Here is a 144,179-nt window from a genome sequence, read left to right on the forward strand (position 1 = left end):
GCAAAACGCACGAAAGTGCTGTTTGAATGAATGTTTACGAGCCTGCTGGTGCCTACCACTTTTCAGTCAGACTGCTCTATCAAATCATAGACTTAATTATAATATAATAAACACACAGAAATAAGAGCCTTAGGTCATTATTATGGTCGAATCCGGAAACTATCATCTCGGAAACAAAACGTTTTTTCTTTCAGTGAAATACGGAACCGTCCCGTATTTTATCTAACAGGTGGCATCCCTAAGTCTAAATATTCCTTTTGCATTGTACAACCTTCAATGTTATGTCATAATTACGTAAAATTCTGGCAAATTAGTTCGCAACGAGTCAGGCGGCACAAACTGTTACATATATCCTGACTCTCCGTGCAATGAAGGCAAGAGAAGTGACACAATTTCACCTGGTTAATATTGCCTGCTAACCTGGATTTCTTTTAGCTAACTATGCAGGTTTAAAAATATATACTTCTGTGTATTGATTTTAAGAAAGGCATTGATGTTTATGGTTAGGTACAGTCGTGTAATGATTGTGCTTTTTTCGCAAATGCGCTTCTGTTAAATCATCCCCCGTTTGGCGAAGTTGGCTGTCTTTGTTAGGAAGAAATAGTCTTCACACTGCATATACCCTGACTCGTTGCAAGAGGTGACACATTTTCCCTAGTTAAAAGAAATTAATGTTAGCAGGCAATATTAGGTAAATATGCAGGTTAAAAAATATATACTTCTGTATTGATTTTAAGAAAGAGATTGATGTTTATGGTTATGTCACGACACCGACGAATGGTGGCGCCCCTCCTCGACCGGGCGGCGCTCGGCGGTCGTCGTCGCCGGCCTACTAGCTGCCATCGATCCTTTTTGTTTCACTTTCTGTTGGTTAGGTCTAGGTAGGCACGCACCTGTTTTGGTTTAGTTATTAGTAGGGGGGGTTATTTAGTCTAGCAAGGTATGTCTGTGTTTGTGCATGATTATTTTCGTCAGGTTGTACGTCTGGGGAACAGGTGTTTTTTCCCTTCTGCCTGTAGGTTTTGTGGCAGTGTGTTTTGGGCTGCGTCCCTACGCTGTGTTTGGGCTGTTTATGGGTATTTGTTTTACCTTGCCCTGCCCTACCTGTTTTTGGCAAGCGTGGATTATTTATTAAAAAGAAACGAGTGTTCACGGACTTGTGTCTCCTGCGCCTGACTTCAACCCTCCTGCTTCCTTGAGCATTCTGACAGGTTAGGTACACGTTGGAGCAACGACAGTCCTTTTTCGCGAATGCACACCGCATCGATTATTTGCAACGCAGGACAGGCTAGATAAACTAGTAATATCATCAACCATGTGTAGTTAACTAGTGATTATGATTGATTGTTTTTTATAAGATAAGTTTAATGCTAGCTAGCAACTGACTTTGGCTTCTTACTGCATTTGCGTAACAGGCAGGCTCCTCGTGGAGTGCAATGTAAAGCAGGTGGTTAGAGCGTTGGACGAGTTAACCGTAAGGTTGCAAGATTGAATCCCCGAGTTGACAAGGTAAAAATCTGTCGTTCTGCCCCTGAACAAGGCAGTTAACCCACCGTTCCTAGGCCATCATTGAAAATAAGAATGTGTTCTTAACTGACTTGCCTAGTTAAATAAAGGTGTACTTTTTTTTTCTTTTTAATAATCGACAAATTGGTCCAAAAATACCGATTACCGATTGTTATGAAAACTTGAAATCGGCCCTAATTAATCGGCCATTCCGATTAATCGGTCGACCTCTAGTTGATAGTAATTTTTCCTAAGCTAATCACTGAATGGCCTCCTACAAGGATGTGGTCAGGTTGAGACTTCTAAGTCATAATACCACAGAACACACACACATCAGATTGCAAGGGCAAGTACAATGAGCAGTTGGGAAAATGAAGTCTGCTGCGTGGGTTGCCAGATAATATATATATATATATATATATATATATATATATATATATATATATATACACAAAGTGGGGGAAAAAAGTATTTGATCCCCTGCTGATTTTGTACGTTTGCCCACTGACAAAGAGAGGATCACTCTATCATTTTAATGGTAGGTTTATTTGAACAGTGAGAGACAGAATAACAACAAAAATATCCAGAAAAACGCATGTCAAAAATGTTATGAATTGATTTGCATTTTAATGAGGGAAATAAGTATTTGACCCCCTCTCAATCAGAACGATTTCTGTCTCCCAGGTGTCTTTTATACAGGTAACGAGCTGAGATTAGGAGCACACTCTTAAAGGGAGTGCTCCTAATCTCAGTTTGTTACCTGTAAAAAAGACACCTGTCCACAGAAGCAATCAATCAATCAGATTCCAAACTCTCCACCATGGCCAAGACCAAAGAGCTCTCCAAGGATGTCAGGGACAAGATTGTAGACCTAAACAAGGCTGGAATGGGCTACAAGACCATCGCCAAGCAGCTTGGTGAGAAGGTGACAACATTTGGTGCGATTATTCGCAAATGGAAGAAACACAAAAGAACTGTCAATATCCCTCAGCCTTGGGCTCCATGCAAGATCTCACCTCGTGGAGTTGCAATGATCATGAGAATGGTGAGGAATCAGCCCAGAACTACACGGGAGGATCTTGTCAATGATCTCAAGGCAGCTGGGACCATAGTCACCAAGAAAACAATTGATAACACACTACGCCGTGAAGGACTGAAATCCTGCAGCACCTGCAAGGTCCCCCTGCTCAAGAATACATTTACAGGCCCGTCTGAAGTCTGCCAATGAACATCTGATTGACTCAGAGGACAACTGGGTGAAAGTGTTGTGGTCAGATGAGACCAAAATGGAGCTCTTTGACATCAACTCAACCCGCCGTGTTTGGAGGAGGAGGAATGTTGCCTATGACCCCAAGAACACCATCTCCACCGTCAAACATGGAGGTGGAAACATTATGCTTTGGGGGTGTTTTTCTGCTAAGGGGACAGGACAACTTCACCGCATCAAAGGGACGATGGACGGGGCCATGTACCGTCAAATCTTGGGTGAGAACCTCCTTCCCTCAGCCAGGGCATTGAAAATGGGTATTCCAGCATGACAATGACCCAAAACACACGGCCAAGGCAACAAAGGAGTAGCTCAAGAAGAAGCACATTAAGGTCCTGGAGTGGCCTAGCCAGTCTCCAGACCTTAATCCCATAGAAAATCTGTGGAGGGAGCTGAAGGTTCGAGTTGCCAAACGACAGCCTCAACCTTAATGACTTGGAGAAGATCTGCAAAGAGGAGTGGGACAAAATCCCTCCTGAGATGTGTGCAAACCTGGTGGCCAACTACAAGAAACGTCTGACCTCTGTGATTGCCAACAAGGGTTTTGCCACCAAGTACTAAGTCATGTTTTGCAGAGGGGTCAAATACTTATTTCCCTCATTAAAATGCAAATCATTTTCTAAAATTTTTGACATGCGTTTTTCTGGATTTTTTGTTGTTGTTATTCTGTCTCTCACTGTTCAAATAAACCTACCATTAAAATTATAGACTGACGATTTCTTTGTAAGTGGGCAAACGTACAAAATCAGCAGGGGATCAAATACTTTTTCCCCCTCACTGTAATTGGTAAACTACACGGTAATGTAAAATGTGCATTATTTTTGTGATCCAATAGGTAATATATTGTACACTTATCATAATTTGGTTTTAATCCAGAGAGGATAGCAAAAGTATCTAGATCCTCTATGAGGCCATGGAAAGATTCTAATTGTGGTTTTAAAAGAAAACATGAATCATCAGCGTACAATGACACCTTAGTTTTTAAGCCACGGATTTCTAATCCCTTAATATTATTGTTTGATCTAATTTTAACAGCTAACATTTCGATGGCAATAATAAATAGATATGGCGATAGTGGACAACCTTGTTTTACTCCTCTAGATAGTTTAACACTTTCTGAGATGTAGCCATTATTTATTATTTTACACCTAGGGTTACTGTACATAACTTTAACCCATTTTATAAGAGATTCCCCAAAATTTAAATATTCTAGGCATTTATATATAAACTCCAGTCGTACTTTATCAAAAGCCTTTTCAAAATCAGCTATGAAAACCAGGCCTGGTGTCCCCGATATTTCATAGTATTCTATTGTTTCCAGTACTTGTCTTATATCATCTCCAATGTATCGTCCATGTAAAAAACCTGTCTGATTAGGATGAATAACATCTGACAATACTTTTTTAATTCTATGCGCCAAGCATTTTGCTAGGATTTTTGCATCACAACACTGAAGAGTAAGAGGTCTACAATTTTTTACATGGACTGGATCTTTATATATACACCACTTGGGTCCTGTTTCAGTAATAATGATATCAAACCTTCTTGTTGCGTGTCTGATAATCTACCATATATATAGGAGTGGTTAAAACATGCTAATAATGGTCTTCTGAGTATATCAAAAAACTTTTGTATACTTCCACTGGTATGCCATCCAGCCCTGGAGTTTTCCCAGCCTTAAAGGCTTTAATTATATCAATAAGTTCCTCCTCTGTAATAAGTTCCTCCTTCACATGAGTCTTTCTGTACAGATGTTAATTTTACATTTGTATTAGGAAAAAAATCCATATAATTAGTTTCAGTTAGTGGAGATGGAGGAGACTGAAACTAAAACATATTCTTAAAGTACTTTACTTCCTCTTTCAAAATATAATTTGGTGAATCATGCGTGACTCCATTTGTAACAACTTTCAACACATTTGTTTTGGTAGCATTTCTATATTGAAGATTGAAAAATAATTTGGTGCATTTTTCCCCATATTCCAGCCAGTTTGCTTTATTTTTATAATATATTACACTGGATCTTTCTTGAATAAGTTCCTCCATTTCTTTTTGTTTATCTTCTAACTTATTCTGTGCCTCTACGATACAGTTTTTATTGCTATCTAACTGTACTGTTAGTCCTTCAATTTCCTTTGTTAATATGGACTCTTTTGATCTGAATTGCTTTTGTTTTATAGATGAATACTGAATTGCATGGCCTCTAAAGGCGCATTTAAAAGTGTCCCATACAATAAGGGGATGTGCTGTACTGTCACGATTCCCACCGACGGTGGCGCCCCCTCCTGCTCGGGTGGCGCTCGGCGGTCGTCGTCACCGGCCTATTAGCTGCCACTGATTCCCCTTTTTGGTTTTCCCTTTTTTTGGTTTTGTGCACCTGTGTTGAGTGTGGTTAATTGGCGGGGCTATTTATGTGAGCTGGTCCGCTTCCGTGTTGTGCGGGATTATTTCAATGTTAACGGTTCATGTTCGTGTCGGCGCTATTCTACGCCGTGTGTACTTTCTCCCCTGTGTTTGGGAATATTTTGTTTCAGTAGTGAGTCTACATTAAATACGCCACTACCCTGTGCTCGCTGCTTCCTGTGCCTCATTCCTTCACCACGACTGCCAATCCGTTACAGAATCCCGCACCCCTAAAAGGCATGGAATCAGCAGGAGCAGCGGCCACCCCTGTCCCCTCGATGGAGGAACGCGTCCTCCACCACACTACGGTCCTCCACCGCATAGGATCCGCGATGGACCAGATGATGGAGAGGATGGACAGATGGGAGAGAAGTGGTCTCCTCTCTCCACCTCCGGCTCCTCCGATGCAGCCACCTCCTCCTCCCACTACGTCTGGCTCAGGCGCGCTTTGTTTGGCGCTCCCGAGGGAGTACGATGGGGCGGCGGCTGGGTGCCAGGGATTTCTGCTCCAGCTCGAGCTGTACCTGGCCACCGTCAGACCTGCTCCCTCGGGAGAGGAGAGCGTGAGTGCCCTCGTTTCCTGCCTGACGGGCCGAGCTCTGGAGTGGGCTAATGCGGTCTGGAATGGCCCAGACTCGGCGAGGGACCATTATCCAGAGTTCACCCACCGCTTTCGGGCCGTGTTCGATCACCCTCCGGAGGGAAGAGCGGCGGGTGAACGGCTGTTCCACCTCAGGCAGGAGACGAGGAGCGCTCAGGACTTCGCGTTGGAGTTCAGGACCTTGGCTGCTGGGGCGGGGTGGAACGACAGGGCCCTCATAGACCACTATAGATGCAGTCTCCGGGCGGACGTCCGTAGGGAGCTGGCCTGTCGAGATGCAGCTCTATCCCTGGACGAGCTCATCGACATGTCCATTCGTTTGGACAATCTGCTGGCTGCCCGCGGGCGTTCGGAGAGGGTCCTGCCCGTTCCACCTTCGTGCACCCCCGCCCCTACCCCTATGGAGGTGGGGGGGGCCGTGCCAAGGGACACCGGAGGAGCTGGCTCCTCCTGCCCCAGCTGTGGTCGGAGAGGACACACGGCCGACCGGTGCTGGAGGAGCCAGTCTGGGAGTCGAGAGGGCAGGCAGAACACTTCTCGGTCACCCCAGGTGAGTCGGCACCAGATTCACCCAGAACCCCCTGTTGGTCACGTGTTCTTACCTGTTTTGTTTTCAATTTTTTTTCCCTCTTCCCAGCATAGGGCGCTAGTCGATTCAGGCGCAGCTGGGAACTTTACGGATCGTGGACTTGCCATTAAGCTGGGCATTCCGCGGGTGCCGTTAGATTCCCCCTTCCCCGTGCACTCCCTAGATAGCCGACCATTAGGGTCAGGGCTAGTCAGGGAGTCTACGGTGCCACTGGACATGGTAACGCAGGGGAATCATAAGGAACGCATTAGTTTTTTCCTTATTGATTCGCCTGCATTTCTGGTGGTGCTGGGGGTCCCCTGGCTGGCTGGTCACAATCCCCGTATTTCGTGGAAACAGGGGGTTCTCCAGGGGTGGTCAGAAGAGTGTTCAGGGAGGTGTCTAGGAGTTTCCATAGGTGCCATGACGGTGGAGAGTCCAGACCAGGTGTCCCCCGTGCGCATTCCCCCTGAGTACGCCGATTTGGCGATCGCCTTCTGTAAAAAGAGGGCGACTAAATTACCACCCCATCGACAGGGGGATTGTGCGATAGACCTCCAGGTTAACGCTGCACTTCCCAGGAGTCACGTGTACCCCTTGTCACAGGAGGAGACAGCGGCTATGGAGACATATGTCACTGAATCCCTGGGACAGGGGTACATTCGGCCCTCCATCTCACCTGCCTCCTCGAGTTTCTTTTTTGTGAAGAAAAAGGAGGGAGGTCTGCGTCCGTGCATTGATTACAGAGGTCTAAACGCTATCACGGTGGGGTTTAGTTACCCACTACCTCTCATCGCTACGGCGGTGGAATCATTTCACGGAGCAAAGTTCTTCACAAAACTGGATCTTAGGAGCGCGTATAACCTGGTGCATATCAAGAAGGGAGACGAGTGGAAAACCGCCTTTAGTACCACATCGGGCCATTATGAGTACCTCGTCATGCCGTATGGGTTGAAAAATGCTCCAGCCGTCTTTCAATCCTTTGTTGACGAGATTCTCAGGGACCTGCACGGGCAGGGCGTGATAGTCTATATCGATGACATTCTGATATATTCCGCCACCCGCTCCGCGCATGTGTCCCTGGTGCGCAAGGTGCTTGGTAGACTGCTGGAGCATGACCTATACGTTAAGGCTGAGAAGTGTGTGTTTTCCAAACGAGCCGTTTCCTTTCTGGGTTATCGCATTTCCACCACGGGGGTGGTGATGGAGTGTGACCGCGTTAAGGCCGTGCGTAATTGGCCGACTCCAACCACGGTGAAGGAGGTGCAGCGGTTCTTAGGCTTTGCCAATTACTACCGGAGGTTTATCCGGGGTTTTGGCCAGGTAGCGGCTCCCATTACCTCACTGCTGAAGGGGGGGCCGGTGCGTTTGCGATGGTCGACGGAGGCGGAGGGAGCCTTCAAGAAGTTGAAGACCCTGTTCACCGACGCACCCGTGTTGGTGCACCCGGACCCGTCTCTAGCATTCATAGTGGAGGTGGACGCATCCGAGGCTGGGGTGGGTGCCGTGCTATCACAGCGCTCGGGTACGTCATCGAAACTCCGCCCCTGCGCTTTCTTTTCGAGGAAGCTCAGTTCGGCGGAGCGTAACTATGATGTGGGGGACAGGGAGTTGCTAGCGGTGGTAAAAGCTTTGAGGGTGTGGCGGCACTGGCTTGAGGGGGCTAAACACCCCTTTCTCATCTGGACCGACCACCGAAACCTGGAGTACATCCGGGCAGCGAGGAGACTGAATCCGCGTCAGGCAAGGTGGGCCATGTTCTTCGCCCGGTTTAGGTTCACTATCTCCTATAGACCGGGTTCCCTTAACACTAGAGCCGACGCGCTGTCCCGTCTCTATGACACGGAGGACCGGTCCATCGATCCAACTCCCATCATTCCAGCGTCTAGGCTGGTGGCACCGGTGGTATGGGAGGTGGACGCGGACATCGAGCGGGCATTAGTGTTGGAACCTGCGCCTGCGCAGGTTCCCGTGGGTCGCATGTATGTGCCGCTCGGTGTTCGTGATCGTTTGATTCGATGGGCGCACACGCTACCTACGGCGGGTCATCCTGGTGTGGCGAGGACAGTGCGGAGTCTCAGGGGGAAGTACTGGTGGCCCACCTTGGCTAAGGACGTGAGGTCCTATGTCTCTTCCTGTTCGGTGTGCGCTCAGAGTAAGGCTACTAGGCATCTACCGAGAGGGAAGTTACAGCCCCTCCCCGTTCCACAACGGCCATGGTCGCACCTGTCCATAGATTTCTTGACAGATCTTCCCCCCTCTCAGGGGAACACTGCGATTCTGGTGGTTGTGGATCGGTTCTCTAAGTCCTGCCGTCTCCTCCCATTGCCCGGTCTCCCTACGGCCCTGCAGACTGCGGAGGCCCTATTTACCCACGTCTTCCGGCACTACGGGGTGCCGGAGGACATTGTCTCTGATCGAGGTTCCCAGTTCACATCCAGGGTCTGGAGGGCGTTTATGGAGCGGCTGGGGGTCTCGGTCAGTTTGACCTCCGGTTTTCACCCCGAGAGCAATGGGCAGGCGGAGAGGGTGAACCAGGAGGTGGGCAGGTTTCTGAGGTCGTATTGCCAGGACCGGCCAGGGGAGTGGGCGAGGTACATTCCCTGGGCGGAGTTAGCCCAGAACTCACTTCGCCACTCCTCTACTAACATGTCACCCTTTCAGTGTGTTTTGGGTTACCAGCCGGTCCTGGCACCATGGCACCGGAGTCAGACCGAGGCTCCTGCGGTGGAGGACTGGGTCCAGCACTCCAAGGAGACCTGGAGAGCCGTCCAGGACTCACTAAAGGAGGCCAGTGCGCGGCAGAAGAGGAGTGCTGACCGCCACCGCAGTGAGGCACCCGTGTTCGTACTGGGAGACAGGGTCTGGCTCTCGACCCGGAACCTGCCCCTCCGCGTGCCCTGCCGTAAGCTGGGGCCGCAGTGTGTGGGGCCATTTAAAGTCCTGAGGAGGATAAACGAGGTGTGTTATCGGTTACAACTCCCTTCCTATTACCGTATTAACCCCTCGTTTCATGTGTCTCTCCTCAGGCCGGTGGTAGCTGGTCCCCTGCAGGAAGGTGAGGTGCTGAAGGTCCCTCCACCCCCTCTGGACATCGGGGGTCCCCGGCGTACAGCGTACGGCCATTCTGGACTCGAGACGCCGGGCGAAGGGCCTGCAGTACCTCGTGGACTGGGAGGGGTACGGCCCGGAGGAGAGGTGCTGGGTGCCGGCGGAGGACGTCTTGGACCTATCCATGTTGAAGGATTTCCATCGCCTCCGTCCGGATCGCCCTGCGCCTCGCCCTCCGGGTCGTCCTCGAGGCCGGTGTCGGCGCGCTGCGGGAGCCGCGCGTCAGGAGGGGGGTACTGTCACGATTCCCACCGACGGTGGCGCCCCCTCCTGCTCGGGTGGCGCTCGGCGGTCGTCGTCACCGGCCTATTAGCTGCCACTGATTCCCCTTTTTGGTTTTCCCTTTTTTTGGTTTTGTGCACCTGTGTTGAGTGTGGTTAATTAGCGGGGCTATTTATGTGAGCTGTTCCGCTTCCGTGTTGTGCGGGATTATTTCAATGTTAACGGTTCATGTTCGTGTCGGCGCTATTCTACGCCGTGTGTACTTTCTCCCCTGTGTTTGGGAATATTTTGTTTCAGTAGTGAGTCTACATTAAATACGCCACTACCCTGTGCTCGCTGCTTCCTGTGCCTCATTCCTTCACCACGACTGCCAATCCGTTACATGTACCTATGTTATGTCTGAAAAAGTCAGTTATAAATTCTTCTGTCCTAGTTCTAAACAATTTATCATCTAGTAGGCTTTGATGAAATTTCCAATATCCTTGCCCACGTAGAAATCCTGTAAGAGTAATATATATGCCAATTATGTGATGATCCAACCGCATTCTGTCCCCTACGATCACTTTTTAAACTTTTGGTGCCAGAGAGAATAGCATAAGAAAGTAGTCAAGACGACTAGCTTGATTAAGCCTCCGCCATGTATATCTCACTAGGTCAGGGTATTTTAGTCTCCATATATTCGCTAATTCCAATATATCCATGACATTCATGATTTCCTTAAGTGCCTGAGGGTGATTTAAGAAGGTATTTAAGACCGTATTAAAATATCCCACCATAATAATAGAGTCTAGTGTTGCTTTTAGAGCTAATAAATTCATATATATGTTTTCAAAGAAGCTTGGATCATCATTATTTGGACCGTATAGGTTAATAAGCCATCTGTTAATTGTCCAATAACATAGTTAAAATAATCCATCTACCTTTATGATCCGTTTGGACAATTTGCACATTTGGATCAAAATTACTGTTAATAAAAACCATCACCCCTTTTGAATTTCTTTGCCCATGGGAGAAATATATTTCATCCCCCTCAGCCCTTTTTCCACAAAACTTCATCTAAAATTGTTGAATGAGTTTCCTGTAAACAATAGATATTATATTCCTTCTCTTTTAGCCAGGTAAATACTGATAAATACTTTTCTGATAAATACTTTTCTTATTACCTGCTAAGCCATTACAGTTGTAACTGGCTATACTTATTTCACCACTTACCATAATGAGACACAACCTTCAATTCTATTTATCAAAATATATGTTTGTAAACGTACCATTGAAAAGTAACATGATGATTGAGTGTCTATATAGCTGTACCATGATATTTGTATTGCTACTAAATAAGCCTCCAATTGGTCCTCACTATTCCACCCGTTAAAAGCCCTCCTCATCCCGAGTTGGGTTGTCAACCCAATGCCCGGCAGACCAACCCCGACCCCCGTATCCCATAGCCCTGAAGAGACTGGGATCCATCCTTCGAAAAGAGCGCACAGTGCCATTTACAGAACAGAATCAGATCAACCACCAGATGCATTTCCATCACCCTCACCTCGATTTGTATGATCTATAGCAATCAATATATATACTGCTCAAAAAAATAAAGGGAACACTTAAACAACACATCCTAGATCTGAATGAAATAAATAATCTTATTAAATTCTTTTTTCTTTACATAGTTGAATGTGCTGACAACAAAATCACACTAAAATAATCAATGGAAATCCAATTTATCAACCCATGGAGGTCTGGATTTGGAGTCACACTCAAAATGAAAGTGGAAAACCACACTACAGGCTGATACAACTTTGATGTAATGTTCTTAAAACAAGTCAAAATGAGGCTCAATAGTGTGTGTGGCCTCCACGTGCCTGTATGACCTCCCTACAATGCCTGGGCATGCTCCTGATGAGGTGGCGGATGGTCTCCTGAGGGATCTCCTCCCAGACCTGGAATAAAGCATCCGCCAACTCCTGGATAGTCTGTGGTGCAACGTGGCGTTGGTGGATGGAGCGAGACATGATGTCCCAGATGTGCTCAATTGGATTCAGGTCTGGGGAACGGGCGGGCCAGTCCATAGCATCAATGCCTTCCTCTTGCAGGAACTGCTGACACACTCCAGCCACATGAGGTCTAGCATTGTCTTGCATTAGGAGGAACCCAGGGCCAACCGCACCAGCATATGGTCTCACAAGGGGTCTAAGGATCTCATCTCGGTACCTAATGGCAGTCAGGCTACCTCTGGCGAGTACATGGAGGGCTGTGCGGCCCCCCAAAGACATGCCACCCCACACCCCACACCATGACTGACCCACCGCCAAACCGGTCATGCTGGAGGATGTTGCAGGCAGCAGAACGTTCTCCACGGCGTCTCCAGACTCTGTCACGTCTGTCACATGTGCTCAGTGTGAACCTGCTTTCATCTGTGAAGAGCACAGGGCGCCAGTGGCGAATTTGCCAATCTTGGTGTTCTCTGGCAAATGCCAAACGTCCTGCACTGTGTTGGGCTGTGGACGTCGGGCCCTCATACCACCCTCATGGAGTCTGTTTCTGACCGTTTGAGCAGACACATGCACATTTGTGGCATGCTGGAGGTCATTTTGCAGGGCTCTGGCAGTGCTTCTCCTGCTCCTCCTTGCACAAAGGCGGAGGTAGCGGTCCTGCTGCTGGGTTGTTGCCCTCCTACGGCCTCCTCCACGTCTCCTGATGTACTGGCCTGTCTCCTGGTAGTGCCTCCATGCTCTGGACACTACGCTGACAGACACAGCAAAACCTTCTTGCCACAGCTCGCATTGATGTGCCATCCTGGATGAGCTGCACTACCTGAGCCACTTGTGTGGGTTGTAGACTCCATCTCATGCTACCACTAGAGTGAAAGCACCGCCAGCATTCAAAAGTGACCAAAACATCAGCCAGGAAGCATAGGAACTGAGAAGTGGTCTGTGGTCCCCACCTGCAGAACCACTCCTTTATTGGGGGTGTCTTGCTAATGGCCTATAATGTCCACCTGTTGTCTATTCCATTTGCACAACAGCATGTGAAGTTTATTGTCAATCAGTGTTGCTTCCTAAGTGGACAGTTTGATTTCACAGAAGTGTGATTGACTTGGAGTTACATTGTGTTGTTTAAGTGTTCCCTTTATTTTTTTGAGCAGTGTATATATATATATATATATATATATATATATATATATATATACACATTTTGACTGCATACATACCGCTTACAGCAGGCCCATAAAACAGTTAGGGACTTCTCCTTAGTATCTGGGTCATTCAGGTGGGTGTCTAGGCAATGTCTAAAGCAATGTCTTTGGTTTCTTGGATATTTCTCTGAATACAATGTGTGACAAGAAGGAAGTCGGCAGACCTGCAACCCTTGGACTATGGGCAGGTTTTGTCATCTAGAGCTGAAAAATGGGGAAAGATAGGGAGGAAAGGGAGGAAGAGTGCAGTTTAAGAGCTGGGGTCTATTTTCCTGAATTTCCGCTTGACTGACGTGCCCAAAGTAAACTGCCTGTTACTCAGGCCCAGAAGCCAGGATATGCTTATACTTGGTAACATTGGATAGAAAACACATTGAAGTTTCTAAAAATTTAACAATAATGTCTGAGACTATAACAGAATTGATATGGCAGGTGGAAATCCGAAGAATGGAAAGCTATTATTCCTATGTAATTCCGGCTCCCAGATTGCAATTCCTATGGCTTCCACTAGATGTCAAGTATTTATTCAAGATTTCTGGCAAGTTTCTTCAAAAACGAGCAAGAATATTGAGTTTTTGTGAAGAGACCACCGGAACAATATCAGTCTTTTGGCACGTGGAAGAGGGCGTGCGCTTCCTAATTTTACTTTCCTATTGAACATACTACTTTCCGTATAAAATATTATAGTTTATTTACATTTTAGGGTACCTGATGATTAAACAAAAACGTTGTTTGAATTGTTTGGACAGAGTTTAGTGGCAGCTTTCTGGATACCTTTGTCTGCATGTTGAATGAGTGGATTACTGAAAACGATGGCACCACTAAACTGACTTTTTGGGATATAAAATCCTTCTTTATCTAACAAAATGACCATTCACGTTGTAGCTGGGACCCTTGAGATTGCAAACAGAGGAAGATTTTCAAAAGTGATTTATTTTTTTAAAAAGCAGCAGAAAAGGTCAAATAAGATCACCAAAATGTACGTTACGGATATACACGACTGGCCCTCGTGCACGCACAACACAGAGATTCTTTAGCTAAATAGCCCAGTACTGTAGCCTACTCCCGACCGTCACGTTGTACAGCGCCATATTTTCCATTCCATCCTAAACGGAAACCCAGAGGGGTTTTTCATTTTTCTTGGAATAGAAACACCATAATATTAATCAAATGAATTAAGGATTTTTTTTAAAAATCAGTCCCATTTACTATGTTCTTACAAAAAAGGTTATAAAATCTCTGCTACAACCACTATTGAAGGCTATCAAATGCTTCTCAAAGATGCCTTCTGGTGGTCAAAATAGCACTAACTTGCATTAACGGTACCAGTGGTTCACACTTCAATAACGTGCCATAGAATTGTGCGGCACCATGCAAGCTGCACTGCAGTACCCTGCAACATCCAAAGGACGAACCACTGTATGTGTGCCATTCAGAGGGTGAACGGGCAAGACAAAATATTTAAGTGTCTTTGAACAGGGTATGGTAGTAAGTGCCAGGCGTGCCGGTGTCAAGAACTGCAACGCTGCTAGGTTTTTAATAGAGGTCGACCGATTAATAGGAATGGCCGATTAATTTAGGGCCAATTTCAAGTTTTCATAACAATCGGAAATCGGTATTTTTGGACGCCGATTTGTTTTTTTTTAACCTTTATTTAACTAGGCAAGTCAGTTAAGAACAAATTGTTATTTACAATGACGGCCTAGGAACGGTGGGTTAACTGCCTTGTTCAGGGGCAGAACGACAGATTTTTACCTTGTCAGCTCGGGGATTCAATCTTGCAACCTTATGGTTAACTAGTCCAACGTTCTAACCACCTGCTTTACATTGCACTCCACGAGGAGACTGCCTGTTACGCGAATGCAGTAAGAAGACAAGGTAAGTTGCTAGCTAGCATTAAACTTATCTTATAAAAAACAACCAATCATAATCACTAGTTTAACTACACATGGTTGATGATATTACTAGTTTATCTAGCCTGTCCTGCATTGCATATAATCGATGCGGTGCGCATTCCATAAACATCAATGCCTTTCTTAAAATCAATACACAAGTATATATTTTTAAACCTGCATATTTAGTTAATATTGCCTGCTAACATGAATTTCTATTAACTAGGGAAAATGTGTCACTTCTCTTGCAAACAGAGTCAGGGTATATGCAGCAGTTTGGGCCGCCTGGCTCATTGCGAACTGTGAAGACTATTTATTCCTAACAAAGACAGCCGACTTCGCCAAACGGGGGATGATTTAACAAAAGCGCATTTGCGAAAAAAGCACAATCGTTGCACGACTGTACCTAACCATAAACATCAATGCCTTTCTTAAAATCAATACACAGAAGTATATATTTTTAAACATGTATATTTCACTAAAAGAAATTCAGGTTAGCAGGCAATATTGACCAGGTGAAATTGTGTCATTTTGCGTTCATTGCACGCAGAGTCAGGGTATATGCAACTATTTGGGCCGCCTGGCTCGTTGCGAACTAATTTGCCAGAATTTTACGTAATTATGACATAACATTGAAGGTTGTGCAACGTAACAGGAATATTTAGATTTAGGGATGCCACCAGTTAGATAAAATATGGAACGGTTCCGTATTTCACTGACAGGAAAAACGTTTTGTTTTCGAGAAGATAGTTTCCGGATTCGACCATATTAATGACCAAAGGCTAGTATTTCTGTGTGTTATTATGTTATAATTAAGTCTATGATTTGATAGAGCAGTCTGACTGAGCGATGGTAGGCAGCAGCAGGCTCATAAGCGTTCACTCAAACAGCACTTTCGTACATTTGCCAGCAGCCCTTCGCAATGCATTGCGCTGTTTATGACTTCAAGCCTGTCAACTCCCAAGATTAGGCTGGTGTAACTGATGTGAAATGGCTAGCTGTTAGCGGGTGCGCGCTAATAGCGTTTCAAACGTCACTCGCTCTGAGACTTGGAGTAGGTGTTCCCCTTGCTCTACATGGGTAACGCTGCTTCGAGGGTGGCTGTTGTCGATGTGTTCCTGGTTCGAGCCCAGGTAGGAGCGAGGAGAGGGACGGAAGCTATACTGTTACACTGGCAATACTAAAGTGCCTATAAGGACATCCAATAGTCAAAGGTATATGAAATACAAACCGTATAGAGAGAAATAGTCCTATAATTCCTATAATAACTACAACCTAAAACTTCTTACCTGGGAATATTGAAGACTCATGTTAAAAGAAACCACCAGCTTTCATATGTTCCCATGTTCTGAGCAAGGCACTTAAACGTTAGCTTTCTTACATGGCACATATTGCACTTTTACTTTCTTCTCCAACACTTTGTTTTTGCATTATTTAAACCAAATTGAACATGTTTCATTATTTATTTGAGGCTAAATTGATTTTATTGATGTATTATATTAAGTTAAAATAAGTGTTCATTCAGTATTGTTGTAATTGTCATTATTACAAATAAATAAAAAAAATAGGCTGATTAATCGGTATTGGCTTTTTTGGGAGTCCTCCAATAGTCGGTATCGGTATCGGCGTTGAAAAATCATAATCAGTCGACCTCTACTATCAACAGTGTACAGTAAAAAGGATATCAAATATTCAGATCTGGATTGACAAAAAGGCTAAATCATGTAAAGTTACAAACCTCTATATTGTTAGGCTATATTGTTGTCATTCAGTAATACTGTAACGTTACTGTAGCCTACTGTGCATCACATTATTATCCACCTAGCTAGCTAATGATAGCTTAGCTAGCTCCAAAGAAACAACCAATGAATGACAACAGGCTTTTTACATTTTTCTTGGAATAGAAACACCATAATATTAATCAAATTAATTAAGCAAGTACCAGTCAAAAGTTTGGACACACCTACTCATTCCAGGGTTTTTCTTTATTTGTACTATGTTCTACATTGTAGAATAATAGCGAAGACATCACAACTATGAAATAACACATATGGAATCAGTTAATAACAAATTCTTATTTACAAGGACAGCCTACTCCTCCCTCCCCCTCGGGAATTGAACCCCGGTCTCCCGCGTGCCCGAGTCATTGCGAGCGACAGGGGTTAAATTCACCGATGGGGAGGATGGAGTAGACTGTCTTGTAAATAAGAATTTGTTCTTAACTGACATGCTTGTCTTAGAGCAGTGCGAAACAGTGCTAAAATAGTTGTAGGCTATTGCTTCAAATCCTATTGCTTCTAACTTCAATATGCTCTAAAATAAACAAGACCTACACCACTTTTAACAGCACATTACTCAACACTAGTGAGACTCATATCGTCTATGGTAGGCCCAGGGGCGGAAATCGCGGGGGGGATAGGGGGGACACGACCCCCCATCCTGGGAAATATATGATTTGTCTCCCCCAATATATCACTGAAACATAACTATGTAATTTAAATAATATTAATAATACGCAATGAAAGCAATTGTGCTGATTATAGACACTTAATAGCGCGTTTTTAAGTTTCAAAAGATTGCAACCCCCCCACCCTTTGCCTCACAATGGTTTGATCCACTGCCAGTTCCTTAGCTTGCTAGGTAACAGAGGTCGTATCTACTGTCTGAAAGGCACTCAATGCACGTAACTGACGTGAGCTTAATCCAGTCAATCGCGCACACACACTAGCTGAATATGCAGAGCTAGCACGCAAATATTAACTATTAAGCTAGCTAGTACCTATTCCATTTATGTGGCGTCGTCAAAGATGGAATCAGCATGCAGATGATGTAAGTTAGTGCTTCAAAGTCCCTGTGATAAGGTTAGCGATAAACTGAACTCCAAACTGAACAGAACTACACTCTCTTCTACCATTGTCTTAAATATATTTAATGGTCTCGTTGCAAAAGCTAAATTGTCGCAAGTTAACTTTTATTTATTTATTTTATTTCACCTTTATTTAACCCGGATAGCAAAGATTATAGCAAACACCACTGAAACTGAATTGGTGCTCGCTAGCTTTGCAAATTCAGCTATTGTTGGAAGCCAGCCAATATGAAACAAACTATTAAAATTACAAAAGGTTGCAGCATATGTTGTGTAAATGGTGAACTCATACAGCTGTCAACTCTTGTCATTTTAATCCGTTTCACATTTGCTAGCTACCTTTTAGATCGAAGCCCAAATAGAATGATTGAAGATGATAGAAGCCCATATCCTACTGTAAATAACCTACACACTGTGTGTGTAGCCAGCCAGGTAGAAAAATGGCAGAAAAATAAAAGACGGACATTAGAGTATTTTTCAATACACCAAAACGCATAGTAAGAACCCTAGTAGCCTAATATCTCAAAGACTAGTTGATAAAATGTTCATAAGAAAGAAATGAAATTCTAATGGAAATGTTTCACAATGATGTCATTAGGCAGAGCAGGCAACAGATGGCACACAGACAGCAGAGTTGGGGACAGATATGCAGGGACAGACTGGCAGAGACAGGGAGTCTCAGGTAAGTTTGTTGAGTCTTTGTTTGGCAACATTATGAAAGGTTCTCAATTTTTTTGACTTGTAAAATAGGAACATAATTGGAAAATTATTTGTTAAAGGCAATGGTATTGCTGTTGTGATTAGTTGTGTAGTTTTGGGTACCGGTAGTTAGGAGTACGGCAAACACCTTATTTCTTTGGTTCCTCAATATACATTTACCATATTACAATGTAGGCTATGTGTTACAGCACTACTATTGGTGTCCCCCTCAGGAATTGCTCTTGAGAAGATTTCATGTAATTGTCCCCTCCAAAGTTGATATCAGATTTTTGCCCTGGGTAGGCTTACAGTATATCGAAAAATATGACGTGACTCCTTGCAAATATTTACATATAGAGGATTGGAGGATTCTAAATTAAAACCAGAAGCCGCCTCATGGGTCTCCCGGTGGATGCCGGCACGGGTATCGAACCTGCATCTGTGAACCTTCATCTGTTTGTTCTGCGTGAGCCACCATCCACTCCGGATCCCCAATCCAAAAAGTTTCAAAATACAGAGAGGTGTTGGTAAAGGTATATTGTCCTGCTATTAGCCCATAATGAATGTTGATACTTATTTATTTTCATCCAAAGCCATGAATGAGTGAGTCGTTCAGCTTTATGCACTGTAGGTGCCGTCTATATGACTGTGCCGTCAACTTGATAATATATAACGATATTTTGGAGGTTATTTCGTTTTCAAAAAAACGAAATGAGGCTGTTCTGACGGCAAAAGGTGTTCCTAATATTTTGTACACTCAGTGTATCTTTCCTTTAGAAGTGTTAACTTCAGGGTGACTGCTAGCATCTATTGAGATGCATTGTCCCATAAACCGAGTGTCCAAATCAACTTAAAGTATCTACAAAACGAGTTTTGCAGGAACACAATTCAAAAGGAAGGCTACAGCAAAAAAAATATGTTTTACTGATTCCCATGATTCGATTCACAGTGATTTAACTGAACCCCAACTTCTACAATGGCGAAACACATCGTTCAATCACTCAAAAATAATAATTTAATATGACTTAAATGGGCACCGGAGCAGAAGGCGGCTCCGGCCATGGAGTGGGACTGGACACCGTGCCTGGACTGTCCGGACCGGCGACCGTTGCCGGAGGCTCCGGACCGGGAACCGTCGCCGGAAGCTCTGGACTGTGAATGCGCACTGGAGGCCTAGTGCGTGGAGCCGGTACAGGTGGCACCGAACTGGTGACATGCACTTCAGGGCGAGTGCTGGGAGCAGGCACAGGATGTACCGGACTGGGGAGGCGCACTGGATGCCTGATGCATGGAGCCGGCGCAGGTTGCACCGGACTGGTGACACGCTCTTCAGGGCGAGTGCGAGGAGCAGGCACAGGACGTACCGGACTGGGGAGGCGCACTGGAGGCCTGATGCGTGGGGCCGGCACAGGTTGCACCGGACTGGTGACACGCTCTTCAGGTCGAGTGCAGAGAGCAGGCACAGGACGTACCAGACTGGGGAGGCACAGTGGAGACCTGGTGCGTGGAGCCGGCACAGGTTGTACCAGACTGGTAACACGGTCTTCAGGGCCAATGCGGTGCTGAACACACCAAACCAACATCCCTCTCTCTCCCAACTTCTCCATCTCCTCCCTGATGGTCTCTGGCTCTTCAGGGCGAGTGCAGGGAGCAGGCACAGGATGTACCTGGATGTGGAGGCGCACTGGAGAAAAAAAATCTTGGGGTTGTCCTTGGGCTTTCTGTGCTGGGAACCCTGGCGTCATCGCTGTCCTCCATTATCACCTTCCGTAGGCCGCCAAGGAAGGGTTTCACATCCTCCCATGTCCAAAACTCCTTTACCTTGTGAACACGCTGCTTGGTCCTTTCTAGGTGGGATATTCTGTCATAGGTGTATTGGAGGTGAAGTCAGGTGCAGGAGAGCAGAGTATAATGAACAGCCGCACTTTTATTATTGTTCCAAAAAAACGAGAGCACTACATACATGAAACATGCTCAAAAAACAGAACATAAAAGTATAGCGCGTAAACTCACACCACATAACACAGGTGGAAAACCGGCTACCTAAATAGGATCCCCAATTTGAGGCAACGATTACCAGCTGCCTCTAATTGGGAACCATACAAAACACCAACATAGAAAATATAAACTAGAACACCCCCTAGTCACGCCCTGACCTACTACACCATAGAGAACCAAGGGCTCTCTATGGTCAGGGCGTGACATATAGGCTATGGCGATGGCTTTCTTACTGCCGCCAAGAATTGCGTGCTTCCGTGCATGACGCCAACATTTTGCTAGCTAGCTTTCATAATACACTGGCTAGACATTCCAAAGCATATTAATGTAATTAGCTAGCTGCTATCTGGCAATGTGATTTGTAACTTTGCAAGCTAACATTAGCTAACCATTAGTTATCTAACTAACTACCGTAGAGGCTAACGTGACTATATGTGTTCTATTTAGAGACTGATCCCATCAACATCTGCAGTGCCTCAACATCAAGATCAGCACCAGGAACTAGTGTAAGTCATCTTCTAAAATCTACTAAATCTAACCATGAGTCCATGATGAGCAAATAAATATACTGGAGCTAAGCATAAACATGGTCTGTGTGTGGTTGTCATAGTTGGTGTGTTTACAAGTACGCTACAACTTCTGCTGTAGTTTGTCATTATTATGGAGGCTTAGTTGATTGTTCATGCAGTCTAAATTGGAGAAAATTAGGTATTAGTAAGGAGGGGATGGTGTGGGTGACTGACTGGTGTCTGTTGGGCGTGGGGGGAATCACTAATACACTAAACTGTCTACAAGACAAGTGCTCCTCAATTTTCACACCATTGCAGTCAGTACTTTGGCATTGGGGAGAGGGGCTGTTAGTATACTCTTCTAGCCTATTCACGCTATTGTTGGCAGTGTAGGTCTACTCAACAGTGCAACTGTAGGTTCTCATACACAACAATAGATGACTAGACTGTCTACATGTCAAGCCCCCCTCAACATTTTCACATCTTTGCTAACAGCCCATCTCAATGCCCCGTTACTGACTGTGTGCAACAAAACACATACCAGTCTACTGTACCCTTTTTTTATTTACAGAAGAACATGGTTTATTGTATGGTTTCACATCCTCATCATCAGTATTCATGTTTTTGCAGGAGTCTTGCAGTACAAACAAATCCTCTGCAAGAGGTCAAAGCAGTGGGTGCTGAAGAAAGTGTACGAGGCTTGTCCACCTGGCTGTGGAGCGCAGAAAGGACCAGATGGTTGTCTTCAATGAGCCAGAGTCACAGCCCCCAAACCCAACATCCCTGCCAACATCACCAAAGCCTGCTAAACCAGCTACCATTAACCAACACAAGAAGCGATTCACCAGATTAAGAAAATTCTGAAACCGCCTGGAACATTCAACCAACACAACATCCATATTCAGTTAGACTGATGTAGTATAATATAGAACGCCTCGTATGCTCACAACTGCATTGTGGTAAATATATTGTTAGCTGTTATACATACAGTACCAGTCAAAAGTTGAAGACACCTACTCATTCACTTACGATTTTCTACATTGTAGAATAATAGTGGAGACATCAAAACTATGAAATAACACATATGGAATCATGTAGTAACCAAAAAATGGTTAAACAAATCAAAATATATTTGATATTTGAGATTCTTCAAAGTAGCCACCCTTTGCCTCAATGACAGCTTTGCACATTCTTGGCATTCTCTCAAGCAGCTTCATGAGGTAGTCACCTGGAATGCATTTCAATTAACAGGTGTGCCTTGTTAAAAAGTTAATTTGTGGAATTTCTTTCCTTCTTAATGCGTTTGAAAAGGTAGGAGTGGCATACAGAAGATAGCCCTATTTGGGAAAAGACCAAGTCCATATGATGGCAAGAACAGCTCAAATGAGCAAAGAGAAACGACAGTCCATCATTACTTTAAGACATGAAGGTCAGTCAATCCGGATAATTTCAAGAACTTTGAAAGTTTCTTCAAGTGCAATTGCAAAAACCATAGAGCGCTATGATGATACTGGCTCTCGTGAGGATCGCACAGGAAAAGAAGACCCAGAGTTACCTATGCTGCAGAGGATAAGTTCATTTGAGTTAACTTCACCTCAGATTGCAGCCCAAATAAATGCTTCACAGAGTTCAAGTAACAGACATCTCAATATCAACTGTTCAGAGGAGACTGAGTAAATCAGGCCTTCGTGGTTGAATTGCTGCAAAGAAACCACTACTAAAGGACACCAATAAGAAGAATAGACTTGCTTGGGCCAAGAAACACGAGGAATGGACATTAGACCAGTGGAAAGTCCAAATTTGAGACCTTTCACATATCCTCTTGAGTCATCAACTTCTTTGTATCCAAGTGGTATTGTCTGTGAGAGACAGATGAAATTGCTATTACACATTCATGGGCAATCGTTGTGTACCGTCTGTATTCCTAGATATTTTATATTTGAGATTCTTGGCATTCTCTCAAGCAGCTTCATGAGGTAGTCACCTGGAATGCATTTCAATTAAAAGGTGTGCCTTGTTAAAAGTTAATTTGTGGAATTTCTTTCCTTCTTAATGCATTTGAACAGAAGATAGCCCTATTTGGTAAAAGACCAAGTCCATATTATGGCAAGAACAGCTCAAATAAGCAAAAAGAAACGACAGTCCATCATTACTTTAAGACATGAAGGTCAGTCAATACGGAACATTTCAAGAACTTTGAAAGTTTCCTCAAGTGCAGTTGCAAAAACCAACAAGCACCATGATGAAACTGGCTCTCATGAGGACCGCCACATGAATGGAAGACCCAGGGTTACAGTACCTCTGCTGCAGAGGATAAGTTCATTAGAGTTACCAGCCTCAGAAATTGCAGCCCAAATAAAGGCTTCAGAGTTCAAGTAACAGACACATCTCAACATCAACTGTTCAGAGAAGACTGTGTGAATCAGGCCTTCATGGTCGAATTGCTGCAACAAAACCAGTACTCAAGGACACCAATAATAAGAGACTTGCTTGGGCCAAGAAACACGAGCAATGGACATTAGATCGGTGGAAATTTGTCCTTTGGTCTGGAGTCCAAATTGGAGATTTTTGGTTCCAACCGCCATGTCTTTGTGAAACGCAGTGTGGGTGAACAGATGATCTCCGCATATGTATTTCCCGCCGTAAAGCATGGAGGATGTGGTGTTATGGTGCTTTGCTGGTGACACTGTCTGTGATTTATTTTGAATTCAAGGCACACTTAACTACCATGGCTACCACAGTTTTCTGCAGCGATACGCCATCCCATCTGGGTTGGGCTTAGTGGGACAACAGGACAATGACCCAACACACCTCTAAGAAGGAGAGTGATGGAGCGCTGCATCAGATAACCTGGCCTCCTCAATCCCTCGACCTCAACCAAATTGAGATGGTTTGGGATGAGTCGAACCGCAGAGTGAAGGAAAAGCAGCCAACAAGTGCTCTGCATATGTGGGAACTCATTCAAGACTGTTGGAAAAGTATTCCAGGTGAAGCTGGTTGAGAGAATGCCAAGAGTGTGCAAAGCTGTCAGAGGCAAAGGGTGGCTATTTGAAGAATCTCAAATATTTGTAGATTTGTTTAACACTTTTTAGTTACTACATGATTCCATATGTGTTATTTCATAGTTTTGATGTCTTCACTATTATTCTACAAGGTAGACAATTGTAAAAATAAAGAAAAACCCTTGAATGAGTAAGTGTTCTAAAACCTTTGACTGGTAGTGTATAAACCTCGCTATTCATTCATTGCAGCGTGAGGAATTAGGGAGAAGCGTTTTTATGTTTTGTAAGTGTTGAATAAAAACAGTGACAGGGCTGAATACATTTTTTTTAGGGTACTAGGGGGTAACTGCCCCCCCAAACTGAAATTCACATTAAGACCACAAGATGTCACCAAATTATTTTCCCAACACTTACCCTGGCTGCCACTGCTCTTGCTCAACAACAAAAAAGTAATCTGTGTCTTCACAGCCTTGAGATATTTCAACAAAACAATTTTGTGGTAAATTGAAAAAGTTCTCAAAATGTTCTGATGAAGTTAGATTTATAAATTTTTTTTTTTTTTTTTTTTAAATATGCAAGTAGGAAAGCCTTAAGATAAATAATCCACTTGTTTAGAGAGAACAATTTACATAATTTCTTTGTAAAGTAGTAATATGTTGGATGAGTGTGTTGGGGGCAACTGGCCCTAAGGGCTTGTTACCCCTTTTTGGTTATGAATGTGTTTCTACCTGTCATTAAGACAATGACTAGCCCAGTTAGCGATAGTTTATGCTAACTTGCAAGCTAGAAAATTCAATAGCAGTAAATGCTAGCCAGCTAAGCATAAGCTGCTAGGAGTGCTAGCTAGAAACCTTCCTACCAGATCGTCTGAGATAAAATACATTAAAAAGATAAAGTAACTTAATTGCAGTTGTGAATGTTTCCACTAGTGACTGATAGCTTAACTGTTCATATAGCCTTTTAGCTATTTTACACAACATTTTATGTCATATAGCTAGACAGCTAGCTATGTTAAGAGAGAGCTTGTCAATGCAATCATGGTTACATTGACACACATGGAGCCAGGGTGAAATATGGGTCATAAAAAGTAACTCAATGCAGGGATGAGATATGCCACCATACTCCAAATTGTAACTTTATCCACACTGCTTCATGGAGAAGATTGAAATGGTGCTAATTTTCCTGGAAAACCTCCCTATTTGTCCTCATGCTAGCAGTAGCCATTAAGGAATAGCAGATTGCGTTGAACAACATAGGAGCTGATTGGCTGACTACCATTCCAAAATGGATGCAGTGGCCACTGCTAGCTAGCATGAGGACAACAAGGGCAGTTTCTGGGAAAACTAGCACTATTTTAATATTTGATGGAGAAGTGCAGATAAAGCTAAAAGTTGGGAGTAGTGGAATATCCCATCCCTGCATTTAGGTATGTTTTCTGACCCATATCTCACACCGGCTCCACTGTGTCTTAATGTACCCAATGTACCCTACACCAGTGCAGCTCGGTGTAAACAAGGGTAACTGTAGGGTCAGTATCTTCTGGCAAAAGTGTGTGTGTCAGGTCAACATTACACCCACCTTCAAAGGCGTCACACAGGTCAGATCACATCACACCCTGAGTGACAAATGGAATACAGATCTAGTAAAGGAAGGGTTTTCATAAATTTGGTCCAGATATATTCTTCATTGATATTGTAACAGTGCTGAATAAAAGCTCACAAATGACATCAGATACATATCAACTACATGGTGAGTCAATGGCTGCTTTGGGGTCTGTCAGATTTGAAGTCTTGCTGCCCTCCTGTGGCACTTCAAGGTAGCATTACATTTGTGGTATTGTAAAATTAGCTTTACTTCACTGAAAAACAAAACTCACGTTCTGCTAATTATTGGTGAACCAAAGCAATTAAACAATGAGTAAACTCCTGTAATCAATCATTCATCAAACCAAAGGATATTGAGACGGGTCTATGTTGACTGCAGACTACTTTACAGCTGTTGCTGACTTGCTTGACTAGCCAAGTGACAAGCAGAATCAATTAGTCATGAAATACATAGAGTAGCTAAGCAACAATCAAAAACCCATGATGTCTTCATGTGTTTTTCACCTCTCCATCACATACACAAAGTAAACAGTGGTATGCTGTCTGACAATAAAGCAATCCAGCATCTGAGCTTTTATCACAAAACAGGTTAAAATTAATTTCTATATATTTTTTAAACGTTTATTTCTTCAACCCTTTTTTTCTTCTTTTCACTCATATTATATCTGAGCCACCCTAAAGCACACAAATTCTTTGTGTCAACAATGCTGAACTTACTGTAAATTTAAACGGGATATGAACTGGTCCAAGCCTTCCCTCTCTCTGCCATTCCCTCTTCCACTACACAATAAAAAAACATCTGATGGTCAAAGAAACAATAAAAATCCCAAATGAGAGATTAAAAACCAAGAAGGAAACAGAGAAAAAACTATCATAAATACCAGATAGTCTTGTTCCATATTAACTCATATACTGAATTCTTCTTGGCTGTTCCTAAGCAAAAATATATGCAAAATTACTACAAGATACAAAATATCAGTGTACTGAGTTTAATAACAATATACAGGTTTGTAATACTGTGTAAAGCACACTTGGGAGTGACACTCCTTTTCACAATAGGCGAGTTTGGTGCTCCTCTATAGCTCGCAATTGTTTTTTAAAACATTTTTTATATTTTCTGTGTGGCTGGAGGGTACCAGTACCAGACTGATACCAGGCTACCTGGTACTGCAGGGTCAAAGAGACAACTGAACTGACAAACCAATCAATCATTGAGGAGACAGATGCACACACAAGTGAAAAGAAAAAAATGTGGAAGTGGAGAGAAAAATGGTGCGAGAGGATGAATGTAAGTGTGTGTATGGAGATCTTCCCTTGTTTTTATAATTTAGTCCCTGTACATACAGGACCTTAACATGTTCGCCTCTTGGAGGAAGGGTTGAGAGGGACGAGGGGTTAAATTAATTTCCTCATGGCTAATGGGTCCATAATATAATATCAGCATAGCTTCAGCATGAGAGTCAGGTCAGGAGGGGTCAGAGGGTGGTCCTTACAGAGGGAAGGGGTGCCCTCTTGGTCAGGGCGGGGCCTCCCAGGTATCTCACTCAGTCAGGAAGTCCCACAAAGGGAGAGAGGTACAAAAGCACCAAAGTGTGAGAGGGACAGAGAGGAGAGAGAAAAAGCAAAGAGTAGAACCAGAGATGGAAAATGGGTTTGTATTCAGGGAGAGTGGGTGGGGTTCTCAAATAGGAGGGAAGTTAAAACAATCTGTTATTTTTGCTGTTCATTTCAAGTCTTAATGTCCAAAGTATATTTTTACCCCCACACAAGTTCCTTATCGTGTTTTTTTTTTACAATTTTTATTTCACAATAATAGCAGTTTAAGGATAAAAGTTATTTACAGTGCTGTTGAAATAATGAAACAACGTGTGAATCTACCATAAAGTAAGTCGCACAATACAGAGGAAAAAAAAAAAAAGGAAAAAAAAACACGGTCGTTCCATGCCGTTCCAGATGGCCGTACAGGATCCGCGGGGCGTGCTCTGGTGGTCATGGATGGGAGAGGAGTGTGGCGCTTCGTTAAGTGGGAATTATCCCGTCACACCTAAGGCTCCTCTTCAGCTCCAGGTCCTCCAGCTTCTTCCAAAGCTCCTCCCTCTCCTTCTCCTTCTTCTTCTCACTGCAGACAGTACGGGGGGGGGGGGGGGGGGGGGGGGGCAAGGCAGGACTAGCTGCAGATTACTGAGATATTACTACTGGGTTTACCACCACCAAGTACATATTCTTATCCTGCTAGTCAAGAATCACAATATTACACACACACACACACACACCGCACAGTGTATGAGGAAAAAAAAGTGTGATTCTGTATACAAACAAACAGTAATTTTTCTGTATAGTAATTTTCCGTGTATTGAGCATGGGCCTATTTGAATAGGTGTCTAAAACTATACAGGCTAACTACAACAGCACTATGCAGGACCACACCACAGAGGCACCATTAATGATGCAGCATATCTTACCGTTGGCGGTCTGACTTGTAAGTAGCCGTGAGCTCATCAAACAAGGTACTGTTCATCTCCATGAAGGCTTTCAGTACGTTGTACACCAACGCCACTATCGCCCTTCAAGGCAAAATAAAAAAACATGTAAAAACAGCCAATTTCAACTCTTTCACAACTTATTTTTTCTCTAATGAAAACAAATACAAGATGATAAATCAAGTTTCCTGATAGGACCAATCTATGTGTGAGGGTGTGTTGAGGTGGACTCACGGGTTCCAGTGTTCTTTGGAGATCCTGTACAGGCTGGCGAACATGATGGGTAAGATAACGCTGGAGTTCTCCTCAATCAGACTCATGATGTACTCGTTGTTCCAGTAGTACAGGGCCCTCTCTGCCACCTGCCAGGGACACAGAGATTTAATACACAATACCTACACCCATATGCACTAGCCTCCTTTCAGATTTATTTTGTGATCCTATGGTTTTTGTCATGACAATGAACATAGAAGTTAGCTATACAGCACAAACAGATCTGGGACCAGGCTAAACCCTCCAACAACAACCATGTACTTATAAGAGCACCATAGATATGCTGAGATTACCGCTAAAAACCAGGGTCCGTGCTATCCGGGATCCTTGGGATGTCCCTACCCCTTTGAAGATTAAATAAGGGACGTGGTAGGTAAGGGACAGGTTATGGTAAGCGTATGGGTTAAGATTAGGGTTTAGGGTAGGGACATCCCAAGGATCTCAGATAGCATTGACCTAAAAATCCGCCAGGATGTGTGTCCTTCTCTATAGACTGACCTGGAAGTGTGGGCTGGATACGCATCTGGAGATCTGTTTGAAAAGCGGCTCCTGGATCTTGATGAACTGTGTCGGCTCGATCACGTCTAGGATCTCCTCCAGCTCCCCCAGGTACATCACCTGAGAACACACACAGTTAGAAAACACACCCGAGGTACATCACCTGACAGGGTTTGACATTCAGGTAAATTAGATTGTGGAACACCGGGCCAGTAACAAGTAAAAACTACTGTCCCGAATGACAAAATTACTGGCCTGGGCCAAGATCACAGGAAAGCAAGTCATGCACGCATAATTTCAACCATAGGCGGATTTATTTGTAGTCTGGGCAAGTACCTTATAGGCTATTATAGCCAACCATACAATCTGATATTTACACTGATTGTTTGGAAAAAATAAATAAAACCATGCCAACTCTCAATGAGGACATACACTGAGTGCACAACACATTAGGAACACCTCTTTCCATGACAGACTGACCAGCTACGCCACCTGTTAAATCCACTTCAGTATAGATGAAGGGGGGAGACAGGTTAAAGAAGGATCTTGCGACATGGATAGTGCATGTGTGCCATTCAGATGGTGAATTTTTATTTTGTATTTTATTTAACTAGGCAAGTCAGTTAAAACAAATTCTTATTTTACAATGACGGCCAAACCCGGACAACGCTGGGCCAATTGTGCGCCGCCACGGCTGGTTGTGATATAGCCCAGGATCGTACCAGGGTCTGAAGTGACACCTCCAGCCCTGAGATGCGGTACCTTACACCCCTGCGCCACTCGGGAGCCAAAAGATTTAAGTTCCTTTGAAAAGACTATGGTAGTAGGTGCCAAGCGAACCGGTTTGAGTGTGTCAAGAACTGCAAAGCTGCTGGGTTTTTCCACTCAACAGTTTCCTGTGTGTATAAAGAATGGTCCACCACCCAAAGGACATCCGGCCAACTTGACAACTGTGGGAAGCGTTGGAATCAACATGGTCCAACATCCCTGTGGAACGCTTGACACATTTTAGTCCATGCCCCGACAAATTGAGGCAGTTCTGAGGTGCAACTCAATATTAGGAAGTCGTTACTAATATTTTGTACACTCAGTGAATAGACTTAACATATGAGACTTCATAAAATGTCATATTCCCCCCCCCCCCAGAAAGGAGCCCAATAGCATATTGAAGAAAAGTAATATCTTTAGGGCCTAAACATGGTCCATATTGCAGGCAGGTGTGCTATTTTAACAATAAACATTATCACCTGTAGCCTGATGCGGCATCGTGGCTACATGGCTGAATGCTCATCTGCATTGTTTACCCCAATGGGATAATCATTAGCTACATCACAGAGTTGATATGTCCTTGCTGCTTGTTTAATGTCCTAAGAACTGCCACTAGCCTAATAAAATTGTGATTTGTACCGTGTTTATAAATAGAGTTATTGTGCGAATTTCAGTGAATATAGGCCTACTGTTTATGCACTCGAATGGCAGGTATGTAACGGTAAACACAAAATGCTTATTTTTTGTCATGCTAGACACTCAGATTGTAAAACTAAATCTTATTATTTACACAAGTTAAGTGTAAATTATGTTTTAACAAGCAAGCAGCTCCATAGCGTAGACCTATGTAAACCTTTCTTTGCAATTATGGCATTGCCGTGTAGGATGTCTGATACAAGAAAAGGCAGGTGGAGGTCTTTTATTCTGTGATTGTGAAACACCCATGCCAATCTTTAACTCTGGGGAAAGTACTGTGGCAAGAAAAAGTATGTGAACCCTTCGGAAATACCTGGATTTCTGCATACATTGGGCATACAATTTGATCTTCATCTAGGTCACAACAATAGACAAACACAGTCTGCTTAAACTAATAACACACATTTATACGTTTTCATGTCTTTATTGAACACACCGTGTAAACATTCACAGTGCAGGGTGAGGAAAGTATGTAAACCCTTGGATTTAATAACTGGTTGACCCTCCCCTTTGGCAGCAATAACCTCAACCAAACGTTTTTTTTGTAGTTGCGGATCAGACCTGCACAACGGTCAGGAGGAATTTCGGACCATTCCTCTTTACAAAACGGTTTCAGTTCAGCAATATTTTTGGGATGTCTGGTGTGAAATGCTCTCGAGGTCATGCCACAGCATCTCAAATCGGGTTGAGGTCAGGGCTCTGATTGGGCCACTCCAGAAGGTGTATTTTCATCTGTTGAAGCCATTCTGTTGTTGATTTACTTCTGTGTTTTAGGTCATTGTCCTGTTGCATCACCCAACTTCTGTTGAGCTTCAATTGGCGGACAGAGAGCCTTACATTCTCCTGCAAAATGTCTTGATAAACTTGGGAATTCATTTTTCCGTTGATGATAGCAAGCTGTCCAGGCCCTGAGGCAGCAAAGCAGCCCCAAACCATGATGCTCCCTCCACCATACTTTACAGTTGGGATGAGGTTTTGATGTTGGTGTGCTGTGCCTTTTTTTCTCTACACAGTGTTGTGTGTTCCTTCCAAACAACTCAACTGTAGTTTCATCTGTCCACAGACTATTTTGCCAGTAGCGCTGTGGAACATCCAGGTGCTCTTATGCGAACTTCAGACGTGCAGAAATGTTTATTTTTTTTTGACAGCAGTGGCTTCTTTCGTGGTGTCCTCCCATTAGTACCATTCTTGTTTAGTTTTTTTTACGTATCGTAGACTCGTCAACAGAGATGTTAGCATGTTCCAGAGATTTCTGTAAGTCTTTGGCTGACACTAGGATTCTTCTTAACCTCATTGAGCATTCTGCTCTGTGGTCTTGCAGTTATCATTGCAGGACAGCCACTCCTAGGGAGAGTAGCAACAATGCTGAACTTCCTCCATTTATAGACAATTTGTTCATCAGTGGACTGATGAACATCAAGGCTTTTAGAGATACTTTTCTAACCTTTTACAGCTTTATGCAAGTCAATCATTCTTAATCTTAGGTCTTCTGAGATCTCTTTTGTTCGAGGCATGGTTCACATCAGGCAATGCCTCTTGTGAATAGCAAACTCAAATTTCGTGAGTGTTATTTATAGGGCAAGGAAGCTCTAACCAACATCTCCAATCTCGTCTCATTGGACTCCAGGTTAGCGGAGGTTAAAATGATGTATTCAATATAGACAAGAAAAATATATTAATTTGTGTTATTAGTTGAAACACTGTTTGTCTATTGTTGTGACTTAGATGAAGATCAGATCAAATTTGATGACCAATTTATGCAGAAATCCAGGCAATTCCAAAGGGTTCACCTACTTTTTCTTGCCACTGTACGCTGACCATACTGAGGCTTTGACATTCTTGCCTCAGCTTGAAAACCGAATGCTGGGTGATAGCAAGACGTCGGTTAGATAGTGAAAGATGAAATAAAAATATGAATTTTTCTGTTTTGGAGTGTGAAAATGTACTGACCCAAGCGGGCCATATGAAAGCTTGATTAACTGGCCAGGTTAGTTTGGCAGATGTTGCCGGGCCAGCGGGCAGCCCTGAATTAGTTACTAACACACCCTAACCCAGGTACACCACCTGAGAACACTCCGGAGGTACATCACCTAAGAACACAGTTACAAACACCTGAGCAGGACAACACATCAGGTCGTTACTATCCAGGTAACAGATCTAAACTCCCATCAACATTAGCTGCTCAGTGCTCCAGACCAAGGAAGGGCAACTTCCAGTGCTCTTACCTCTTTTTGACTGCAGGTTTTTGGCCAGAACTTCAGTAAGCCCCTGATGACCTATAGATAGATTTGATTAATAGATGTGAGAGAGAGATAGATGTGTGATAGACATGAGAGAGAAATGTGTGACTGAAGGGAGACGATGACTGATTAAAAGACCCTTCTGATTACAAAGTGGCGTGACCATGGGGGAGATAACACTTACTGGTTCTGTTAACGCTGGGTCTTTCTCTAGGAACTGTACAATGCAATATGCCAACTGGAAAAATAAGTCGCAATAAAGAAAAACATAACACATTGTCAATGTTATGGTTGGAAAATGTGTAACAACAATTAGGATCGACTCACTGGACAGACTCAATCATGTAGAACAGGGCTCTCCAACCCTGTTTCTGGAGAGCTACCGTCCTGTCAGTTCTCTCCAACCCTAATCTAGTGCACCCGATTCTAATATTTAGCTGGTTGATAAGTTCCAACTGGGGTTGGACCGAAAACCTACAGGAGGGTAGTTTTCCAGGAACAGGGTTGGAGAACCAAACCCGGATGTAGAACATCAACAAAATGATGATTGCACACAGTCATACACACAGTACCTGTGCGTGGAAGAGGGACAGACTCCTGACAGTGTGGAGGGGGATCAACACTTTGACCAGAAACTGTTTGTGCTCTGCTTTGAGCGGCAGGGCAAAACCATTGATTATGCTGCAAGAGAGTGGGAGAGGAGAAACGCATCGCTAAGCCAGGAGGGCAAATTACACATGTCAGTACAAAGAGACAAGAATTTAGTATAAAGCTTACTGGAGAATCAATGTTAACAAGACTGAGGCAAAGATACATTAAGGGTCAATAGCTTTTACATGGGCCAATGGAAATTACATAGGTACTGTAGCTACTTTATGCAAAGTTACCAACAAGCTTTAGCCTGGGCTACAGAACTAAGACACACGGAGGATGAAGTGGTAACTCCTTTAACCCTTTACACCCGTATATGATTTGAACATGGCAGATTTGGACACTAATAAGCACCTAAATTGGATCGCAGTGGCTGTACAGTAAAATGCTATAAACTACATCAGAGCTCAGGCTCTGAGCTTCACATGGCTGTATGGGTTTTTGACTGACAGACGTTCGGAAGTTTAGCACCGCCACGTGGCAAGATGTTGCTCCCAACCCTCCTGCTAATTGGGCAACTTGCGCACATTTTTTGTTGTCCGAGTGAGGAAAATGCTGTAAATTAAGAGGAATCAATCCATTTTTGAAAGATGCGACGTTGAGGATTATAATAAATAGCGCTTTGGATGTCATACAAGCAAGTCAAACACAAGCAAGTCTAGGGTTGTCTGTCCCCAACCCAAAAAAATCTAGGTCAACCAAGTGTCATCTGTTCTTTAGACCAATCGATTGGTCAAAATGTTTAAACATGTCATTTTCCATAGACACATCCTATGTGTTTTAATCAAATTAACTATATTCACTGAGCTTGACTGATGGTTTAAGCACACGGTTTGATTAAATAATTAAGACATACAAATGACTAGAGGGAGTGCGACCAGCAATTGATTTGATTGTGCTGGCCCCAGACTTGCTACGCTGTGTTAAAATAAAAAGACTGGGTAATTGTGTGACAAGCACCGCTCTCTCTTCCATGCTCTAGCGACCACCACAGTGTTCATCGCGCTGTTCGTGTTGCTGAAACTGCAATATAATTACAGAATTCTGACTGAAAAGTTCTGTTAACGAAAGCCCTCATTTGTTTAGAAAAAACATTCACTATTCCCTCAACCCTTGATCTCTTTACGTGACACACGTATGCATTAAATGCACTTTACCAATAGGGCCTGACCTATAGCATAAGCACATCAATAAATTGGTTATAACAAACTCCGAACACTAAGAGCAAAATGGATGCAGAGGACATGACAAAAACTCGAAATGGGGGAATGTTTACTGGTTGCTCATGAGGTAAAGGGGAAGTCAGATGTGTGAAACTTGATTAATTGTGGAAAAGACTGGAACTCAAGAAAAATAAGGTAAGGAGCAAGCACCGGTTGCATATTATGTGTGCCAAACAGGTGCAGTTAAATTACAATATAATTTTTCTGACCGTTGGGAAGAATGTAAACACTAAATAAATTCTAAGCGTTTCAGAGTCTGTTTAAACTTTTTTGTTAAGCCTTTATTACAGCAAAGACTAAAAACAGCCCCATTGTGAACGCAATGTCCGTAATAGAACGGTTTATTTATTGTTTAAGTTAATTATACAAGGCTAGCTTTATTTTAAAACTAAAATGCTTGATTGCATTTCAACTCTTGAATGACTCGCATACCGTGTGATGACATGAACAAATGAATGACTGATTGATACAGTAGCCTATACAAATATTGAAATATAGGCAGGCCTAAGTCAGTTACGGTATAGAGACTAAACAGGATGCGCTCTTAGGCCTACAGCTCAATGGTGGTTATACGAGGCTGCTATACTAAGCCTACTAAGGCATGGTTTGTCTGACAGATGTTATTTCTATGTAAAATATTCTGTAACAAGTGTTGATTTTGTGCTCAATGAGGGATCTATTCATAAATATTTAAGAGATGCTTATTATGATAATGATCATAATAGTAATAATAACAATAAGAAGTAGATCAAGAAAAAAAAGAGCATTATTATTATGAATATAACTTTTTGGACGATTGGAACAGTGTAAACACTAAATACATTTTATAATACCAGAGGCTGTTCTAATGAAAAAAAGTATAAAGCCTTTATTACAGCAAAGATAAAAACAGCAGAATTTGTCAAATTGTTTACTTATTAACATGTTGTTGCGAGGCTTGGTGCTCATGGAATCAGTAGGCTATTAAACACTCAAACCAGCAACAGAAGCAGGATCTGTCTTATTTCTGTAGATATACAGTGCATTCGGAAAGTATTCAGACCCCTTAACTTTTTCCACATTTGTTACGTTACAGCCATATTCTGAAATGGATTAAATCGGCGGTGTCAGAGGAAGGCCCTAAAAATTGTCAAAGACTCCAGCCACCCTAGTCATAGACTGTTCTCTCTGCTACCGCACGGCAAGCGGTACCGGAGCGCCAATTCTAGGTCCAAGAGGCTTCTAAACAGCTTCCACCCCCAAGCCATAAGACTCCCGAACATCTAATCAAATGGCTACCCAGACTATTTGTATTACACCCCCCCTTCAACGCTGCTGCTACTACTACTACTACTACTCTCTCTTATTATCTATGCATAGTCACTTTAATAACTCTACCTACATGTACATGTTACCTCAATTACCTCGACTAACCGGTGCCCCCGCACCGGTACCCCCTTTATATAGTCTTGCTATTGTTATTTACTGCTGCTCTTGAATTATTTTGGACTTAATTACATTTTTTCTAAAAACTGCATTGTTGGTTAAGGGCTTGTAAGTAAGTATTTCACGAAGTTCTACACCTGTTGTATTCGGCGCATGTGACAAATAAAATTAATGACAAAGCAAAGAATAATGACAAAGCAAAAACAGGTTTTTAGAAATGTTTGCCAATTTATCAAAAATGTAAAACGGAAAGTATTCAGGACCTTTACTCAGTACTTTGTTGAAACACCTTCGGCAGCGATTACAGCCTTAAGTCTCTGAAACACATCAGCTTGGCACACTTGTATTTGGGGAGTTTCTCCCATTCTTCTCTGCAGATCCTCTCAGGCTCTGCCATGTTGGATGGGGAGCGTTGCACCACAGCTATTTTCAGGTCTCTCCAGATATGTTAAAATCAGGTTCAAGTTCGGGCTCCGGCTGGGCCACTCAAGAACATTTAGAGACTTGTCCCGAAGCCACTCCTGCGTTGTCTTGGTTGTATGCTTAGGGTCGTTGTCCTGTTGTAAGGTGAACCTTCACCCCAGTCTGAGGTCCTGAGCGTTCTGGAGCAGGTTTTCATCAAGGCTCTCGCTGTACTTTTCTCCGTTCATCTTTGCCTCGATCCTGACTAGTCTCCTAAGCCCCTGCTGCTGAAAAACATTCTTACAGCATGATGCTCCCACCACCATGTTTCAGCATAGGGATGGTGCCAGGTTTCCTCCATACGTGACGCTTGGCTTTCAGGCCAAATAGTTCAATCTTGGTTTCATCAGACCGGAGAATCTTGTTTCTTATGGTCAGAGTCTTTGGATGCCTTTTGGCAAATTACAAGCGGGCTGTCATGTGTTTTTTACTGAGGAGTGGCTTCCATCTGGCCACTACCATAAAGGCCTGATTGCTGGAGTGCTGCAGAGATGGGAGAACTCCAGAGCTCTGTCAGAGTGAACATTGGGTTCTTGGTCACCTCCCTGACCAAGGCCCTTCTCCCACGATTGCTCAGTTTGGCCCAGCGGCCAGCTCTAGGAAGAGTCTTGGTGGTTCCAAACATTTTCAATTTAAAAACGATGGAAGAAACTGTGTTCTTGGGGACCTTCAATGCTGCAGACATTTTTGGTACCCTTCCCCATCCTGTCCTGGAGCTCTATGGACAATTCCTTCAACCTCATGGCTTGGTCTTTGCTCTGACATGCACCGTCAACTGTGGGACCTTATATAGACAGGTGTGTGCCTTTCCAAATCATGTCCAATCAATTGAATTTACCACAGGTGGACTCCACTCAAGTTGTAGAAACATCTCAAGGATGATCAGTGGAAACAGGATGCATCTGAGCTCAATTGCAAACATCTCTAATATCCTGTTTTCGCTTTGTCATTATAGGGTATTGTGCGTAGATTGCTGAGGTAAAAAGTATTTATTCCATTTTAGAAAAAGGCTGTAAAGTAACAACATTTCAAAATAGTCAAGGGGTCTGCATACTTTCTGAAGGCACTGTAGATTATTTATAAAGCCAGCAATGTTTAACAATTATTCTATTGATTATAGACCTAATTAAGTTGGGGTTTCCTTCCTCCTCACTTTTCTTAGACAATAAGGCAAGGGCTGTTTTCTTGTCTCCTCATTTTGCTGCTGCCTCCGCCACTTTGTTCTCAACACCAATAAGCTGGTTAACTTTGCTACTGTGCACATAGCAATATGGTCTAGGAAAAGGCACCTATTCAACAGCGCACTGATGTGTTACAGTACCATGGACAACAGGCCTACAAGCCCTCAGTCCAGCCTCTCTCAGCCTATTACAGACAGTCTGAGCACTGATGGAGGGATTGTGCATTCCTGGTGTAACTCAGGCCGTTGTTGCCATCCTGTACCTGTCCCGCAGGTGAGATGTTTGGATGTACCGATCCTGTGCAGGTGTTGCTACACGTGGCCTGCCACTGCGAGGACGATCAGCTGTCCGTCCTGTCTCCCTGTAGCGCTGTCTTAGGCGTCTCACAGTACGGACATTGCAATTTATTGCCCTGACCACATCCGCAGTCCTCATGTCTCCTTGCAGCATGCCTAAGGCACGTTCACGCAGATGAGCAGGGACCCTGGGGATCTTTCTTTTGGTTTTTTTCAGAGTCAGTAGAAAGGCCTCTTTAGTGTCCTAAGTTTTCATAACTGTGACCTTAATTACCTACCATCTGTAAGCTGTTAGTGTCTTAACGACCGTTCCACAGGTGCATGTTCATTAATTGTTTTCAAAAGGCCTCCAGGGCCGACAGAGAAGTTCTTTACTTTCCCCCCCCTTCCATTTATTCCCATAGTAATTAATTTTGGTTTGCATTACAAATGAAGGAATAAACTGGGTCAAGACACCAGCAGAGTAAGTAGACCGTTAAGTAGTAAAATAAAGGTTCATTCAAAATAAGACCTACAACACTTAACAGCACATTACTCAACACAAGTGAGTCTCATGTCGCCTACGGTAGACCTACAGTATATCCATAAATATTTTTGGATATACTCGAACAAACTTGTTGCAACTAAAATGTAGTTGAAATGATCAGCATGTTTGCCTGGCATGGATTGTGACCATCTCGTTCCTCGCCCTCTCCAACATTTAGAGGATTCTAAATTAAAATCTAAGCGGCAAATCTGATCTGTGAGAATATCTAAGGGGCTTTTATATAATTATAATGCAGGGTTACTAATAATAATATGTTTGTTTAAAAAAATATATATTTTGGAGATGATTGTTTCAAATAAGCGAACGTGAGCGATTATAGTCTGAATAAAGGGAAAAGGGCCATTCTTGAACATGGGGTGAGACATTCTTGCTAATTTGTAAATAAAGCCAGTTTGTTATTTAGAATGATTAATTTCTATTTTTAGAGGGAGAGAAACCAAAAGCTTACCGTGCCTATTTTTCGGAAAATCGTCAGTCCAAATGTCAAGTGAAATAACCCCCAAATTATTTACCCAAGTTCTCTCTTAACTCCAGGACCACCGATAGTTTTTGTTGTTGCTGCAGGACCCTAGTGCCAGGAGAGACTCTCAGATGGAAAACGCCTCCATTAATTGCCACAGTTTTGACTACCGATAGAGCAGAGTTCTACCTCCCCCTTGTGATAGTGTGGTGCAATGACAGAATGCCACCATCTACCACAAACGGTCGCAGCATAAACTCGTAACTTTTAAAGGAAGAACCACTGTAGGAGAGCAAAATAAAAATAAAATCGCCTTTAAATTGAATACTGAGTCATAAAAGTGCATTGAAATTACTTAGGAACTGTGCACATTGTGGCGACTGAGACACCAGTTAGTCCTCTCACTCAAATCCTTGTCATTTATTTGTCTTGTGTTGCACCTAACCCACATTTTTCAAGAATATTCTTATCATGTTAGTGAATGTATCCAGAGTATTTCTAGATTTCGTTATCAATAAATGCAACGAAAAGTACAGTGAATGTAAAATACACAGTGTAATGTTTGGATTCAGTCTTGTGTCAGGTGAACCTGTTACGTCCTCAACTTGTCTAATACGTTTCCCATAATCTCTGAACTGTTCCTTTTCAATTGCTACCATGCTTAGGCATATGCCTTTCATATTTATTTTGTAAGAAACATTTAAATTTATTCCTATCCATATAGTCCAATTCCCACAAGTGTAAAGGGTTAAGACAGCGCCTGAGAACAAAAGGCGTCAGAATTAACCGTAAGTCAAACCAGGGTGACATACCTTCCCAAGATCTCCAGCAACTCAGCAACCCCATTAAAGTGCTCAGTCTCATAAACAAAACTTTACGAGAGAGGAGAGAGTGGATAAACGTTAGTGAAACATCAGTGAAAGTATCACGACGGTCTGAGTAGAGGAGAATGAGGAGCGCCGTCTTACCGTAGAAAAATATTATTTATCTGTTTTCGTATAAAAGCCCTCAGCCCCAGGAATTTCCCATAGATTCTGTGTAAGACTGTTTTCAGGTAATCTCTCTCCCGAGGGTCCTCACTGTCAAAGAGCTCCAAGAGCTACAGAGAGCCAAGGAGAAGGAACAAAAAGGGGAAGAAAAATATATGAAACAACTACAAACTCCTCAAACTTGTACAACACTAGTCTACATTTTTTAAGCGCATCTCCAATGTAACAGTGTGACTCACCTGTAGAACAAATTTCTGGTCTATGTACTTTTTGGCAATGCTGGGCTGGAATTCTTGACTCTCCAAGAATCGTATGAAGAACTCATACACAAGCTATGATACAGTGAAAGAAAGAGCGAGATGGAGATGTTAAGGGATGGAGTTTCATAAAACAAAAGGTAAGGCTATGGAGCAGAGGAAAGCGACTGGGAGGTCAAAGGTCACAGAGGCACAACATGGGTAAGGTCACTAGTACCTTAAGTGGTAACCAGGGTTCCAAGAAGGCCATGGGGAAGGGCTTATGACTAGGTGGGTTAATCTCAAAATGTGGTCAAATGAACTTGGCTGTTGCTTTGGAAATGTAATAAAGAAAATATAACTTTTACCAGGAAGAATTTCCTTGAGATATGAATCTAATTTCTTAAGGAGGCAGAGCAGTAGGTACAAAGAAACGGGGGTGAGAGAATGAGCACCTGACACTAGACCCGTAATAATATCTTACTAAATCAGGGACCAAGAAACAGAACATGCTTAACACCAGCTCAAATGTCCACATACAGAAGAATATTATATCAAAAATAGCAATGACACCAGGAAGGTTCTCATGGGGGGGGGGGCAAAACTCAGGTCTCCAAAAGAAGACAGAACGAATACTCACAGAAACGTATACATCAATTCTAGCCTATGCTGTTACCTGTAAGTGCGGCCATGAGGCCTCGAGTGTGGGTTCATCCTCCTCTGGGTCAAACTCATTACTGTCCGTGGGCGGAAGGGTCCGGAATATGTTGTAAGATACCTGGAAGACAGGGTAAAGGGGTAAATCAAAAGATTTCAAAATCAACTGATTTCACTGGAAAGTAAGGCAATTGACACAGAGTAATATAACAATCAGTTTTATAGCCAACTCAGGCACTTCAATACTGATGTGAAACCAAAATGTTGACTGATGAGCATTGTTCTTGTCAACTAGCTAAATGAAATTAAATACAAACAGCAGAAAATTCCCTACTCTCTTCCACTCTCCACCCGTCACTCCCACTTCCTGAAGAACGGGACTTCCTTCCCCCACACCTTAAGTAGGCTCACCTGATTCCAATCAAGGTGGTTACCTGATTGAATTGTTTTGAGAAGTTTTTTGTTATGTAGTTTATAGTCCTCTCCTTCGAAGTATATCTCCCTTCATTGGATGTGTTATTGACTAAGTTAGTTTATCCTTTCTCCTTTATACCTACGCATTTGGTGTTGACTTTCTTTGTATAGAGTGTTACATGGTTTGCCATGTGTTAGCCACTAGCCGAGCCTTATCTTTTTTTGTAGTCCTTGGTTCTTGACTATACTGATCAAAAATATAAACGCAACGTGTAAAGTGTTGGTCCCAAGTTTCTTGAGCTTAAATAAAATATCCCGGAAATGTTCGCTAAAATCTTGTGCACAAATTTGTTTACATCCCTGTTAGTGAGCATTTCTCCTTTGCCAAGATATTCCATCCACCTGATAAAACAGCATGAGCATTACACAGGTGCACCTTGTGCTGGGGACAATAAAAGGTCACTAAAATGTGCAGTTTTGTCACAAAAAACAATGTCACAGATGTGTCAAGTTAAGACGGTCGCCTAGGATAGGGGGCGCTACAGCAATTTTTGAAAAAAATTCGTGCCCATTTTAAACGGCCTCCTACTCAAACTCAGAAGCTAGGATATGCATATAATTAATACTTGTGGATAAAAAACACCCTAAAGTTTCTAAAACTGTTTGAATGGTGTCTGAGTATAACAGAACTCATATGGCAGTCAAAACCCCGAGACAGATCGTAATAGGAAGTGGAATTCTGAATTGCGGACTCAACTTCATCACTTTGCCTATAAATCACACCGTGAGCAATGGTTCATTGAGCACTTCCTATTGCTTCCACTAGATGTCCCCAGTCTTTACAAAGTGGTTTGAGCCTTCTTCTGTGAAAACTGACACAATGAGAGTCTGTGGAACGTGGTCACATGAAGAGGGCCATCACCATTATGACGCCGGCGCCCCTGGCTACCCTCCCCTTTCGAAACGTTTTGAAAGACAATGCAATCGTCCCCCTTGAATGTTATTGGAGCTCTGGTTGAAAAAGGCCCTAAAGATTTATGTTATACAACGTTTGACATGTTTGAACGAACCTAAAAAAAAAAAAAATATGCATTTTATTGAAAGAGGAGTCCCGCGGCCGACGGAGCTTTTGGAGCAGCCTTCAGAACGCGCTAACAAGAACAAGCTATTGGGACGTAAAGGATTAACTTTTTCGAACGAAAATACATTTGTTGTGGACCTGGGATTCCTGGAAGTGCTTTCTGATGAAGATAATCAAAGGTAAGGGATTATTGACAATAGTATACAAGAGTAGATTTGATATGCGATTGTTCCAAGATGGCGCTGACCTGTAACGGTAGCCTATTTTTCTGAGTATCGCATCCCCTTTTATCGCAAAGTGTGATTACCCAGTAAAGTTATTTTTAAATCTGGCATTACAGGTGCTTTCAAGAGATATTCATCTATAAATCTTAGAATGACAATATTACATTTTAAAAATGTTTTCGAATAGTAATTTAGTAAATTGTAGCGCTGTTTCACCGGATGTATTTGAGGGAAAATAGTTAGTCAACGTCACACGCCGATGTAAAATGCTGTTTTATATATAAATATGAACTTTATCGAACAAAAGAATGCATGTATTGTGTAACATGATGTCCTAGGAGTGTCATCTGATGAAGATTGTCAAAGGTTAGTGCTGCATTTAGCTGTTTTTTGGTTATTTGTGATGCATGTGGTTGGTTGGAAAATGGCTATGTGGCTACTTTTACTATATACTCCTCTAACATAATCGAATGTTTTTTTTTGCTGTAAAGCCTTTTTGAAATCGGACAACGTGGTTCGATTCAGGAGAGGTGTATCTATAAAACGATATAACATAGTCCTATATTTGAAAAAAAAAATATTAAATTTCGTTATGCTAATGGCGCTAGGATTTTTCGCTGGATGTCCGCTGGATGTCCCTCCCGCCCGACCATGGGTTAAAGGGTCCAATTGGCATGCTGACTGCAGGAATGTCCACCAGAACTGTTGCCAGAGAACGAAATGTTTATTTCTCTACATAAGCCACCTCCAACATTGTTTTAGAGCCTTGCATACTCACCAGACATGCTACCCATTGAATTGTGGTACAACATTCCACAGACCACAATCAACAGCCTGATCAACTCTATGCAAAGGAGATGTCAAACTGAATGAGGCAAATGGTCATCCCATCAGATATTGACAAGTTCTGCTCCACTCCTACCTTTTTATTTAAGGTATCTGTGACCAACAGAAACATATCCGTATTCCCAGTGATGTGAAATCCATAAATTAGGGCATAATTAATTTATTTCCAAATCAAATCCAAAATCTAATTTGATTGGTCACATGCAGATGTTATTCAAGTGTAGCAAAATGCTTGTGCTTCTAGTTCCGACAGTGCAGCAATATCAACAAGTAATCTAACAATTCCACAACTACCTAATACACACCTAAGTAAAGGGATGGAATAAGAATATGTACATATAAATATATGGATGAGCAATGACCGAGCGGCATAGGCAAGATGCAATAGATGGTATAAAAAACAGTATATAAATATGGGATGAGTAATGCAAGATACATAAACATAATTAAAGTGTCATTAATGAAGAAGTGACTAGTGATCCATTTGTTAGAGTGGCTAATCATTTCAAGTCTATGTAGGAAGCAGCCTCTCTGTGTTAGTGATGGCTGTTTCTCAGTCTCTTTGATGCACCTGTACTGACCTCACTTCTGGATGATAGTGGGGTGAACAGGCAGTGGCTCGGGTGGTTGTTGTCCTTGATGATCTTTATGGCCTTCCTGTGACATCGGGTGCTATAGGTGTCCTGGAGGGCAGGTAGTTTGCCCCCAGTGATGCGTTGTGCAGACCGCACCACCCTCTGGAGAGCCCTGCGATTGTGGGCAGTGCAGTTGCCGTACCAGGCGGTGATACAGCCGGACAGGACGCTCTCAATTGTGCATCTGTAAAAGTTAGTGAGGGTTTTGGGTGCCAAGAGAAATTTCTTCAGCCTCCTGAGGTTGAAGAGGCGCTGTTGTGCCTTTACCACACTGTCTGTGTGGGTGGACTATTTCAGCTTGTCCGTGATGTGTATGCTGAGGAACTTAACTTCCCACTGCTACCCCGTCGATGTGGATGGGGGGGTGCTCCCTCTGCTGTTTCCTGAAGTCCACGATCCTCTCCTTTGTTTTGTTGACGTTGAGTGAAGTTGTTTTCCTGACACCACACTCCGAGTGACGTCACCTCCTCCCTATAGGCTGTCTCGTTGTTGTTGGTGATCAAGCCTCCCACTGCGTCTGCAAATTTTATGATTGAGTTGGAGGTGTGCATGGCCACGCAGTCATGGGTGAACAGAGTACAGGAGGGGGCTGAGCATGCACCCTTGTGGGGCCCCAGTGTTGAGGTTCAGCGAAGATGTTGTTTCCTACCTTCACCACCTGGGGGCGGCCTGTCAGGAAGTCCAGGACCGAATCGCACAGGGTGGGGTTGAGACCCAGGGCCTCCAGCTTAATGATGAGCTTGGAGGGTACTATGGTGTTGAATGCTGAGCTGTAGTCAATGAACAGCATTATTACATAGGTATTCCTCTTGTCCAGATGGGATAGGACAGTGTGATGCGATTGCATCGTCTGTGGACCTATTGGGGCGGTATGTAAATTGCAGTGGGTCTAGGGTGGCAGGTAAGTTGGAGATGAAATGATCCTTGACTAGTCTCTCAAAGCACTTTATGCTAACAGAAGTGAGTGCTACGGGGCAATAGTCATTCAGTTACCTTTACCTTTGCCTTCTTGGGTACAGGAACAAAAATGGTGGCCATCTTGAAGCATGTGGGGACAGCAGACTGGGATAGGGACAGATTGAATGTCCGTAAACACACCAGCCAACTGGTCTGCGCATGCTCTGAGGACGCGGCTAGGGATGCCGTCTGAGCAGGCAGCCTTGCGAGAGTTAACATGTTTAAATGTCTTACTCACGTCGGCCACGAAGGAGGAGAGCCCACAGTCCTTGGTAGTGGGCCGCTTCGGTGGCACTGTGTTATCCTCAAAGTGGGCAAAGGTGTTTAGTTTGTCTGGAAGCATGGCGGTGTCCATGACATGGCTGATTTTCTTTTTGTAGTCCGTGATTGTCTGTAGACCCTGCCACATACGTGTCTGAGCCGTTGCATTTCTACTCCACTTTGTCCCTATACTGACATTTCACTTGTTTGATTGCCTTGCGGAATTAATAACTACGCTGTTTGTATGAGGCCATATTCCCGGTCGTCTTTCCATGGTTAAATGTGGTGGTTTGCGATTTCAGATTTGCCAATGCCACCATCTATTCACGGTTTCTGATTAGGGTAGATTTTAATAGTCACAGTGGGTACATCATCTCTGATGAACTTCCTCAAACTCACTCACCGAATCAGCGTATAAATCTATTATTCTCTGAGGCTACCAGGAACATATCCCAGTCCGCGTGATCAAAACAATCTTGAAGCGTGGATTCCGATTGGTCAGACCAGCATTGAATGGTCCTTGTCACAGGTGCATCATGTTTGAGTTTCTGCCTATAGGAGGGGAGAAGCAAAATGGAGTCGTGGTCAGATTTGCTGAATGGAGGGTGGGGGAGGGCCTTGTATGCATCGCAGAAGTTAGAGTAGCATTGATCGTGGTTTGCTAGTCCGGGTACTACAATCAATATGCTGATAGAATTTAAGTAGCCTTGTTCTCAAATTTTCTTTGTTAAAATCCCCAGCTACAATAAATGCAACCTCAGGATATATTGTTTGCAGTTTGCATAGAGTCCAGTGGAGTTCCTTGAGGGCTGTCGTGGTATCGGCTTGAGGGATATACACGGCTGTGACAACAACCGACGAGAATTGTCTTGGGAGATAATACGGTCGGCATTTGATCGTACGGAATTCTAGGTCAGGTGAACAAAAGGACTTGAGTTCCTGTATGTTAAAATTACACCATGAGTCGTTAATCATGAAACATACACCCCCGCCCTTCTTCTTCCCGGAGAAATGTTTACTCCTGTCGGCGCGACACACAAAGAATCCTGGTGGCTGTACAGACTGACAGCATGTCCCCAGAGAGCCATGTTTCTGTGAAACAGAGTATGTTACAATCCTGGATGTCTTTCTGGAAAGCAACCCTTGCCCTAATTTAGTCTACCTTGTAATCTAGACACTGGACATTAGCAAGTAATATACTCGGAAGCGGTGGGTGGTGTGCGCGCCTCCAAAGTCTGACCAGAAGGCCGCTCCGTCTACCTCTACTGCGGCGACGTTGTTTTGGGTCAGCCTCTGGAATCAGTTAGAATGCCTTGGGTGGTTTGAACAAAGGATCCGTTTCGGGAAAGTCGTATTCCTGGTAAGTTGACGTCGCTCTGATATCCAATAGTTCTTCCCGGCTGTATGTATTAACACTTAAGATTATCTGGGCTAACAATTTAAGAAATAATATATAAACTAAATACTGCATAGTTTCTTAAGGACTAGAAGCGAGATGACCCTCTCTGTCGGCACCATCTTCCCTTAGAAGATTCAACTGACTGATTTCCTTATGAACTGTAACTCAGTAAAATGTTTGAAATTGTTGCATTTATTTTTCTTCGGTGTAGTTATCCTTTGTACATATTTTATGTTGAACTGACATCTATTCCTTATTGTTTTCTCCCAGAATCCTAGGCTAGCAACCATCATATCCGATTACATCCCTTTTATAAATAAATGGTAAACTAGGAGATGGGTCCTAGTGTTCTTACAGACTACTCTGAAGCTGAGTAGTCTGCAAGAACCAGAAACCCTCCAGTATTTTACAAACTAAAATTGTAGTGTGGCTAGGAGTTAGTTTACGTTAAGGCACAATGTGTTGTGGCCTCACCATTTTGACAACCTCCGGGTAGGCCTGTTCTGTCAGGTAGCCCCTGCTGACGGTGACATAGTCCACCAGCTCGTTGAGCGTGGAGCGCTTGTACTCTTTCATCTTTAGGTCAGACAGCGTGTCCATGAAGTCAAAAACAGTACAGCACTGCTGCAGCTTCTTCAGGAACAGCTCCGGCTGCTCCGGCGCTGGCACGTCTACACAAACAGGGAGAGAACGAGAAACGGTCAGTAGAGGCCAACTAGTATAGGGAGACTTCAAGTGGAGAGGGGGAGGACAACATTGGAGTAGAGATGGAGAGTGAATGAGGAAAGGAAAAGGCAAAGATGTGAATTATAAAGGACCTTCACTTGTTAATTGTTTATATATACACTAAACCCTCCATAGAATAATTTGAAGTTGCACATAAGCCATCAGTATTTATTCATACATGTACAGGTGGACCATAAATGTACAGTTGTATGCCCAACAGTCAGCTAAGTTATTTACATGCAACATCACTGAAGTTTCCGTTTAGGGATCACAGTAGATGGAAGGTTAGAGGTCAGAGCAGGAAGTGGTCCTCTGGGAAACCCATTGCTAATGTTCAGTCTCTCTCCAATGCTGAATGCAGCCCTGATGAACCAATCCAACTAACTCAGTCTTCCATGATTACGTAAGAGATGAGCTGCTATAGAGGGAACGGACCAGTGTCTGCGCCCACACGCCATGCAAACCTACAGGTCACTCATTACTGCAGCATGTCACTGTAGTCAACAGATCACTGTGGATGTTGTGTTTCTACCTGTACTACGCTGTTAACAGGGAGAGCAAAGACCATACATACATTACAAAGAGGAACCTGCTCCAGACATGAAATTGCTTCCATCAGAGACCAGTTTGCACAAGATTTTTAAATCCAGGCTATATGTACTTGTACTTACGGTATATCTATATAGTCAGTCAGTGCCTGCAGTTTAAACAGGTGGTATAAAATGTGGATAAAAGTGACCTCATCACAGGCCATCCCTAAGACTAAGTATCTACACTAAACTATCTACGGTCTTCTCAGCCAAGCATCTGTCAACATGGCATTACACAGGGCAATACAGGTATCTGCCAAAATAAAGGCAAAACCAACATAGTGTCTTAATAGGGCGTTGGGCCACCACGAGCCACCAGAACAGCTTCAATGTGCCTTGGCATAGATTCTAAGAGTGTCTGGAACTCTATTGGAGGTGTGAGACACCATTCTTCAACGGGAAATTCCATAATTTGGTGATGGTGTTGGAAAACGCTACAGAATCTCCCATGAGTTCAAATGGGTTGATCTGGTGACTGACACACACAAGACTGTGCGTTAGTGTGCGCGCATTCTTATAACCCTAACATTACTCCTATCATTGATCCTTTGCTCTCTCATGATTGGCTCATGGTCGGCTTCACTCGGTCTGATTGGTCTAGAGAAGGTCCACTTGGTCCTGATTGACACGCTGATGTCACTGGCTGCCATGGAGACTGTTGGCAAGGTGAAGATGGCAGCGGAGGTGGAGCAGATGGGGGGGCGGGGCTCCATGGAATAACGCCCTCTATTGGGTTAATCAGGTAAGACCAGAGCACAACCAGGTCATTCTAGAACATTCTAGATCACAGCCAGGTCATTGTAGATTACGACCATCGTACTGTTGACAATGTGATTTTTTAACCCGGTTACTGAGATTTACCGCCCAAAACCAGTCCCTTTTCCCAGGATAAATAACTGTGAGAAACCGGTAAATAATTTGTCATACCGAACAAAAATAAACACAACTAACTTTACTGAGTTACAGTTCATATAAGGAAATCAATTGAAATAAATTCATTAGACACTGATCTATGGATTTCACATGACTAGGCAGGGGCACAGCCATGGCTGGGTCTGAGGGCATAGGCCCACCCACTGGGGAGCCAGGCCCAGCCAATGAGAATTCATCTCCCCCCAAAAGGGCTTTATTACAAGCAGAAATACTCCTCAGTTTCATCAGCTGTCCAGGTGGCTGGTCTCAGACAATCCCGCAGGTGAAGAAGCCCGGATGTGGAGGTCCCTGGGCTGGTGTGGTTACACGTGGTCTGCAATTGTGTGGCCGGTTGGAAGTACTGACAAATTCTCTAATAAGACGTTGGACGCAGCTTATGGAAAATAAATTAACATTAAAATCTCTGGTAAGAGCTGTGGTGGACATTCCTGCAATCAGCATGCCAATTGCATACTCCCTCAAAACTTTAAACATCTGTGGCATTATGTTGTGTACCAAAACTGCACATTTGAGAGTGGCCTTTTATTGTCCCCAGCACAAGGCGCACCTGTGCAATGATCCTGCTGTTTAATCAGCTTCTTGATGTGCCTCACCTGTCAGGTGGATGGATTATCTTGACAAAGGAGAAATGCTCACGAACAGGGATGTAAACAAATTTGCAAAAAATTACAAATCCCTTTTCTGCATATGGAACATTTGAGCTCTTATTTCAGCTCATAAAACCAACAACGCTGTTGCGTTTATATTTTTGTTCAGGATATAAGAACAGCATGGCGTGAAATGATACGCAATGTTTAAATATGGCTTCTCTGTGGCCTCTGCGTGATGAACCATCAACGCTCAGGGTGGGAACAGACAGCCCATCTCAAATTGAAGCGCAGTTCACAACGCATGTAGATCTATCATATCATGGTAACTTTTTTTCGTGTCATAGGTAGGCCTACATTTGCTGCAGCATAGTCTATAATATAAAGACCGAATGCGCGTCTAATGTACCCATCTCCATCTGGCTTGAGGGGGGTCACCTTATTTTTTTAATTGTAAAGAGATTTTTAACACAGCCTCACTCGAATATCGTTGCTTTAAAATCAGTGCACGCGCAAGCACTCCCCCTCAATTCCATTCAGATTACAAAAAAGATAATCCTGTTCTAGATTCACACAGTCAAAAGTTTGGACACTACTCATTCATGGGTTTCTTTATTTTTACCATTTTCTACATTTTTGAATAAAGACATAAAAACTATGAAATAACATATGGAATCATGTAGTAACTAAAAATATTTTATAAGATTCTTCAAAGTAGCCACCCTTTGCCTTAATGACAGCTTTTCATTCACTTGGCAGTCGCTCAACCAGCTTCATGAGGAATGCTTTTCCAACCTTATTGAAGGAGTTCCCACATATGCTGAGCACTTGTTGGCTGCTTTTCCTCCCCTCTGCAGTCCAACTCATCCCAAACCAAAGCAAAGCACCCCCACACCTCTTCCATGCTTCACAGTGGGAACCACATATGCAGAGATCCGTTCACCTACTCTGCATCACAAAGACACAGCAGTTGGAAACAAATCTCTCAAAGTTGGATTCATCAGACCAAAGGACAGATTTCCACCAGTCTAATGTCCATTGCTCATGTTTCTTGGCCCAAGCAAGTCTTATTATTGGTGTCCTTTTGTTTTTTTGCAGCAATTTCACCATGAAGGCCTGATTGAAGCAGTCTCTTCTGAACAGTTGATGTTGAGATGTCTGTTACTTGAACTCTGAAGCATTTATTTGGGCTGCAAGTTCTGAGGTGCAGTTAATTCTAATGAACTTATCCTCTGCAGCAGAGGTAACGCTGGGTCTTCCTTTCCTGTGGCGGTCCCCATGAGAGCCAGTTTCATCATTGCGCTTGATTTTTTTCAACTGCACTTGAAGAAAATTTCAAATTTTCTGGATTGACTAACCATGTCTTACGGTAATGGACTGTTGTTTCTCTTTGCTTATTTGAGCTGTTCTTGCCCTAATATAGACTTGGTCTTTTACCAAATAGGGCCATCTTCTGTATACCACCCCTACCTTTTCACAACACAACTGATTGGGATTTCTTTCCTCCTTAAAGCGTTTGAGCCAAATTAACTTTAACAAGGCACAACTGTTCATTGAAATGAATTCTGTTAATTGAATGCATTCTGTTAATTGAATGCCAAGAGTGTGCAAAGCTGTCATCAAGGCAAAGGGTGGCTACTTTGAAGAATCTCAAATATAACATATATTTAGATTTGTTTAACACTTTGTTACTACATGATTCCATGTGTTATTTCATAGTTGATGTCTTCACTATTATTCTACAATGTAGAACATTGTAAAAAAACAACAAATTAAATAAAAAACTTGAATGAGTAGGTGTGTCCAAACTTTTGACTGGTACTGTGAGTGTGTGTGTGTGTATAATATCTAATGTTTTTAGATTGATGTCCTGGCCTACCTCTTTCAGGTAATACATTCAATGCAGTGTAGCCTAGTGGTTAGTGCATTGGACTAGTAACCGAAAGGATGCAAGTTCAAATCCCCGAGCTGTCGTTCTGCCCCTGAACAAGGCAGTTAACCCACTGTTCCTAGGCCGTCATATAAAATAAGAATTTGTCCTTCACTGACTTGCCTAGTTAAATAAAAGGTCAAATATTTAGCTAATTAATGATGGGTTATGCATAAAAATCAAACTTATAGCCCTTGCGTAATATGCTCCACTGGCCTCTCCATAAAAAAAAAATAATCGTTAGCTCTTGGAGTACCAAGCATTAAAAGTTAGACTAGAATAGCGTCTGTGGACATTTTTTTAAATGTATTTCTTAGACTATTTGAAGAGGTACCCAATCTCTTGTTTGTGGAATTTTAAATATACAGTAAGGGAAAAAGTATTTGATCCCCTGCTGATTTTGTACGTTTGCCCATTGACAAATGGGCAAATTTTAATGGTAGGTTTATTTGAACAGTGAGAGACAGAATAACAAAAAAAATCCAGAAAAACACAAGTCAAAAATTGTATAAAATGATTTGCATTTTAATGAGGGAAATAAGCATTTGACCCCTCTGCAAAACATGACTTTGTGATTGCCAACAAGGGTTTTGCCACCAAGTACTGAGGTCAGATGTTTCTTGTAGTTGGCCACCAGGTTTGCACACAGCTCAGGAGGGATTTTGTCCCACTCCTCTTCTCCAAGTCATTAAGGTTTCGAGGCTGACGTTTGGCAACTCGAACCTTCAGCTCCCTCCACAGATTTTCTATGGGATTAAGGTCTGGAGACTGACTCCTGGACCTTAATGTGCTTCTTCTTGAGCCACTCCTTTGTTGCCTTGGCCATGTGTTTTGGGTCATTGTCATGCTGGAATACCAATCCACGACCCATTTTCAATGCCCTGGCTGAGGGAAGGAGGTTCTCAACCAAAATTTGACGATACATGGCCCCATCCATCGTCCCTATGATGCGGTGAAGTTGTCCTGTCCCCTTAGCAGAAAAACACCCCCAAAGCATAATGTTTCCACCTCCATGTTTGACGGTGGAGATGGTGTTCTTGGGGTCATAGGCAACATTCCTCCTCCTCCAAACACGGCGAGTTGAGTTGATGCCAAAGAGCTCCATTCTGGTCTCATCTGACCACAACACTTTCACCCAGTTGTCCTCTGAATCATTCAGATGTTCATTGGCAAACTTCAGACGGGCATGTATATGTGCTTTCTTGAGCAGGGGGACCTTGCGGGCACTGCAGGATTTCAGTCCTTCACGGTGTAGTGTGTTACCAATTGTTTTCTTGGTGACTATGGTCCCAGCTGCCTTGTGATCATTGACAAGATCCTCCCGTGTAGTTCTGGGCTGATTCCTCACCGTTCTCATGATCATTGCAACTCCACGAGGTAACATCTTGCATGGAGCCCCAGGCCGAGGGAGAATGACAGTTATTTTGTGTTTCTTCCATTTGCGAATAATCGCACCAAATGTTGTCACCTTCTTACCAAGCTGCTTGGCGATGGTCTTGTAGCCCATTCCAGCCTTGTGTAGGTCTACAATCTTGTCCCTGACATCCTTGGAGAGCTCTTTGGTCTTGGCCATGGTGGAGAATTTGGAATCTGATTGATTGATTGCTTCTGTGGACAGGTGTCTTTTATACAGGTAACAAACAAACACTCCCTTTAAGAGTGTGCTCCTAATCTCAGCTCGTCACCTGTATAAAAGACACCTGGGAGCCAGAAATCTTTCTGATTGAGAGGGTGTCAAATACTTATTTCCCTCATTAAAATGCAAATCAATTTATAACATTTTTGACATGCGTCTTTCTGTATTTTTTTGTTGTTCTTCTGTCTCTCACTGTTCAAATAAACCTACCATTAAAAGTATAGACCGATCATTTCTTTGTCAGTGAGCAAATGTACAAAATCAGCAGGGGATCAAATACTTTTTCCCCCTCACTGTAGCAGCCAATAGATATCACAGGCAGTTTGAAAGAAGAGCGAACTCACAATGGCAGTAGGCTATAGCAGTTAATTTCAGACCCATAACCATTCAATTTTCGTGAAGAGAAATGAAAGCCTTCTGCATCTAATTCTAGTACTATAATATGGATGTCAGTAGAATGATTAGGGACAAAAATGAAATAAGTTTACTGGATATCATTAGAATGATTAACGGCAAAATGTATATAATTTAACTGTTGAAAGCGAGGAAGGAATGAAGCAACAATAGAGAGCAGAGAGGCTACTAGGCTTATAACATTAGGGTAAATATTATGAAAAAGGTAAATATGTTAGCCTACCAATTATACAAATAGGCCCTATATTTCAAAATGTAAATGTAATTCACTAGCCTATACTTGTAACTTTGTAGGCCGCAAGTGCTGCACCAGAATCCCATGTTCTCTCCCTGTTATAACATGGTTTCAACGCTGTGCGTAATTCCAGCCCATATAATTCAATACAGTATTACAGTTCATGTGCAGTAGGCTATACCATATATGTATTGGATAACGGCAATCATTTGGGCTTGGGCTCATTCAATATAGGGCTCAGGTAGCGTCAGTCTTGAATTTACGATCAAAGTTCTAATCAAATCCAGACATAGGCCTATTTATATGCTTTAGAATGACACTACCAGTTTTGGCGGGAAATACAGGGTTACCCGGGAGAAAGGTGATTTACTCTCGGGAGTGAACATCGTTTGTGAATATTTTACCACACACACTTCTAAAACATTTCTAAATCTCCCTCTTCTCCTCTCTCACAACCCTCGCTTCTGTATGGCAGTGTTCCACCCGCTGTTACTGGAAACTGGTCCCGGTAAGTGTGCTCCTTTAACCTGCATCTCAGCTAGACGGCCAGCCAACAGAGATAAAAAGGAGCACAGAGGCCAGGTCCACAGGAATCTGACTCTGACTCTCTATACAGATCCCTGTTTAGGGAGAGGTTGTTGTCCTGGCGTCAGTGATCAGGCCTACCACCGTTGTGTTGTCGGCAAACTTAATAATGGCATTGGAGTCGTGTTTGGCCACGCAGCCATGGGTGAACAGGGAGTACAGAAGGAGACTAAGCACGCACCCATGAGGGATCCCTCGTTGAGGATGAGGGTGGCAGATGTGTTGCCTACCCTTACAACCTGGTGGCAGCCCGTCAGGAATTCCAGGATCCAGTTGCAGAGGGAGGTGTTTAGTCTCAGGGTCCTTAGCTTATTGATGAAATTTGTGGGCACAATGGTGTTGAAGGCTGCGCTGCAGTCAATGAACATAATACTCACATAGGTGTTCCTTTTGTCCAGGTGGGAAAGGGCAGTGTTGAGTGCAATAGATATTCTGTCATCTGTGGATCTGTTGGGGTGGTATGCAAATTCAGGTCTAGGGTTTCTGGGATGATGTTGTTGCTGTGAGCCATGACCAGCCTTTCAAAGCACTTCATGGCTACAGACATGAGTACTACGGTTCAGTAGTCATTTAGGCAGATTACCTTGGTGTTCTTGGGCACAGGGTCTATGGTGGTTTGCTTGAAACATTAGGTATTACAGACTCAGACAGGGAAAGGTTGAAAACGTCAGTGAAGACACTTGCCAGTTGGTCAGCGCTTGCTCGCAGTACATGTCCGGGTAATCCGTCTGGCCCTGCGACCTTGTGAATGTTGACCTGTTTAATGGTCTTACATCGGCTATGGAGAGCGTGATCACAGTTGTCCCCGGAACAGCTGATGCTCTCATGCATGCCTCAGCGTTGCTTGCCTCGAAGCGCGCATAGAAGTAATTTAGCTTGTCTGGTAGGCTTGTGTCACTAGGTAGCTCACGGCTGTGCTTCCCATTGTTGTCTGTAATAGTTTGCAAGCCCTGCCACAACCGACAAGCGTCGGAGCCGGTGTAGTAGGATTCAATCTTAGTCCTGTATTTACACTTTGCCTGTTTGATGGTTTGTCTGAGGGCATAGCGGAATTTGAAAGCGGCAGCTCTACCCTTTAGCTCAGTGCAGATGTTGCCTGTAATCCATGGCTTCTGGTCGGGGTATGTACGTACGGTGACTGTGGGGACAACGTCATCGATGCACTTATTGATGAAGCCGGTGACTGATGTGGTGTACTCCTCAATTCCATCGGAAGAATCCCGGAACATTTTCCAGTCAGTGCTAGCAAAACAGTCATGTAGCTTAGCATTTGGCTCATTTGACCACTTCCGTATTGAGCGAGTCACTGGTACTTCCTGCTTTAGTTTTTGCTTGTAAGCAGGACAGAATTATGGTCAGATTTGCCAAATGGAGGGCAAGGGAGCGCTTTGAACGCGTCTCTGTGTGTGGAGTAAAGGTGGTCGAGTTTTTCCCCCCTCTGGTTGCACATGTAACATGCTGGTAGAAATTACGTCAAATGGATTGAAGTTGACCTGCATTATAGTCCAAGGCCACAAGGAGCGCCACCTCTGGATGAGCATTTTCTTGTTTGCTTATGGCCTTATACACCGCGTTGAGTCTGGTCTTAGTACCAGCATCGGTTTGTGGTGGTAAATAGACAGCTACAAGAACTCTTGGAAAATAGTGTGGTCTACAGCTTATCATGAGATACTCTACTTCAGGCGAGCAAAACCTTCAGACTTCCTTAATATTTCATTTCACGCACCAGCTGTGATTGACTCTGGTCTTACCAGAGGCAGCTGTTCTGTCTTGCCGATGCACGAAAAAAAACAGCCAACGGTATATTATCCATGTCGTCGTTCAGCCACGTCTCAGTGAAACATAAGATATTACAGTTAATGTCCCGTTGGTAGGATAGTCTTCTATAGAGCTCATCCAGTTTATTCTCCAATGATTGCACGTTTACCAATAGAACAGATGGCAGTGGCAGGTTACCCACTCGCCGATGAAATCTCAGAAGGCACGCGGCTCCTATATCTGCATCTTTTCTTCATGGGGATTTAGGCCTTGTCTGGAGTACATCATTTGCATACGGTTTCTGGAGTATATCACTCGCGTCCGACTCAATAAAGAAAAATATATATATTTGTCCAGAGACAGTAGCAGAAAAATGATGTACACAATAAGTTACAAACAACGTGAAAAAACACAAAATGGCACAATTGGTTAGGAGCCCATAAAATAGCAGCCATCTCCTTCGGCGCCATTCTGTCAGGTTGGGCACTGATGTTGGGCGATTAGGCTTGCAGTTGGCATTCAAATCAAATATTATTTTCACATAACATATTTAGCAGATGTTATTGCGGGTGTAGCAAAATGCTTGTGTTCCTAGCTCCAACAGTGGATCAAACAATTCACAACAAAACAACAATTTAAAAGAATGAAATTAACCTCTAGGGTAGGGGGCAGTATTTGCACGGCCGGATAAAAAAACGTACCCGATTTAATCTGGTTATTACTACTGCCCAGAAACTAGAATATGCATATAATTGTTTGATTTGGATAGAAAACACCCTAAAGTTTCTAAAACTGTTTGAATGGTGTCTGTGAGTATAACAGAACTCATATGGCAGGCAAAAACCTGAGAAGATTCCTTAGAGGAAGTGCCCTCTCTGACCATTTCTTGGCCTTCTACACTCTCTTTATTGAAAACTGAGGATCTCTGCTGTAACATGACACTTCCTACGGCTCCCATAGGCTCTCAGAAGGCGGCAGAACGTTGAATGATGACTTTGCAGGCCATGGCTGAAAAACAGTAGCGCATTTGGATAGTGGTCGATCAGAGAACAATGAGACTGGAGGCGTGCACGAGCCGACACCATGTTTTTATTTTTTCGTCTTTGAACGAAAACAGGGTTTCCCGGTCGGAATATTATCGCTTTTTTACGAGAAAAATCGCATAAAAATTGATTTTAAACAGCGGTTGACATGCTTCGAAGTACGGTAATGGAATATTTAGACTTTTTGTCACAAAACGCGTCGAGCGCGTAACCCTTCGGATAGTGTCTTGAACACACGAACAAAATATTTGAACATAACTATGGATTATTTTGAACCAAACCAACATTTGTTATTGAAGTAGAAGTCCTGGGAGTGCATTCTGATGAAGAACAGCAAAGGTAATCCAATTTTTCTTATAGTAAATCGGAGTTTGGTGAGGGCCAAACTTGGTGGGTGTCAAAATAGCTAGCCCGTGATGGCGAGCTATCTACTCAGAATATTGCAAAATGTGCTTTTGCCGAAAAGCTATTTTAAAATCGGACATAGCGATTGCATAAAGGAGTTCTGTATCTATAATTCTTAAAATAATTATGTTTTTTGTGAACGTTTATTGTGAGTAATTTAGTAAATTCACCGGAAGTGTTCGGTGGGAATGCTAGTTCTGAACGTCACATGCTAATGTAAAAGCTGTTTTTTGATATATGAACTTGATTGAACAGACATGCATGTATTGTATAACATAATGTCCTAAGATTGTCATCTGATGAAGATCATCAAAGGTTAGTGCTGCATTTAGCTGTGGTTTGGGTTTATGTGACATTATATGCTAGCTTGAAAAATGGGTGTCTGATTATTTCTGGCTGGGTACTCTGCTGACATAATCTAATGTTTTGCTTTCGTTGTAAAGCCTTTTTGAAATCGGACAGTGTGGTTAGATTAACGAGAGTCTTGTCTTTAAAATGGTGTAAAATAGTCATGTTTGAGAAATTGAAGTAATAGCATTTCTAAGGTATTTGAATATCGCGCCACGGGATTCCACTGGCTGTTGAGTAGGTGGGACGATTTCATCCCACATACCCTAGAGAGGTTAAGAAATATTAGGACGAGCAATGTCGGAGTGGTATTGACCAAAATACAGTGGAATACAGTATATACATATGAAATAATTAAAACAGTATGTAAACATTATTAAAGTGACCAGCGATTCCATGTCTATATACATATGGCAGCAGCCTCTAGGGTACAGTGTTGAGTAACCTGGTGGAAGCCAGCTAGGGATGGCTTTTAACAGTATGTTGGCCTTGAGATAGACTAAAACAGCTTCTTAGTCCCAGCTTTGAAGTACGTGTACTGACCTCACCTTCTGGGTGACAGCAGGGTGAACAAGCCTTTGCTCGAGTGGTTGATGTCCTTGACGATCTTTTTGCCTTCCTGTGACATCAGGTGCTGTAGGTGTCCTGAAGGGCAGGTAGTTTGCCCCCAGTGATGCATTTCGGGCAGTGCAGTTGCCGTACCAGGCGGTTATCCAGCACGACAGGATGCTCTCATTTTGTGCATTTTCAATTCAAATTGTATTGGTCACATACACATATTTAGAAAAATGTTATTGCGGGTGTAGCAAATTGCTTGTAAAAGTGCGTGAGGGTCTTAGGAGACAAACAGAATTTCTTCAGCGCTTCCGGCAGTTGAGGTGCTGTTGCGCCTTCACACTGTCTGTGAGGGTGGACCATTTCAGTTTGTCAGTGATGTGTACGCCGAGAAACGTGAAGATCTTCACCTTCTCCACTGCAGTCCTATCAATGCGGATGTGGGCGTGCTCCCTCTGCTGTCTCCTGAAGTCCAAGATAAGCTCCTTCATTTTGTTGACATTGAGGGAGAGGTTATTTTCCTGGCACCACTCTGCCAGGGCCTTACCTCCTCCCTGTAGGCAGTCTTGTCATTGTTGGTAATCAGGCCTACTACTGTTGTGTCTGCAAATTTGATGTTTGAGGTGTGCGTGGCCACGCAGTCATGGGTGAACAGGGAGTACAGGAGGGGGTTGAGCACACACACACACACACACACACACCTTTGTGGGGCCCCAGTGTTAAGGATCAGCATAGTGGAGGGGTTGTTTCCTACCTTCACTACCTGGGGGCGACCTGTCAGGAAGTCCAGGACCCAGTTGCCCAGGGCTGCGATCAGACCCAGGCCCCCCGAGCTTAATGATGAGCTTGGAGGGTACTACGGTGTTAACCTGTTATGGATAGGGGGCAGTATTTTCACGGCCGGATAAAAAACATACCCGATTTAATCTGATTATTACTCCTGCCCAGAAACTAGAATATGCATATAATTATTAGCTTTGGATAGAAAACACTCCAAAGTTTCTAAAACTGTTTGAATGGTGTCTGTGAGTATAACAGAACTCATTTGGCAGGCAAAAACCTGAGAAGATTTTGTACAGGAAGTGCCCTCTCTGACAAGATCTTGTTCTTCTTGTCTCTGTTTATTGAAGACTGAGGATCTTTGCTGTAACGTGACACTTCCTACGGCTCCCATAGCCCGGGAAAAAGCTGAATGATATCGAGGCAGCCCCAGGCTGAAACACATTTGCACATTTGGCAAGTGGTCTATCAGCGGACAAAGGGACTCATGCTCGTGCACGAGACGACACCATGTTTTTATTCTATCGTCTTTGAACGGATTCAACGACTCCCGGTCGGAATATTACCGCTTTTTTACGAGAAAATTAGCATAAAAATGTATTTTAAACAGCGGTTGACATGCTTCGAAGTACGGTAATGGAATATTTAGAATTTTTTTGTCACGAAATGCGTCATGCTCGTAACCCTTCTTTACCATTCGGATAGTGTCTTGAATGCACGAACAAAACGCCGCTGTTTGGATATAACTATGGATTATTTGGGACCAAACCAACATTTGTTATTGAAGTAGAAGTCCTGGGAGTGCATTCTGACGAAGACAGCAAAGGTAAAAACATTTTTCTTATAGTAAATCTGACTTTGGTCAGGGCTAAACTTGGTCGGTGTCTAAATGGCTAGCCGTGATGGCTGGGCTATCTACTGAGAATATTGCAAAATGTGCTTTCACCGAAAAGCTATTTTAAAATCGGACATAGAGTGCATAGAGGAGTTCTGTATCTATAATTCTTAAAAGCTGAGCTATAGTCAATGAACAACGTTCTTACATGAGGTATTCCTCTTGTCCAGATGGGATAGGGCAGTGTGCAGTGCGATGGCATCGTCTGTGGATCTATTGGGGCGGTATGCAAATTGAAGTGGGCCTAGGGTGTCAGGTAAGGTGGAGGTGATATGATCCTTGACTAGTCTCTCTTAGCACTTCCTGATGACAGAGGGCAATAGTAATTTAGTTCAGTTACCTTTGCCTTCTTGGGTACAGGAACAGAAGTGGACATATTGAAGCATGTGGGGACAGCAGACTGGAATAGGGAGATATTGAATATGTCCGTAAACACTCCAGCCAGCTGGTTCATCAGTAAGTGAATAGGGGCTACGGATGCAGTCTGGGCTGACAGTCTTGCGAGGGTTAACACGCTTAAAATGTCTTACTCAAGTCGGCCACGGAGAACGAGAGCCCACAGTCCTTGGTAGCAGGTCGCATCACTGGCAATGTGTTATCCTCAAAGCGGGCGAAGAAGATGTTTAGCTTGTTGGGGAGCAAGACGACGGTGTCCTTGATGTGGATGGTTTTCCCTTTGTAACCCGTGATTGTCTGTAGACCCTGCTACATACGTCGTGTCTGAGCCGTTGTACTAACGTTTTGCCTGTTTGATTGCCTCCACCGAGGGACTAACTACACTGTTTGTATTCAACCATATTCCCAGTCACCTTGCCGTTGTTAACTGAGGTGGTTCGCACTTTCAGTTTTGCGTGAATGCTGCCATCTATCCACGTTTTTGGTAGGTTAATAGGTCACAGTGGGAACATCCCCTATACACTTCCTGATTAACTCTGTCACCTTGTCCATGTATACGTCATTGTTATTGCCAGAGGCAACCCAGAACATATCCCAGTCCGCATGATCAAAATCTTGAAGCATGGATTCTGGTTGGTCAGACCAGCGTTGAATAGACCTTAGCACGGCTACTTCCTGTTTCAGTTTCTGCTTACAGGAAGGTAAGAGCAGAATGGAGTTGTGATCTGATTTGCCAAAGGGAGGGCCTTGTAGCCATCCTGGAAGGGAGAGAAACAATAGTTGAGAGTTTGAAGCACGAGTACTACAGTCAATGTGTTGATGCATTTTGCTAAGAGCATTTGTTTTGTTAAAATACCCAGCTACAGTAAATGCGGACCCAGGATGTGGTTTCCAGTTTGCACAAAGTCCAGTGTAGTTCCTTGAGGGCCGTCGTGGTATCTGCTTGATGGGGAATATTCACGGCTGTGACTATAACCGAAGAGATCTCTCTTGGGCGGTAATACCGTTGGCATTTGATTGCGAGGTATCCTAGGTCAGGTGAACAAAAGGACTCAAGTTCCTGTACGTTACCACAATCACACCATAAGTAGTTAATCATGAAACATGCACGCCTTCTTCCCGGGAAGTTCTTTAATCCTGTCTGCGCGGCGTACTGAGAAGCCAGCTGGCTGTATGGACGGGGACAGTATATCTGGAGAGCCATGATTCCGTGAAATCCAGTGTATTACATCCCCTGATGTCTCTGGAAGGAGGTCCTCGCAGTCAGCTCATAAACTTTTTTTTCAAGGGACTGAACATTAGTGAGCAATATACACGGAAGCGGTGGATGGTGTGCACGCCTTCTGAGTCGGACAAGAAGTCCACTCAGAATACCTCTCTGCCGGCGGTGTCTTGGAGCAGCCTCTGGGAAAAGTTTAATTGCCCTGGGGGTTAAGAACAAAGGAACCAATTAAAGGAAGGTTGTATTTCTGTTTGTAATGCTGTTGAGTTACCGCCACATCCAAAAGTTATTTCCGGCAGTATGTATTAACACAAAAAATGTTTTGTGCTAATAATATAAGAACTAACAAGAAAACAAAATACTGTGTAGTTACTTAGGAGCTAGAAGCAGAGCTGCCATGTCTGTCGGCGCTATTTGTGTGCCATTCCAATTTATCCCAAAGGTGTTTCTATTGGGTTGAGGTCAGGGGTGTGTGCAGGCCAGTCAAGTTCTTCCACACCAATCAGGACAAACCAATTCTGTATGGACCTCACTTTGTGCACAGGGGCAGTGTCATGCTGAAACAGGAAAGGGCCTTCCCCAAACTGTTGCCACAAAGTTGGAACCAAAGAATAATCTAGAATGGCATTGTATGCTGTAGCGTTACAATTGTTCCAGTGTAAGGCAAAGAGTTCTAGCCCAAACCATGAAAAACAGCCCCAGACCATTATTCCTCCTCAACCAAACTTCACAGTTGGCACTATGCATTGGGGCAGGTAGCGTTTTCTTGGCATTCGACAAACCAAGATTTGTCCGTCAGACTGCCAGATGGTGAAGCGCAACTCATCATGCCTGAGAAGGCGTTTCCACTGTTCCAGAGTCCAATGGCTGCAAGCCTTACACCACTTCAGCTAACGCTTAGCATTGCGATTGGTGATCTTAGGCTTGTGTGCGGCTGCTCGGCCATGGAAACCCATTACATGAAGCTCCCGACGAACAGTTATTGTGCTAACGTTTCCAGAGGCAGTTTGGAACTCGGTAGTGAATGTTGCAACCAAGGACAGACGATTTTTACGTGATTCAGCACTCTGCAGTCCGTTCTGATGAGCCGTTGTTGTTCCTAGACGTTTCCACGTCACAATAACAGCACTTACAGTCGACCGGGGCAGCTCTAGCAGGGCAGAAATTTTACGATCTGACTTGTTGGAAAGGTGGCATCCTATGACGGTGCCATGTAGAAAGTCACTGAGCTCTTCAGTACGGGCCATCCTACTGCCAATGTTGATCTATGGAAATGACATGGCTGTGTGCTGGATTTTATACACCCGTCAACAACGTGTGTGGCTCTAAGTGTCGAATCCACTAAATTCCACTACTTTTGGCCATGTAGTGTATTTACACTGAGAAAACCAAACACTAGGAACACCTTTCTAATATTGAGTTGCACCCCCCCTCCCATTTGCCCTCAGAACAGCCTCAAGTCATTGGGACATGGACTCTACAAGGTGTCGAAAGCGTTCCACAGGGATACTGGCCCATGTTGACTCCAATGCTTCCCACAGTTGTGTCAACTTGGCTGGACGTCCTTTGGGTGGTAGACCATTCTTGATAGACACAGGAAACTGTTGATCGTGAGAAACCTAGCAGCGTAGCAGTTCTTGGTACCTACTACCATACCCTATTCAAAAAGGCACTTAAATCTTTTGTCTTGCCCATTCAGCCTCTGAATGGCACACATACACAATCCATGTCTCAAATTGTTTGAAGGATTAAAAATACTTTAACCTATCTCGTCCCCTTCATCTACACTGATTAAAGTGGATTTGACAAGTGACATCAGTAAGGGATCATAGCCATCACCTGGTCAGTCTCATGGAAAGAGCAGGTGCTCTTAATGTTTTGACTACTACTTGAATACTGTACTATAGTCAAGGCTCATCCTATATAACTACTGCTGTATAGGCTTGGGCAGTACAGTGGGGGGGGAAAAGTATTTGATCCCCTGCTGATTTTGGACATTTGCCCACTGATAAAGAAAGGATCAGTCTATAATTTTAATGGTAGGTTTATTTGAACAGTGAGACAGAATAACAAAAATATCCAGAAAAACACATGTCAAAAATGTTATAAAAGGATTTGCATTTTAATGAGGGAAATAAGTATTTGACCCCCTCTCAATGAGAAAGATTTCTGGCTCACAGGTGTCTTTTATACAGGTAACGAGCTGAGATTAGGAGCACACTCTTAAAGGGAGTGCTCCTAACCGCAGCTTGTTACCTGTAAAAAAGACACCTGTCCACAGAAGCAATCAATCAGATTCCAAACTCTCCACCATGGCCAAGACGAAAGAGCTCTCCAAGGATGTCAGGGACAAGATTGTAGACCTACATAAGGCTGGAATGGGCTACAAGACCATCGCCAAGCAGCTTGGTGAGGAGGTGACAAGATTTGGTGCGATTATTCGCAAATGGAAGAAACACAAAATAACTGTCAATATCCCTCGGCCTGGGGCTCCATGCAAGATCTCACCTCGTGGAGTTGCAATGATCATGAGAACGGTTAGGAATCAGTCCAGAACTACACGGGAGGATCTTGTCAATGATCACAAGGCAGCTGGGACCATAGTCACCAAGAAAACAATTGGTAACACACTACGCCGTGAAGGACTGAAATCCTGTAGCGCCCGCAAGGTCCCCCTGCTCAAGAATACATATACATGCCCGTCTGAAGTCTGCCAATGAACATCTGAATGATTCAGAGGACAACTGGTGAAAGTGTTGTGGTCAGATGAGACCAAAATTGAGCTCTTTGGCATCAACTCAACTCGCCGTGTTTGGAGGAGGAATGCTGCCTATGACCCCAACAACACCATCTCCACCATCAAATACGGAGGTGGAAACATTATGCTTTGGGGGTGTTTTTCTGCTAAGGGGACAGGACAACTTCACCGCATCATTTAACGGGGCCATGTACTGTTAAATCTTGGTTGAGAACCTCCTTCCCTCAGCCAGGGCATTGAAAATGGGTTGTGGATGGGTATTCCAGCATGACAATGACCCAAAACACATGGCCAAGGCCACAAAGGAGTGGCTCAAGAAGAAGCACATTAAGGTCCTGGAGTGGCCTAGCCAGTCTCCAGACCTTAATCCCATAGAAAATCTGTGGAGGGAGCTGAAGGTTCGAGTTGCCAAACGTCAGCCTCGAAACCTTAATGACTTGGAGAAGATCTGCAAAAGGAGTGGGACAAAATCCCTCCCGACATGTGTGCAAACCTGGTGGCCAACAACAAGAAACGTCTGACCTCTGTGATTGCCAACAAGGGTTTTGCCACCAAGTACTAAGTCATGTTTTGCAGAGGGGTCAAATACTTATTTCCCTCATTAAAATGCAAATCCTTTTATAACATTTTTGACATGCGGTGTTCTGGATTTTTTGGTTGTCATTCTGTCTCTCACTGTTCAAATAAACCTACCATTACAATTAGAGACTGATCATTTCTTTGTAAGTGGGCAAACATACAAAATCAGCAGGGGATCAAATACTTTCCCCCCCCACTGTATACCGTATATACCGGGGTATTTGGAAATAGCCACAGAATGTTTTTTCAATATCGTAAATTCTGTTAAATATTAACTACTTAAGTAAATACCTGCAGTCAGCTTGTGCAATACATTAGGAGATAAAGCAGATTGCGTTCTTCATATTACCTGTCACATTAAGAAGCTTACCATAGTTCCCCAGAACAGTAGAGCCAGTCACTTGTTTGTAAATAACACAAATGGGAGAAAACGGGAGCAGGTGAGTCCAGCTATGCATTGACAGGGGTCAATATGTTTGTTGGGGCTTCAATAGAGTGACGAGGAACGTGCAACTATAGTTTTCCTTCACAGAAAATACATTAGTGCAACACATTCGGCAGAAAATACTCATTTTTAATCAGATGACAACAGTAGTGCAACACTATTTGGCTGGCAGCCACAAGTAAATGAGCTTACAATGAAAAAGCAAGGTCTTTCTTGCAAAAAGGATGCACGGCCAAAGAAAATGTAATCAGCTACATTTGCTAATGCTTCGCTTAAAGTTATCTTTCATTTCACCTGAGTAAAGAATGCTGGTACACCGAGAAAATTACCAAAAAAGTTGCTGTCTGCTGATAGAATGCCAATTCATCAATTCTCATCCGAGTGGAGAAGTGCAACTGAAGCGCAAAAGTAGTCTGATGCCGAGCAGAAATTACAATAAGCATTTTAGATCTGCGTTTACAAAAAAGCAGCAAGAGATTTGCTTTTATTTTTTTGGTTTAACTTGGTAGTCATCGAAGTAAGTTAATAAATTGATAAGGTGACGGGGCACCATATTTTGTAAGCTTAGCCGTGTTTGAGAAGTCAAAGCCCTTTGGATGAGTTCTGTACAGCTGCCACTGCCATCTTGATTTCCTTTCCTTTCTCTCCTCGGTCCGTCTGCTCCTCTCCCATTTTCTCCAAGCAGAGCAGGCAGGCACCTTGCCCTACCGACTCCAGACTCAACACAGCCTTAACATGCTGTTTCAGAGCCAGTACCGTTCTTCCTTCAGACAGGCATGCGTTCAAATTTTGTTCATTTGCACGTCTCTTGTTCACTTTCATCTGTAAAATGTCCAAACTCACCAAAAATTACATTCGGTAGCTTTTACCTATATATAAACTCAGCCCAAAAAAAAAGCCTCTCACTGTCAACGGCGTTTATTTTCAGCAAACGTGTAAATATGTCTATGAACATAAGATTCAACAGACCAACTGAAGAAGTTCCACAGACATGTGACTAACAAATGGAATCATGTGTCTTTGAACAAAGGGGGGGGGCAAATCAAAAGTAACAGTCAGTATCTGGTGCCACCAGCTGCTTTAAGTACTGCAGTGCATCTCCTTCTTATGGATTGCACCAGATTGACAGTTCTTGCTGGGAGATGTAACCCCACTCTTCCCGCAAGGCACCTGAAAGTTCTCTGACATTTCTGGGGAGGAATGGCCCCATCCATCACCCGCCAATCCAACAGGTCCCAAGCGTGCTCAATGGGATTGAGTTCCGGGCTCTTTGCTGGCCATGGCAGAACACTGACATTCCTGTCTTGCAGGAAATCATGCACAGAACAAGCAGTATGGCTGTTGGCAATGTCATGCTGGAGGGTCATGTCAGGATGAGCCTGCAGCAAGGGGACCACATGAGGGAGGAGGTGTTCCCTGTAACGCACAGCGTTGAGATTGCAATGACAACAAGCGCAGTCTGATGATGCCGTGACACACCGCCCCAGACCATGACGGACCCTCCACCTCCAAATCGATCCCGCTCCAGAGTACAGGCCTCGGTGTAATACTCATTCCTTCCAACGATAAACGGCAATCCGACCATCACCCCTGGTGAGACAAAACCACGACTCGTCAATGAAGATCACTTTTTGCCAGTCCTGTCTGGTCCAGCGACGATGGGTTTGTGCCCATATGCGACGTTGTAGCCGGTGATGTCTGGTGAGGACCTGAATTACAACAAGCCAACAAGCCTTCAGTACAGCCTCTCTCAGCCTATTGCGGACAGTCTGAGCACTGATGGAGAGATTGTGCGTTCCTGGTGTAACTCGGGCAGTTGTTGTTGCCATCCTGTACCTGTCCCGCAGGTGTGATGTTTGGATGTACCAATCCTGTGCTGGTGTTGTTACTGTGCTGGTGATTTGTACAGTGCCATGAAAAAGTATTTGCCCCATTTCTGATTCTCTCTATTTTTGGAACTGAATGGTATCAGATCTTAAACCAAAACCTAATATTAGATAAAGGGGAACCTGAGTATACAAATAACAAAAGGGATACTTATTTTACTTATTTAATTAACAGTTATGCAACACCCAAATCTCATGTGAAAAAGTAATTGCCCCCTTACACTCAATAACTGGTTGTGGCACCTTAAGCTGCAATGACTGCAACCAAATTCTTACTGTAGTTGTTGATCAGTCTCTCACATTGCTTTGGAGGAATTTTGTCCCACACTTGCACGTAGAGCTGCTTTAACTCAGCGACATTTGTGGATTATCAAGCATGAACTGCTCGTTTCAAGTCCTCCCACATCTCAATTGGGATTAGGTCTGAACTTTGACTAGGCCATTCAAAAACTTCAAATGTGTTGCTTTTTAAACATTTTCATGTAGACTTGATTGTGTTTTGGATCATTTACTTGCTGCATGACACAGCTGCGCTTCAGCTTACAGATGGATGGCCTGACATTCTCCTGTAGAAATCTGATACAGAGCAGAATTCATGGTTCCTTTTATTAAGGCAAGTCATCCAGGTCCTGAGGCAGCAAAGCATCCCCAAACCATCCCACTACCACCACCATGCTTGACCGTTGGTATGAGGTTCTTACTGTGGAATGCAGTGTTTGGTTTTCGCCAGGCATTATAGGACCAATCAGGACAACCGGTCAAACGAAAGTCAGTTATATTTCTATGGCAACAAATCCTTCAGAACTAACTTGCTCCAGGGCAGGCTAACTCAATTTATCTTGAATGAAGTGGGAGTTGATGATCAATGAAATCAGATACCCTCCCCTCTTGCAAAGATTGTGTCATTGTCCTTAGGGGCTGGGTTAAATGCATTCAGTTGTACAACTGATTAGGTATACCATTTCCCTTCATTGTTGGAAGACAACTGATTAAATATTTAATTTAAATGTTTTTTCTATAATGTTAAAAAACCCTTCACTTGACATTTAGTAATGACAGCATTTGTTTTTCCAAACTGTAGACAATCCATAGATGGTAGTTCCCATTCAAGTAAAGACTGGCAGCCATTGCGAGCATACAAGTTTAACAGTCAAATTATCAGGGTTCGAGGTTACAAAATCCTTCTATGGATTATATGTCTACAGCCAGAACGCAACAAGCTATTCCACAAATAGAAGGAGCGATAGGAATGGGGAAAAGTGGCTAGTGCGTGCACTGATAAGCACACCAAAAAACGCATTAACGATAAGTAATAAAATAAAAGGCACTTCCAAATTCAGCAGGGCTATGGTGTGAAATAGGCATTTAGAAGCTCTCTCAATGAAAGAAAAGTTCAGCACAAATGAAAATGTGGCACTCGCCCATGGATTGATGCTTCAGCATTGTCTCAATGAAGAGTTCAGAGTTGGACTAGCCATGTGCGACATGCACACACAATTACAAGCCTGCTAGAGTTAGAGGCACACGGACGAGCAATATCCACTGCCGTAGTACAAATGAAGCCTGAGCTGGAATGTGAAGCTAGTTAGCTTTAGAAAACCCTGAGTAGAGCTAGCATGCTTCGTAGGATACCCCTCTGATGTAGTACACCAAACCACACTGAACAACCCTACACATGACAGCCCTGCCCACAACACACATTGTCCACCCAGCAGTGGGAACACCGCTCAGCTGACCACAACAGTGGTCCCGCACATGACAGGGAACACAGCCTAGAACGGCATGGAACACCCCGACTTGGCAAGCAGCACCATTGAGATACCAGCGCTACCATCTCAGTTTATTACAATACTGAGTATGTTTCTCTGCCCAGGACACACAGCCCAACACAGTACAATCCAGGATTCCAATGTGTAACAAAGTATATATAGTCTAGTAGTGGAAAATAGGTGAGAGTCCAAGTCTAACCCATCCCTTCCAGAATATCATAACACAACCCTGGGCAGGGCCCAGATTCACACCAATGAAGATGAAGCATTCAGCATGTTTCAATCCCAATTTTCCCCAATAAACTACATAGGAAAGATCAGCGCCATGTAAACATTTAGCAATTGACCAATTTATGTTATATCCTATTTGTGCTTCTCTGAGCGACGTTCTATCGATTCCTGGGGTCCTTAATTGTTTTGATGTGTATTGGAGCTATTCAAGCAGCCAGCAATACAGCTGGTATGATGATGCAAATGTAGTCAAACTGTGCTTGAACAGCAAATGGCTTCGATACACATTGAAAACCGAATCGATAGAACATTGCTCAGCATTTGCACAAATACGGTGAATCTTTCGTTTAAAATGACTGCCATTTTTCAGATGCCAAGCCCATACCAGCAGAGCAGAGCAATCCACAGCACCCTGCCCATAGCCCAGCCCCGACTAGGTCAGCACAAGGAGTTGAGCTCAATCCAGTGCAGTGAACTCTAGAAATCTGACAAGCCCCAGCACAGGGATGGGAGCATCATCTTAGCTCCCGTTGCAGACTAAATGAAGACACTTGTGTTTAATTAATGTGGAGAAAGCTGAGCTTCTCAAAGATGGACAACGAGAGTAGTTTAACAGTTCACAGGAAATGTTCAAAGTTAACGTGATAGTCACTTAAAGCTATTGAGCAGAGTGCAAGCCTATACAGAGAGCTCAGTCATCATCGCCACATAACAGGGTCCTTTCATAGGACACATCTACTGATGAGACTGGAGCTTCACGGACATCATGTACTAGAAGTGGTCTCAGAGACATGGACTCACTGTAAGATGCAACTCCACTGCATGGTGATATGACTCCAACTCAGCCCGCTGTCTGCCATTTCCTTACTCCTCACCTTTACCTTTTAACCTGACTAAAAAAGATGGGTTAAACAGAGAGACCTGCAGGCTGAGAAAAGCTAGAAGCATAAAGCAGAAGCAACATTGCTAAGTAAAGGTAAAAGTACTCATACTGAACTGTTCGGTACGGGGACCCCGGTTCGGTCCGCACTGTGAACCCGAATGAATATGTTTAAAAAATGTAAAAGATAAAAAAACACTAAGCCTATAGGCTATGCCTACTAGAGGTCGACCTATTATGATTTTTCAACGCCGATAGCGATTCAATCGGCATATTTGTTATTTATTTGTAATAATGACAATTACAACAATACTGCATGAACACTTAACCTCTCTAGGGTCGGCGGGACGAAATCGTCCCACCTACGTAACAGCCAGTGGAATCCTGTGGCGCGTTATTCAAATACCTTAGAAATGCTATTACTTCAAAGACTTAACTTAAATTACTTAAAGACAAGACTCTCGTTAATCTAACCACACTGTCTGATTTCAAAAAGGCTTTACAACGAAAGCAAAACATTAGATTATGTCAGCAGAGTACCCAGCCAGAAATAATCAGACACCCATTTTTCAAGCTAGCATATAATGTCACAAAAACCCAAACCACAGCTAAATGCAGCACTAACCTTTGATGATCTTCATCAGATGACACACCTAGGACATTATGTTATACAATACATGCATGTTTTGTTCAATCAAGTTCATATTTATATCAAAAACCAGCTTTTACATTAGCATGTGACGTTCAGGACTAGCATACCCCCCGCAAACTTCCGGTGAATTTACTAAAAATTTACTAAATTACTCACGATAAACGTTCACAAAAAGCATAACAATTATTTTAAGAATTATAGATACAGAACTCCTCTATGCACTCGATATGTCCGATTTTAAAATAGCTTTTCGGTGAAAGCACATTTTGCAATATTCTAAGTAGATAGCCCGGCATCACAGGGCTAGCTATTTAGACACCCAGCAAGTTTAGCATTCACCAAAGTCAGATTTACTATAAGAAAAATGTTATTACCTTTGCTGTCTTCGTCAGAATGCACTCCCAGGACTTTTACTTCAATAACAAATGTTGGTTTGGTCCCAAATAATCCATAGTTATATCCAAATAGCGGCGTTTTGTTCGTGCGTTCAAGACACTATCCGAATGGTAAAGAAGGGTGACGAGCACGACGCATTTCGTGACAAAAACAATCTAAATATTCCATTACCGTACTTCGAAGCATGTCAACCGCTGTTTAAAATCAATTTATGTCATTTTTCTCGTAAAAAAAGCGATAATATTCCAACCGGGAATCTGTGTTTAGGTTCAAAGACGAAAGAAAATAAAAGCATGGGGTCGACTCGTGCATGCGCCTCAGCCCATTGTCCTCTGATAGAGCACTTGCCAAAAGCGCTAATGTGTTTCAGCCTGGGGCTGGAATTACATCATTCAGCTTTTTCCCGCCTTCTGAGAGCCTATGGGAGCCGTAGGAAGTGTCACATTACAGCAAAGATCCTCAGTCTTCAATAAACAGAGTCAAGAAGCTCAAGGAATGGTCAGACAGGCCACTTCCTGTAAGGAATCTTCTCAGGTTTTTGCCTGCCATATGAGTTCTGTTATACTCACAGACACCATTCAAACAGTTTTAGAAACTTTAGGGTGTTTTCTATCCAAAGCCAATTATATGCATATTCTAGTTACTGGGCAGGAGTAGTAACCAGATTAAATCGGGTACGTTTTTTATCCGGCCGTGCAAATACTGCCCCCTATCCCCAACAGGTTAATATAATACATCAATAAAATCAATTTAGCCTCAAATAAATAATGAAACATGTTCAATTTAGTTTAAATAATGCAAAAACAAAGTGTTGGAGAAGAAGTGCAATATGTGCCATGTAAAAAAGCTAACGTTTAAGTTCCTTGCTCAGAACATGAGAACATATGAAAGCTGGTTGGTTCCTTTTAACATGAGTCTTCAATATTCCCAGGTAAGAAGTTTTAGGTTGTAAGTATTATAGGAATTGTAGGACTATTTCTCTCTATACCATTTGTATTTCATATACCTTTGACTATTGGATGTTCTTATAGGCACTATAGTATTGCCAGTGTCACAGTATAGCTTCCGTCCCTCTCCTCGCCCCGAACCAGGAACACATCGACAACAGCAACCCTTGAAGCACCGTTACCCATCGCTCCACAAAAGCCGCGGCCCTTGCAGAGCAAGGGGAATAACGAATTCAAGGTCTCAGAGCGAGTGACGTCACCGATTGAAACGCTATTAGCGCGCACCCCGCTAACTAGCTAGCCATTTCACATCAGTTACACCAGCCTAATCTCGGGAGTTGATAGGCTTGAAGTCATAAACAGCTCAATGCTTGAAGCACAGCGAAGAGCTGCTGACAAACGCACGAAAGTGCTGTTTGAATGAATGCTTACGAGCCTGCTGCTGCCTACCACCGGTCAGTCAGACTGCTCTATCAAATATCAAATCATAGACTTAATTGAACATAACACACAGAAATACGAGCCATAGGTCATTAATATGGTCAAATCCGGAAACTATCATTTCGAAAACAAAACATTTATTCTTTCAGTGAAATACGGAACCGTTCCGTATTTTATCTAACGGGTGGCATTAATAAGCCTAAATATTCCTGTTACATTACACAACCTTCAATGTTATGTCATAATTACGTACAATTCTGGCAAATTAGTTCGCAACGTGCCAGGCGGCCCAAATGGTTGCATATACCCTGACTGCGTGCAATGAACGCAAGACAAGTGACACAATTTCCCATGTTTAATATTGCCTGTTTACCTGGATTTCTTTTAACTTAATATGCAGGTTTAATAAAATATACTTCTGTGTATTGATTTTAAGAAAGGCATTGATGTTTATGGTTAGGTACATTCGTGCAACGATTGCGCTTTTGTTAAATCATCCCCCGTTTGGCGAGGTTGGCTGTCTTTGTTAGGAAGAAATAGTCTTCACACAGTTCGCAAAGAGCCAGGCGGGCCAAACTGCTGCATATACCCTGACTCTGTTGCACAGAACGCAAGAGATGTGACAATTTCCCTAGTTAAAAGAAATTCATGTTTGCAGGCAATATTAACTAAATACGCAGGTTTAAAAATATATACTTGTGTATTGATTTTAAGAAAGGCGTTGATGTTTATAGTTAGGTACACATTGGTGCAACGACAGTGCTTTTTTCGCGAATGCGCTTGTTAAGTCAACCGTTTGGCAAAGTAGGCTCTTATTCAATGATAAATTAACAGGCACCGAATCGATTATATGCAACGCAGGACACGCTAGATGAACTAGTAATATCATCAACCATGTGTAGTTAAATAGTGATTATGTTAAGCCTGAAAGTTTTTATAAGATACGTTTAATGCTAGTGAGCACCTTACCTTGGCTCCTTGCTGCACTCACATAACAGGTAGTCAGCCTGCCACGCAGTCTCCTCATGGAGTGCAACGTAATCGGCCATGATCGGTGTCAAAAATGCCGATTACCGATTGTTATGAAACCGTGAAAACCGGCACCAATTAAAAATCGGCCATTCCGATTAATCGGTCGACCTCTAATGCCTACACTGCGTTGCATGCCATTGCCTCAAGTAAATCTGAGCTGAAAAAAAACATTAGGCCACTTCGTTAAAACAACTATAGCCTATGCTCGCGTGGTAATCAAAATTCTCATCTTAACTGCCGTATTTCAAACTATCCTTTTGTGAAGCTCAGCCGGGAACTAGTTCTGTACGATGGCGAGTGGTGGAGTCGATAAACCAGAATTGTTAGATCCTCCATCATTTAAATCTCCAGTTTGGGAACACTGACTTCACAGCAGATTTCCACGCCGATGGAAAGAGAGTTGGGGATAAAAAGTTTACAGCATGTTGCCACTGTTAAGAATAGCCTATACAGAGTGGCGCATGTAAATTGTTGTCGGCCAATCACAAGTAATCAACGGGGTATTACAGTCAGGGCCGCCATGTGAAGGCAAGGCAGGAGACTATCAATGGAAAATGGAATTAAAAGTTAAATGAGAAGGATACACTACAATGACGCACACAGAGACACGCAAAGTCCCGGGCCACTCTATAAAAGCAGTGTGTGTGACTGGCTGGTCAAGCTTGAGTTACAGCTGCAAAAGAGAGTGAGCGGCTCCAACAGATGGGCTCAGCAGGTGACCAGGCCAACACCGTGCCAGAGACTGAAGGTCGATATGTACTGTATGTATACTCAGAGAGGCAGACCATCACAACACAGTGGGAGAACCACACACAGTCTCCATAGTCTCTAAGCTGCAGATAAGACAACCAGCCAGGTAAGGGTCAGGGAGGTGTTTGAGTGAGAGGATTGCGCCCGAGTCTAGTTCTGACCAGTCTTACTTAAAGTATGGGTTGCGACGTGTCAGTAAATGTATTATTATTTAATGAATTACTGGAATTGATTTGGCCAAGTGCAAATGAACTCTGTTCAGTGCGCTCTCTACTTAGCAGCGGTGTCTCTGCTGAGTTTGGCAGCTGCACGGGTGGGTGGGAGATGCCTGTGTGCTTTGCGGTTTACTGGCTCTTAAAATCGGCAGTTATCTTGAAGATCACTCGGCGATCCACACGCTGCAGCGCTGTTCTTCAGCAGCAGATGATGCGCTGTCAGCCACTGACTTGTCATTCCCACTCGCCATCACTCACCGCTGTCATCAAATGGACTCAAGCTAGCCACAAGTTCTGACTGAGATCAATCTTGATGAATCGCAAATACAGCGATGAGTTTCTCTTGGCTTAAAACAAACAGAAATAACGAGGAGCGCCCATAATGGGTTTTGTGCGGAGAAGTGCTTAGTAATGAGTCTCTCAAAATTAACAAATTAAAATACATCCTGACCAAACATCCACAGCATGACGGTAAACCCAGGGAGTTCTCTCAGAACAGGACAGAATGCTTCAGGAAACAGTGCTTCGACAGTGGAAGAGTAAGTCAGCTAGCAAGGAAGGCGTTGTTGTCATTTTATAACCGGTGATAAGCAGAAAGGAGGGAGTACTCCCTCTCATAGTAGATGTGCAGTTCTACTACGCAAAAATATAAAAAATAAAATAAAGTCGCGTTAGACAGGATTACCTACACATACTGACCAGCTCAAGTAGACAGAAGAGTGCTATATGGCAAACCAATCCAATCTCTCGGGATGTCCAGCCCACCATGGATAGCGGGAAGGTTGCTCCCTTTTTCTATGGCTAAACCAACTATGCTAGTAATTTCACAATTGTATTCATATTTACAGACAGCATACAAAATTTGTTAAGACACATGAAAGTTCACGTTCCAGAAGGAATTTGACAAAAACGCATTTGATTAAAAAGGTTTTTAAAAAGGTTTACGTTTAAACGGCTCTCCTGTGAAGTAGTGACCCGTGACATACACCTAGTTTCCTGAAATGGGCCACATATGAAAAATGATCAGGCCTATTATACGTCTTACTCTAGAAATGATTGGTGAAAACAAGTCTAGGTTGGAACTGTTGCTGTTAAAATACAACTAAACATTTTAATTCTGAACTGGAATGAACGCATTGAAGCAAGATGCTGTTTTGCGGCAAACACATTCACACAGTTCTGGATTGCTCATCTACAGCAGGAAGCGGTCTCCTGCCTGACAGAAAGCAGTAGATGTTCTGGTCCTGTTTGGCACAACATAACTATGCGAGTCAGGGCTCTCAACATTGGCATACTTAAAAAAAAAACAAGTACAGAAACAGACAATGCTGAGCATGACCTCAGGGTTGCACTGTCAAAAACTGAGCCCAGAATAGACTTGTTGAAAACTTCAACCAGCCACACCCATCTCTCATTAGGAGTGTGTGTGTTTTCTGGTCTACATCGGTGTGATGTGATCAGTTTATTTCAGTTCAGAATGAAAATGATTTATTGCATTTTAACAGCAACAGTTCCAACCTAGACAGATATGCGTTTTTAAATGGGGAAAAATAAACAAACATGAATTGCTATTTATATGGGAATTTCATTGTTATTCATTTTTGTCTATATTACATTTGTTTCAGGCATAAGGGTGATGAAATGTACCGATATTTATGTTTTTATAAGCTTGGGTCCCAGTAAAATACAGAATTTCTCATTTGGGTGGAAAGATTTAACAACCCCTGGCCTAGTTGAAACACCCAACTCTGAACCACACATCCCCTTTGCAACAGGATTTCAATTCTCACCTGAGCCCTTTGTCTGTGTGCCCCTCTTAGTATTCATCTCCTCTCTACATTGACTTTTCCATATAATAAAATACCAAAGCAGATTGGAATTGAAAAAAAAGTTCAACTCAGTCAACCACTATACAAATGAATGACTAGAGTAAATGTTGATACAAGCCTAAATATTTGTAATATTTTCAGCTATTTGCCCATTTATCTGTTCTCATATGGCAGTTTCCCTGAAGTATCATTATGAACTACGGTCAATCATTGACTGATGTAACCATCCTACGCAAACTTGGCTCTCCACTATGGTAACACTATATATATAGTCAATATAATTTGTTTTAACTTAGGCCATTGAAAGCATCTGAGGCATTGTAAAGCAACTGTTCATTTGTTATCACTAATGAAAATCACATCACCTCTTAGTAGAGTGGTGAGCAGTCTCTGTGTGCCTAAAACAAGACATTTCACTGCATCTTAGGGCTGGGCGGTATACTGTATTTTACGATATACCGGTGTTGATGCGCCTGATGCGTAAAAACTGGTTAGGGTTTTTACGTTACCTTCTATAAAAGGTATTTGAATGTTTGGTTTGTTAAATGTGATACGCCGTGTGTAACGTCCATTTTTATAGATTACTCCGCTACTTCAGTCATCCCTCTCCGCTCTACTTTCCACAGATAACTACAGTAGGCCCGCCCCGTCACTCAAGGAGCGCATTGACAGTTTGCACAGTCAATTTATGTAACCTTTATTTAACCAGGTAGCCAAGTTGAGAACAAGTTCTCATTTACAAGTGCGACCTGGCCAAGATAAAGCAAAGCAGTTCGACACATACAACAACAGAGTTACACATGGAGTAAAACAAACTTACAGTCAATAATACAGTAGAAAAATAAGTCTATATACAATGTGAGCAAATGAGGTGAGATAAGGGAGGTAAAGGCAAAAAAGGCCATGTTGGCAAAGTAAATACAATATAGCAAGTAAAACACTGGAATGGTAGATTTGTAGTGGAAGAAAGTGCAAAGTAGAAATAATGGGGTGCAAAGGAGCAAAATAAATAAATAAATACAGTAGGGGAAGAGGTAGTAGTTTGGGCTAAATTATAGATGGGCTATGTAACAGGTGCAGTAATCTGTGAGCTGCTATGACAGCTGGTGCTTAAAGCTAGTGAGGGAGATGTGTTTCGAGTTTCAGAGATTTTTGTAGTTCGTTCCAGTCATTGGCAGCAGAGAACTGGAAGGAGAGACAGCCAAAGGAGGAATTGGCTTTGGGGGTGACCAGAGAGATATACCTGCTGGAGCGCGTGCTACAGGTGGGTGCTGCTATGGTGACCAGTGAGCTGAGATAAGGGGGAACTTTACCTAGCAGGGTCTTGTAGATGACCTGGAGCCAGTGGGTTTGGCGACGAGTATGAAGCGAGGGCCAGCCAACGAGTGTACAGGTCGCAGTGGTGGGTAGTATATGGGGCTTTGGTGACAAAACGGATGGCACTGTGATAGACTGCATCCAGTTTATTGAGTAGGGTATTGGAGGCTATTTTGTAAATGACATCGCCGAAGTCGAGGATCGGTAGGATGGTCAGTTTTACGAGGGTATGTTTGGCAGCATGAGTGAAGGATGATTTGTTGCGAAATAGGAAGCCAATTCTAGATTTAACTTTGGATTGGAGATGTTTGATGTGAGTCTGGAAGGAGAGCTTAGTCTAACCAGACACCTAGGTATTTGTAGTTGTCCACATATTCTAAGTCAGAACCGTCCAGAGTAGTGATGCTGGACGGGCGGGCAGGCAGGTGCGGGCAGCGATCGGTTGAAGAGCATGCATTTAGTTTTACTTGTATTTAAGAGCAGTTGGAGGCCACGGAAGGAGAGTTGTATGGCATTGAAGCTCGTCTGGAGGGTTGTTAACACAGTGTCCAAAGAAGGGCCAGAAGTATACAGAATGGTGTCGTCTGCGTAGAGGTGGATCAGAGACTCATCAGCAGCAAGAGCGACATCATTGATGTATACAGAGAAAAGAGTTGGCCCAAGAATTGAACCCTGTGGCACCCCCATAGAGAATACCAGAGGCCCGGACAACAGGCCATCTGATTTGACACACTGCACTATCAGAGAAGTAGTTGGTGAACCAGGCGAGGCAATCATTTGAGAAACCAAGGCTATTGAGTCTGCCGATGAGGATGTGGTGATTGACAGAGTCGAAAGCCTTGGCCAGGTCAATGAATACGGCAGCACAGTATTGTTTATCATCGATGGCGGTTACGATATCGTTTAGGACCTTAAGCGTGGCTGAGGTGCACCCATGACCTGCTCTGAAACCAGATTGCATAGCGGAGAAGGTGCGGTGGGATTCGAAATGGTCGGTAATCTGTTTGTTGACTTGGCTTTCGAAGACCTTAGAAAAGGCAGGGTAGGATAGATATAGGTCTGTAGCAGTTTGGGTCAAGAGTGTCCCCTCCTTTGAAGAGGGGAACGACAGCAGCTGCTTTCCAATCTTTTGGAATCTCAATGCAGCACGTGCAACAATGTTGATGACGACGATGCTGTTTTCACTTTGCTTCTTAATATAAATCCACTAGCATTCTATAAATGAGACTATTAGTTTGTGTTTCTTACATCTGCAAATGGCTAGTTTGTCTTTTCTTAGCAAGTTGGGCCTAAATCGGTTTGGCCACTAATGCTAATCACTAGTTAGCTAGCTAATAAATGTACTGAGTCAGAGCAAACGTAACAAGCCATACTACCTGATAATACCAGTGAGTGTGTAGAGCTAAATCAGTATGTTTGTGCAATAGTATCTTCTAAATCAAAGAAGAATACGTGAAGCATGAACGTGTTAGCTACATGAAGTAGCTAAGAGAAAACATTCAATCTTGCCAAAGATTATAGGGTGCCCTAGGAAACAACACTTGTTCGCACCCTGTCACAATAACTCTTCCTCCTCTCGTAGCATCGTTGTACCATTAGGTGCAAAAACTCGACGTACCCAGTAGCAGCCCACTTTTTGGAAGCAAACCACTACTTCGTCCTTACGTTATATCGGCATCGAACATGTCACCCTCCCTAGGAGGGGGTGACCTTGACAATAAAACATTTTTAAACGAGAGGCTGCCTGGATATTTAATTTTAAAAAAGAGCCTTGCTCCCTTCGGTCTCAACGTCGACTTTGATCCAAAGCCATTTCTTGCGAATGTGATTTTGCTATTCATTGTAAATGTTTGCAAGCTTATGTTGCCAAATTGTATCTATGATTGTATGCTATCCATTCATGTGTTTTATATCCATTCATGTGCTTTATATGTTCAGTTTATATCTGTAACTAACCATTGCTATCAAGCCAAAACCAGCCACCTATGTGTGTCCTTTGAAACTATATAAACTAGTTACCCTCAGTGTTTGTCATTATACCCTGATGACAGCTTGTCTTTCAAAACGTTGGTTATAAAATTATTGCATCTGAGCTCCTAGTGTGCGGCTCTCCTTTTCTTTTTCCAAGTGTTCTACTCCACTAACCAGCACCTCGCCTGAACAGGTGTGTGTTTCTTTCACCTCCACAATAACTCTTCTTGGCATTTTTCATTCGTTGTCATGTCAAACACTACTACATTCATAGTGCACACCATTATATTCTAACTATAGAATTTGAACAATCATTCCATTTCCATGATTCCAACAGTTCACACAAGTATTTTGCTCTAAATCGCGAGTCAAATAGTAATTGCAACATTTGGTTAACCTCTCTTGGGTAGGGGGTAGTATTTTCACGTCCGGATAAAAAAACGTACCCGATTTAATCTGGTTATTACTCCTGCCCAGAAACTAGAATATGCATATAATTGTTTGATTTGGATAGAAAACACCCTAAAGTTTCTAAAACTGTTTGAATGGTGTCTGTGAGTATAACAGAACTCATATGGCAGGCCAAAACCTGAGAAGATTCTATACAGGAAGTGCCCTCTCTGACCATTTCTTGGCCTTCTATAGCCTCTTTATCGAAAACAGAGGATCTCTGCTGTAACGTGACATTTTCTAAGGCTCCCATAGGCTCTCAGAAGGCGCCAGAATGGGGAATGATGACTCTGCAGTCCCTGGCTGAAAAACAGTAGGGGTTTTGGATAGTGGTCGATCTGAGAACAATGACACGGGCGCGCGTGAAGACACCATTTTCTTCTTTCAGTCTCCGGGTCGGATTATTATCGCTATTTTACGAGAAAAATAGCATAAAAATGCATTTTAAACAGCGTTTGACATGCTTCGAAGTACGGTAATGGAATATTTTAAAATGTTTGGTCACGACATGCGTCCGCGCGTCACCGTTCGGATAGGGACCTGAAAGCACAAACAAAACAGAGGATATTTGAACATAACTATGGATTATTTTGAACCAAAACAACATTTGTGGTTGAAGTAGAAGTCCTGGGAGTGCATTCTGACGAAGAACAGCAAAGGTAATGCAATTTTTCTTATAGTAATTCTGAGTTTAGTGAACGCCAAACTTAGCGGGTGTCAAATTAGCTAGCCCGTGATGGCGAGCTATCTACTCAGAATATTGCAAAATGTGCTTTTGCCGAAAAGCTATTTTAAAATCTGACACAGAATTGCATAAAGGAGTTCTGTATCTATATTTCTTAAAATAATTATGTTTTTTGTGAACGTTTATCGTGAGTAATTTAGTAAATTCACCGGACGTTTTCGGTATGTTTGCTAGTTCTGAACGTCACATGCTAATGTAAAAAGCTGTTTTTTCATATAAATATGAACTTGATTGAACAAAACATGCATGCATTGTATAACATAATGTCCTAGGAGTGTCATCTGATGAAGATCAAAGGTTAGTGCTGCATTTAGCTGTGGTTTTGGTTTTTGTGACATTATATGCTAGCTTGAAAAATGTGTGTGTGATTATTTCTGCCTGGGTACTCTGCTGACATAATCTAATGTTTTGCTTTCGTTGTAAAGCCTTTTTGAAATCGGACAATGTGGTTAGATTAACGAGTCTTGTCTTTAAAATGGTGTAAAATAGTAATATGTTTGAGAAATTGAAGTTATAGCATTTAAGGTTTTTGAATTTCGCACCACTCGATTCCACTGGCTGTTGACTAGGTGAGATGATTTCGTCCCACATACCCGAGAGAGGTCAAAAATAAGGCCTAGATTGTTTGCGCATATTGTGCAGCTCTAAGTGAAAATAACCTCAAATGAATACAGGAAGTTGAGAAATTGATCATTTATTTTTAGTTGAAGTTTAATTGAACAGAATAAAACAAATCAGAATGGAGAAAGACCCATTGAAATCACTTAAAATGTATGCGTTGCCACCCGAGGGTGATATGATATTTTGGACATATCGTCCAGCCCTACTACACCTATCCAGTGTATGTGATAAATATGTTTCCTCTCCTTTCAAAAAGGCACTCTGGGTAATCTAGGGCTGTCCACACAAAGGTTCTCTTCACACACAGCGTCAGGTGAGAGGGGCAACGAGATCTGGGAAAATCACATAGCAAACATTCCACGAGCCATAGGCACAACTCTGAAAACACCTACCTGCCTGCAGCAACACCTACCTGCCTGCAGCAACACCTACCTGCCTGCAGCAACACCTACCTGCCTGCAGCAACACCTACCTGCCTGCAGCAACAGCAACACCTGCAGCAACAGCAACACCTGCAGCAACAGCAACACCTGCCTGCCTGCCTGCAGCAACACCTGCCTGCCTGCCTGCCTGCCTGCAGCAACACCTGCCTGCCTGCCTGCCTGCCTGCAGCAACACCTGCCTGCCTGCCTGCCTGCCTGCCTGCAGCAACACCTGCCTGCCTGCCTGCCTGCAGCAACACCTGCCTGCCTGCCTGCCTGCAGCAACGCCTGCCTGCCTGCAGCAACGCCTGCCTGCCTGCAGCAACAGCAACGCCTGCCTGCCTGCAGCAACAGCAACGCCTGCCTGCCTGCAGCAACAGCAACGCCTGCCTGCCTGCAGCAACAGCAACGCCTGCCTGCCTGCAGCAACAGCAACACCTGCCTGCCTGCAGCAACAGCAACACCTGCCTGCCTGCAGCAACAGCAACACCTGCCTGCCTGCAGCAACAGCAACACCTGCCTGCCTGCAGCAACAGCAACACCTGCCTGCCTGCAGCAACAGCAACACCTGCCTGCCTGCAGCAACAGCAACACCTGCCTGCCTGCAGCAACACCTGCCTGCCTGCAGCAACACCTGCCTGCCTGCAGCAACACCTGCCTGCCTGCAGCAACACCTGCCTGCCTGCAGCAACAGCAACACCTGCCTGCCTGCAGCAACAGCAACACCTGCCTGCCTGCAGCAACAGCAACACCTGCCTGCCTGCAGCAACAGCAACACCTGCCTGCCTGCAGCAACAGCAACACCTGCCTGCCTGCAGCAACAGCAACACCTGCCTGCCTGCAGCAACAGCAACACCTGCCTGCCTGCAGCAACAGCAACACCTGCCTGCCTGCAGCAACAGCAACACCTGCCTGCCTGCAGCAACAGCAACACCTGCCTGGCTACCACAACATCCTCTGGCAGACAGCCAACAGGAGAGGAAGGTTGCTGTGTGGCAAACAGAGAAGCTACTGCCCAGCCACAGTACGACTCACCTCTACACCAGCACTCCTTAGAGATGCTTGCTGCACAGGCAGATCCACCTTTCTCCTACGTCCCACTTAAAAGCTCAGTCAAACCCTCTTTCGTTCTTTCCATTCGCCATCTCTACTATAGCCTAGTAAACCATGTCCCTCTGCCATTACCACTCCATTCTCTCCACTCAGCCCCACAGACAGACCAGCACAGCCCTGCCGGCCAAGTCATAGAGAGGGCACCTAGCAGGCCAACTATAACACTCTTACCCCCAGCAGCACCACAGACACTCACTCAAGCAGGTTTCCGTACCGCTGTAGAATCCATCAGCCAAAACTGTTTCACAAAACATAAAAACATGACTGTGTAAAAATCAGTTTGTTGCTGTAGTGGGCCCACGCTCCCCTGTGCTGCTTGTTTGGAGCGAGTGGGTCTGGAAGTCTAAAGAAACACCTCATGGATCAGGTTACCCCTGAGGGGAGGTGTGGAGGGGAGCAGGGGGCAGAGCCCAGGAAACAGCAGAGGGGGGCTCTACGGCCGGTGCTTAACACCCACCGCACCCTTTACCATGTTCCAGTCTTCATTCTATTTCTGCTCACGAGGTCAGAGACAACGATCCAGCTTACGTATTATACAGAGACATGGTCCTAAAAACCAGTATCTCCCCAGCTCTCTTCCTTAAAAAGGTCCAATGCAGCCTTTTCTCTCAATATAAAGTCATTTCTGGGTAACATTTAAGTACCTTACTGTGATTTTTAATTGAAAACAATGGTCAAAAAGAAACAATTAGCTTCTTAGCAAAGAGCAATTTCTGAAGAAAAAATGAAGCTAGGAGATGTCAATGGTCTGAGTGGGCAGGGGAAAACATAAATTGGCAGAGTGGTTTGGAACTCTTTCTTATTCGTCTATTAACCTCTTATGCTAGGGGGCAGTATTTTCACTTCCGGATGAAAAGCGTGCCCAAAGTAAACTGCCTGTTACTCAGGCCCAGAAGCTATAATATGCATATAATACGATTTGGATAGAAAACACTGAAGTTTCCAAAACTGTTAAAATAATGTCTGTGAGTATAACAGAACTCATATGGCAGGCAAAAACCTGAGAAAAATCCAAACAGGAAGTGGGAAATCTGAGATTTGTAGTTTTTCAAGTGATTGCCTATCCAATATCCAGTATCCAGTGTAAATGGTCAGATTGCACTTCCTAAGGTTTCCAGTAGATGTCAACAGTCTTTAGAAAGTTGTTTCAGGCTTCTATTGTGAAAGGGGAGTGAATAAGAGCCGTTTCAACAATTGGTCAGGCTGAAAGCCTTTAGTTTAGTCTCGCGCGCCGTTCCCTTTCCTTTCTAATGACAACGGAATTGTCCTGTTGGAATATTATTGAAGATTTATGATAAAAACATCCTAAAGATTGATTATATACATCGTTTGACATTTTTCTACGAACTTTAAATTGAACTTTTTTTACTTTTCATCTGGACTTAGTGCATTTGGATTAGTGAACTAAACGCGCGAACAAAAAGGAGGTATTTCGACATAAATGATGGACTTTATCGAACAAAACGAACATTTATTGTGGAACTGGCATTCCTGGGAGTGCATTCCGATGAAGATCAAAGGTAAGTGAATATTTATAACGCTATTTCTGACTTTTGTTGACTCCACAACTTGGCGGGTATCTGTATGGCTTGTTTTGGCGGCTGAGCGCTGTACTCAGATTATCGCATGGTGTGCTTTCGCCGTAAAGCTTTTTTGAAATCTGGCACAGCGGTTGCATTAACCTGTTGGGGCTAGGGGGCAGTATTGAGAATTTTGAAAAAAATGTGCCCATTTTTAACTGCCTCCTACACCAACTCAGAAGCTAGGATATGCATATTATTAACAGATTTGGATAGAAAACACTGAATTTTCTAAAACTGTTTGAATGGTGTCTAAGTATAACAGAACTCATATGGAAGTCCTGAGACAATTTCTAACAGGAAGTGGGTATCTGATGTGTTGAATTACTTTTAAGCCTATGCCATTGAAACACACATTGAGCACTTCCTACGCCATCCACTAGATGTCACCAGTCTTTACAAAGTGGTTTGAGTCTTCTACTGTGAAAACTGACCGAAAAAGAGACTTGGAAAGTTGGTCATAAGCGGATGGCCTATACGACTCTGGCGTGCGAGTGCATGTTTGGGTACTCTCGTTCCAATACGTTTTAAAAGAGAATGCAAATGTCCGCCTTGAATATTATTGAAGTTCTGATTGAAAAAGGCCCTAATGATTTATGCTATACAACGTTTGACATGTTTGAACGAACGTAAATATTTTTTTTTCCCCTCTTTGGTGAAGACAAGTCCGGCAGGCGACGTTCATGTTTTTGAGTAGCCTACAGGACGCGCTAACACGGAGCTTTTTGGACATAAATTATGAGCTTTTTCGAACAAAACTACATTTGTTATGGACCTGGGATTTCCGGAAGTGCCTTCTGATGAAGATAATCAAAAGGTAAGGGAATATTTACATAGTATTTTTGATCTCTCCAACATGGCGCCTAGTCTGTATCACCAAGCCTATTTTTCTGAGCATACCACCTCGTTTATTGCAAAGTGTGATGTCCCAGTAAAGTTATTTTTAAATCTGGCAATACGGTTGCGTTCACGAATGTTAATCTATAATTCTTTGAATGACAATATAATATTTTACCAATGGTTTCGAATAGTAATTATTTAATTTGTTGTGCTGATTGACTGGCGGTATTGGAGGGAAAATATTTTCTCAACATCAACGCCATTGTAAAATGCTGTTTTTGGATATAAATATGAACTTGATAGAACAAAAAATAAATGTATTGTCTAACATAATGTCCTAGGAGTGTCATCTGATGAAGATTGTCAAAGGTTAGTGCATAATTTTAGCTGGTTTTCTGCTTTTGGTGACACCTGTCTTTGCATTGACAAAACATTACACAGCTATTTTCAATGTACTGTCCTAACATAATCTAACTTTATGCTTTCGCCGTAAAGCCTTTTTGAAAATCGGACAACGTGGTTAGATTAAGGAGATGTTTATCTTTCAAAGAGTGTAAGATAGTTGTATGTTTGAGAAATTTGAATTATGACATTTAATTGTTTTCAAATTTGGCGCTCTTGATATTTCACCTGCTGTTGATAGGGTGTACCAGGGGTCCCTCTGCCATGGAGCATTAGGACACATTAATCCTTTCTCCAGGCGCCATGTTAGGCTCCTACTACTCCTTTCTCTGTCACTATCACCACCCCTCTAACGCTCTGTGTAGAGGCTCTTAAAAAGAACTACCACAACAAAACTCCTGACTTGCACACTGACGGAGGCATCCATGCAGGCCTGGAACAACTAACGGGAACACAACATCTAGGAATAAAAAGGTGCTCTTGTTGAGGCCATGGGCTCTGCAGTCTAGAAAATAAAAATGTGTATCATTGTTGATGCGGGGTGAAAATCTGTCCCCTTTCAAGAAAACTCAAAAGAACTGAAACATTAGGAGGTTCTGATAAAGTTCCAGGAAAACCATATCATTTCCCTGGCTGTGACTAGCAGGCGAAGTCTGATAGGCCTCCTTCCCAGTCTCACCACTCTCCAGAGTACATACTAAAGCACTCTGCCCCTATGGGTCAAAGGTCAGTCAGTGGATGATTAAAGAGGGCATGTAGCGGCGCAGCGTGGAGGGACGAGGCATCGCCAGTCACCACAACCTAGTTGGATAGATTAACCCAGGCCCTGCAGCTGAGCTAACAGGCCACAACACACACACACCTCCTCACAGCCAGACAAAAGCTACTTCCTCATTTGGTTTACATGGTCCCAGACCAGAATACAGTGCTTTGAAAATTAATCCTTCCTTCCTCTACTCCTTGAAAGTGTGCAATGATCTAACATGAATGGATAGATGAAATAAAAAGGGTTTCACAATGCTTTCATCAATACAGTCATGTCAGATCTGTGATCACTTTACAGGATGGAGGAAGGTAGATACCATTTCAATGCATTTAAACTCTGCTGCTGAGTTTCACTGTGGTGGTGTGCTCATCCCTTTAACTGGAGGCTATGATATGAGACACTTCCAGCAAGTTAATAAACCACTGGACTCCTAGATATGCATCTACTTGGTGTGCTCCTTTGAGGAGTTATATAAATGGAGGAGATTAGAGGTAAAAAGCTGTCACTAAAATGGAATCCGATATATTTATTTTAAAAAAGGCACTCACGCAAAGATGACAATCTTTACATTTAATCATTTTGAATTATTGTAGCCAATATATTTGCACCTTCTATCATGCAGGTGTTAATAAGGACATAGATGGTATACACTAAGAGTAGAAAACATTAGGAACCCCTGCGCTTTCCTTGACACACTGACCAGGTGAAAGCTATGATCCCTTATTGACGTCACTTGTTAAATCTACTTCAAATCAGCGTCAATGAATGTAACGAGACCTGTTAAAGATGGATATTTAAGCCTTGAGAAATGGTGTGTGTGCCATTTAGAGGGTAAATGGACAAGAGAAAAGATTGAAGTGCATTTGAATGGGGTATGGTTGTAGGTGCCAGGCACACCGGTTTGAGTGTGTCAAGAACTGCAACGCTGCTGGGTTTTTCATGCTCAACAGTTTGCCGTGTGTATCAAGAATAGTCCACCACTAAAAGGACATCCAGCCAACTTGACAACTGTGGGAAGCATCAGAGTCAACATGGGCTAGCATCCATGCAGAAAGCTTTCGACACCTTACAGTCCACACCCCAACGAATTGAGGCTGTTCTGAGGGCAAAAAGGGGTTTGTACACAGTGTATAGTGCACAGCAGTGCTGCCCAACCCTATCATCATCGAGGCATGAATGCAGAGCAAAGTCAGGCACACAGGCAGAAAATAAGAGCGCGACTGGGCATAGTGTCATTCTGACTAACAACAGGACATCAACAGGAGACAGCTACCCACCCGGTCCTCAGAGAAAGGAGAGGACATAACCTGAGAGGTCTGCACCCTGCTCGCCCAGAGCTCTGCCATGTTCTGCAACTGCACTGGCAGGTAACAGTGACAGACTAACTCACTCACAGCCAGGCAAATAGACTGTAGGGTGGCCCTGAGTGGATAAGGGCGAGGCGAGGCCATGCTTAATGGGGCACTGGTGTGGCAGACAACCTCAAGAGGGAGGGACACACCCTGGCTGCTAAAGGCGGCTGAGGTTGAGGCGGGGGGGGGGGGGGGGGGGGTCTAGGCTCTGGCTCCTGTTGGGGAGCATTCCACACATCACTCTAGTCTCACTAACAGCCTGTATAGAGCCAGGCCTGAAGCAGAGGACTGACGTGCCTGTGAATCAGCAGGCTTCCTCCCTGTCTGGGCATGCAGGTCACACAGGGAAGGGATCACTGCCGCTACCTCGCTTTCCAAACAAGGTGCATGAATTGAGGAGCAAACTGAAGGACAGGAGAATGAACAACCCCTGGAGGACAATGGAATTCAATTTAAAAAATTAAAATATTTATTGCTGAAAGTAAAATCAATGCGTTTTGGCATTCATCAGGGTTTTTACAGAAATACAAATAAAACAGAACAGGGCTTTCTACCCCATTCTGTAAAAACCCTGATAAATTCCAAAACACAAAACGCGTTGGTTCTACTTTCAGCAATACAAACATGTTGAATTCCATAGTCATGCATGTCACACAAACAACAGCATGCATACACACTGACGTATATATTGCATGAGCATAGAGGGACTCAAACACACTCACACACAGATTGGCCCAGGCTTTCATGAAGAAATGACCTGGCAGAACTGATGAGCAGGAACTAGGCTGACTGCTCTCTTCCCACCATGCTAGTATCGACATTCACTACTAAACACACCACTCACAGGTTAGCACTAGTTTTGATGTTGGGTTGAGAGGAGGGTTAGGAGTAGAGACTAAGTAAGTAGTAGAGTTGAGGTAGTTGATATTAAATCCTTACCCTTGAGCAGGGGCAGCGGCGTGAGCTCGATGGGTTTGCCCTGAGACCGGAATTGGGACGAACTCTGCGATCGCTTCTGCTTGGCCTTCCTGACAGACTTCCGTGAAAATCCGTCCACTTTGTCCACAGATGGAGGTGTGGTTGCTGCCGAGGACATAGCCCTGCTATAGGAGGTGAGACAAGGACAGGTCTCAGCTTAACATCTAACCACAACACACACGAACACAAGACAGTACAGACACCGCTGTGAGGAAGCTAAGGAAATGTCCAGTTGTGTGTGCTGCTGATTATGCCTCATAGCCATTGATTAGGAGCCCCTGGAGGGGAAGCCGGAAAGTCACACTGTACACAACCAACCGCCTGCTCACGTTCATAAGAGGTGAATACCAACTGCACTGAACTACAACTAAAGCGAATAGCGCATATGCGCCACATTTATCCACCAATTAAGGCAATTCATAATTTGATTATTTACTACAGGTCTCAGAGTCCGTGTGTGTAAGAAGAAAACCACAGTTTAGCAGCGTGAGGGACGGCACTGACAGAAGGTTTGCAGCAGAGTTAACAAGAATCCATCGATCAGGTCAAATTTATACAATGTCTCTAATGCATTATAACTGGTAAAGGGCCAGGCAGAGGGAGACAGAGAATAAGCGCTCGCCCCCCAACACAGGGGGTGAGAGCGCGCTCGCGCAACACAGGGGGTGAGAGCGCGCTCGCGCAACACAGGGGGTGAGAGCGCGCTCGCGCAACACAGGGGGTGAGAGCGCGCTCGCGCAACACAGGGGGTGAGAGCGCGCTCGCGCAACACAGGGGGTGAGAGCGCGCTCGCGCAACACAGGAGGGAAAAGATAGACAGAAGTGATGAGGGGATCAAGCAGATGTGCCATACTACAAACTCCTTATGCACCATCCCCTCATCATGGGTCAGCCCTATTTACCTGCATAGCCTCACAGGTCTGTTAGAACGGCAAACAAAACCAAAATCTAGAAAGCACAAAACCTCGTTCCCCAGAAAACCATTTTGATAGCTTGCCATTCAAAATTACTAAAATGGTTTTATTGTAATGCTGCATTAAAACTGAAGATGTATTAGCCTACTACTTTATAAACAGTAATTCGGATTTGTGCCAATGTGCCTTCAACTTTTCCTAGTAACAAATGCATTCTGAATCATGACAACTTACAGGTGACATAAGATGACCCTGTCAGTTCTGGATAGTCTATAACAATTGTAGAGCTCAGGCAGATCATAAAACAATGCACCAAGCCCATGCTGACAGGCACCAAGAGAAGGCTGATAAGGTGGGGAACAGTGACTTGGGCTATATTACAGGCACATGGGCCCTCATTCCCATCATAAATACTGGGGACTTTGGATGCTAGGTTATCTTGACTGGGACGTGAATCTTACCTTGCTCATTGTGACATTCAAAACCCTTGAGAATGTGCAGGTGAGACTTAAGTGTGTACGAAGGCACACTTACACAATGGCACACACCTTGCGCTTCCACTCCAACAAGATTGGCAGAATGCTTAGATCACAGAATCATGTACACCTATAGGACAGTGCAATGGTGAATAAGAACAAGACTAACAGTACACACTGGTGGTCAACGTCTTCATTCCAAATGGAAAGACTCAGAAGTGTCACAGTACTCCTCAGCCAAACAGGGCCAATGTAGTTATGAGTTTGAACCTGACATTCTGGGCCAGCCTCCACAAGAACAAACGGATTAAACAAACTATGAAACCCTTGGTTAGCCCACAGACGTATATTAAAACCAGGTTAACCACGATTGTTGACAATTGGTAAACTCAAACTAACTAGCTATAAATCAAACAAAAACATGTACTTCACTAGATACCTATATCTAACGATGTCTTCTGTGGAAAATGCAATATTTCATATGGACCTGCCAATTGGCCCATGCCTTCTTTGGTGGAATATGGCTAAATAGCAAATTCAACTAAACACTACAAAATTACTGCATTTGCAGGTTAACTCGAACAGCAGTGTAAATTTCGTCTAGTCTGATCGTGAAAACATATGCTAATTCATAAATTATACATCTCAAAGATAGAAGCTAGGTTAGGTAGCTAACTACCGACCTTTGGCTTTGTTGGGACATTCTGTCAACACCGATACAATGTTAATGCCAATGTTAACTAGCTAATAGTGGTGTAGTGACTAGCATCTAGTTGGTGCTGGGCCTAGCAAATTAGTTCTCCATCTAGTTTGACGTTATGATTAGCAAACACGTCAAATACCTAGTGAAGACACGTCAGATACGATCACAGTAACTGGTGCACTAGCAGGCTAACGAGTTAGCCAGCTAGTACAGTAGCCATCCGATATTTCCACCAAAAACAAGTCCTCTTCAGTGTTTATCGTTATCTAGCTGTATTTGCAATATACTGTTTATCTTAGCATAATATTATTTCATACTGGTAATGTAGGTCGTTATGTTGCCAAAATATAAAATGGTCGTTAATGGCAAGTAACGACAGAAAGTTAACTATTTAACTGTTAGCTGTGATGCTGCCTGGGTCGTTCGCATGCTAATATTATAGCTTCCTAGCTAGCCAAATTAGCTAGCTAGATAGTCAGCCAGTCAGAGGCTAGCTAGGTAATGTTATCGAGTTACGTAAATGTTACAGGAATACTCCGTGTGTGTTAAATGGATTTATAACTAGCTAGTTAACGTTGCAACAAATATTTCACTTTACAAAAATATATATTTATTCTGACGTCAAGCTGTGTAAACGAGCTGAAAATTAATCCCACATCTCTCGATATGGAAGCAAGCTAGCTACTATTGCTAACTGGCTAGAATCACACATAGGTACCCAGAAACAAGCCATCTTCAGATTAACGACAATGAGCCGTAACGTGTTACCTTGATCCTCTGTTGTCCGGAACGAATACGGTGGCAAGTTGTTATCCTCTATTATACGATATTAAACTAAAACGCTTCCAATCGCGTAAGAGTAGCCTCTCCAAGTAGCGACAAAACAGCAGGAAGGCTATTTTGGCTTTTTTTTTTAAAAAACAGACAAACCAACGAGTGCCTATTTACCTTCTAACGAAATAATCCTCTGAGTCCCATTAATAACAAAATACAGATGTATAAAAAGATTAAATGGAGTCAATCACATTCCCTATTTATGAGAAGAAGAAAAAAAAGTACTTGTTTACACCACACCTCTTTTTTTGTTATATTTCTGTAGACAGTGTTTAATTTGGGGACATCTCTTTTCACCCTTTTGTCAATATTACTGGGCTGAGTCCATGGCACACATAAGAGATACAACCAACCCTGATGCTCGGTTTGGCATTATAGACGATGGTGATTGGTTTGTTCGAAGTACGTAATGGATGGGGTTGGGCATTAGATAACGTCCATCATTCCGCTAACACAGTCGTTCCTAGAGATGAATAATAATATTTAAAAAAAGGTAGGTTGAGGAGTATGGGACTAGGAAGGATATTGGGTTGAAGACGAGGTGGAATTTTATACTTTAGTCGCTGCCTAATCCTCTTCCTGGAGATCTACCGTCCTGTGGATTCAGTCCAACCCTAATTTAACACCTAATTCTACTAATTAGCTGCTCAACAAGACCTTAACTAGCTGAATCAGATATGCTATATTAGAGTTGGACTGAAAACCTACTGTCCAGTAGATCTCCAGGAAGAGGGTTGGGCAGCCCTGGCTAGTGGGTGGGGAATCCTCCCCTTATGGCATGAAGCTAAACCTGTTAAGGCCCAACCCTGATTTACCGTTGATCCACACTGAAGGATGGTCTTGAACAGGCAACTACTACTTCTCCATTAGTTCTATTATTTAAAGAGCACATCAACATTACGGATAGGAGGAGAGGACTTACATCAACAGCTGTCTCTATTTATTTATAACCTTTATTTAAATTAGGCAAGTCAGTTAAGAACAAATTCTTATTTACAATGACGGCCTACCTCGGACGACACTGGGCCAATTGTGCACCGCCCTATGGGACTCCCAATCACGACCTGATGTGATACTACAGTCCCTGGTTCAAATCCAGGCTGTAACACCTCTTGCACTGAGATGCAGTGCCTTAGACCCCTGTGCCACTCGGGACCCAGAGTGGCACTGATCTTTTTCAGCAAGTACACCACATCAAATTTTACAATACAACAATATTATGGATAAGAATAATATCCCAAAACAGATGGATGGAAATCAAAAAAACAAATAATTTCAAAATATACAAGCATTTGTTATCGAAGTTGATTTTCAACAGTGACATACTGTCTGGTAGCTATAGTATTAAAGTAGCTAAACAATATCAAAACAAGTCCATATTGTTTTACAATTTTTTTCCCCTTCAGTTTTGGTAATATTGAAACTGTTCAGGCCAAAACTGCATTTTTTTGTTTAGTAATGAAAAATAAATGACAAGATTAAACATTATTAAATCATTGTTACATAAAGTATGTGAGTGGGGGGTGTCTGATCAAGTATACTTGACTGCTAATCTAATTGAAATGGGATACTTAAGATAAAACTGATTAGCTGACTGATAAATATAACGCTAGCATATTACTTTACCTTGAATTTCCAACTCAGGGTGAAAGTAAGTATAATCAATGAAATAGAAACATTGGCACACCACCGGAAGCAGCTGGCACAGTAAACCTACGGAATGGGAGCTCATTTCTCCCCTGAAGACTATGAAATTTAACCCATATGAAAAGGGACACTTCGGAATTTTGGCAATGAAGCCCTTGATCTATTTCCCCAGTCAGATGAACTCACGGATACGATGTTTAAATTGAGTGTTAAAGGAATTAACACTAAATTTGTCTCAGGTCTGCATGTGAGGGGACATACGCAGCCTGCTCTCATAGACTAGACATAACATAGTAAATGTAAATCCGGGATCACAAATTAGTATGATATGTTACATTTGGTATGGTTACATAAGCCTTAACTTAACCATCTGGTTCAAGGTAAAACCAAGAGTGGGGTGGTTGGTTGGGATGGGTGGGCGTATAACCTAAAGTTTGCGAGATCGAATCTCATCATAGACAACTATAGCATTTTAGCAACTTTTCAACTAATTAGCATGTTAGGCAACTCTTCCCCAAACCTTTTTAGCTAATCATTCCCCTAACCTTAACCCGTAAGAGTCCAAGCCCTGTCTAAGCCGTGGCAGGGGGTTCTACTAAGCTATATGAAATTGTTAAGGTCATACAAGAGATAATTTTGCTATTTTATTTAGAGTTTTAAGATCCCTTGAAGTATCAAGAAAATATTTGTAAAAAAATATACACTACCGTTCAAAAGTTGAGTCACTTAGAAATGTCCTTTTTGAAAGAAAAGCACATTTTGTAGTCCATTAAAATAACATAAAATTGATCAGAAATACAGTGTAGACATTGTTAATGTTGTAAATGACTATTGTAGCTGGAAATGGCAGATTTGTTATGGAATATCTACATAGGCAAACAGAGGCCCAATATCAGAAACCATCACACCTGTGTTCCAATGGCACGTTGTGTTAGCTAATCCAAGTTTATCATTTTAAAGGCTAATTGATCATTAAAAAGCCCTTTTGCAATTATGTTAGCACAGCTGAAAACTGTTGTACTGATTATAGAAGCAATAAAACTGACCTTTAGACTAGTTGAGTAGCTATCTGGAGCATCAGCATTTGTGGGTTTGATTACAGGCTCAAAATGGCCAGAAACAAAGAACTTTCTTCTGAAACTTGTCAGTTTATTCTTGTTCTGAAAAATGAAGGCTATTCAATGCAAGAAATTGCCAAGAAACTGAAGATCTCCTACAACACTGTGTACTACTCCCTTCACAGAACAGCACAAACTGACTCTAACCAGAGTAGAAAGGAGTGGGAGGCCCCGGTGCACAACTGAGCAAGAGGTCAAGTACATTAGACTGTCTAGTTTGAGAAACAGATGTCTAACAAGTCCTCGACTGGCAGCTTCATTAAATAGTACTTGCAAAACACTAGTATCAACGTCAACAGTGAATAGATGACTCCGGGATGCTGGCCTTCTCAGACTGGCCAAAAAAAATGAAAGATTAAGATGGGCAAAAGAGCACAGACACTGGACAGAGGAACTCTGGATAGAAGGCCAGCATCCCGGAGTCGCCTCTTCACTGTTGACTTTGAGACTGGTGTTTTAAATCAGAACAGTTTTCAGCTGTGCTAACATAATTGCAAAAGGCCTTTCTAATAATCAATTAGTGTCACGTCCTGACCATGGTAAGCTGTTATTTTCTATGGTAGAGTAGGTCAGGGTGTGACAAGGGGGTTTATTCTATTTCTATGTTCTTAGGTTATAGTTTTTGTATTTCTATGTTGGTTTGTTTGGGATGATCCCCAATTAGAGGGAGCTGGTCCTCGTTGTCTCTAATTGGAGATCATACTTAAGTAGGGGTTTTTCTTCCTGGGTTTTGTGGGTGATTATTATTGAGTAGTGTTTGTTTCTCCTCTGGATGGGAAAGGACCCGGGAGTCAGGCTGGGGAGTATCGCCGCCCGAGGGAGGAGATTGAGGCAGCAAAAGCAGAGCGGCGTTATTATGAGGCACTATACCAACCGAGGCAACTGCGAGAGGCACCCCCAAAAAATGTTTTTGGGGGAGCACACGGGGAGTTTGGCAGAGTCAGGGTGGGGACCTGAGCCAACTCCCCGTGCTTACCATGGGGAGCGAGTGAAGAAGCAAGCACCGTGTTATGCGGTGATGTGCACTGTATCGCCAGTGCGCATTCACAGCCCGGTGCGATCTGTGCCCGCGCCCCGCATTTGCTGTACTAGGTTGAGCATTCAGCCAGGAAGGGTGGTGCCAGCTCAGCGCTCCTCGTCTCCAGTTCGCCTTCTCAGTCCAGGATATCCTGCGCCGGCGCTGCGCACTGTGTCGCCACTGCATGTTCACAGCTCAGTTCGTCCTGTGCCAGCTCCCCGCGTTTCCCGGGAGAAAGTAAGCATCCAGCCAGGACGGGTTGTGCCAGCTATACGTTCGAGACCTCTGGTGCGCCTCCACGGCCCAGTATATCCTGTGCCTGCCCCATGTACCCGGCCTCCAGTAAGTCTATCCAGCCTGGTACGTCCTGTGCCTGCTCCTCGCACTTGCCCTGAGGTGCATGTCACCAGTCTGGCGCCACCTGTGCCACTCCCACACATCAAGCCTCCAGTGCGTCTGCCCAGTCCAGGGTGTCCTGTTCCTGCTCCCTGCACTCGCCCTGAGGTGCGTGTTACTAGTCTGGCATCACCTGTGCCAGCCCCACGCATCAGGCCTCCAGTGCACATTCCCAGTCTGGAGCCTCCGGTGGCGGCCCGCAGCCCCCTTGGGGGGGGGGGGACTGTCACATCCTGACCATGGTAAGCTGTTATTTTCTATGGTAGAGTAGGTCAGGGTGTGACGGGGGTTTATTCTATTTCTATGTTCTTAGGTTCTAGTTTTTGTATTTCTATGTTGGTTTGTTTGGGATTATCTCCAATTAGAGGCAGCTGATCCTCGTTGTCTCTAATTGGAGATCATACTTAAGTAGGGGTTTTTCTTCCTGGGTTTTGTGGGTGATTATTTTTGAGTAGTGTGTTTCTCCTCTGCGTCACGGTTTGTTTTGTCTTCAGTTATTGGATGTATTGCATAGTTTCACAGAGAAAATAAAATGTGGAACTACACACACGCTGTACCTTGGTCCTCTCCTTTTGACAGCTGTGACAATTAGCCTTTTAAAATGATAAACTTGGATTAGCTAACACAACGTGCCATTGGAACACATGAGTGATGGTTGCTGATAAATGGGCCCCTGTGCACCTATGTAGATATTCCATTACAAAAATCAGCTGTTTTCAGCTACAATAGTCGTTTACAACCTTAATGTCTACACTGTATTTCTGATCAATTTGATGTTATTTGAAATAGTTTTTTTTTTTTTTAGCTTTTCTTTCAAAAACAAAATACATTTCTAAGTGACCTCAAACTTTTGAACGGTATTGTATATAAAATGGTTTATTTGCCCTTACTGCCATTAGCCCATCCAAAACGCATTGAATAACATTCACTACATGTAACAGTAGGATGGCTGCCGTTTCATGGGCTCTTAACCTTATTTTACTGCTGCTCTTTAATTATTTGTTACTTTATTTCTTTAGGTATTTTTCTTACAACTGCATTGTTGGTTAAGGGCTTATAAGTAAGCATTTCACTGTAAGGCCTACACCTGTTCTATTCAGCACATGTGACAAATAAAATGTGATTTGATTTTGAACCTTAACCCATAGCCTTGCGAAAATTAGCCAGCTAGTTTCTGTTAAACACCTAGCTAGAATTTGTAACATAGCATTCGTTTTGCAAATTCATAAAATATTGTACGTTCAGCATATTCATAACATATCATACAAAATGGGTGATGGACATCCACAAATTAATACATATCATACGAAACTTAGCATATCGTAGTAAATGGTGTGTCTTAGATTTACATATAGAATAATACGAAATGCTCTGACACCAGGTTGACATATGCAGCAGAGTCCCTGCATAGCAACTGTCATGTTATTCCACTCTGTGCCATTTGAGTGGAATTAAAGCTGCTCCTCTGAATATGAAGTATGATGAAGAACTGAATGCTCTGGTTCTGAACCCTGGCCTTTGTGACCCACTGAGTATGTTAGTTAAAATACAGGAGAGCATGCATTAGATCAACTAGATACAATTAGAATTATATTTCTAAAGAAATACCAGTTGGTTTTAGCTAAACAAAATACCAAACATGTTGGGAGAAACACATTTGAAAAATGAATACCGCGATTCAATCTAATTTTAACCCTAGCGGTTAAAGAGATCATTAATCAGTTTCTGGGATAAGTATAATACTACTTTCAAGAAAGAAAAAATATAATTGTGTTGATTTCATGAATCCAAACAAGTACTCTGTGTGCAAGAGGAATATTGATTGATTAAATAGGGACTGCAGTCTTGCCCTTCTTTGAGAGCCCTCTATTGTATACGACTCACACTTCTAGCTTCTTATCCCTCTTGGAGCCATGCTTCTTGTGTGGTCTAGATTTGAGTTTTAAGGCAGAGGCACTCTTCTGGGTGTCCCTCTTCCCTGAGGTGAATTCCTCCGCCCCTGGCTTCCACAAAAGCAGCTGTGCATCCTCCCCTCCCGTGAGCAGGGCCTCCCCTGCGGGATCCCAGAGGAAGCAGCGCACTGTTGAAGAGTGGCCCCCTTGGAGGGACCTCAGCAGACACAGGCCTTCCTCACTGCACTCCAGAAGGTGGATGTCTCCATTGTTTGTCCCACCTAGTACTAGTAAGCACCCTGCCTCCTCCAGCCAAGTCCCGCCAACAAAGTAATCCAGGGCCACTTCATCAGAGAGAGGGGTCAGGCTGCGGGCGTCAGCGGCACTGAAGAGTGTGAGGGGCTTATCTGTGTCCAGCTGACCCAGGTCCCACAGATGGAGGCCCTCATCATGGCTGAGGCACAGCAGCTGGTTCAAGTCCTTCCCTGCCCAGCACACTGAGCTAGCAGAGGAGCCACAGTTACAGGTGGCCAGCAGGGCCTCCTCCTCTGCACCAAGGCTCAGGTCAAACACATTCACCAGGCCATCAGTGGAGCCAGACGCCAAGTGGTCGGCATTCCGGGGGTGGAAACGCACCTGCGTGATGTCATCACTGTGGGACTCAGAGTACACACCCAGAACCCCTCCCTTCTCCTTTGCCATGCGGGCATCCCAAAAAACCAAGAAGCTATCATCTTCATCGACCTGCTCAGTGCCTGCACATAGGACCACATCGCTGCAGCTCACATCAAAGCTGCAGAAGTGGTGGGAGGAGTCACTCCTGAACACCTGTGCTGCCTCTGAACCAGGGCAGCGGACATCCCACGTCCTCACTGTCCCATCAGCAGAGCCTGAGAAGAGCAGGTCAGGGGAGGTGTGGGCAAAGCACACCCCACAGATTGCACCACTATGTCCCTGGTACTCCCTGAGCAGGCTGAGGCTGTCCTCACTGTGCAAACGGATGGAGAGGTTGGAGCAGCATACAGCCACCAACCCTGGGCCCGAGACAGTCTGGTGGGACAGGTCTAGCAGGTAGGTGGGCTCATCTGGCTGGACACGCCGAGTGATGGACAGAGCTTTGAACTTCTCCCACAGACTCTCCATGGCAACTTCCTGCAACTACACCCAGCTGGATAGAGAAGATGTGCAGAATATAGGTGTAATATGGAAGAAACTCCATCTAATCACAAAACATACACCTACTTACTTAACTCAAAATGTGGGGCTGGTAATGGCTAAATTAACACAGGAAAGAACCAAGGGACTTAGTTTCCATAGAGTCCACTGTGATTTGTGAGGCTTGTTGCACTCACTCCGTGTGCAAAAAACAACGCCTAGGCTATTAGACAACATACACCAACAGCAATGACAGGCAGCTATCTCTAAAGTTAGTAGCACTGTGTGTGAAAGATTTTGTTAGAAACACTAGCCAACTAACTGTGAATACTATCCTCTATGTTAGTATTATGTTACTGCCAAACAGATTTAGCTTATAGCTGTTGTCTGGATTGATAACTAAAAAGCTGATACCTACCTAGCTAATATTAGTCACCAATGAAGGTGGCGAGTATGAAGTCACTATAGTAGTAGCAAATAAAGTGACTTAGCTAGCTAAAAACACTCGCTAAATTAGCTAGCTAAACGTCTGCTAGCTTGCAAGTGGAAAGTTCTTGACTGGTTCACTTATTGAAGGACCAAAGAAAGTACGTTAATGTTCCAGTAACATTTGTATTCAATGCCCAGTATGAACCACAAATACCAACAAAAAAAAACACCTGTAACCTTGTAAACGACTCACTTACCCGGCAAAATAGACGTTATCTGATTTTCATGAGCACGATGTGACACGGTGTCACTGTATTTACTGCCCGTTGATGGACCAATTTACTCAATGCATGAGTTCCGCTGTTGAATTTCAGAGCATAAATTACAGTCAAAGAGTACAGTATGAAGAGAGGCAGAAATTGCTTCTCCAATAGAAATCACCGACCACACTTGAAGGCGACGTTAGCCAAGTAAACACATATGCAGAAACACGTCAGCGTGAGACGACGGGTCTAACGGTCCTCCCGCGCCAAACTGTGCATGTGCATGCCGTCAAAGGCACTCCTTCGATATAAAGTATTTTTTTTCGGAAATGGAAACGGGTCAGTTTGTTACTTTCACAAGGTTGGAGTAATAACATGTTCAACTGCTTAAAAGACGGGCTCGAATCATGGTTGTGCCTTTAGATTTCGAGAAAATGAACAACTAAGGAATAATATTTCGCGGCCTGATCGGTTTGTTTCGCAAGCGTTCCCAGAAGTCTCACGATGTTGCGCGTCTGGGTTTAGAAACTCTGTGCTACAGTACAGGCAAAACCAATGTTGATAAAGACACTTTACTTTTTTTATAGGTGAAATAATTGATTAACATTCATTTGAGCATCATTCTGCACGATAGAGAGCCATGCTGGAGTGGACAGAAGTAATGGCACCGTCTAACCTTAGCCCTTGATCATGATTCTCATTGCCATTACATTATACATAACAGTCATTGGACGAATATGTCTTCTGTATGGGGGAGTTTTGAGCCCGGACACTCAATCTGAACATTAACGCGCGTCGCTTACGGTACGGTATTGGAAGCATAAGAACATTATCTTTCGTATCATCTTTCAAAACGAAAGTTAAATTGATATACACCTTAATAGGGTTAGTATCCCCACATGGTCATATTTCCATGGTACAGCGTTTGTTTACAGAAAAAGGGGAAAATATGCATACTTTCTTTTTGAAACACCTCTTTCCAGCACCATTTTCGTATTTTCTGACAATTTAGGATGTGGCACATCGAGTTCAGCCAAGGGTGTGCAACATCCTCAATTGTCCGAAAATCGAAAACTTCATTCTTAAACTCATGTGTAATACTATGCGATTCAAACATAAGGTAGTGAAGTAAAAGTCAAAGTTGTCAAAAATATAAATCGTGAAGTAAAGTACAGATACCCCTAAAAACTACTTAAATTGTACTTTAAAGTATTTTTACTTACGTACTTTAAACGACTAGCTTCAACAGTCAAGGATTCAAGATCCTCAAAGTTCTTGTAAGAACCTTAGGGTTATTGGCATTGGAAATTGCCCACAAAAGGTTCTTCCAAGAACCCGATAGGAGGTGGGATTCATCGAGGAGCCTCCTAAGTTGGTGGGGGTTCTTGCAGGAACCTAACTGCCCAACTGTTACATTTGGATTTGAATTTTAAAGGACAGCAGGTGCAGGCACTTAACTGAAAAATGTAAAGATCTCCTCAATTTAAGGTAAGGTTAGTCCCTTATATGATCTAAATTGACATTGTTTTATGATGATACCATCTATCTTTTCATATTTGTGCAAATATTTGTAAAACAGAAAATAGACAATTCAATGGAGGTAACTACTAGTTAACTACTAGCTATTTAGTCATTGTTAGCCTCTGCTAGCGGTCTTTAGCTCGGACTCCTGCCGCTTTAGCCTGGATAGACGGATAATACCTGCCAGTCTGCACAGCATGATACCAGCCCTGAGCATATCGGACGTCTTTTTTCCACTACATCACCGGATTCCTGCCGCAAGCTCTGGACCATTACACCGGATCTTCGCAGCTAGCTAGTTGCTACCGAGGAACTATTGTGGCTAACACCCTTGTCCAGAAGCATGCACCAGTTAGCCCCGAGCTAGGCCCATTTCCCAGCTAGCAAACAAAGTACACCAACTTCTCTTGCCAATTGGCCTGGACCCTTTGTCGACACGGAGCCCCGCCGCTCCATCACGACTGGTCTGCTGAAGTAACTCGGCCGATGTGCTCTCAACCGGCCTCTGCGTTGTGGATGTTTGGTGATGATCCATCTGCTAGCTCCCTAAACGCCGTGTCTCCCGCTCGCTCAACATAGTAATCGACTACTGAACTGTTCCCCGTTTCATCTAGTGTTGCTCATTGGACCCTATGATCACTCGGCTACACAGCCGATGCCTGCTGGACTGTCCATTAACACGGTACTTAATTTTGTTTATCTGTCTGCCCCAGCCTCAAACTCAGGCTCTGTGTGTAGCTAACTGACCCTCTCTGGCCATTCATCGCCATATACCCGTTGTTGTTGTCCTAGCTGTTTACCCGTTGTTGTCTCACCCGTTTAGTTATTGTTAACTCAGAACACTAAAGAAAAAATAACAAAGAGAAAACGAAAGCGCACAGTTCTGTCAGGTACATAAACTAAACAGAAGACAACTACCCACCAACACAGGTGGAAAAAACCCCTACTTAAGTATGATCTCCAATTAGAGACAATGAGGACCAGCTGCCTCTAATTGGAGATCATCCAACCAAAAAAACAACATAGAAAAACTAGAACCTCAACATAGATATACAAAACATAGAAAAACACAAAACACCCCCTGTCACGCCCTGACCTGTCACGCCCTGACCTAAAATAACATCTTACTATGGTCAGGACATGACAGCACCCCCCTCCAAAGGTGCAGACTCCGAATGCCCCTAAAAAACAAAAAAGGGAGGGTAGGGTGGGTAACTCCTGTCTATGGCGGCTCCCGTGCAGTCCACATAACCTTATCCTCCAGCAGAGGAGGCGGCTCCGGTTCGGGGCGTAACCCCCGCTCCACCCGCTGATCCCTCTGCTTTAGTGCAACCGGACCGTGGATCGTCGTCGAAGGAACCGGACTGTAGATCGCCGCTGGAGGTTCTGGGCTGCGGGCCGCCGCAGAAGACTCCGGGCTGCGGGCCGTCGCTGAAGACTCCGGGCTGCGGGCCGTCGCTGAAGACTCCGGGCTGCGGGCCGTCGCTGAAGACTCCGGGCTGCGGGCCGTCGCTGAAGACTCCGGGCTGCGGGCCGTCGCTGAAGACTCCGGGCTGCGGGCCGTCGCTGAAGACTCCGGGATGCGGGCCGTCGCTGAAGACTCCGGGCTGCGGGCCGTCGCTGAAGACTCTGGGCTGCGGGCCGTCGCTGAAGACTCCGGGATGCGGGCCGTCGCTGAAGACTCCGGGATGCGGGCCGTCGCTGAAGACTCCGGGCTGCGGGCCGTCGCTGAAGGTCCGGGCTGCGGGCCGTCGCTGGAGGCTCCGGACTGGGGAGCGTCGCTGGAGGCTCCGGACTGGGGCCGTCGCTGAAGACTCCGGGCTGCGGGCCGTCGCTGAAGGTCCGGGCTGCGGGCCGTCGCTGAAGACTCCGGGCTGCGGGCCGTCGCTGAAGACTCCGGGCTGCGGGCCGTCGCTGAAGACTCCGGGCTGCGGGCCGTCGCTGAAGACTCTGGGCTGCGGGCCGTCGCTGAAGGTCCGGGCTGCGGGCCGTCGCTGGAGGCTCCGGACTGGGGCCGTCGCTGAAGACTCCGGGCTGGGGAGCGTCGCTGTAGGTTATGGACTGGGGACCGTTGCTGCAGGCTCCTCGCCATGGATCGTCACTACAGGTTCCGTGCCATGGATTATCACTGGAGGCTCCGGGCCATGGATTATCACTGGAGGCTTCGTGCCATGGATCATCCCTGCAGGCTTCTTGCCATGGATTATCCCTACAGGCTCCAGGCCATGGATTATCTCTGGAGGCTTCGTGCCATGGATCATTCTTACAGGCTCCGGGCCATGGATCATCACTGGAGGCTTCGTGCCATGGATCATCTCTACAGGCTTCGGACCATGGATCATCACTGGAGGCTTCTTTCGTGGAGCTGGAATAGGTCTCACCGGACTAGGGAACGTCGCTGAGAGTTCTGGACTAGGGAACGTCCCTGGAGGCCGGGTGCGCAGAGCAGGCACAGGGTATACTGGGCCGTGGAGGCGCACTGGAGGTCTGGAGCTTATGGCTGGCACAACCCGTCCTGGCTGGATAACCCCCGTAGCTCGGCAAGCGCGGGGCATTGTAACAGGTCGCACAGGTTTGTGCTGGCGAACTGGGGGTACCGTGCGTAGAGCTGGCGCAGGATAACCTGGGCCGAAGAGACGCACCGGAGACTAGGAACGCTGAGCAGCCACAATCCTTCCTGGATGAATGCTAACTCTAGCACGGCAACTGTGGAAAGCTTGCATCGAGCGCACCGAGCTGTAGCTGCGCACTGGCGACACAGTGCGCATCCCTGCATAACACGGTGCTTGCTCGATCACTCGCCCCCCACGGTAAGCACGGGGAGTTGGCTCAGGTCTCCAACCTGACTCTGCCAATCTCCCCGTGTGCCCCCCCCCCCATTTTTTGGGGGGGGGCTGCCTCTTGTGCTTGCCTTGTTGGCGGGCTAGCTCTTGCCGGGCTAGCTCTTGCTACCTCCACCTGTTCCCACGGGAGGCGATCCCATCCAGCTTGGATCTACTCCCACGTATAGGATCCCTTGCTGTCCAGAATTTCTTCCCAGGTCCATTCCTGATCACGCTGCTTGGTCCTTTGGTGGTGGGTAGTTCTGTTACAGCTGTCGTAAAGAGGGGACCAAAGCGCAGCGTGTTGAGTGCTCATGATGAATATTTATTGTTAACTTAGAACACTAAAGAAAAAATAACAAAGCGAAAACGAAAGTGCACAGTTTTGTCAGGTACATAAACTAAACAGAAGACAACTACCCACCAACACAGGTGGAAAAAAGCCCTACTTAAGTATGATCTCCAATTAGAGACAACGAGGACCAGCTGCCTCTAATTGGAGATCATCCCAAAAAAACAACAACAGAAATAGAAAAACTAGAACCTCAACATAGATATACAAAACATAGAAAAACACAAAACACCCCCTGTCACGCCCTGATCTACTCTACCATAGAAAATAACATTTTACTATGGTCAGGACGTGACACTTAGCTCTCCCAATCAACACCTGTGGTTGCTTATGCCTTTCTCTAATGTCAATATGCCTTGTATACTGTTGTTTAGGGCAGCTCTCATGGTTTTATTTTACTGTGGAGCCCCTAGTCCTGCTCAACATGCCTCAGATAGCTCCTTTGTCGCACCTCCCACGCATGCGGAGACTGCACCCAGCTTAACTGGCGCCTCCAGAGATGCAACCTATCTCATCGTCACTCAATGCCTAGGTTTACCCCCACTGTACTCGCACCCTACCTTACCCTTGTCTATACACTATGCCCTGAATCTATCCTACCACACCCAGAAATCTGCTCCTTTTATTCTCTGTTCCCAACGCACTAGACGACCAGTTCTTATAGCCTTTAGCCGTAACCTCATCCTACTTCTCCTCTGTTCCTCTGGTGATGTAGAGGTTAACCCAGGCCCTGTGTGTCCCCAGGCGCTCTCATTTGTTGACTTCTGCAACTGTAAAAGCCTTGGATTTATGCATGTTAACATCAGAAGCCTCCCCCCTAAGTTTGCTTTATTCACTGCTTTAGCACACTGCCAACCCTGATGTGCTAGCCGTGTCTGAATCCTGGCTTAGGAACCCTGAAATTTCCATCCCCAATTACAACATTTTCCGTCAAGACAGAACTGCTAAAGGGGGCAGAATTGTAATCTACTGTAGAGAGAGCCTGCAGAGTTCTGTCATACTATCCAGGTCTATGCCCAAACAGTTCGAGCTTCTACTTTTAAAGATCCAGCTCTCCAGAAATAAGTCCCTCACTGTTGCCGCCTGTTATAGACCCCCCTCAGCTCCTAGCTGTGCCCTGGACACCATATGCGAACTGATTGACCCCCATCTATCGTCAGAGTTTGTACTGCTAGGTGACCTAAATTGGGATATGCTTAACACCCCGGCCATCCTACAATCTAAGCTAGATGCCCTCAATCTCACACAAATTATCAAGGAACCTACCAGGTACAACCCTAAATCCGTAAACATGGGCACCCTCATAGATATCATCCTGACCAACTTGCAGTCTAAATACATATCTGCTGTTTTCAACCAGGATCTTAGCGATCACTGCCTCATTGCCTACGTCAGTTATGGGTCTGTGGTCAAACAACCACCCCTCATCACTGTCAAAAACTCCCTAAAACACTTCTGCAAGCAGGCCTTTCTAATCGACCTAGCCCGGGTATCCTGGAAGGATATTGACCTCATCCCGTCGGTAGAGGATACCTGGTTGTTCTTTAAAAGTGCTTTCCTCACCATTTTAAATAAGCATGCCCCATTTCAAAAAATGTAGAACTAAGAACAGATACAGCCCTTGGTTCACTCCAGACTTGACTGCCCTTCACCAGCACAAAAACACTGTGGTGTACTGCACTAGCTTCGAAGACTCCCCACGACATGCAACTTTTTAGGGAAGTCAGGAACCAATACACACAGTCAGTTAGGAAAGCAAAGGCTAGCTTTTTCAAACAGAAATTTGCATCCTGCAGCACTAATTCCAAAACGTTTTGGGACACAGTAAAGTCCATGGAGAATGAGAGTACCTCCCCCCAGCTGCCCACTGCACTGAGAATAGGAAACACTGTCAATAACATTTCTCTAAAGCTGGCCATGCTTTCCACCTGGCTACCGCAACCCCGGCCAACAGCTCTGCACCCCCTGCAACTTCTCCTTCACCCAAATCCAGACAGCTGACAGTCTAAAAGAACTGCAAAATCTGGATCCCTACAAATCAGCTGGGCTAGACAATCTGGACCCTCTCTTCCTAAAATTATCCGCTGCAATTGTTGCAACCCCTATTACCAGTCTGTTCAACCTCTCTTTTGTATCGTCTGAGATTCCTAAAGATTGGAAAGCAGCCGCGGTCATCCCCCTCTTCAAAGGGGGAGACAATCTAGACCCAAACTGTTACAGACATATATCCATCCAGCCCTGCCCTTCTAAAGTCTTCGAAAGCCAAGTGAACAAACAGATCACCGACCATTTCGAATCCCACCGTACCTTCTCCACTATGCAATCTGGTTTCCGAGCTGATCACAGGTGCACCTCAACCACGCTCAAGGTCCTAAACGATATCATAACCGCCATCGATAAAAGACAGTACTGTGCAGCCGTCTTCATCGACCTGGTCAAGGCTTTCAACTCTGTCAATCAACGTATTCTTATCGGCAGACTCAACAGCCTTGGTTTCTGTAATGAATGCCTCGCCTGGTTCACCAACTACTTCTCAGATAGAGTTCAGTGTGTCAAATCGGACGGCCTGTTGTCCGGACCTTTGGCAGTCTCTATGGGGGTGCCACAGGGTTCATTTCTCGGGCTGACTCTCTTCTCTGTATATATCAATGATGTCGCTCTTGCTGCGGGTGATTCCCTGATCCACCTCTACGCAGATGACACCATTCTGTATACATCTGGCCCTTCTTTGGACACTGTTAACTAACCTCCAAACGAGCTTCAATTCACCATACAACACTCCTTCCATGGCCTCCAACTGCTCTTAAATGCTAGTAAAACTAAATGCATGCTTTTCAACCGATCTCTGCCCGCACCTGCCCCGCCCGACTAGCATCACTACTCTGGACGGTTCCGACATAGAATATGTGGACAACTACAAATACCTAGGTGTCTGGCTAGACTGTAAACTCTCCTTCCAGACTCACATTAACATGTTGGGGCTAGGGGGCAGTATTTGCACGACCGGATAAAAAACGTACCAGATTTAATCTGGTTACTACTCCTGCCCAGTAACTAGAATATGCATATAATTATTGGCTTTGGATAGAAAACACCCTAAAGTTTCTAAAACTGTTTGAATGGTGTCTGTGAGTATAACAGAACTCATTTGGCAGGCCAAAACCTGAGAAGATTCCTTACAGGAAGTGGCCTGTCTGACCATTTCTTGCCCTCCTTGATCATCTCTAACAAAAACAGGGGATCTCTGGCATGACGTGACACTTCCTACGGCTCCCATAGGCTCTCAGAACCCGGGAAAAAGCTGAATGATGTAATTCCAGGCCCAGGCTGAAACACACTAGCGCGTTTGGCAAGTGCTCTATCAGAGGGCCATCAGACTGAGGCTCGTGCATGAGGAGATAGCATGCTTTTACTTTCACTGTCTTTTGTAATAAAAAACGATTTCCCGGTCGGAATATTATCGCTTTTTTACGAGAAAAATGGCATAAAAATTGATTTTAAACAGCGGTTGACATGCTTCAAAGTACGGTAATGGAATATTTAGAATTTTTTTGTCGCGAAATGCGTCGTGCTCGTAACCCTTATTTACCCTTTCGGATAGTGTCTTGAACGCATGAACAAAACGCCGCTATTTGGGACCAAACCAAATTTTGTTATTAAAGTAGAAGTCCTGGGAGTGCATTCTAACGAAGACAGCAAAGGTAATAACATTTTTCTTATAGTAAATCTGACTTTGGTGAGTGCTAAACTTGCTGGGTGTCTAAATAGCTAGCCCTGTGATGCCGGGCTATCTACTTAGAATATTGCAAAATGTGCTTTCACCGAAAAGCTATTTTAAAATCAGACATATCGAGTGCATAGAGGAGTTCTGTATCTATAATTCTTAAAATAATTGTTCTGCTTTTTGTGAACGTTTATCGTGAGTAATTTAGTAAATTCACCGGAAGTGTTCGGTGGGAATGCTAGTCACATGCTAGTCACCTGCTAATGTAAAAAGCTGGTTTTTGATATAAATATGAACTTGATTGAACAGACATGCATGTATTGTATAACATAATGTCCTAAGATTGTCATCTGATGAAGATCATCAAAGGTTAGTGCTGCATTTAGCTGTGGTTTGGGTTTATGTGACATTATATGCTAGCTTGAAAAATGGGTGTCTGATTATTTCTGGCTGGGTACTCTACTGACATAATCTAATGTTTTGCTTTCGTTGTAAAGCCTTTTTGAAATTGGACAGTGTGGTTAGATTAACGAGAGTCTTGTCTTTAAAATGCTGTAAAATAGTAATATGTTTGAGAAATTGAAGTAATAGCATTTCTAAGGTATTTGAATAACGCGTCACGGGATTCAACTGACTGTTGAGTAGGTGGGACTCAAGCGTCAACTGGCCCAGAGAGGTTAGCATCTCCAATCCAAAGTTAAATCTAGAATCGGCTTCCTATTTCGCAACAAAGCCTCCTTCACTCATGCTGCCAAACATACCCTCGTAAAACTGACTATCCTACCGATCCTTGACTTCGGCGATGTCATTTACAAAATAGCATCCAACACTCTACTCAGCAAATTGGATGCAATCTATCACCGTGCCATCCGTTTTTTCACCAAAGCCCCATATACTACCCACCACTGCGACCTGTATGCTCTCGTTGGCTGGTCCTCGCTACATATTCGTCGCCAAACCCACTGGCTCCAGGTCATCTATAAGTCTTTGCTAGGTAAAGCCCCGCCTTATCTCAGCTCACTGGTCACCATAGCAACACCCACCCATAGCACACGTTCCAGTAGGTATCTTTCACTGGTCATCCCCAAAGCCAACACCTCTTTGGCTGCCTTTTCCGTCCAGTTCTCTGCTGCTAATGACTGGAACGAATTGCAAAAATCACTGAAGTTCGAGACATATCTCCCTCACTAACTTTAAGCGTCAGCAGTTAGAGCAGCTTACCGATCGCTGCAGCTGTACACAGCCCATCTGTAAATAGCCCATCCAACCAACTACCTACCTCATCCCCATATTTGTTTTTGTTTTTCTGCTCTTTTGACACCAGTATTTCTACTTGCACATCCTCATCTGCACATCTATCACTCCAGTGTAAATTGCTAAATTGTAATTAATTCGCCACTATTGGCTATTTATTGCCTTACCTCCTTACTTAATTCACACACTGTATACAGATTTTTCTATTGTGTTATTGACTGTTTGCTTGTTTATCCCATGTGTAACTGTCACAACGTCTACTGAAGGTGGCTCATCTCCCTGTTCGGGCGGCGGTCGTCGTCGCCGGCCTACTAGCTGCCACCGATCCCCTTTTTATTTTCGTTTGGTGTTGTCTGTCTTGTGTTATCACCTGTTCGTTAGTTGAGTATTGTTTGTGTTTCCTGTTTTGGGGATGTTTTTCCTCTTCTATATTTTGTTGAAAGGACGTTTATCCTGGGCTGTGTCCCGACTCTGTACTGGTGGATTTTGCCCAGTTGGGTTTCCTTGTTCCCTGCCTAGTGTTTGGCATTTTTGGACTCAGTAACAAATAAATGTTCTACTACGTACCTTTGGTCTCCTGCGCCTGACTTCACCCCTCCTTCACTTCTAGTGCATCGTGACAGTAACTTTGTTTTGTTTTTGTCACACTGATTTGCTTTATCTTGGCCAGGTCGCAGTTGTAAATGAGAACTTGTTCTCAACTGGCCTACCTAGTTAAATAAAGGTGAAATAAAAAATAAATAAAAACCAAGGAATGAATACTGTTGTGTACATGTTTTATTAAACATCTGTATAATTGCGATTTTTGGGATTCACAGACTTCACCCTCCCTACACCTCTGATGACTGTAACAGGAAACCTGTTCGATCATCATGCACTGTAAAATCATTCTGCTATGGATACGGAGAACATTGGCACATTAACATCAACACGCCAGAGGATAAATTCATTGGACTTGGTGCTCTGCTGGGAGTTTGCCTCATATTTTGATATTTTATTATGCTTTGGTACTAAAATCATAATGAATACTGACAACTAAAATATTGTGTTATTGTTATGCATACTATTAAAAATATGAATAATAATAGAGGGGGGTAGTTAAATGTACCCCAAAAGGTTATCCAGGGATCCATTAAAAGGGCTACCCCCACAGTTTCAATTTCAAGAACCCCTGGATATACCAGGAACCTTTTATTTTTAGTGTACCCTGTTGGGCGACGATGCAGAAAGAAAAAAAATGCCTGGGCTACAGATGTCTATTTTGGTCCGCAAATACAGGACTACTTTTGTGGAAAAATGTAAACTCAATGTATTTGCCAGCATTTGTGACTTGAGTCTGATAATTTTCTGTATAAAACAGTTAATCTGATAATACTTGTGGTATATAAAAATACTTGATATATGTTTTCCAGTTTCTTGAGATACTTTGCAATGCAACTTATTTCTATGTGAAAACTGAAACGGTTCATTCATTCCTTTTACATTTTAGTAGAAGCTCTTATCCAAAGCAACATAAGTGCATACATTTGCGTACTGGTCCTACATTTTCGTACTGGTGCCCCATGGGATTCAAACCCACAACCCTAGTGTTGCAAATGCCATGCTTTACCAACTGAACCAATAATTACTGTATTGTGCATTGTTTTTCTTAATGGTGATGGGAAGTCTACAGGTACAAACCTAGATGACCAGCCTATGTACAATACAGTAATGTACATTGACATTAAGGGGTTTGTAAGGATGGTAAATTAATACTGCACAAAAAGTGGTTGTCCATGTTATTTGATCAAGAAAAATATTCAATTTGATGTGGATGTGTTGGGTCTTTGCCCATAACTTTGCACCTTTTGATGTAGATGTTTGAGGACAGGGTTTGGTTCTTTCTGGATTCCTTTAGAATGATGATTGCAGAGAAAGGGACAGGGCAGCAAGTCTTACAATTCCATCCATTGAATCTTGCAAGATACTGTTGTTAATTATACAACTAGCATACCTTTTTTGCCAAAGCAGAGATGCAGAATGTCTTGTTGTTTTTGCCAGCGCTACGGTCTATATCGGTCCGCTAATATAGGACTAGCAAACGCCCAGTGCACTACTTTTGTGAGGAAAAAATACATGTTTTCACCCCAAATATTTTTGCCATAGACTGGCAGCCGTCTTGTCGTGGGTCGGGAGAAGGGAAGGTGAAGGCGGGTGTGCTGTGTGACGGCCGGAATGAGGCAACGGACAAAAAAAAGGCTCACGGCGAGCGAGACGCAACCTCCTTGGAGGGACGCTGGTCTCCCGAGTACTGGGTATTTTAACCACTACTAACCTTAACCCGTCACTAACCATACCCCGATGACTGTATATATAAAGCCATACCCCCCCCCCCCCCTAATGAACGACAAATACAGCATGTGCTCCAGCTGTTAGTTTCCACTTGTGGCCCTCTAGTGACTGGTGATCTTCATGGACTTGGCCACTATGTGGGAGTAGACGCCTGCAATCTGGTTGCCTCTGCTGTAAAGCGATTTTGATACAATAAACTCAACTAATGAATACTATTTCTGATGATGAAATGTAAAAAAAATAATACAAATCTGTACAAGTTTGGACAAATTTAACATGAAACTACATTGAAGAATGTTTAAATCGCCTCCATCCTCCATTCTATAGAGCCCCACGGTGGAGGTGTCATGATAGAGTACCACAGTATGAGTCTTAATACCCATAAAACCCAGAGGTCAAACCGGGAAATGGTTCCAATCGTTTTCCACCATTTACTTTTCCCATTGGCGATTTTAGAAACACTTAAAATAAGGGCTGTGTTTCGTGTAGGCTGACCCTTGCGTGATGTTTTGATAAATGTGTAAATCTCTAGGACAAAGTGACTTTTACCAATATATTAACCTCTACCCCCCAAAAAGGAAACGCTAATGTTGTTATATTAACCCTTGTGTGGTGTTCATGTTTTTGTTATTAACCCAATGTTCACAGGTCTGATGGACCCACAACATTATTGGGTTTTTGAAACTATACAGCAATAACAATTTACGTAAAAAATACTTAATACTTAGATGTTGACATATCAATTACAAGCAATATAGACAGCATACATGTTTAATTTTTGCCATTTACCTCTGTTAGATCACATTTATCAATAAAATTGCTATTCATTTTTTGGGGATAAAATTTGATTTTTGTAAACAAAATCAAATATAATCAAGACACGGGTGGAATAAATAATGTTTATCTTGAACAAATATATATTAAACAAGGTTTTCATCACTATTGATGTTTATCGCTTTGAACTGAACAAACTGGAAGGACACATTTTACATACAGTATTTTATGGAAATGATAAATGAGCCCCATTGAACACAAATTAAGGCCAGTCTACACACCACATGAGGGACAGAGTTTTTACTGTGTGTGTGTTGCAAATGTATTTCTTGCACTTGATGCATGTGTACTGTGTCTTCCTGTTCTTCTTGGGTCCACACACATCGCAGCGCTTCTTCTTGTTGCTACCGGCTGTAATCTAGAATGATGAAAACACTTAGTTCAGGAATTTTACTAACATCTCACTCACTCACATATATAGTTACAGCAGGCCAAGGCAGGAGAGTCAGACACGCATACATGCAACAACATCACTCAAACTTACTTCCAGTATTGGAGCATCAGCATCCTCCTGGTGAATCCTCCTCACCATGGCTGCAGAAGCTGGGGTCCTTGGGATATGCTGCCTCCTCTGGATTTGAGGTCTTACCAATGCCTTGCCCAGCTCCTCGAGAAAGAGCTGTCTCCCCTGGAGCTTCCCTCTGTTCCAATCTGGGTTCAACGCCTTACAGATGACAAACGCGTTGTATGCAGAGATGTCCAAGATGTTGAAGAAAATCACAAGTGGCCAGCGAAGGATTTTTCTTTTGTAGCTGTAGCCAGTCACCAGATTGTCTAAATTGTCCACCCCTCCTTTTGTGGCATTGTAATCCCTTATTATTTCAGTTTTCTGATGTTCCTGGCCACAGATTTTCCCATCCCTCGAGGAGCTCTTGTCCCAGCTTGTGCGAAGTAAAAAAGTTATTGCATGTGATGTTTTTACAGAGTCCCTGTGTCACGTCCAGGACAATCTGCATCCCTTGTTTCTTCTCAGGGGCTTCTCCATCTGGCTTCCCCGTATACACTTGCAAGTTCCACGCATATGATCACATCTTGATTCCATATTTTCCGGTATGTACCTCCTGAAGGGTCAGCAGCCCCTAAATGGCATAAGCTGCTCATCAACATTAACATTGAAGCAGGGTTGTAAAACAGGGGAAGGTGGTCCATCCACTTGTCCCACACTGACCTACCTGATTGCAGCTAGCTTGTCTTTCTGCCGCCGAGCTGGTCTGGTGTCTCGGTTATTGAAGCAGATAATCCTGGAAATAATGTGGAAGTTTTCCAGAGACATTGTTGCACGGAAAAGTTCTCTGCCAGTTTCTGCATGCCAAAAGGATTCTGTGGATTCCCCATTGGATCTGAAAACAACAGCAATGTTAAGAACCCCAAAGTATGCATGTAAATTAGTTTGGTCCATCTCCTTCCATCTCTCTCCATAAACACGCCTTCCCTCCAAATTAGTGGAGTCCAGAATGATTTTCTGGATGGTGTCTGGGATGAACAGTTCAAAAGAAGATTTTATGTCCTGCACATGAGGAACCGCCATTCTCATCAGCCCTTGTAGCATCCTTATCACATTGGTAGCCATGTGGGGTGGCTCATTCCTTGGGTAAGAAGACCATTCAATTTCAAAACAATTTGACATCCATATTTCTCCTCCTGCAGGCTGCTGATGAGCTGGTTGCTGACAGGCTGGTCCTGGGGCTGGCTGAGGGTCAATCTCATCCTCTTCTTCCAACTCACTGTCAGAGACATGATCCTCATATTGGGAAAATCCTTCATCTTCCAAAGTGGAAGACACTCCTGCACTAGATTCTCTCTCTGCAAAAATATATACAAGTATATTTCTAAGGCCCTCTGAACAGAGATTATTTTTACCATACTGATTGATTGTTGTAAGGAGCCACACTCCAAAGCTATTTATTTATTGTGTCCCTCCCCCAATTTTCACCTGGCTGGGGTAGAGTGTGGAAAAATACAGAATTACCTTTTTTTTATCGAAATAATGTACTGTAATAACATTGTGCAGGTTCCCGCAAGACATTGTTTCACACACTACAAAGGGTAAAGAGTGCGAGAAAAGCGGGAGACAGGCAGACAGGCAAGGAGACAGACAGGTTCTCGGTGCTATGTTGAAACAGCAGGCCCAGGGATGAGGCAGACAGAGTGAAGGCACACAGTAAATCTTTTTGTTTCATTTTTACTTGTTTTCACTTACACACACAATTTCCCACACTTTTATTACCCTCGGGTCCAGTGGACCAGAACACCACATATGTAATATAAATGTGTAGGGGGGTGCACAGTGTGCACTCAATGAAAATGTGTTATTTTACATGTTCTTCACAGAAAATGAGCAAAGGCCAATGAGTCTTTGGTTGATTATTAATTGTATCATTTTTATTTTGGTAAACATTGGAAATGGGTCCCACAGACCCGAACACCACACAAGGGTTAAAGAACTACAAATGCCATGATGATCTGGACGAGACTGCCTAATCGAGGCAAAGGTAAGAATTTCTGGATTAACTATCTAATTAGCTAAATGTAGTGATGAATACATTTGCAACATTTCTTTAAATAGACAATTCTATGAACTGTCTTGTGCAAGTTTTAAATTGACACAATACCTGTTAGCAAAGGTGTTAGCTAGAGACGATGTGCATGAGTGTCACGTCCGTCGGATGAAGTAGACCAAGGTGCAGCGTGGTGAGCATACATTTTCCTCTTTATTGAATGTCGCCAGCAAAACCAATAAACAATACAAAACGACCGTGAAGCTTACAGGGCAAAGTGCCACAAACAAAGTTAACTACCCACAAGGACAAGTGGGAAAAAGGGCTGCCTAAGTATGGTTCCCAATCAGAGACAACGATAGACAGCTGTCCCTGATTGAGAACTATACCCGGCTAAAACAAAGAAATACAAAACATAGAAAATAGAACATAGAATGTCCACCCAAATCACACCCTGACCAAACCTAAATAGAGACATAAAAAGGCTCTCTCAGGTCAGGGCGTGACAATGAGCTTGCAGGGATTTCTAGTTTTGCATGATGTATACTTTGATGATAATTAGCATTTTCGAATCTGAGAGTAAATAGAGCCGAATATATTGATAAAAGTCACCTTGTCCGATTGAGATTTACATTGTTATCAAAGCGTAATGCCAGGGTAAGCCTACACAAAACACAGCCCTTATTGGAAGTGTTTCTAAAATTCCCTATGGGAAAAATGATTGGAACCATTTCCATGTTTGACCTCTAGGTTTTATGGGTATTATGACTCATACTGTGGTACTATATTGGTGAACGTGTAGTCACTGGAGAATAAATGGGATGAGCTCCATTCGAGACTATCCTATCAACATGATGAGAAGAACTGTAATATCCTATGTTTCTCCAAGACGTGGCTGAACAAGGACATGGTAAATATAAATCTAGCTGAATTGTCTATACATTGGCAGGACAGAACGGTTGCGTCAGGGAAGCTCAGAGGGGCTGTTTGTCACTTTGTTAACAACAGCTGGTGCTCAATCTCTAATATTAAAAAGTATTTAGGTTCTGCTTGCCTGAGTTAGAATACCTCATGAAAATTCTTACCTTGACCAGCCTTTCAAAGCATATCATGGCAACAGATGTGAGTACTACAGGGCGAAAGTCAATTAGACAGGCTACCTTGGCATTCCTGGGAACAGGGACTATGGTGGTCTGCTTGAAACATATAGGTATTACACACTGGGTCAGGGAGAAGTTGAAAATGTCAGTAAAGACACTTGCCAGCTGGTCAGTGCATGGTCTGAGTAGGCGTCCTGGTAATTTGTCTGGCCCTGCGGCCTTGTTAGCATTAACCCTTTTAAAGGTCTTACTCACATCGGCTACGGACACAGTCATCCGGAACAGCTGGTGCTCTCTTGCATGGTCAGTGTTTCTTTCCTCGAAGCTAGCATAGAAGGCATTCATCTTGTCTGATAGGCTCGCGTCACTGGGCAGCTCGTGGCTTTTGCAAGCCCTGCCACATCTGACAAGTGTCAGAGCCGGTGTAGTGGGATTCGATCTTAGCCCTGTATTGCCTGTTTGATGGTTTGTCGGAAGGCGTAGTGGGATTTCTTTTAAGTGTCCGAGTTATTGTCCAGCTCCTTGAAAGCGGCAGCTCTAGCCTTTAGCTCAGTGTGGTTGTTGCCTGTAATCCATGGCTTCTGGTTGGGATATGTACGTACGGTTACAGTGGGGATGACGTCATTGATGCACTTATTAATGAAGCCGGTGACTGACGGATGAGTCCCGGAGCATATACCAGTCTGTGCTAGCGAAAAAGTCCTGTAGCTTAGCAGTCGCTTCATCTGACCTTTTCTGAACACCATATTGAACGCATCGCTGGTACTTCCTGATTTACTTTTTGCTCGTAAGCATGAATCAGGAGGATAGAGTTAAGGTCAGATTTTCCAAATGGATTGCGAGGTGTAGTGTGTGTACTCAGACTACACGTCTAAGTAATGTGCAGCTCTGACTATAGATGAGAGTGTTTACCAACGTGAGGGACAAGTGAGATAGCCTAGGCTGGCTGCTGGTGTATCGTGAGTGTGTAAGCACTTTGGGCGAGGTGGGGCGGGTGTCCCAAAACATTCAATAAGGCCCACATACTTCGCTTGCATCAATATGCCTCGCCGCAGAGGAAAATGTATTTGATCTTTGGCCGAGGGTTGAAGCATGTTTTCAATTTTCCTGTGCGTCCATGGTACCATCTGACCACACAACCATAAAGGCCTGATTGTTGGAGCGCTGCCGAGATGGTTGTCCTACTGGAAGGTTCTCCCATCTCCACAGAGAAACTCTACAGAGCTCTGTCAGAGTGACCATCGGGTTCTTGGTCACCTCCCTGACCAAGGCCCTTCTCCGCCGATTGCTCAGTTTGACCGGGCAGCCAGCTCTAGGAAGAATCTTGGTCATTCCAAACTTCTTCCTTTTAAGAAGGATGTAGGCCACCGTGTTCTTGGGGACCTTCAATGCTGCAAACATTTTGTGGTACCCTTCCCCAGATCTGTGCCTCGACACAATCCTGTCTCGGCACTCTACGGATAATTCCTTTGACCTCATGGCTTGGTTTTTGCTCTGACATGCACTGTCAACTGTGGGACTTTATATAGACAGGTCCCACAGTTGACAGATCATGTCCAATCAATTACATTTACCACAGGTGGACTCCAATCAAGTCGTAGAAACATCTCAAGGATGATCAATGGAAACAGGATGCACCTGAGCTCAATTTCGAGTCTCATAGCAAAGGGTCTGAATACTTATGTAAATAAAGTATTTCTGTTTATTATTTATAATAGATTTGCAAAAAATTCTAAAAACCTGTTTTTGCTTTGTCATTATGGGATATTGTGTGTAGATTGCCAATATGTTTTTGTTTTTTTTAATATACGGATATCACTTATTATTGATATCTACATAGCGCATTGCTGAGAATCACACTGCTGCTCTCTCATTTAGCTATTTGTGCCTCACGGATTGGGGTTGTTGTGGATGGCTGTTCACAAATCTAAATGTGTATTTGAACCCAATAATCGTTGAATTCAAGAAGTTTCAGCTGCCTATCAATCATTGTTTTTGAAACCAGTGGACAGTCAGTGAAAAATGCACTCTTGCAACAGCTGCATAGTGCAGATCCCAGCCTATGGAATAACAGTGAGGCTTTTTTAAATTTATTTTTTATTGCTCAATTCATGCTGGTAAAAAAAAATCCATAAGCCTAATGGGCACATGCTCAAACTCGCATACTTTTGATAGACTTAAAGGGGAAATCTGTAGTTGCTACATCCATTTTTGGATACATATATATACACAGTTGAAGTCGTAAGTTTACATACACCTTAGCCAAATACATTTAAACTCAGTTTTCACAATTCACAACATTTAATCCAAGTAAAAATTCCCTGTCTTAGGTCAGTTAGGATCACCACTTTATTTTAATAATGTGAAATGTCAGAATAATAGTAGAGAGAATGATTTATTTCAGCTTTTATTCATTTCATCAAATTCCCAGTGGGTCAGAAGTTTACATACACTCAATTAGTATTTGGTAGCATTGCCTTAAAATTGTTTAACTTGGGTCAAACGTTTCAGGTAGCCTTCCACAAGCTTCCCAAATAAGTTGGGTGAATTTTGGCCCATTCCTCCTGACAGAGCTGGAGTAACTGAGTCAGGTTTGTAGGCCTCCTTGCTCGAACACGCTTTTTCAGTTCTGCCCACAAATTTTCTACAGGATTGAGGTCAGGGCTTTGTGATTACCACTCCAATACCTTGACTTTGTTGTCCTTAAGCCATTTTGCCACAACTTTGGGCTCATTGTCCATTTGGAAGAACCATGTGTGACCAAGTGTCACGTCCTGACCAGCAGAGGGCGTAATTGTATTAGTTTTGGTCAGGACGTGGCAGAAGTTTTTGTGTTAGTTAATTGGGATTGGACTCCCAATTGAAGGCAGGTGTGTTGAGTTGCCTTTGATTGGGAGTCCTATATAGTAGTGTGTGTTTTTCTTTGGGGTTGTGGGTAATTGTTTCTGTTCAGTGTGTTATGCTGTCAGTACTGTTGAGCTGTCGGTATTTTCTTGTTTTGTAGTGTTCCAGTGATCTTTTTTTGAATTAAATGATGCTGAACACTAACTTTGCTGCATTTTGGTCCACTTCTTCTCTCCATGATGACAGTTGTGACACCAAGCTTCAACTTCCTGACTGATGTCTTGAGATGTTGCTTCAATATATCCACATAATTTTCCTCCCTCATGATGCCATCTATTTTGAAGTGCACCAGTCCCTCCTGCAGAAAAGTACCCCCACAACATGATGCTGCCACACCCGTGCTTCACGGTTGGGATGGTGTTCTTCAGCTTGCAAGCCCCCCCTTTTTCCTGCAAACATAATGATGGTCATTATGGCCAAAGAGTTATATTTTTGTTCATCAGACAAGTGGACATTTCTCCAAAAAGTACAATCTTTGTCCTCATGTGCAGTTGCAAACCGTAGTCTGGCTTTTTTATGGCGGTTTTGGAGCAGTGCCTTCTTCCTTGCTGAGCGGCCTTTCAGGTTATGTCGATATAGGACTTGTTTTACTGTGGATATAGATACTTTTGTACCTGTTTCCTCCAGCATCTTCACAAGGTCCTTTGCTGTGGTTCTGGGATTGATTTGCACTTTTCGCACCAAAGTACATTCATCTCTAGGAGACAGAACGTGTCTCCTTCCTGAGCGGTATGATGTTTGTACAGATGGACGTGGTACCTTTAGGCGTTTGGAAATTGCTCCCAAGGATGAACCAGACTTGTGGAGGTCTACAATTTTTTTCTGAGGTCTTGGCTGATTTCTTTTGATTTTCCCATGAAAATCAAACTCAAGCAAAGAGGCACAGAGTTTGAAGGTCGGCCTTGACATACATCCACAGGTACACCTCCAATTGAGTCAAATGATGTCATTGGCCTATCAGAAGCTTCTAAGCCATGACATAATTGTATGGAATTTTCCAAGCTGTTTAACCTGTTAGGGCTAGGGGGCAGTATTTACACGTCCGGATAAAAAACATACCCGAATTAATCTGGTTACTACTCCTGCCCAGTAACTAGAATATGCATATAATTATTGGCTTTGGATAGAAAACACCCTAAAGTTTCTAAAACTGTTTGAATGGTGTCTGTGAGTATAACAGAACTCATATGGCAGGCAAAAACCTGAGAAGATTCCATGCAGGAAGTGGCCTGTCTGACAAGTTGTTGTTCTTCTTGCCTCTGTTTATTGAAGACTGAGGATCTTTGCTGTAACGTGACACTTCCTACGGCTCCCATAGGCTCTCAGAGCCCGGGAAAAGTTGAACGATATCGAGGCAGCCACAGGCTGAAACACATTATCGCTTTTGACAAGTGGCCGATCAGAGGACAATGGGCTTAGGGGGATTGTTAGGGTTGAACTGGCTATTTGTTTGCATAACTTATATAATATACCAGAGAAGCTATGCTACATTATTAAGTATATAAACTACGGATAAATCAACTGCTGAAGACAAGAAGAACTACAACCGGCGACAGGAAGTGCGTCACGAGGCTGGGACCAGCCTGCACGCCGACGATAGGAGGAGCAAGTTTAAACCACGCTCCTCCTCCCTCTGACAGGCCAGCATTGAGAGGGAACTATCACAGTATATAAGAGAGAACAATAGGATGTGTCGCTCTCTTCTCTGTCTGCCCTGCGAGGTGTCACAGAGAGACCGTATATATACGAACCACCTATTTACCACACACGTGTTTGCATTAATTAAAGTACAAATAAATCAGAAGTTACTATGTGCTGACTATTTTGTTCTGATACCAGAATCGAATTGACGCAACTTTAACACTTCATCAGGAACTTCTGCACCGTCGCCGCCCTCCTCAAGGGTGGGCCTCGTAGGTTAGGTTGGTTTGGTCTCCTGCAGCCGATGAGGCCTTTCGTCTCCTCGAGGCGCCCCCTTGCTGAAAAAACCCAGATCCCACGCTACCTTTTGTGGTTGAGGTAGACGCATCGGAGGTGGGTGTAGGGGCAGTTTTGTCACAAAGAAAGGGGGACACACTAAAATTGTATCCTTGTGTTTCTCCAATAAACTGTACCCCGCAGAGAGGAATTAAGTCAGCGATCGGTAGCTCTTGGCGATGAAGTTGGCATTAGAGGAGTGGAGACACTGGCTGGAGGACGCCAAGGAACCATTCGCCATTCTCACTGACCATCGGAACCTTGAGTACATATGGACAGCGAGGAGACTGAATCCGCACCAAGCCAGATGGGCCCTCTTCTTCACCAGGTTCGACTTCACGCTGACCTATCTAAGAACACCAAGGCCAATGCCCTGTCATGTATCTATGATTCCTGTCCAGAGGGCACCCATAATCCCATCCTCCCGGCTCGTGGGTCCAGTGGTATGGGACGTAGCTGTGGACATTCGCCAGGCTCTAGCGAGGGAGCCCGCACCCCGGAATTGTCCTCCTGTGTGCATCTACATTCCCACAGGGATCAGCTGCTGACCTGGGCACACACAGCTGTCGTAGCTGGACATCCAGATATTGCTCGCACCATCCATTCCATCACTGAGAAATACTGGTGGCTCACCTTGGTGCAAGATGTTACGTGGTATGTCAACTCCTGTTCCGTGTGCTCAAACCAAGTATCCCCCCTCCGGAATGCTCCAGAGGGAAGCTCCTGCCACACTATCCATTGACTTTGTTACTGATCATCCCCCTTCTGATGGTTTCACCACCAATCTGTTGGTAGTGGATAGATAATCCCTCTTCCTGGTCTTCGCACAGCTCTCCAGGTCACTGAGGCATTCTTCCAGCAGGTCTTCCGGCATTATGGCCTTCCGGAGGACATTGTCTCAGACCGTGGCTTCCACGGATAAGTTCAGGGTCATGGTTAGCCTCACATCCGGGTATCGGCATCAGTCTAACGGGCAGGTGAAGGTGAATCAGGAGCTGGGGAGGTTCCTGAGGAGTCACTGTCAGGACCAGCAGGGTGAGTGGGCACGTTTCCTTCCTTGGGCAGAGTATGCCCAGAACTCTCTGTCACTCCTCCATTGGGTTGACCCCCTTCCAGTGTGTTTTGGGTTTCCGGCCAGCCCTGGCCCGTGGACCCTGGGCCAGACCGTGGCTCCTGTGGTAGATGAGTGGTTCCGGCGCGCGGAGGAGGTGTGGAACAATGCGCATGTGAGAGTCCAGTGCACCGTCCATCGTCAGAAGGAGCAGGCAGACCATCACCGCAGACCCCTGTGTTCCATCCTAGGGATCGCATCTGGCTCACTACCAGGAACCTCCCACTCCGCCTGCCCTGCAAGAAACTGAGTCCCCGGTTTGTGGGGCTGTTCAAGGTTCTCCGGAGGGTCAATGGGGTAACATACAGGTTATGATTACCCAGTCACTACCGTATCGCACCCTCTTCATGTCTCCCTTCTCAGCCCGGTGGTTCCTGGTCCCCTAGCTGATGCTGTCCCCCCATGACACACCACCCCCCCGGACATTGAGGGGAGCCCGACGTACGCTGTCAGATCCCTACTGGACTCCTGACGTCGTAGGGGTATGGCCCAGAGGAGAGGTGTTGGGTTCCGGTGGAGGACATTCTGGACCCCAACATCATCAAGGATTTCAACCTACGCCGCCCGGATTTACCCACTCCTCGTCGTCGTCCTGTGGCTGGAGCCACACGTTGGGGGGGTAGGGGGACTGTCATATCTGCTCCTCCCCTCCGGCGTACGACATCGCCAGAGTACTAACCACTGGTCCTGGGATTCATCATTTTGCACACCTGTGAATCATTATGATTCACACCTGGACTCCAGTACCTTCATCATTTCCTCCCCTTTATATGTCACTCTCCCCTGTTCACTCACGAGTTGGTATTGTTCTTGTCTATCTGCGTGCTGCCTTGTTAGTGTCGTGTTCTTGGTTTTGTTGTTTTATTAACATTTCACCTGCTTCTGACTCACCGGCCCATCATTACAAGAGCACAGAAAAGGGCTCCAGTCTTTTCTCTGCTAGTGAAATTATTCCGGTCAGTGCTCTTTTGTTAACAAACAAACCCTTAACTTCTTCGGTGTCCCTTCCACGGGCTAATGCGATTAGCATGAGGTTGTAAGTAAAAAGAACATTTCCCAGGACATAGACATATCTGATATTGGCAGAAAGATTGACAAGAATTTAAGGTAACTGCACTGTCCAATTTACAGTGAAAGAATGCCATGCCATTGTTTGAGGAGAGTGCACAATTTTGAACATGAAAAGTTATTAAAACTTTTTAAGGCTAGGGGGCACTATTTTCACGTCCGGATGAAAAGTGTGCCCAAAGTAAACTGCCTGCTACTCAGGCCCAGAAGCTAGGATATGCATATAATTGGTAACCACTCTAACGTTTCTAAAACTGTTAAAATTATGTCTGTGAGTATAACAGAACTTATTTGGCAGGCGAAACCCCGAGGACAAACCATCCAGGATTTTTTGTTGTTGTTGAGATCACTGTCATTTCAATTGGTTTTCTATGGGGAACGAGATTTCTGAGGGTTGCAGTTCTTATGGCTTCCACTAGATGTCAACAGTCTTTAGAAATTGGTTGATGTTTTTCCTTTGAGAAATGAAGAAGTAGCCATTTCCTTTCTGAGTGTAGAGCCAAGGGGACTGTTTTGTTTGGGGCGTGTGACCTGAAGCTCGCTCCACTTTGATTTTATCTGCTATTGATCACAGTTTATTCCGTCTTAAATTTTATTGATTATTTACGTTTAAAAATACCTAAAGTTGGATTAGGAAAGTTGTTTGAAATGTTTGGATCAAGTTTACAGGTAACTTATTAGATATTTTGTAGTCATTTTGGGCGAGTTGGCACCGATGTATTTTCTGAATCAAACACGCCAACTAAATGGACATTTTGGGAATATAACGACAGAATTTATCAAACAAAAGGACCATCTGTGATGTTTAATGGACATATTGGAGTGCCAACAGAAGAAGATCTTCAAAGGTAAGGCATGAATTATATTGTTATTTCTGACTTTTGTGTCACGCCTGGAGGGTTGAAATCTGATTTTCATGTGTTTGTATGCTGGGTGATGTCCTCAGGTTTGCTTTCGCCGTAAAGCCTTTTTGAAATCTGACACTGCGGCTGGATTAACAAGCAGTTCATCTTTAAACCGATGTATAACACTTGTATGATTTATGAATTATTATTATGAGTATTTCTGTTTTTGAATTTGGCGCGCTGCAATTTCACTGGGTGTTGTCAAATCATTCCCGTTAATGGGATTGGCGCGCGAAGGGATCCATAAGAAGTTTTAATAAACAAATTAGGCACATTTGGGCAGTCTTGATACAACATTTTGAACAGAAATGCAATGGTTCATTGGATCAGGCTAAAGCTTTGCACATACACTGCTGCCATCTAGTGGCCAAAATCGAAATTGAACCTGGGCTGGAATAATACATTATGGCCTTTCTCTTGTACAAAAATACAAAAGAACAGTTGGTTTTCTATTGTTATATTGTCACGTCCTGACCATAGTAAGATGTTATTTTCTATGGTAGAATAGGTCAGGGCATGACAGGGGGTGTTTTTCTATGTTTTGTATTTCTATGTTCATGTTCTAGTTTTGTATTTCTATGTTGGTTTTGTTTGGGATGATCTCCAATTAGAGGCAGCTGGTCCTAATTGGAGATCATACTTAAGTAGGGTTTTTTCCACCTGGGTTTGTGGGAGAATAGTTTTGAGTAGTGTCTGTTTCACCTCTGCATCACATTTTTATTTTTTTTGTCATTCAAATTTATTTATGTATTGCATAGTTTCACAGTATAAATATAATGTGGAACGACACACACGCTGCACTTTGGTCCGCTCATTCCTACGACAACCGTGACAATATTCTCCTACATTCCTTTCACATTTCCACAAACTTCTGTGTTTCCTTTCAAATGGTACCAAGAATATGCATATCCTTGCTTCAGGGTCTGAGCTACAGGCAGTCAGGGTATGTCATTTTAGGTGAAAATTGAAAAAAGGGGTGGATACTTAACAGGAAATATTAAATACTATGATATACTATATGTTATGTACCACATTAAAGCAGCGAAAGCCTTGGTCACTTCTTAAAAGGGATATAGTGAGAACACGGTAAGTGTATCTTTACCCTATGCTGTCTCTCCTCCAAAAAACCTGACTATAGCCTGGGTGTATGGTCCAGTTCAGAGCAATATAGAGATATTTCTGTCTATAATATATCTCTATGAAATTTGTTCAGTCACTATGGACATTGAACAGTTCCAAACAGAGGATGACAAGGCAGGTAGAGACGGACGATGGTTGGGGGAAATGAGGAAGAGACAAGAGGATGAAACATGCAGTGAGAGAAAAGAGTTACCAAAGCGTTCATTCAAATACACCTGGAAGATAAACTGTCTTTAGCCCACTCACTGCTGAGGGGCTTTCCATGTGAAATTCCTCTGTGGATGCAAATAATGTTTGTGAACAAGAGATGACCAGAACCTGCATTTAAGCAGAACTCCTATACTTATTTCTAGTGCAGCTCTGCCCCATCCCCTCTATCTGTCAGACCCCTGTCACATGCCTGTACCCTTTGGGTTGGTGTTATCTCCCCTTGGCCCTTCCAAACACGAGATCCAGAGGAAGTGACTGCACGCTGTCAGGGGCATCCCCTCCTGTAAAATAAAGTTCCTCCCTGTGTGTCAAGTCCTCCTGATGCTCAAAACAAACCCACGTCTAACCCCCTGAGGACCTATAGGGACAATGTCCTCTATATATCTATACATCCCTCAGTGACCAAGTGAACCCTCTGCATCATATGTGCCCAGTCATGGCTTTTCTCCCGTCAGTCCACAGTACAAATCTTTACTGAACAAAAATATAAACCCAACATGCAACAATTTCTAAGATTTTACTGAGTTAAAGTTCATATGAGGAAATCAGTTAATTGAAATTAATAAATGTGGCCCTAATCTATGGATTTCACATGACAAATATGCATTTGTTTGTCACAGATAACTGCAAAAAAAATGACAGGATCTCGTCAGGATCTCATCACGGTATTTCTGTGTATTCTAATTGCCATAGATAAAATGCAATTGTGTTCTTTGTCCGTAGCTTATGCCTGCCCATACCATAACCCCACCACCACCATGGGGCACTCTGTTCACAACGTTGACATCCGCAAACCACTCACCGACACAACGCCATACACGTGGTCTGCATTTGTGAGGCCGGTTGGACGTACTGGCAAATTCTCTAAAACGACGTCAGAGGCGGCTTATGGTAGAGAAATAAACATTACATTCTCTGGCAACAGCTCTGGTGGACATTCCTGCAGTCAGCATGCCAATTGCACACTCCCTCAAAACTTGAGACCTCCATGGGATTGTGTTGTGTGACAAAACTGCACATTTTAGAGTGAACTTTTATTGTCCCTAGCACAAGGTGCACCTGTGTAATGATCATGCTGTTTAATCAGCTTCTTGATATGCCACACCTGTCAGGTGGATGGATTATATTGGTAAAGGAGAAATAGTCACTAACAGGAATGTAAACAAATTTGTGTACAATATTTGAGCGAAATAAGCTTTTGTGCATATTGAACATTTCTGGGATCTTTTATTTCAGCTCATGAGACATGGGAGCAACACTTTAATGGTGCATTTATATTTTTGTTAATCTTCAAAATCAAGGCAAGAAACTCAACAATAATAAATAAAAAGAGACCTTTAGAAAAATAGATAAAGAGAACACAACCAGGAAACAGACTGAATTTATAAATAAATACTCAGTATAGACAATGTATATGATTAGGAAAGGGGTGACTAATAATAGAAAGATAATTATTAGTCTGGTTGACCCATAACTTACCCTGAAGCCCAATGCCAGATGAATACAAAGGCCCTTGACTTCACTAAAATCATTAATGTGTTTCCATTCAAATTGAGATTAAGATCAACAAGAGGTCAAATTTTGAATAAAAAATCTAAGTAGGGAATAGGATTTAGTGATCAGTACTGGCATCCTATCAACTTAGTCTTTAGGAGATCCCTGATAAGAGGTTTCTGTAGTCAGAGCTGGAAAGGACAAGGGCAAGAGGCGTGGGGGGGTTGGATGAACAGTATACACTGTGTGTACAAAACTGTACAGAACAGCCTCAATTCGTCGGGGCATGGACTCTACAAGGGATGCTGGCCCATGTTGACTCCAATGCTTCCCACAGTTGAGTCAAGTTGGCTGGATGTCCATAGGGTGGTGGCCCATTATTATTATTCTTATTATTATTCTTATTATTATTATTATTATTATCAAGCAGAAAAATGGCACAAATACTGTCATGTGTATTTGGGTGACGTTCCAGATCACTTCACCATTTGGTGTGAGATTCCATGGAGGCCACAGAACAAGGACTATGCACACCAAACCCTTGTGTGACTCATGTCCAATAAAACCCCAGGTCATTCTCTACAGTGATTATTTTCCTGTGAACGATTGAGAACGGTATGAACAGGGTCCAACTACGTGTTGGTTAAAGCTAGAATTCTTAGTTGCTACTTCCATTTTTGGACTGATGAATTAATTATATATAGTGCCTTCGGAAAGTATTCAGACCCCCCTTTTTACACATTTTGTTATGTTAGAGCCTTAGTTAAAAATGGATTAAAAAATGTTTTTATCAGCAATCTAGACACAATACCCCATAATGACAGAGTTAAAACAGTTTTTTAGAAATTTTTGCAAATGTATTAAAAATAAAAAACAGAAATAACATATTTACATAAGTAATCAGACCCTTTGCTTTGAGACTAGAAATTGAGCTCAAGTGCATCCTGTTTCGATTGATCATCCTTGAGATGTTTCTACAACTTGATTGAACATGATTTGGAAAGGCACACACCTGTCTATATAAGGTCCAACCGTTGACAGTGCATGTCAGAGGTCATGGGAATTATCCGTGAAGCTCCGAGACATGATTGTGTCGAGGCACAGATCTGGGGAAGGGTACCAAAAAATCTCCCCAAGAACACAGTGGCCTCCATCATTCTTAAATGGAAGAAGTTTGGAACCACCAAGACTCTTCCTAGAGCTGGCTGTCCGGCCAAACTGAGCAGTCAGGGGAGAAGGGCCTTGATCAGGGAGGTGACCAAGAACCCGATGGTCACTCTGACAGAGATATAGAGTTCCTCTGTGGAGATGGGAGAACCTTCTAGAAGGACAACCATCTCTGCAGCACTCCACCAATCAGGCCTTTATGGTAGAATAGCCAGACGGAAGCCACTCCTCAGTAAAAGGCACACGACAGCCCGCTTGGAATTTGCCAAAAGGCACCTGAAGACTCTCAGACCATGAGAAACAAGATTCTCTGGTCTAATGAAACCAAGATTGAACTCGTTGGCCTGAATGCCAAGCGTCACGTCTGGAGGAAACCTGGCACCATCCCTACGGTGAAGCATGGTGGTGGCAGCATCATGCTGTGGGGATGTATTTCAGCGGCAGAAAGGCAGCCTGAGAGGGCACACAGGGAGTTTGGCGATGTCAGGGGTGAGACCTGATCTAACTTCCCGTGCTTATCGGAGAGAGCCGTGGAGCAGACCGGAGCCAGTCAGGGAGTCAAGCGCGGAGCGCGACGCAAGATTCCGAAGAGAGGTACTGGCAGAAAGAGCACTACAGAGCCGGCGTGCTGAGGAGCGAGTGGATGGATGAGCAATGGGTTATGGTTTGATGCGCAATATCTCGCCCATACGCACTCATAGCCCAGTGCGCTCGGTGCCAGCTCCTCACCGGTGTAGGGCGAAGATGGTCATTCAGCCAGGAAGGAGTAGGCCTGCTCAGCATGCCTGGTCTCCAGTTCGCCTCCATAGTCCGGTACGTCCTGTGCCTCTTTCCCGCACTTGCTCTGAGGTGCGTGTTACCAGTCTGGCGCCACCTAGGCCAGTTCCACGCATCAGACCTCCAGTGTGCATGCCCAGTCCGGAGTGTCCTGTTCCTGCTCCCCGCACTCGCCCTGAGGTGCGTGTTACCAGTCTGGCGCCACCTAGGGCAGTCCCACGCATCAGACCTCCAGTGCACAAGCCCAGTCCGGAGTGTCCTGTTCCTGCTCCCCGCACTCGCCCTGAGGTGCGTGTTACCAGTCTGGCGCCACCTAGGCCAGTCCCATGCATCAGACCTCCAGTGCCCGTCCAGAGCTTCCGGCGACAGTTCCCCGTCCAGAGCTTCTGGCGACGTTTTTCAGTCCGGAACCTGCTGAGACGGCCTGCAGTCCGGAACCTACTGAGACGGCCTGCAGTCCGGAACCTACTGAGACGGCCTGCAGTCCGGAACCTACTGAGACGGCCTGCAGTCCGGAACCTACTGAGACGGCCTGCAGTCCGGAACCTACTGAGACTTCAACGGCGGTCTGCAGCCCAGAACCTCCAGCGGCGGTCTGCAGCCCAGAACCTCCAGCGGCGGCCTACCGCCCAGAACCTCCAGCGGCGGCCTGCAGCCCAGAACCTCCAGCGGCGGCCTGCAGCCCAGAACCTCCAGCGGCGGCCTGCAGCCCAGAACCTCCAGCAATGATCTACAGTCCGGTTACTTCGACGACGATCCACGCTCAGGTGGTAATAAAGCAGAAGGATCAGCAGGTGGAGCGAGGAGTACGCCCTGAACCGGAGCCTCCTGGAGGTTAAGGTTCTGGATACTGCATATGAACCGCCATAGACATTAGTCGCCTACCCTACCCTCCCTTTGTGTGTTGTTGTTGGGGGGGGTTTTGTTGTTGGGTTTTTTTTAGGTGCGGTCGGGGTCCGCACCTTTGGGGGTGTACTGTCACGTCCTGACCATAGTAAGTTGTTATTTTCTATGGTAGAGTGTGTCAGGGCGTGACAGGGGGTGTTTGTCTGTTTTTGTATTTCTATGTTCAGGTTCTAGTTTTGTATTTCTATGTTGGTGTTATTTGGGTTGATCTCCAATCGGAGGCAGCTGATCCTCGTTACCTCTAATTGGAGGTCATATTTATGTTGAGGTTTGTCCCACCTTTGTTTGTGGGTGATTATCTTTTGAGTAGTGTGTTTTCCTCTCTGCGTCACGGTTTGTTGTTTTTGTGTTTCAAGTATTTATGTATGGCATTCAGTTTCACGGAATAAAATAATATGTGGAACTACGAACACGCTGCATTTTGGTCCGATCCTTCAGACAGCCGTGACAACTTGAGTCATTTTCTAAGGCATCTTTACTTTTACTCAAGTATGACAGTTGGGTACTTTTTCCACAACTAAGGATAAGTCACTGAATGTCCTTGAGTGGCCCAGCCAGAGCCCGGGCTTGAACCCAATCGAACATCTCTGAAGAGACCTGAAAAGAGCTATGCAGCAACGCTCCCCATCCAACCCTACAGAGCTTGAGAGGATCTGCAGAGAATAATGGGAGAAACTCCCCAAATACAGGTGTACCAAGCTTGTAGCATCATACCCAAGTAGACTCAAGGCTGTAATCGCTGCCAAAGGTGCTTCAACAAAGTATTAAGTAGAATAAGGCTGTAACATACCAAAATGGGGAAAAAGTCAAGGCGTCTGAATATTTTCTGAAGGCACTGTATACCCATTGATTCATGAAGAATTGTCCAAGACTCCAGCCACCCTAGTCATAGACTGTTCTCTCTGCTACCGCACGGCAAGCGGTACCGGAGCGCCAAGTCTAGGACCAAGAGGCTTCTAACCAGATTCTACCCCCAAGCCATAAGACTCCTGAACATCTAATCAAATGGCTAACAGACAAAATGCCTTGCCCCCCCCCCCCCTTCTACAGTGCTGATACTCTCTGTTATTATAACAATGGAAAGAGGTCTGGGAATATGACTGAATTTAAACAGTGTAGTTATTTGCTCCGCAGGGCAATCAAACAAGCGATTTTCCGGTACGAGGACAAGGTGGAGTCGCAATTCAACGGCTCAGACACAAGACGTATGTGGCAGGGTCTACAGGAAATCACGGACTACAAATGCAAAAACGGTCACGTCACGGACACTGACATCACGCTTCCAGACAAACTAAACACCTTCTTTGCCCACTTTGAGGATAATACAGTGCCACCGTCGCGGCTCGCTAACAAAGACTGATTCACCTCCCTCTCCTTCTCCACTGCTGACGTGAGTAAAACATTTAAACTTGTTAACCCTCTCAAGGCTGCTGGCCCAGACGGCATCCCTAGCCCCGTCCTCAGAGCATGCGCAGACCAGCTGGCTAGTGTGTTTATGGACATATTCAATCGCTCCCTATCCCAGTCTGTTGTCCCCACATGCTTCAAGATGGCTACCATTGTTCCTGCACCCAAGAAGGCAAAGATAACTGAACTAAATGACTACCGCCCCGTAGCACTTACTTCTGTCATCATGAAGTGCTTTGAGCACTTCATGATGGCAGAAGTAAATGCTACGGTGCGGTAGTCATTTATCATGAAGTGCTTTAAGAATATTTTTTTAAATAATAAAATGAAGTACTTTGAGAGGCTAGTCAAGGACCATATCACCTCCACCTTACCGGCCACCCTAGACCACCTTACCGGCCACCTTTTACCGCCCCAACAGGTCCACAGATGACGCATTAGCCATCCCACTGCACACTGCCCTATCCCATCTGGACAAAAAGAAAACCTATGTAAGAATGCTGTTCATTGACTACAGCTCAGCATTCAACACCATAGTACCCTCCAAGCTCATCATCAAGCTGGAGGCCCTGGGTCTCAACCCCTCTCTGTGCAACTGGGTCCTGGACTTTCTGACGGGCCACCCCCGGGTGGTGAAAGTAGGAAACAACATCTCCACTTCGCTGACGCTCAACACTGGGGCCCCACAAGGGTGTGTGCTAAGCCCTCTCCTGTACTCCCTGTTCACCCACGACTGCATGGCCATGCACGCCTCCAACTCAATCATCAAGTTTGCAGACGACACGACAGTAGTGGGCCTGATCACCAACAACGACGAGACAGCCTACAGGGAGGAGGTGAGGACACTCGGATTGTGGTGTCAGGAAAACAACCTCTCACTCAATGTCAACAAAACAAAGGTGATGATTGTGGACTTCAGGAAACAGCAGAGCAGGCACCCCCCTATCCACATCGAAGGGACAGCAGTGGAGAAGGTGGAAAGTTCCTCGACGTACACATCACATACAAACTGAAATGGTCCACCCACACAGACAGTGTGGTGAAGAAGGCGAAATAGCGCCTCTTCAACCTCAGGAGGCTGAAGAAATTAGTCTTGTCACCCAAAACCCTGACAAACTTTTACAGATGCACAATCGAGAGCATCCTGTCGAGCTGTATCACAGCCTGGTACGGCAACTGCACCGCCCTCAACCGCAGTGCTCTCCAGAGGGTGGTGCAGTCTGCGCAACGCATCACCGGGGGCAAACTACCTGCCCTCCATGACACCTACAGCACCCAATGTCACAGGAAGGCCAAAAAGATCATCAAGGACAATAACCACCCGAGCCAGGTGCATCAAAGCTGGGACTGAGAGATTGAAAAACAGCTTCTATCTCAAGGCCATCAGACTGCTATGCAGCAATCACTAACTCAGAGAGGCTGTTGCCTACATTGAGACCCAATCACTGGAAACTAATAAATGGATCACTAGTCACTTTAAACAACTCCACTTGAAAAATGTTTACATATCTTACATTACTCATATCACATGTATATACTGTTCTATACCATCTACTGCACCTTGCCTATGCCGCTCGGGCCATTGCTCATCCATATACTTATATGTACATATTCTCATTCACCCCTTTAGATTTGTGTGTATTAGGTAGTTGTTGGGGAATTGTTATATTACTTGTTAGATATTACTGCACTGTCGAAGCATTTCGCTACACTCGCATTAACATCTGCGAGTGTACATGTGTATGTGACCAATAACATTTGATTTGATTTATGTCACGTCCTGACCATAGTGAGTGGTTATTTTCTATGGTAGAGTAGGTCAGGGCGTGACAGGGGGTGTTTGTCTGTTTTTGTATGTCTATGTTCAGTTTCTAGTTTTGCATTTCTATGTTGGTGTTGTTTGGCATGACCTCCAATTAGAGGCAGCAGGTTGTCATTGTCTCTAATTGGAGGTCCTATTCAAGTTGATGTTTGTTTCACATGTGTTTGTGGGTGATTATTCGTTGTGAGTGTATTTGATCCTCCTGCGTGACGGTTTGTTGTTTTGTGTATATTTTGAAGTGTTTAATTATTGCATTCGGTTTCACTGGTTAAATAAATATGTGGAACTACGAAAACGCTGCATCTTGGTCCGCTCCTTCTAACTGCTGTGACAATTTATCTATGCATAGTCACTTTAATAACTCTACCTACATGTACATATTACCTCAATTACCTCGACACCTGTGCCCCCGCACATTGACCATGTATTTAGCCCGGGTATTGTTATTTTACTGCTGCTCTTTAATTATTTGTTATTTTTATCTCTTACTTTTTTTTAGGTATTTTCTTAAAACTTGTTGGTTAGGAGCTCGTAAGTAAGCATTTCACTGTAAGGTCTACACCTGTTGTATTCAGCGCATGTGACAAATACAATTTGATTTGAAGAACATAACTTATAAATGCCTCATGAGCTTAGTTCAACTGTTGTACCCCATCAGAACCCCAAAATGTAAGCTTGTTTAACTCACTCCAATGTTTTTAAACAACGTAAACTTAAACAAAACCCTGTATAGCCTCAAAACATGGTTAACACTATACATTTAATATTGTGGATGATCAGTCCTTGCATCCATAGCTCTCTATGAATTTGAGAGTGTTTACATTTCTCCAGCCCCATTCCTTAAGATTTTTAGTGAAACAGCGGCAGGTAGTAAGCTTTGTTTCTGTTTCAATTAAGGATTCTAGCTTTATTAAGGGACATTTGAGTGAGCCAGTGTTATTATCGATGTTTGATCTTCACTTTCACCATGGTGAAACACCTCATCTACGGCTCAGTAACCAGGACAGTTAACTATTTATACCCCAACACGCCAGAGATCACCCCACCTCTCACCCTCTCTTCATGCTGTCAGTCATTAACCCACCCTGGCCTACATGTCTACCAAAGCAATGAACACGCCCTTCCATGGTCACAAGTGTGGCATCTCATAGTAGAATCACTGCAAGACCACATGTTACAATCAAAAGGATTTTCAGAGCTCCAGAGGTGAGATAGTCCAAGAGCACAATGCCCTTGTAATGTTTTATCAACTTTCTCTTAGCAATCACAATGAGAGACTCTTAATGACTATCGCTAGTCTGTCCCAACTGTTGTCTCACTTGGTCCAACAAGGCTTAACCTAGAGAACCTGAAAATGTAGCTTGTACTATCGCTACATTGGTATAATTTTGTGATAATCAGTACTCACTTTAACCCCTTACCACCAACCAGGGCTCATAAATCCATTAGAGAGAGACACTGAGAACTGTGGCATACAACCCACAGAATAAACTATGATATAGGCCCTATTAAATGGACTGCCATTACAGAAAGCATGGGAGGAGGATAGACAACTTCATGTCCTCCTTAGGGCCTAACGTTCATTTCCTGGTCTCTTGTTTTGCCATTAATGATTTAACAGGATCAGCTATCAGGCCTCATTAGTTCTGATGACTGTGTATTCCCGGCTTAATGAGAGAGGCCTGGACTGGAGGATCAGCCTGTTAGTCTCTCAGATGGTAGAGAACATAGGGCTGGGCTATCTACGCTAACTCCTTTAGATACATTTCAAAGCATTCCTGTGTAAAAAAAAGAGGGGGAAGCGTTTTCATTGAGCATGAGCGATTTTAAGCTGATACAGAACACATTAAGTATTGAAGCCTGGCAGCGGTCTGAGACCACAAATGGATGTTCTACACTCCAGCAGCCCCCAGAAAACAGCAACTGATATAGTGTCCCCTAGACACAGTATTAAGCCCCTTCAGCATTAGCTCTGCTATTAAATTCTTATATGAGCTGGAAACAAGCCTGAGAGCCCCACAGATCAATGGTGTACAGGATGGGGTCAGTGAGCCTATAAAGGAGGAGCAGGAGGAAGAGAGAGGCTACACAGGGTCACTGCCTGTGTTTGGTTGACTGCTCTGTGTCACTCCATCAGTCAACTCCCTGAGACATGATACAGGCATCACCATAGCAACTGTTGCCCGGGCGACCAACGGTCAACCCCAAGACTGCAGCCAACCAGGCCAATTACATAATTCCAGTGAGAGACACCATAAATTACCACGTGGGACTTAATGGGAATTGTGGAAACAAGCGCACATGCTCTGAAAAACAGACACTCTGTCACTCACAAACAGGTGCAGAGTCAAACATGTACAGTTCTGTCTCTCTGGTGCACAGTTGTAGAAATGGAGGTCAAAAGGCAGGTCCATATTAGGACAGTCAGCATGCCTCATCGCTACTAGTCTCACTCTCCAGATGGGCCTGCTGCCTTCCTGCCACAGCTGAGATGTGTGGTCTGTTACATAACAGAGAAAATACTAGAAATGACCTTTACTTTCTTCTTCAAATAACGTTTCAGGCTTAAAGTCGCATTCTCTCTTCTCGCACCATCTTTCAGCATTGATGACAGCATTGCTGCTTATAGGACGGATGGGTCTGCACTGTATACCTCAAGGCACTTCACAGAGGCAAATATAATTATGTGATGTTCTCATTTCCCTAAACCCCAAAGGCAGATTTAGACTAAAGTCTACTGTACAGTAATTTACAGTCCGCAAGGATTCCCATGGAGCTGGGACAAGCAGGTTGTGTGGGAGATGACGCAAAATGAAGCAATGTTAATAAACTGTGCATGAATACAAATCCCAAGGTGAGCCAGTGATTCAATTCCAATGCATTTATTTAAACACCATTTAACATAGATTTTTTTCTTCTTGTTATGGGGGACTTGTGATAATTCCTATGATCATGTAAGTTATTACCAACAACACCCTCTTTCAAAGCCCCGTCAAAGCCCTTCGTCTCCTCCCTGACCAAGGCCCTTCTCCCCCGATTGCTCAGTTTGGCCGGGCAGCCAACTCTAGGAAGAGTCTTGGTGGTTCGAAACCTCTTGCATTTAAGAATGATGGAGGCCACTGTGTTCTTGGGGACCTTCAATGCTTCAAAAATGTTTTGGTACCCTTTGGTACCCTTCTGTGCCGCGACACAATCCTGTCTCGGTGCTCTACGGACAATTCCTTTGGCCTCATGGCTTGGTTTTTGCTCTGACATGCACTGTCAACTGTGGGACCTTATATAGACAGGTGTGTGCCTTTCCAAATCACGTCCAACAATTGAATTTACCACAGGTGGACTCCAATCAAGTTGTAGAAACATCTCAAGGATCATCAATGGAAACAGGGTGGACCTGAGCTCAATTTCGAGTCTCATAGCAAAGGGTCTGAATACTTATGTAAATACAATTTTTACTTTGTCATTATGGGATATTATGTGTAGATTGATGAGGAAAAAAATGAATTTAATACATTTTAGAAAATGGATGTAACGTAACAAAATGTGGAAAATCTCAAGGGGTCTGAATACTTTCCAAATGCACTGTATAACTAGGAATAAAGTGACAGATAGTAAACAGTAGTAGCAGCATATGTGATGAGTCAAAAAAAGTTAGTGCAAAAAGGGTCAATGCAGATAGTCTGGGTAGCTATTTGGTTAACTATTTAACTAACTATTTTGCATTATTATAGCTTGGGGGTAGAAACTGTTCAGGGTCCTGTTGGTTCCAGACTTGGTGCATCGGTACCGTATGACATGCGGTAGCATAGAGAACAGGTCTATGACTTGGGTGGCTGGAATCTTTTGAAAATTTGTAGGGCCTTTCTCTGACACCGCCTCGTATAGAGGTCCTGGATGGCAGGGAGCTCGGCCCCAGTGATGTACTGGGCCGTACGCACTACCCTCTCTAGTGCCTTGCGGTCGGATAGCAAGCAGTTGCCATACCAAGCGGTGATCCAGCCAGTCCAGATGCTCTCAATGGTGCAGCTGTAGAATTTGTTGACGATCTGAGGGCCCATGCCAAATCTTTTCAGCCTCTTGAGGGTGAAGAGGTGTTGACGTGCCCTCTTCATGACTGTGTTGGTGTGTTTGGACTGTTCCGACCAGCAAAATAAAGTTCTTAACCGTTTCAAACCGGAAAAAAAGTACTGGTTTATATCATTCCTTTCTGTTCCTTTTTAACCTATGAAATCAACAGTTTTTTTACATTTAGCACATTAAATTACTTCACCAATCAGTGCAGATAGAGCTGGCAAGCTAGTTGTTTAGATGTGTGATGGACAGACAAGTGTAGTCTATGGTGCAAGATGCAACGGAAATTTTGCGGGTGGGAAGAGAGCTAGAGAGGGTTCAGGAGGTGGCTTGAAGCGCTGGGCATCTTGTTATGACATGCATTATCTGAATTAGGTCCACAGAATTATACCTACGGAAGGAGTGGCTTCTTTGAATGTCCTTTGAGCTAGCAAGCTAACACGCTTGTTTGTGCAGAGCAGCACCAGATTTAAAAACACGTCTTACCTTTTTGTACTTAATAAATCCAGGGTGAAACATGTTAAGTAGGCCTATAGTATCCTTAAGTGGAATTTAAACAGTTTATCTATTCTTCTTTAGCTAATAATAAATCGCTCTCCCTATCTTCTGAATCATACTTGTAACGTCAGTACAGTAGCCTATGCTTCATAGGGGGGAGAGGCAGGCTTGGTTGTGTTTTTTTGTGGGACTAGAAAAAAATGCCTGAAACGTAAAATAACATTATTAACCGATTCCCATGCTTTTAAAATAATGGTTATGTTCTGGAACAGTATGGATCACTTTCGTTCCCGGTTCCGTTTCTGCTCCTTGAAAAATGCAGCTATTTTCAGTTTTTCTGTGCTGTTCTCTAAACCGGTTCTAACCCCTGGTTTGGACTTGATAGATCCTTAGTGATGTGGAAACAGAGGAACTTGAAGCTCTACATGCTCCACTACAGCCTCGTCGATGTGAACCACACTGCCAAGCCTCTGACCTCCTTCCTAAAGGCTGCAAATGCCAGGATCCAGTTGCAAATGCCTGTAATCATTTGATCCACTGTAGAATCACAATGCTCTCACCTCCCAAATAAATAATGTTTGCAGTGTTGTAACTGGGAGAAGACACTAGAATAGAGCCAGTGTCTGGCACGAAGCTCAGGACAAGGTGACATTACCATTTAGATATCGTTTCACCTAGGTTAGGTATCAAATTCAAGTGCTTTCAATAACTGCAAGCAGTGAACAGTCCTGACTCAACTAGCTGAGTGGGTGACAGTCTGGCTGATATTAGTGTGAATGGCAGGTACCACCACAAATGTGTGAAGTAATGCAGAATGACCATGATTGAGTGCATGCCCATATAGATGCGGCTTATGCAGACCAGCGCACACCAGCACGTCGCCAGAGCGAACCCAGACATGAAGGGGTACTGTGGAGAGAGAGAAAGAGAGGGATGAGGAAGGAGAATGCATGGCTATACATGGGTATACACTTCTCAGCAATGAACATTGAAATTGATTTGACTGTTTCTCTGCATACATGGACCACTGGGCTAGTATTCAACGGAAGGGGGGCTAAACACACATTGTTCAGTCAAACAAGGATTATGCATTTTTCTACACAAAAATAGACAGGTAGGGATAGGGAGGGATAGAGAGATAAAAAAGAGAGAGAGAGAGAGAACTGCTGAGGTTTACACACTGGTGAAAGCCTTTTGCTCCTCTGCTTCATTGTGACCCGTGCTCCAGCCCAAACTTGCCCCAACATACACATCATTATACTGTGTTCACAGTGCACTACTAGCTAGTGAAGATACATAGAGTTGAAAAACTCAGTGCAAAGCAAAAGGTCATTCGTTCATCCATCTTGCCATTGAACGATGCCTCTCTAAAGGCAATACATACGTGACACTGAGAAACACAAGGGGAACAGAGACAGAGATAGGGGGGAGAGAGAGAGAGAGAGATAGATGAAGAAAGAAAGAGAGAGAGATGAAGAAAGAAGAGAGAGAGAGAGAGAGAGAGAGAGAGAGAGAGAGAGAGAGAGAGAAGCTACTTTGTGAGTGTAGATTAGACACGAAGCCAGGCCACACACATTCACATACAATAGCCTGCTGGCCTACTGCCTGCTGCCCTACTGCCTGCCGTCCTAAACTGTCCTGAGGTCAGTGTGTCTGTTGGAGCAGAGATCATGGGATTGAGGAAACCACTAGCCTTGCGGTGCAAGACAGCCCTCTCTGGCCTAGCATGTGTCAACACATGGACTTGAGATATCCTAGACAGCCATGTAAGTGAGAGGTTCTTTGTAGCATGCAGCCAGGAGAAGGGAATTATAATTATTATATTCAGCCCAAGGGCACAACTGCCACTGGCTATTAAAAGGCATGGATTTTTTAGGGGGCATTATGGCCACACAAAGGGGATGCCTCCGGGAAATTTGAGGCATTATCAAGTGCTTGTCAAATTGTGAATGAGAGACTGATGAAGTGTGTGCATGCTGCGCAAAAAAAACAAAGCAGAGCTTATGCCTTTCATGCAACTTTTTGAGTCGCATCATGCTGCCTTAAAATGTATAAAAAATTGTGTGGAAGGTGTGGAAGCCAGGAGATGCTAAATGTGTTAATGTTAATTACCAGTCAATTACCGTTAGATCTACAGTTATTGTCTTGACAATCACCGGCTGACAAAATGTAATGACCACCACAGCCCTAGTGACTACCACAAACTTACTATGAAACTTCATGTTGACACCATTGTCCTCAACAGCTGCCAGTTCCATAAAAACACTGCCAAGCACTTTGATACTTCTTCATCCTATTTGAAAAAGCAAACAGCAACATGTGATTTACTGCCAGCCAATAACGCAGTATAAAAGCGCTGTTCAGACAGCATGTGGCGGACTAGGTGGCCCACTCATTTTCAAAGAAGCCTAGGCAGGGGGGCGAAATTTTCATTTTTACGTTTTAGTCATTTAGCACAGGCTCTCATCCAGAGCGAATTAAAGTTAGCGCATTCATATTAAGATAGCTAGGTGGGTCAACCACATATCACAGTCATAGTAAGTACATTTTTCCTCAATAAAGTAGCTATCACTTTAGGGTTTCAGATGTTTTCAGAAGATGGGCAGGGACTTTTCTGTCCTAGCTTCAGGGGGAAGCTGGTTCCACCATTGTGGTGCCAGGACAGAGAAAAGCTTGGACTGGGCTGAGTGGGAGCTTGGCCCTCCCACCATAGGGGTGGGAGGGCCACCCCTATGGTGGGAGGACCAAGTGGCAGACTAGAAGTGACAGAACAGAGTGCTTGGGTTGGTGTGTAGGGTGTGAGCATAGCCTGAATGTAGGGAAGGCCAGTTCCTTTTGTTGCTCTGTAGGCAAGTAGCATGGTCTTGTAGTGGATGTGAGCTTCGACTGGAAGCCAGTGGAGGTTGCCGAGAATTTGGGAAGGTTGAACACCAGGCGGAGCGGTCAGCGGTGATCATGCCTGTGGAAGCTGTTCAGTCGAGGTGGAGAAAATAAGATTCTGCTCTATTTTTCAATAGTGTGCAACTGCAGCTAGCTAGCTAGCGTTATCGCCCCGCCTCTTCTTCTGTGGGGTTTATTGGCGGTTGGCATCCAATGTTATGGTACATTACTGCCAACTGTACTGGAATGTCCCTGCCCCCGCCTGTGTAGAGTTATAGCTTAAAAATGGTGGCAATAGAAGAATAAAGAGGGGTTCCTGCAAATGCAGGAATTGCCAGAATTGGGGGCTGCAGTTGTACCCTTCTCCTGTTTTTCAAGCGGTGCAGTTGTTGTTGACCAATCAGAGTAAAAAATGTAGTTTGCGTGGTGATATGTCAGCACGTACACTACCGTTCAAAAGTTTGGGGTCACTTAGAAATGTCCTCGTTTTTTAAAGAAAAGCACATTTTTGTCCATTAAAATAACATCAAATTGATCAGAAATACAGTGCAGACATTGTTAATGTTGTAAATGACTATTGTAGCTGGAAACGGCAGATTTATTTTACGGAATATCTACATAGGCAAACAGAGGCCCATTATCAGAAACCATCACTCCTGTGTTCCAATGGCACGTTGCGTTAGCTAATCCAAGTTTATAATTTTAAAAGGCTAATTGATCATTAGAAAGCCCTTTTGCAATTATGTTAGCACAGCTGAAAACTGTTGTTTTGATTAAAGAAGCAATAAAACTGGCCTTCTTTAGACTAGTTGAGTATCTGGAGCATCAGCATTTGTGGGCTCGATTACATGCTCAAAATGGCCAGAAACAAAGAACTTTCTTCTGAAACTCATCAGTCTATTGTTGTTCTGAGAAATGAAGGCTATTCCACGCGAGAAATTGCCAAGAAACTGAAGATCTCGTACAACGCTGTGAACTACTCCCTTCACAGAACAGTGCAAACTGGCTCTAACCAGAATAGAAAGAGGAGTGGGAGGCCCCGGTGCACAACTGAGCAAGAGGACATGTACATTAGAGTGTCTAGTTTGAGAAACAGAGGCCTCACAAGTCCTCAACTGGCAGCTTCATTAAATAGTACCCGCAAAACACCAATCTCAATGTCAACAGTGAAGAGGCAACTCCAGGATGCTGGCCTTCTAGGCAGAGTTGCAAAGAAAAAGCCATATCTCAGACTGGCAAATAAAAATAAAAGATTAAGATGGGCAAAATAACACAGACACTGGACAGAGGAAGATTGGAAAAAAAGTGTTATTGACAGATTAATCTAAGTTTGAGGTCTTCGGATCACAAAGAGGAACATTCGTGAGACGCAAAAAACATTTAAAGATGCTGTAGGAGTGCTTGACGCCATCTGTCAAGCATGGTGAAGGCAATGTGATGGTCTGGGGGTGCTTTGGTGATGGTAAAGTGGGATATTTGTACACTGTAAAAGGGATCTTGAAGAAGGAAAGCTATCACGCCATTTTGCAACGCCATGCCATACCCTGTGGACGGCACTTAATTGGAGCTAATTTCCTCCTACAACAGGAAAATGACCCAAAGCTCAGCTCCAAACTATGCAAGAACTATTTAGGGAAGAAGCAGTCAGCTGGTATTCTGTCTATAATGGAGTGGCCAGCACAGACACCGGACCTCAACCCTATCGAGCTGTTGTGGGAGCAGCTTGACCGTATGGTACGTAAGAAGTGCCCATCAAACCAATCCAACTTGTGGGAGGTGCTTCAGGAAGCATGGGGTGAAATCTCTTCAGATTACCTCAACAAATTGACAACTAGAGGTCTGCCAGGCTGTAATTGCTGCAAATGGAAGACTCTTTGACGAAGGCAAAGTTTGACGGACACAATTATTATTTCAATTAAAAATCATTATTTATAACCTTGTCAACGTCTTGACTATAATTCCTATTCATTTTGCAACTCATTTCATGTAAGTTTTCATGGAAAACAAGAACATTTCTAAGTGACCCCAAACTTTTGAACGGAAGCATACATTCAACAGCAGGACCAGCTATCTTGCTGGCTAACACTATCAGTTTACAGCAAAGGAGGCTACTGGGAGGAGGACGGCTTATAATAATGACTGGTATGTATGCATTTGAGGTATTTGATACCATCCCACTAATTCCCTCCAGCCATTACCACTAGCTGGTCCTCCCCAATTAAGGTGCTAACAACCTCCTGTGGTTTACAGTGACTTTTAACAATAAAAATCATTGTTGTCTGTAGTGACGCCTCTAGCACTGAGATGCAGTGCCTTAGACCGCTGCGCCACTAGGGAGCCCAAATCATTAATAATTTCTGTTTCATAGGTTCTAGAGAGACAAGTGGTGTACTTGGCAAGGTACTCTGCGATATTCCGCTGGTCGTCTGAAAAACACTTAATGTTACCTCCCAACAGCTGTAGGTCAACAGGAACAGTGAGAAGGGTATGGCCGTGCCTGAAATGCATAGAGGCAGTGGCGGATGTAGGTATAGGCGACATGTGCATCCGCCCAGGGCGGCATCTTGCCGGGGGAGGCACAGGGCGCCCGCAGCAAAAAAATTGGAATGGTGACATTTGCGTGATCGGTTTTCTATCGCTCAGTTGCACGTCACGTCAATGATATCATGTCACCGTGTGGGACTGTGGGTCAATTAATCTTGTCGAAGTGGGCGCCCTGATTCTAGTTTGTGAGCTAGGCAGGCTACTGCCTGGGAAGGTCTCCCACTCAGAAGTATGAGATGGGGAGGGGGGCGGGAGTAGGTTGACCTGTCACGTCCTGTCCATAGAAATATGTTATTTTCTATGGTAGAGTAGGTCAGGGCGTGACAGGTTTTTTCTTCTTCTATGTTTTCCATTTCTATGTTTAGGTTCTAGTTTTGTATTTCTATGTTGGGGTTTTGTTTGGGATGATCTCCAATTAGAGGCAGCTGGTCCTCATTGTCTCTAATTGGAGATCATACTTAAGTAGGGGTTTTTCCACCTGGGTTTTGTGGGTGATTAATTTTGAGTTGTGTATGTGTTCATCTCTGCGTCACGGTTTGTTGTTTTTGTTAGTTCAGTGTATTTATACATTGCATAGTTTCACAGTATAAATAAAAATGTGGGACGACACACACGCTGCACTTTGGTCCGCTCCTTCCTTCGACAGCCGAGACATGACCTCAGGTCTCCCCACTGGAAGCCGGAGGTAGGGGGAGCGGGGGAATCTATCAAATAGCGCACCTCTAACTTTGTACAGTACTAATGCAATTAGTAAAATCAGTCACACTACTAAATGCTACCAAATAAACCACAATTCATGCATAATACTGTGAATATATAGTTTCACAGACATATTGTTGCATTTTTTTCTGGTTTGTCCGAAATCATAAGAATAATATAATACCAGTCTGCACACCACCAAGGTGAATTGGTTTAGTCTTGACTCTTGGTTGACAGTGTTGTGGGATTGGTAATGTATTGATGCTCGAGTGCCAAATCAACACACATTTTACATTTTTGTCTTTGCTACTTCGTTTTCATATTTATGAGTCTTATTTTTGTATATATTTCTATATTTTTAAATGTTATGATTATTTATTTGTGTTGTTCCAAATGTCTGAATAAAAATTACAGTCAGGGCAGAATGGTGCTTTATTTTAAGGGGTGGGGCGTGGGGGGTTCGCCCAGGGAGCCATACAAGCTAGAACCGCCACTGCATAGAGGGCATAATGTACTTAAGCAATTTTATTTATTTTATTTATTTCACCTTTATTTAACCAGGTAGGCAAGTTG

General features: G+C 43.8%; 2 protein-coding genes across 5 annotated transcripts; both read right to left on the minus strand.

The window, feature by feature from the left end:
• Nucleotides 1-26,417: 26,417 nt before the first annotated feature.
• LOC115162235 (serine/threonine-protein phosphatase 2A 56 kDa regulatory subunit epsilon isoform-like) lies at nucleotides 26,418-99,660 on the minus strand. Of its 4 annotated transcripts, none has more exons than XM_029713356.1 (14): nucleotides 99,588-99,660; nucleotides 88,710-88,873; nucleotides 46,818-47,014; nucleotides 40,546-40,647; nucleotides 39,873-39,965; nucleotides 39,613-39,743; nucleotides 39,457-39,516; nucleotides 32,972-33,080; nucleotides 32,584-32,637; nucleotides 32,385-32,435; nucleotides 28,696-28,815; nucleotides 28,159-28,286; nucleotides 27,907-28,008; nucleotides 26,418-27,563 (listed from the first exon to the last, which is right to left on the minus strand). In XM_029713356.1, exons 2-14 carry the CDS (start codon nucleotides 88,864-88,866, stop codon nucleotides 27,464-27,466), a joined length of 1,404 nt encoding a protein of 467 aa, XP_029569216.1. In that variant the 5' UTR covers nucleotides 88,867-88,873; nucleotides 99,588-99,660; the 3' UTR covers nucleotides 26,418-27,463. The 4 variants fall into 4 exon arrangements, with proteins under 4 accessions (XP_029569216.1, XP_029569215.1, XP_029569214.1 ...); XM_029713355.1 differs by lacking the exon at nucleotides 99,588-99,660 and adding an exon at nucleotides 91,916-92,047; XM_029713354.1 differs by lacking the exon at nucleotides 99,588-99,660 and adding an exon at nucleotides 91,790-92,047.
• On the minus strand, nucleotides 96,644-99,674 carry wdr89 (WD repeat domain 89). The gene is made up of 2 exons (XM_029713357.1): nucleotides 99,588-99,674; nucleotides 96,644-98,914 (listed from the first exon to the last, which is right to left on the minus strand). Exon 2 carries the CDS (start codon nucleotides 98,887-98,889, stop codon nucleotides 97,735-97,737), a length of 1,155 nt encoding a protein of 384 aa, XP_029569217.1. The 5' UTR covers nucleotides 98,890-98,914; nucleotides 99,588-99,674; the 3' UTR covers nucleotides 96,644-97,734.
• Between the last annotated feature and the right edge of the window lie 44,505 nt (nucleotides 99,675-144,179).

The sequence above is a fragment of the Salmo trutta genome, chromosome 25 (genome assembly GCF_901001165.1).
Source record: "Salmo trutta chromosome 25, fSalTru1.1, whole genome shotgun sequence".
Lineage (NCBI taxonomy): Eukaryota > Metazoa > Chordata > Actinopteri > Salmoniformes > Salmonidae > Salmo > Salmo trutta.

Bases quoted from the DNA above. Each gene is read 5' to 3' on its own strand.
- LOC115162235 (XM_029713356.1), bottom strand. From the start codon at position 88,866: ATGTCCTCGGCAGCAACCACACCTCCATCTGTGGACAAAGTGGACGGA. The intron at 39,517-39,612 runs GTAAGACGGCGC...TCTCTCGTAAAG, and splicing joins ATAAATAATATTTTTCTACG to TTTTGTTTATGAGACTGAGC. The intron at 32,436-32,583 runs GTAAGTGTTATC...ATCTATCTATAG, and splicing joins ACCCAGCGTTAACAGAACCA to GTCATCAGGGGCTTACTGAA.
- wdr89 (XM_029713357.1), bottom strand. From the start codon at position 98,889: ATGGAGAGTCTGTGGGAGAAGTTCAAAGCTCTGTCCATCACTCGGCGT.